General features: G+C 53.6%; 1 protein-coding gene across 1 annotated transcript; it reads right to left on the bottom strand.

Moving 5' to 3' along the window:
- Positions 1-14,998: 14,998 nt before the first annotated feature.
- Positions 14,999-78,760, bottom strand: LOC140188923 (1-phosphatidylinositol 4,5-bisphosphate phosphodiesterase beta-3-like). Its single transcript, XM_072245575.1, has 4 exons — positions 78,508-78,760; positions 67,651-67,728; positions 23,243-23,311; positions 14,999-15,085 (listed from the first exon to the last, which is right to left on the bottom strand). Exons 1-4 carry the CDS (start codon positions 78,604-78,606, stop codon positions 14,999-15,001), a joined length of 333 nt encoding a protein of 110 aa, XP_072101676.1. The 5' UTR covers positions 78,607-78,760.
- Between the last annotated feature and the right edge of the window lie 26,874 nt (positions 78,761-105,634).

Here is a 105,634-nt window from a genome sequence, read left to right on the forward strand (position 1 = left end):
GACTCCAGGATCAAAGAGTCAGGACAAAAAAAGTTGAGAGAGGAAGAGACAGAGGAGGAGAGGCGTGCACGTCTCCAGGATCAGAGACAAACAACAAACAGCAGAAGAGATGAAGAGACGGGGGATGAAAGGGCTGCACGTCTCCAGAATGACAACGAGATTTGCTGAGGATGCCCACAGGCAAATGAATCTCAGGGTTGTATGCGGTGACCTATATGCATTCTGAGAAAAATTACTTTGAACTTTGGTCATATATATATATATATCTTACTGTAATTTATAGTAATTTTAATATATTGGACTGTATTCCTGCTGCAAAACAAATTTTACGACATACGTCAATTATTCTGATAAGAACGTGAAGGGTGTAGACAGTGTGAATGCCCACAGTCAGCAAGAACCCTCACAGTCTTTCTCCGAGGGTTGGGGAATCAGGAGCCAGAGGGCACAGGTTTAAGGTGGGAGGGGAAGGAATTAGTCGGGACCCGACTGGCAGTTCTGTCGCCCCGAGGGAGGTCAGTACATGGAGCGAGCTGCCAGGGCTGTGGTTGGTACAGGGCGGGACGGTAGCCTAGCCGTCAGCATTAACACTTTACAGCGCTGGCGATCGGGGTTCGATTCCTGCCGCTGCCTGTAAGGTGGCCGTACGTCCTCTCCGTGGCCACGCGGGTTTCCTCTGGGTGCTCCAGTTTCCTCCCACGTGCCAAGTTAGGGTGAGGAAGATGTGGCCGTGCTACGTCGGCACTAGAAACGTCGGAATGTGTGAGCCGCTGACGCAAACAGCGCACTTCACCGCCTGTTTCGATGTACCTATGACAGATAAACCTTCAAATCTTTATCTTCCAACGAACACCATTTACAAGACGGTTGGACGGGTACAAGGATAGGGAAGGGCTTAGACCTGAGGGATTTTGGCCAAACGCAGGCTGAGTCGTGGCAAAGTACAGCACAGAAACAGGCCATTCAGCCCATCTAGACCATACCGAAGCCATTTAAACTGCCTCCTCCCATCAATCTACCTCAGGACCACAACCCTCCGTACCCCTCCCATCCATGTACCCATTCAAACTTCTCTTAAACATTGGGATCGAGCTCACATCCACCACTTGTGAGGGCAGCTCATTCCACACTCTCACCACCCTCTGAGTGAAGAAGTTTCCCCTCACGTTCCCTTTAGCCTTTCACCCTTAACCCATGACCTTTGGTTGTAGTCCCACCCGACCTCAGTGGAAAAAACCTGCTTGCACTTACCCTATCTATACCGGGCATAATTTTGTATACCTCTCTCAAATCTCCCCTCAGTCTTCTACGTTTCAAGAAATAAAGTCCTAACCTATTCAATCTTTCCCTATAAGACCTGGATACATTCTTGTAAATTTCTCTGTACTCTTTCAACCTTGCTTAAACCTTCCCTGTAGGTAGATAACCAAAACTGCACACAGTACCCCAAATTGGGCCTCACTAGTGTCTTACACAACTTCAACATAACGTCCCACTTCCTGTACTCAAACATCCCGCCTTCACTCAATGTTTAAAGGGATCCAGGCCTAATGTGGCCAAGTGAGACCAGCTGAGATATCTTGGTCAGCACGGCCCAGATGGGCCGAAGGGCCTGTTTCTAGGCTGTACAACCATCCAGACTAACGCAGAGGGCTCCTAACGACATTTTAAAACCACTTTTAATCTCGGTGGCAAGATAAAGTTCCCAGTGAATTGGCAGGTTTAAGGGGATCAGGACACACATTGCCATGAGCTGCTGGGACTTCCAAACAAAGGGAGCAGTGATTAATCAGCTCTCAAACAAATCCTTCCTCAGGCGAGGTGACTAAAACCGCCAACAATACTCCCAACCACAAACAAGAGAAAATCTACAGACGCTGGAAATCCAGAGCAACACACAGACACAAAATGCTGGAGGAACTCAGCAGGCCAGGCAGCATCCATGGAAAAGATAAATGGTCGACGTTTTGGGGCGAGGCCCTTCAGCAGGACTGGCAGAACACTCCCAAACACAGCCATCACTGATTGAGGTTCAATTCCCATCGCTGCCCGCGAGGAGTTTGTACGTTCTCCCCGTGACCGCGTGGGTTTCCTCCGGGTGCTCCGGTTTCCTCCCAAGACATACCGGTTGGGGTTAACGAGCTGCAGGCGCGCTACGTTGCTGTCAGTCCCCCCCACCGGCCCAGCGTAATCCTCGCCGATCCGACTCGGACACACTCTACCGCATGTTTTGATGTAATAAAGCCGACGTCTCTCGTTCATCCAAACGTTGAACGCAAGAGGTTCTGCAGACGCTGGAAATCCGGAGGAACACACACAAAACAGTTTTGGTCTCCAAATCTGAGGAAGGACATTCTTGCTATTGAGGGAGTGCAGCGTAGGTTCACAAGGTTAATTCCCGGGATGGTGGGACTGTCATATGTCAAGATTGGAGCAACTGGGCTTGTATACACTGGAATTTAGAAGGATGAGAGGGGACCTGATTGAAACATATAAGATTATTAAGGGATTGGACACGCTGGAGGCAGGAAGCATGTTCCCGCTGATGGGTGAGTCCAGAACCAGAGGCCACAGTTTAAGAATAAGGGGTAGGCCATTTAGAACGGAGTTGAGGAAACACTTTTTCACACAGAGAGTGGTGGATATACGGAATGCTCTGCCCCAGAAGGCTGTGGAGGCCAAGTCTCTGGATGCTTTCAAGAAAGAGATGGATAGAGCTCTTAAAGATAGCGGAGTGAAGGGATATGGGGAGAAGGCAGGAACTGGATACTGATTGTGGATGATCAGCCATGATCACAGTGAATGGTGGTGCTGGCTCAAAGGGCCGAATGGCCTACTCCTGCACCTATTGTCTATTGTCAAAACGCAGGAGGGAACTCAGCAGGTCAGGAAAGGAATAAACGGTCGACGCTTCAGGTCAAGATCTATCGTCAGAACTGGGGGGGGGGGGGGAAAGAGGCCAGAGCCTCCCAAAAGCCGGAACGATGCTCCCAGTGTGGTCTCACAGATGGACCTTAAGACCAACTTAGTCCTGCGTTCAAAGCCTCCTGCAACAAAATCCGGCAGACTATCTCCACAGCTCGCTGCACTACACACCAACATCCTTTTGGACATCAGAACTACCCCTTCTCTCTTTTTTTAAGCCTTTTGTTCCCTCTAAACATTTCTTTTTTTGGCCATGGACCGACACCATTAATCAAGGGCTCTGCACCAAAGGGGACGGCTTCCCAATTTTTCCAATGCTCTATTTCCGACTCACTCAGCCCCTCAAGACTCTCCCTTAATCACTCCCCCTTGCTTCTGGGGCAGTGTGGAGGCTTTGGAAAGGCCACATAAGAGGCTTTCCTTACCCATTCATCCATCAACAACTCTATACAGTTAACACTTTTCCAACGTTCCGTATCCTGGGCCTCTTTACTTTCCAGGACCTAAGGTTGTTGAAGCTCCCACTATCGATTAAATGCTCCCAATGGCGTGCGTGCGTCTCAAATCGCCTCTGACAACCAGGTCCAGTTCCTGGCCTTCACGTCTGGCTTAGCCGCTCAGCCCGGCGGGACTGTTTCTACCGACAGAAGTGGGTTACTGGCGCCTTAAAACCCGTCGCTTCGGGTAGATTGGGCTCGTCAGCCGTGGCTGGCAGCCCCCTGGTTGTTTCTTTTCGACCCTCGTGGCGCACTGGGCGGCATTTTCCCCCCAGCTTCCGTAGCGTTTGACTTTTTTTTTTAACGAGGCCGAGCTGCTAGCTCGACGTCCAACCCGGCAGGGCTGGAGAGCGCACAAGGAACCGGCCGGATTCGAACCCGGCACCACTCGCACCGAAGTCCGGTGCTGACGACCCGGCCGGCTGGCAGCTCATCTGGGAGAAGGAAAACTCTGATCTCGAACCTCCGCTGCCTTGCGGCCGTACGCGCTCGTGGGGGGAGGCTTCGGGAGTGAACCCCGCGGGAAAAAATCTGGAGCTGGGGTCCAATGTTGAGTTCGACGCTGACTGGCAAATCCTACGACGCCACCGGTGCCAAACCGTGTTGGTCTCTCTGCCGTTGCTTTTGGGCTCGTCAGATGCGTGGAGAGAGGGGGAGCTCCCTACGCGGGCAACAGCTCGCTCCCCGTATCGTAACTGCCCCGGGCTGGCGTATCTCGAGCGCTGGGACCCAACGTCTGTGGTCGACTCCCGCCAACGGAGGGAGCCTCATGTGGGAGGCTCTACCGTTAACAGGACGGCTCGATAGAGAAACTTTTTGAGAATGATCCCGGGGATGAAAGGGTTAACATATGTGGAGTGTTTGTTTGATGGCTCTGGGCCTGTAACGGCTGGAGTTTAGAAGAATGAGAGTGGGGTGGGGGGCGAATCTGACTGGAAGCTATCAAATACTGAAAGGCCTACATACAGCAGACATAGGAAGGATGTTTCCAATAGTCGGGGCGGGGGGGGGCAGTCTTGGACCAGAGGGCACAGCCTCAGAATAGAGGGACAGAGATGAGGAGGGATTTCTTCAGCCACGGGGCAGTGAATCTGTGGAATTCGTTACCACAGACGGCTGTGGAAACCAACTCATTTGGGTATATTTAAAGCAGAGGTTGACAGGTTCTTGATTAGTCAGGGCGTCAGAGGTTGTGGGGAGAAAGCAGGAGAGTGGGGTTGGGAGGGATAGTAAATCAGCCGCGATGGAATGGCTTCAACGGGCTGAAAGGCCTAGTTCTGCCCCAATGCCTCATGGGAAGGACACGCACTAATCCTTTCGTGCATTGAACTGGCTTGCCCAACATCCTCCCTCGAACAATTGTGCAATTTCAGCACGCCCTCGCTCTGTTCCACAGCGTCGCATGAGAGGGAGAACACAAGACCATTACCTCACAGTACAGGCCTTCCGGCCCACAATGTTGTGCTGACCTTTTAACCTACCCCAAGATCAATCCAACCCTTCCCTCCCACATAGCCCTCCATCTATGTGTCTAACAGTCACTTGAGTGTCCTTAATCTATCGGCCAACACCCCAGCACCCACTACTGTGTATAAGAAAAACTATCTCACCCCGCCCCCCCATACTTTCCTCTAATCCCCTTAAAGTTATGCCCCCAGCTATTTCCACCCTCCGGCTGTCCACTCGATCCGTGCCTCTTATCATCTCGTGCCCCTCTGTCAAGTCAGCTCTCATCCTCCTCCTCACCAAACAGAAAAGTTCTCGCTCGCTCAACCTCTCCCCGTAAGACGCGCTCTCTAATCCAGGCAGCGTCCTGGTGAATCTCCTCTGCACCCCCTCTGAAGCTTCCACGGCCTTCCTGTAATGAGGAATTATGACCTGGAACTTCTACGTTTGCCAGAAAAGCAGTCCACCAGGGGGTCTTGAAGGAAATAACATAGACTCACGAGGGAGGATGAAAATCTACAGTTTATTTCCTCAACCGCACCCCGTCCCGATGCTCTTTCTGTCCCTTGCCTGTCACTTGAGTGAGGTTTAGCCGTGATTGGGTTAGGATTAAATCAGGGGGATCGCTGGGCGGGCAGTTCGAAAGGCGAGGAGAGCCTATTCCGCGCAGTATCTCGATAAATAAATAGATAGATAATTTTCAGAATTATGATGGAGTGGGACGGAGTGGGTTTCTGACACCAACTCAGGGGGCCGAATGGTCTCTCCTGCTGAAATTTCACGGGGGTGGTCTCAACCCAGCTTCTGGACGAACGCTGTAGCGCGAGCACGGCAGGCCGAGCGATGTTTGGTGCGGGACGGGAACGTGTGACTCAGATACGGCAAAGGAGCCGTCCTGTACCTTTATCAGAGGCCGCTTGCTGGGGTCGTAGCCTCGCCTCTTGCCCAGTGGCCTTTGCACTGTATCACATTACACAGGCGCAGTTCCCACCCCAACTGATACTGGAACACACGGCTGACGGCTGCTCGTGTCATAGAACATTACAGTACAGGCCCTTCGGCCCACAATGTTGTGCTAACCCTTTAATCTACTCCAAACCCAATCTAACCCTTCCCTCCCACATCCCCCTCCACGTTTCTATCATCCATTTGCCTATCAGAGAGTCTTCTAAATGTCCCTAATGTATCTGCCTCGACCACCATACCCTCCACTCTCTATACTTTCCTCCAATCACAAAATTATGGCCCTTGTGTGAGCCATTTCCACCCTGGGGAAAAGTCAAACAGAACAAAGAAAAGTCCGACCCCAGCCCGGTGACGGATCCCGGCCCGACCCCGGCCCAGTGACGGATCCCAGTCCGACCCCGGCGACGGATCCCAGTCCGACCCCGGCCCAGTGACGGATCCCAGTCCGACCCCGACCCAGTGACGGATCCCAGTCCGACCCCAGTGATGGATCCCAGTCTGACCCCGGTCCAGTGACGGATCCCAGTCAGACCCCGGTGACAGATCCCAGTCCGACCCCGGTGACGGATCCCAGTCTGACCCCGACCCAGTGACGGATCCCAGTCTGACCCCGGTGACAAATCCCAGTCCGACCCCGGTGACGGATCCCAGTCTGACCCTGACCCAGTGACGGATCCCAGTCTGACCCCGGTGACGGATCCCAGTCCGACCCCGGCCCAGTGACGGATCCCAGTCAGACCCCGGCCCGGTGACGGATCCCAGTCAGACCCCGGCCCGGTGACGGATCCCAGTCCGACCCCAGTGACGGATCCCAGTCCGACCCCGACCCAGTGACGGATCCCAGTCTGACCCCGACCCAGTGACGGATCCCAGTCCGACCCCGGCCCAGTGACGGATCCCAGTCCGACCCCGGTGACGGATCCCAGTCCGACCCCGGTGACGGATCCCAGTCCGACCCCGGCCCAGTGACGGATCCCAGTCCGACCCCGGCCCAGTGACGGATCCCAGTCCGACCCTGGTGACGGATCCCAGTCAGACCCCGGCCCGGTGACGGATCCCAGTCCGACCCCGGCCCGGTGACGGATCCCAGTCCGACCCCGGCCCGGTGACGGATCCCAGTCCGACCCCGGCCCGGTGACGGATCCCAGTCCGACCCCAGTGACGGATCCCAGTCCGACCCCGGCCCAGTGACGGATCCCTGTCCGACCCCGGTGACGGATCCCAGTCAGACCCTGGCCCGGTGACGGATCCCAGTCCGACCCCGGCCCAGTGACGGATCCCAGTCCGACCCCGGCCCAGTGACGGATCCCAGTCAGACCCCGGTGACGGATCCCAGTCCGACCCCGGTGACGGATCCCAGTCAGACCCCGGCCCGGTGACGGATCCCAGTCCGACCCCGGCCCAGTGATGGATCCCAGTCTGACCCCGGTGACGGATCCCAGTCCGACCCCGGCCCAGTGACGGATCCCAGTCCGACCCCGGCCCAGTGACGGATCCAAGTCCGACCCCGACCCAGTGACGGATCCCAGTCAGACCCCGGCCCAGTGACGGATCCCAGTCCGACGCCGGTGACGGATCCCAGTCCGACGCCGGCCCAGTGACGGATCCCAGTCCGACCCCGACCCAGTGACGGATCCAAGTCCGACCCCGACCCAGTGACGGATCCAAGTCCGACCCCGACCCAGTGACGGATCCCAGTCAGACCCCGACCCAGTGACGGATCCCAGTCAGACCCCGGCCCAGTGATGGATCCCAGTCTGACCCCAGTGATGGATCCCAGTCTGACCCGGGACTCTTTGTTTCAAACGAAAACATGACTAAGTCTGCAGACACTGTAAATCCAAAGGGGGGTCACACACAAAACGCTGCAGGAACCGGGCAGGTCCGGCAACATCTACGGAAAAGTGCAAGCGGTCGACGTTTCGGGCTGGAACCCATTGGGCACAGTCCTGCTGAAGGAGTCTCGGTCCAAAACGCCGACTGTTCACTCTTTTCCACAGACGCCTCCCGGACCGCCGAGCCCCTCCAGCGTTTTGTGCGTGACCCTTCGTTTAAGGGAGGACTAGACGCAGTCCGGAAGAGATTCCCCAAGACTGGTTCTGTCCTGCGGCGAGTGTCGTCCGGTTACACAGGCCATTCGGCCTGACTTATCCATGCCCACCGAGATCCCGCTCTGAACCTGTCCCAAAAAGATTTGCTTTACTTGGGACAGCGGTCAGCCCGACACGATCGCAGCTCAGGACGTCAGAGTTCGGAGTTCAATTCCAGCGTCCTCTGGAAGAAGTTTGTATCTTCCACGTGGGTTCCCTCCGTGTGCCCGGTTTCCAAAGACGTACAGGTTAGTAGGTTAATTGGTCATAGTAAATTGTCCTGTGGTTAAGCTAGGGTTAAGTAGCTGGGTTCCCTCCCACACTGTCCATAACCCTTCATTTTCTCACTACAATGATCGTATCTAAGAGTCTCTTAAATGGTAAATCGATCTGATTGGTCAGACAAGCAAAATACCCTGTGGGTTTAGGGAGATCTGACTGGTTCAGAATCAGATTTATTAACATCGACTTACGGGACGAGAAATTTGTTTGATTTTTTTTTTTGTGGCAGCAGGGCAGAGAAAACTCATAAAATTACTATAAATGACCAAAAATTTATAAATAGCACAGCACAACAGCTGGGCAAGTCTTCCCCCAGTTTAACACGCAGTGGGCTGGCCAACCACGGACAAACAGTGCTATTTGTTCGTGATCTGCCGCCTCGCCCTGACCCTGAGAACTAACTTCCTGCCACACTGGAGGCGGTTCGGCCCACAGGGTGGGCTTGCAAAAACTTAACCACCATTGTGGACATCTTCTGCCCTGTTCTTTTAATTGACTGTAAATGAACAAAATCAGCATAGGCAGCAGATAACGGACTGCCTTCATACAATGACTGCATCCTCCTAATCTTCGTTCTCATTGTAACATTCAAGGTGATTGCCGATACCTTCAAATTCTTCGTAGTTCCCAACTTGTTGAAGTAGTGAAATACAGTGGTATGCAAAAAGTTTGGGCACCCCTGGTCAAAATTTCTGTTACTGTGAATAGTTAAGTGAGTAGAAAATGAACTGATCTCCAAAAGTCGTAAAGTTAAAGATGAAACACTCTTTTCAACATTTTAAGCAAGATTAGTGCCTTATTTCTGTTTTGTACAATTTTAGAGTGATAATTGCCAAAGGGGGTGTTACTAAGTACTGACCATGCAGGGTGCCCAAACTTTTGCTTCAGGCCCTTTTCCTTTTTTGTTATTTTGAAACTGTAAAGGATGGAAATAAAAAGAGTAATCTTGCTTAAAATATTAAAGAAATGAAATGGGTCATCTTTAACTTTTATACCTTTTGGAAATCAGGTCATCTTGTACTCGCTTAGCTATTCACAGTAACAGAAATTTTGACCAGGGTGCCCAAACTTTTGCATGCCACTGTAGTTTCATTTTCAGTCCAGCCCGTTTCTGGCATCTTCAAGCCTGAATGCTTGAAACCGCCAGCGAGCAAAACAGTCCCGAATTCTCCTTCTGCTTATTTCTCAGCGACTGTCGGCGACACGGGATCACTGCTTTTTGAGGACAAACATAGGCAACTGGCGCAGTTTAAAAACCGTTCACTGTAATCACGGTGTAGTGCCTGGCGGCCATATGAGTACACAAGACCGAAGCCAGTTAGAACCAGTTCGGGGCCAGTCTCCTGTCCCAATTAAGAGGCATGGTATCCCAAACAAAGACGATCCCAGCAATTTTCTCTCTTTATACACACACACTATATACGTATATGTGCTGCCATAATTAACCGATGGCCAAATTAACCAGAATCCACTGTGCTGCCCCAGGATTCATTTTCTTACAGGCATTTATAGCAGAGCAAAACAAAATTAATCCCAAGTAGCATATGGTGGCAGGAACACTCAATGGCCACTTTATTAGGTACCCCTTTCCAGTACTAGGTAGTAATGGGCTGCTGTAGCCCGTCCACTTCACAGTTCGACGTGTTGTGCATTCAGAGATGCTCTTCTGCTCACCACTGTTGTAACGGGTGGTTATTTGAGCTGCTGTCGCCTTCCACCAGTCTGGCCATTCCCCCCGGCCTCTCTCACTGACAAGGCGTTTTCACCCACAGGGCTGCTGCTCGCTGGATTTCTTTTGGTTGTTTTTTTTTGCTTTTCACACCATTCTCTGTAAACTCTAGAGTGTGAAAATCCCAGGAGGTCAGCAGTTTCTGAGATACTCCCAACCACTATGGTCAAAGTCACTTCGATCACATTTCTTCCCCATTCTGATGTCTGGTCTGAGCAACAGCTGAACCTCTTGACCGTGTCGCATGCTTTGATGCATTAAGCTGCTGCCACATGATTGGCTGATGAGATATCTGCATTAACGAGGTGTACAGATGTACCTAAAAACGGTTTGGGGTTTTTGGGGATCATTCTGGAGTTACGACTAACAATTACAGATTAAATTGACTGACAGCCACTTTTATTCTTCAAAGAATAAAACCTGTACGGGCCGGCTGGTGGCACAACGACATCGGCGCCGGACGTGGGAACGGAGGTTCCTGGGTTCGAAACCAGTCCGGGTCCACTCCCGAGCACGCTTTCCATCCGTGCCGGGTTGAGCGTCGAGGTCGCAACGCGACCTCGTAAAATAAAAGGGAAAAACACTTGCGAAAAGTGTCTGTGTGAGGCATGGCGCGCATCACAGCCTCTCTCTCTCGCTCCGCGCCTTGTAAACAAAAGCCACGAAAAAGACACCATCACGGACACGCACGCACATGCCAAACAAAAGAGAATAAAACCTGTCCACAATTTAACTTCTACGATGAGGCCCCTCTCAGGTTGGAGGAACAACTCATCAAACTCCATCTGGGTAGCCTCCAATCTGATAGTATGAACATCAGTTTCTCCAAACTCCAGTAATATTCCCCTCCTCTCCCCTCTGACCCTCCCCATTACCGCTTCTCCTCACCTGCCCATCACCGCCCGCTGATGCCCCTCCTCCTTCCCTTCCCCCCACCCCCATGGCCCACTCTCCTCTCCAATCAGATTCCTTCTTCTTCCGCTCTTCCACCTTTCCACTTATCACCTCCCAGCTTCTTAACTTCCTTTCCTGCCATCGTCCCCCCTTCCATTCCCGGGGACGTTGTCTCGGCCTGAAACGTCGACCGTCTATTCCTCTCCATCGACGCTGCCTGACCTGCTGAGCTCCTCCAGCGTTTTGTGTCTGATACCCTGCTGGGTTGGGTACTGATGGAGTCACCATAACAAAAATGGTGTCTACTTTGGGAGTCTGGCTGTCTGAATACCCAAAGGGGTTCTTGCTAGTCAGTTCGTGTTGACCGTTGTAAATCTGTCATCCTCTAAATTTGCTTGAATAAAGATTAAAGGATCTAACTAAAGGCTTTATCTGTCACCTCGAAACAGCGAGAGGCACCGTTTGCATCAATAACCAAACACAGTCCGAGGACTGTGCTGAGGGGCAACTGACGCTGTCCAAAGACATGCGGGTTAGCGTTTGCCAGTGTCGCCATCCAGCGCCAACATCGCTTGCCTCCAACTCGCAAACGCTAACCCGTACATCTTTGGACAGTGGGAGGAAACCAGGCCACCCAGAGGAAACCCACGCGGTCACGGGGAGAACGTACAAACTCAATAAGGACAGTGGTGGGAATTGAACCACCCCCCCATCTTACAGCTGGCTGTGGAAAGGACAATGGTTACCTTGGCCCCCCATATTTAAGTGCTGAGGTTAAGTGCCGATTATAGCAGGGGTCCCCAACCCTTTTTTGCACCGCGGACTGGTTTAATATTGACAATATTCTTGCGGACCGGCCGACCGGGGGGGGGGGGGGGGGGTGTTCAAGTAGGGTTAAACTCACCTCATCATACATAGAAACATACATAGAAAATAGGTGCAGGAGTAGGCCATTCGGCCCTTCGAGCCTGCACCGCCATTTATTATGATCATGGCTGATCATCCAACTCAGAACCCCGCCCCAGCCTTCCCTCCATACCCCCTGACCCCCGTAGCCACAAGGGCCATATCTAACTCCCTCTTAAATATAGCCAATGAACTGGCCTCAACTGTTTCCTGTGGCAGAGAATTCCACAGATTCACCACTCTCTGTGTGAAGAAGTTTTTCCTAATCTCGGTCCTAAAAGGCTTCCCCTCTATCCTCAAACTGTGGCCCCTCGTTCTGGACTTCCCCAACATCAGGAACAATCTTCCTGCATCTAGCCTGTCCAATCCCTTTAGGATTTTATACGTTTCAATCAGATCCCCCCTCAATCTTCTAAATTCCAACGAGTACAAGCCCAGCTCATCCATTCTTTCTTCATATGAAAGTCCTGCCATCCCAGGAATCAATCTGGTGAACCTTCTTTGTACTCCCTCTATGGCAAGGATGTCTTTCCTCAGATTAGGGGACCAAAACTGCACACAATACTCCAGGTGTGATCTCACCAAGGCCTTGTACAACTGCAGTAGTACCTCCCTGCTCCTGTACTCAAATCCTCTCGCTATAAATGCCAGCATACCATTCGCCTTTTTCACCGCCTGCTGTACCTGCATGCCCACTTTCAATGACTGGTGTATAATGACACCCAGGTCTCGTTGCACCTCCCCTTTTCCTAATCGGCCACCATTCAGATAATAATCTGTTTTCCTATTTTTGCCACCAAAGTGGATAACTTCACATTTATCCACATTAAATTGCATCTGCCATGAATTTGCCCACTCACCCAACCTATCCAAGTCACCCTACATCCTCTTAGCATCCTCCTCACAGCTAACACTGCCACCCAGCTTCGTGTCATCCGCAAACTTGGAGATGCTGCATTTAATTCCCTCATCCAAGTCATTAATATATATTGTAAACAACTGGGGTCCCAGCACTGAGCCTTGCTGTACCCCACTAGTCACTGCCTGCCATTCTGAAAAGGTCCCGTTTATTCCCACTCTTTGCTTCCTGTCTGCTAACCAACTCTCCACCCACACCAATACCTTACCCGCAATACCGTGTGCAATACATGTCTTTTACAGTTAGGGTCACCAACTTTCCCACTCCCAAATAAGGGATAAAAGTAGCAGTCTCCGTTTGCTTTTTTAGGTTTAGTATCTAGTTCTTTTTTTTTGGGGGGTTTTCTTTGTTTTTTTTTATTTCTTTTTTCTTTATGATTAATTACAACATGTGTTTGGAAGTCTATTATAGCTGTGTTATCTGAAATCTTTTCTGTATTATGTTTATTAATGATAAGATTATTCCAAGCTCTTTGTATCAACATAGTTAGTTTGTTTATAACTTTGGAAAAATTAATTTAAAAAATTTGAAGAAAGAGAAGTAGCAGTCAAACCCCGGGACACTTTACCCCAGGGGAGACTACCATGACCATGAATCCTTGTGCCGGTGACGTACGCATGCGCGTGCGTGCCGATTTTTCCCCCCACAAATCCGTTTTGCCTTCATCTTCCCCACTCCACTGTACATACATTATTTCTACTTTATATAGGCTGTGTATTTATCATATCATTCCTGCTTTCACTATATGTTAGTGTTATTTATTTTTGGTTTTATGTATTATTTGGTATGATTTGTTTGGTTATTTTTTGGGTCTGGGAACGCACAAAAATTTTTCCCATGTAACTTAATGGTAATTGCTTCTTCGCTTCACGCCATTTTGGCACGAAAGGTTTCCTAGGAATGCTGTACCTTAGCAGGGGAAATACGGGACAAGGGCGGTCCCGTATGGGACAAACCAATTTAGCCCAATATACGGGATGTCCCGGCTGATACGGGACAGTTGGCAACCCTGTGTTCAAGTCCAACAGTGCGTGACAGGGAATGAGGAAAGGTGCAGCTGGCTCATATCGTTTCCTCGCAGACCGGTAGCACACGCTTTGCGGCCCGGTGGTTGGGGATCGCCGGATTATAGGAATCAAAACTGCGGTTTATCGTTTACTTAAGTATAAAACATCACACCGGGAGAGTGAGATCCTCTTGGACTCCCCCTGGACTCTCTCTCTCTCTCTCCTGGAGGTTTGCTGCGTGAATGGACGATCTCACCTGGTCCCTCACTATCACCTCCCTCAGCAGTGCCCCCACTTCCTGAGGAGATTGAGGCATCCCTCCCTCACCCTCCAACATCGTAACCGCGTTTTACCGGAGCACCACTGACAGCGTCCTGACAAGCTGCATCTCCAGCTGGTCTGGGGGCAGCCGAGCATCGGACCGGAAGTCCCTGCAAAGGACTGTGAGGACGGCCGAGAGGGTCATAGGGGTCTCCCTACTGACCATCGGGGACATTTATCAGGAGCGCTGCCTACGCAGGGTCCTTAGTATTATCAAGGATCCCACCCATCCATCCAGCATCCTCTTTGACTTTCTACCATCAGGCAGGAGACTCCGATGTATAAAGACAAGAACGGCCAGGATGGGGAACAGTTTCTTCCCTCAGGCGTCTGAACTCCCTGCCGCATCACCTTCAAAGTGTCACCGGTTAATCTGCTCTGTACCCGACAATATTTAATTCAGGCACTTTACTTATGTGTAATCCATCTGTAGATTTTTATCCTTACTTCCCTAAATTACTGTGTGTTGCATGGACTACACTTAAGTGGGATCCGGGATCAGCCATGATGGAATGGCGGAGCAGACTCGATGGGCTGAATGGCCTAATTCTGCCCCGATGGCTTACGGTCTTATAGTCTCACTGCGGTTCAGGGAGAGGTTGTCTCATTGGACAGTATACATGTATATAGTTAAATGACAATAAACTTGAACAAAGACTTTCATACATTTCGGTTAGTTTCCACATGGCTCAGCTTTTGTCCATCACGACCAGACTAGGCACAACTTCCCCTCCGCCCCACCTCCATGCATTCTGTAGGGATCGCTCTCCACATGACTCCCTGGTCCCCTCGTCCCTCCCCACCGATCTCCCTCCTGCAAGCGGAACAAGTGCCCCAACGCCTCCTCCCTCACCACCATTCAGGGCTCCGAACGGTCCTTCCAGGTGAGGCCAGGCTTCACCTGCCAGTCTGTCAGAGTCAGCTACGTAGCCAGTGCTCCCGGTGGGGCACCCTCTACATCGGTGAGACCCCATGGGCTGGGGAACCACGTCTGTTCCGTCAGCCACCCATTCCAATCAACTTCCCCATTCCGACTTCTGTCCGTGGCCCCCTCTCTCCTGCCGCAGTGAGACCAGGCTCATTTCATCTGGGCAGCCTCCAACCTGAGGGTATGAACATCAATTTAAACCACAAGACCATAATGAATAGGACCAGAATGATGCCATTTGGCCCGTCGAATCTGTTCCGCCATTTCGTGGCCAATCCATTTTTCTTCTCAGCCCCGATCTCCTGCCTTCTCCCCATATCCCTTCATGCCCTGATCAATCAAGAATCTATCAACCTCTGCCTTAAATATACATAAAGATCTGGCTTCCACAGCTGCCTGTGGCAACCAATTTCACAGATTTACTACTCTCTAGCTAAAGAAATTTCTCTTCATCTCCGTTCTAAAAGGACACCCCTCTATTCTGAGGCTGTGCCCTCTGGTCCTAGACTCCCCCATTATAGGAAACATCCTCTCCACATCCACTCTATCTGTGTCCTCTGGTCCTAGACTCCCCCACTATAGGAAACATGCTCTCCACATCCATTCTGTAAAGACCTTTCACCATTCGATAGATTTCAATTAGGTCACTCCCCTCATTCTTCCGAACTCCAGTGAGTACAGGCCCGAAGCCGTCAAATGCTCCTCATATGGCAAGCCATTCAATCCTGGAATCATTTTCACGAATCTCCTTTGAACCGTCTCCAGTTTCAGCACATCCTTTCTAAAATAAGGGGCCCAAACAAGGCCTCATCGGTGCTTTATGAAGTCTCAACATTACATCCTTGCTCTTCTATTCTAGTCCTCTTGAAATGAATGCGAACATTGCATTTATCTTCTTCACCACCGACTCAAACTGCAAATTAATCTTTAGGGAGTCCTGCACGAGGACTCCCAAATCCTTTGTGCTTCGGTTTTTTTTTTATTTTCTCTCCATTTAGAAAACAGTTAACCCTTTCATTTCTTCTATCAAAGTGCATGACCATACACTTCCTGACACTGTATTCCATCTGCCATTTCTTTGCCCATTTTCCTAACCTAAGTCCTTCTGTAGCCTCTCGGTTTCCCCAAAACTACCTGCCCCTCCATCTATCTTTGTATCGTCTGCAAACTTTGTAAAGCCATCAATTCCATCGTCCAAGTCTTTGACATATAACGTAAAAGAAATCGGTCTCACACAGACCCCTGTGGAACACAACTCATTCCTGGCAGCCAGCTAGAAAAAGCTCTCTTTATTCCCACTCTTTACCTCCTGCCAATCAGCCACTGCTTTATCCATGCTAGAGTCTTTCCTGTAATACCATGGGCTTGTAGCTTGTTAAGCAGCCTCATGTGTGACACCTTGTCAAAGGTCTTCTGAAAATCCAAGTACACAATATCAACCGATTCTCCTTTGTCTATCCTGCTTGATATTTCTTCAAAAAATTCTAACAGATTGAGGAAACCATATTGACTACAACCCATTTTATCATGTGCCTCCAAGTACCCTGAGACCTCATCATTAACAATCGACTCCAACATTTTCTCCCAACCACTGAGGTCAGACTAACTGGTCCATAGTTTCCTTTATTCTGCCTCTCCCCCTTCTTGAAGAGTGGGGTGACATTTGTAATTTTCCAGTCTTCCGGAACCATCCCCGAATCCATTGAATCTTGAAAGATCATGACTAGTGCCTCCACAATATCTTCAGGCTCCTCTTTCAGAGTCCTGGGATGCACACCATCTGGTCCAGGTGATTTATCTACCTTCAGACCTCTCAGTTTCCCAAAAACTTTCTCTCTAGTTATGGTAACTGCACACACTTCATGAGTCCTGACACCTGGAGCTTCCACCGTACTGTTGGAGTCTTCCACAGAGAAGACAGATGCAAAATACTTATATACTTTGTCCACTGTTTCCCTGTCCCCCATTACTACCTCTCCAGCATCATTTTCCAGCAGTCCGATATCCACTTTCACTGTTTCACACTTTCCGTATCTGAAGAAACTTCTGGTTTCCTCTTTAATAGTATTGGCTAGTTTACTTTTGTATTCCACCTTTACCTTCTTAAATGACTTTTTTTAGTTGCCTTCTATTGGTTTTTAAATGCTTCCTAATCCTCTAACTTCCCACTAATTTTTGCTCTATTATATGCCCTCTCTTTGGCTTTTATGTTGGCTTTGTCTTCTCTTGTTAGCCATGGTTGTATCATCTTGCCTTCAGAATACTTCTTCCTCTTTGGGATGTATATATCCTGTGCCTTCCTAATTGCTTCCAGAAATTCCAGCCATTGCTGCTCTGCCGTCATCCCTGCCAGTGTTCTTTACCGAACAATTCTGGCCGGCTCCTCTCTCATGCCTCTGTAATTCCCTTTACTCCACTGTAATACTGATACATCTGACTTTAGCTTCCCCTTCTCACAATTCAGGGTGAATTCAATCATATTATGATCACTTTTCCCCTGAGGGTTCTTTTACCTTAAGCTCTCTAATCATTGCACAGCACCCAATCCAGAATAGCTGATCCCCTAGCAGGCTCAACCACGAGCTGCTCTAAAAAGCCATCTTGTAGGCATCCTAGAAATTCCCCCTCTTGGATTTGATTTTCCCAATCTACCCCCATGACTATTGTAACATTGCCCTTTTGGCATGCATTTCCCATCTCCCATTTTAATTTGTAGACCACATCCTTACTACTATTTGGGGGTCTGTATACAACACCCATCAGGGTCTTTTTACCCCTGCAGTTCCTTAGCTCTGTCCACAATGATTCAACACCTTCCATCCCTATGTCACCTCTTTCTAATGATTTGATTTCATTTTTTACCAAGAGCAACACCCCCCCCACTTTCCTGTCTATCCTTTCGATAGGCTGTTTATCCCTGGACGTTGAGCTCCCAGCTATAATCTCTCAACTATGATTCATTGATCCCTACAGCGTCATACCTGCCCAATCTGCAACTGTGCTGCAAGCTTATCTACCTTATTCAGTACACTGTACACACTCAGCGACAACACCTTCAGTCCTGTATCAACTTTGTCCATCTTTTACATTTCAACTCCTCCAGTTGACTGCAATTTAGATTAGATTGGATTATGAGGACACTGAGTCATTCAGAAACGCATGCATTGAAAAAATGATACAACCTGTCATCAGCCTCTCCTCAGCACACGTTGCCTCTGTTTGTAAACCAGCTACCCTCACCGTCAGTACTATTATCCGCCCTTTCCTCCAACACTTCTTGCTTTGAAACATACGCGGCTCAGGACACCAGATTTCCCCGACTTCCAATAACTTGTCCCCCATCTCTTGTTTGCCCATCCCCCATTCTGGATCCCTTCTCACCCCATCACAGACATCCCACCTCTCCCGGAAGTTCCGGGAGTCTCCCGCATATTGATAGTGGCTCCCTGACGCCCGCAAATTATATCAAATGTCCCGGGAATCAATTTTGAGAGAGAAAGCGAGCGAGTGCGAGAGAGCGAGAGCGAGAGAGAGAGAGACCACGAGAGCGACAGAGCGAGAGAGAGAGTGCACGAGAGAGAGAGAGAGAGAGAGCGAGCGCACGCCATGGCAGAGTGTTCCAAAAAAAGAAAATATAAAACGTACGTCACCCCAGACTACATTAAAGTGTACCCCTGCCTAATAGGGGTCAAAAATAATGACAGTGTTGCTCGCTGCACTGTTTGCAACAGTGACTTTTCTATTGCCCATGGTGGGTTAAGACTGTAAAAGACACGTTGAGGTGAGTTTAACAGGTGTCACTCGTTCATTAGCATAGCTAACATTATTTAAACTAGCTGGCTAGCTGCTCAGGAGCTACTCTATTGCAGACATCCCACCTCTCCCGGAAGTCTCCCCCAAATTGATGGTGCTACCTCCCTGAAATGAGTTTTTGCAGGGTGGGAGGTCCCTCCTCCTTCCCCTTCTCCCACGGTCCACTCTCCTCTCCTATCAGATTCCTTCTTCTTCAGCCCTTTACTTCTTCTGCCTATCACCTCCTAGCTTCTTACTTCATCCCTCACCTGGTCTCACCAATCACCTGCCAGCCTGTACTCTCCCCCCCCCCCACCTTCTTATCCCTTCCTGTTTTAGTTCCGATGAAGGGTCTCGGCCCAAAACGTCAACTCTTCATTCCCCCTCCACAGATGCTGCCTGACCTGCTGAGACTCTGCCAGCATTTTGTATGCGTCGATATCAGACTCGGAGCACTAGGGGAGAGGAACAGGCCCTTCGGCCCGTCTAGCCTGGGCTGACCCTCCGTTCTTGGCTGACACATCCGAGCGCACACGCTCACGCACTTTCACCACAGCCATCCACCCAGGAGCCGCGTGCACGCAGCACGAGACATGCCCGAAAAAGGCAGTGCAAGTCGAAAAGATAAACTCTTCAACGAGGCATCGGCAACATCACCCAGTTTCTGGCTGCGGCTCCCAAACCCACAGCTTCAGGCTATTTCCTGACTCTCCGGATTAAAGTAATCCTCCCAGACCTGCAGATCCTCAAACGGGACATTCTTTCACCATCAGAAGAGCCTGTCAGAATGTTGTTCGCTTTCTCTGTCTCACAGACACGCATAAAAAACCGCTTCCGTGTTCAAGCCACTCCCAGAATCGTACAATGACGGGTGCTTCGGCCCATTGTCCTCATACTGACCCCACGGTAAAACCAGTGTTCAGCCACATCACATCGCTCCCATCAACCCCCATTAAACACGGATCCCTCCACCCCTACCCCTGTCCTGTTCAAAAAGACATTTAAGACGCATAACCGTATCTGCAAGACCTTTCTGGGCTCCTGCAAAGTTCTGTACGCACAGTCCAGGCCAGCGCACAATGTCTCGTACACAGTCCAGACCAGCGCACAATGTCTCGTACACAGTCCAGACCAGCGCACAATGTCTCGTACACAGTCCAGACCAGCGCACAATGTCTCGTACACAGTCCAGACCGTCCCTCAGTGTCTCACACAGAGTTCAGACCAGCGCACAATGTCTCGTACACAGTCCAGACCAGCGCACAATGTCTCGTACACAGTCCAGACCATCGCACAATGTCTCGTACACAGTCCAGACCAGCGCACAATGTCTCGTACACAGTCCAGACCAGCGCACAATGTCTCGTACACAGTCCAGACCAGCGCACAATGTCTCGTACACAGTCCAGACCAGCGCACAATGTCTCGTACACAGTCCAGACCATCGCACAATGTCTCGTACACAGTCCAGACCATCGCACAATGTCTCGTACACAGTCCAGACCCTCCCACGGTGTCTCACACACAGTCCAGACCCTCCCACAGTGTATCACACACAGTCCAGACCATCGCACAATGTCTCGTACACAGTCCAGACCGTCCCTCAGTGTCTCACACAGAGTTCAGACCCCCCCAACAGTGTCTCACACAGAGTCCAGACCCTACCACAGTGCTTCAGACAGAGTCCAGACCCCCCCACGGTGTCTCACACAGGGTCCGGACCCTCCCACGGTGTCTCACACAGAGTCCAGACCCCCCCCCCCCACAGTGTCTCACACAGAGTCCAGACCCCCCCCAACAGTGTCTCACACAGAGTCCAGACCCTCCCACGGTGTCTCACACACAGTCCAGACCCTCCCACAGTGTATCACACACAGTCCAGACCATTGCACAATGTCTCGTACACAGTCCAGACCATCGCACAATGTCTCGTACACAGTCCAGACCCTCCCACGGTGTCTCACACACAGTCCAGACCCTCCCACAGTGTATCACACACAGTCCAGACCATCGCACAATGTCTCGTACACAGTCCAGACCGTCCCTCAGTGTCTCACACAGAGTTCAGACCCCCCCAACAGTGTCTCACACAGAGTCCAGACCCTACCACAGTGCTTCAGACAGAGTCCAGACCCCCCCCACGGTGTCTCACACAGGGTCCGGACCCTCCCACGGTGTCTCACACAGAGCCCAGACCCCCCCCCCCCACAGTGTCTCACACAGAGTCCAGACCCCCCCCAACAGTGTCTCACACAGAGTCCAGACCCTCCCACGGTGTCTCACACACAGTCCAGACCCTCCCACGGTGTCTCACACACAGTCCAGACCCTCCCACAGTGTCTCAGACAGAGTCCAGACCCCCCACAGTGTCTCAGACAGAGTCCAGACCCCCCCACAGTGTCTCACACAGAGTCCAGACCCTACCACAGTGCTTCAGACAGAGTCCAGACCCCCCCACGGTGTCTCACACAGGGTCCGGACCCTCGCACGGTGTCTCACACACAGTCCAGACCCCCCCACAGTGTCTCACACAGAGTCCAGACCCCCCCCAACAGTGTCTCACACAGAGTCCAGACCCTCCCACGGTGTCTCACACACAGTCCAGACCGTCCCTCAGTGTCTCACACAGAGTTCAGACCCCCCCAACAGTGTCTCACACACAGTCCAGACCCTACCACAGTGCTTCAGACAGAGTCCAGACCCCCCCACGGTGTCTCACACAGGGTCCGGACCCTCGCACGGTGTCTCACACACAGTCCAGACCCCCCCCCCCCACAGTGTCTCACACACAGTCCAGACCCCCCCACAGTGTCTCACACAGAGTCCAGACCCCCCCCAACAGTGTCTCACACAGAGTCCAGACCCTCCCACGGTGTCTCACACACAGTCCAGACCCTCCCACGGTGTCTCACACACAGTCCAGACCCTCCCACAGTGTCTCAGACAGAGTCCAGACCCCCCACAGTGTCTCACACAGAGTCCAGACCCCCCCACAGTGTCTCACACAGAGTCTGGACCCTCTCACGGTGTCTCACACAGAGTCCAGACCCTCCCACAGTGTCTCAGACAGAGTCCAGACCCCCCACAGTGTCTCACATAGAGTCCAGACCCCCCCACAGTGTCTCACACAGAGTCTGGACCCTCTCACGGTGTCTCACACAGAGTCCGGACCCCCCCACAGTGTCTCACACACAGTCCAGACCCCCCCACAGTGTCTCACACAGAGTCCAGACCCTCCCACAGTGTCTCACACACAGTCCAGACCCTCCCACAGTGTATCACACACAGTCCAGACCATCGCACAATGTCTCGTACACAGTCCAGACCCTCCCACAGTGTCTCACACAGTCCAGACCCCCCAACAGTGTCTCACACAGAGTCCAGACCCTCCCACAGTGTCTCACACAGTCCAGACCCCCCCACGGTGTCTCACACAGAGTCCAGACCCTCCCACAGTGTCTCACACAGTCCAGACCCCCCCCACGGTGTCTCACACAGAGTCCAGACCCTCCCACAGTGTCTCACACAGTCCAGACCCCCCCCACAGTGTCTCACAGAGTCCAGACTCTCCCACAGTGTCTCACGCAGAGTCCAGACCCTCCACAGTGTCTCACACAGAGTCCAGACTGTCCCACAGTGTCTCACACAGAGTCCAGACTGTCCCACAGTGTCTCACACAGAGTCCAGACCCTCCCACAGTGTCTCACACAGAGTCCAGACTGTCCCACAGTGTCTCACACAGAGTCCAGACCCTCCCACAGTGTCTCACACAGAGTCCAGACTGTCCCACAGTGTCTCACACAGAGTCCAGACCCTCCCACAGTGTCTCACACAGAGTCCAGACCCTCCCACAGTGTCTCACACAGAGTCCAGACCCTCCCACAGTGTCTCACACAGAGTCCGGACCTCCCCCAACAGTGTCCAAAGCTGATTCAACACTGCCCATCAACTCACTTAACTGACCCATTATGTTCCCCACCAACACCCCCACCCCGGACTTAACCCCAACGGGGCAAGCTGCAGAGGGTATAGAGGTTCAGGTTCCTAGCGGGTGATCACCAACCACCCATCCTGGGCCAACCTCATAGACGCCACGGCCGAGAAATCTCACCGACAGCCCTACTTCCTCAGGAGGCCCACGAAATTCCACATGTTCCTGTCAACTCGCGCCAAAGTTTTAATCGGTGCAACGTGAACGCAACCTATCCAGCTAGATCACGGCTTTGTACCGCAACCGCACGCGTGCGTGTGTTGGAATCTGTGTGTGGGGGTGGCGTCAATGGGAGAGCAGAGAGCATGAGACGAGATCGCTGGTAAACAAGCACTTTGGGTCAGCACGGAGTCGTCGGGTGAATAGCCCCTTGTCCGTGCTGTTTGAACTTCCTTACAGAAACATTTCAAACAAAATAACCAAGCGTGGTCCCAAAATAAGAACCGGGGGGCACGGGGGGGGGTTGGTCAGATCCTCACCAGGTAATGCTCAGAGAAGCCAAGGTCCGAAGGTCAAAACGAGACAGGGCAAAGGTCGAGGGCCGCTTACCTTGGGTACTTTGGCAAACCGTCCGGTCCGCGTGTCCCGAATATAGCAGATGTCCAGCAGGTCGACCTCCTAGCGGGTTGGGGGGGGGGAAGAGGAGAAACCAGGTGGTTACAGGAGTTCAGAGAATTCCGGGGAACACTGTATGAAATCCTTCCCACCCACAGAGCAGCGCGCGAAGGGTTAAATTAGGGCAGGGACGTACGGGCAGCAATGACACACAGGTTCAAACCGTCTCAAACACCGTTGACCAGTTTCTGGTTGCCCCGTTGCAGGGTGGACACTCTGGGGAAGGCCCAGAAGAGGATCAGAGGTCCTGTCCCGGACCCGTCATGTAAATGTAGTCGCAAACAAAGATGGCCGCACCTCTACTTCCTCAGGAGTCTGCAGAGGTTCGGCATGTCATCGAAAACACTGGCAGACTTCTGAAGCTGTGCGGCGGAAAGTGTCCTGACTGGCTGCGTCACGGCCTGGTACGGGAACACCAACGGCTTTGAGTGGAGATCCCACAAAAGTTAGCAGAATCGACCCAGTGGATAACAGCAACCTCTCCCCCCCCCCCCACCCCCCAGCCATTGAGCACGTGAAACATTGCCATAGAAAACCAGCATCCATCGTCAGCGACCCTCACCACCCAGGCCAGGCTCTCATCTCGCTGCTGCCGTCAGGAAGAAGGTACACGAGCCTCAGGACTCACACTACCAGGTTCAGGAACAGTTACTACCCCTCAACCGTCAGGCTCCCGAACAGAAGGGGAGAACAAATTTACGAACTCTTATCTTCGTTATTTCACGCTCGTTATTGATTGCTACTTACTATCTGCATTTGCGCAGTTTGCGTACAGTTTACAGTTCCTGATGTTCACAGTTTACCGATCCCGTTTACAGTTACTGTTCTATAGATTTGCCGAGTATGCCCGCAGGAAAAAGAGTCCCAGGGTTGTATGTGTTGACATGTTATGTACTTTGATAGTAAATTTTACTTTGAACTTTGGACCAAAGGAGGATGAGAAATGTATGAAAGAGGTGTACAAGTTCTTTAAGGTTGTTACAGCCGGGAGGGTAGTAATGGGGACAAGCTCCCACTATCTATTAACATGTTCATCTCAAATCGCCCCTGACAACCAGGCCCAGCTCCCGGCCTTCATGTGTGGCCTAGCTACTAAGCCCGGCGGTATCGTTTCGACTGACAGGAGAGGGGGGGAAGGCCTTCAAACCGGTCGCTTCGGGCAGACGGGGCTCGTCAGCCGTGGTTGGCAGCTCATCTCGGAGAAGGAAAACTCTGACCTCAAACTTCCGCTGCCTTGTGGCTCACGGGGGAAGGCTTCAGGAGTAAACCCTGAGGGAAAAATCTGGAGACGGGGTCCCCGAGGCGGTCCTACGTTGAGTTCAACGCTTCTGCGACGCCGCTGGTGCCAAACTGTATCGGTCTCTGCCGCTCCTTTGGGTTCATCTGATGTGTGGAGAGAGGGAGCTTGCCACACGGGCAACAGCTCGCTCTCCGTATCGTCCTGCCCCGGTTTGAGCACCCAGGCAGCTAGGACACAATAACCATGGAAAATGCTGACCAACTGAGGCCTTCATTCACTCACAAGAGACATACGTCCAGTGGACAACCAGAGACTTTTTAGACTATAAAAGACCATAGGAGCAGAATTAGGCCATTCAGCCCATTGAGTCTGCTCCGCCATTTCATCGTGGCTGATCCCAGATCCCACTCAACCCCAAATGCGTGCCTTCTTGCCATACCCTTTGATGCCCTGACCAACCAGGAAACAATCAACTTTCGCCTTAAATACACCCGCGGACTTGGCCTCCACCGCAGTCTGTGACAGAGCATTCTACAGATTCGCTACCCTCTGGCTAAAGAAAATTCCTCCTTATCTCTGTTCTAAAAGGTCACCCCTCAATTTTGAGGCTGTGCCCTCTAGTTCTGGATATCCCCACCAGAGGAAACATCCTCTCCACATCCACTCTGTCTAGTCCTTTCAACATTCGGTAGGTTTCAATGAGATCCCCCCCGCGTTCTTCTAAATTCCAGTGCGAACAGACTGCCAAATACTCCTCATATGCTGACCCCTTCATCCCCTGGAATCATCCTTGTGAAGCTCCTCTGGACTCTCTCCAACGACAACACATCCGTTCTGAGATAAGGAGCCCAAAATTGTTGACAATACTCCAAGTGCATCCTGACTAGTGCCTTATAAAGGCTCAGCATTATCTCCTTGTTTTTATATTCTGTTCCCTTTGAAATAAATGCCAACACAGCAGTTGCCTTCTTTACCGCAGACCCAGACTGTAAGTTAACCAATTCTTCCAACTTGTTTAAGTCCTGCTGCATCGCATTGCTTCCTCAGCACTACCTACCCCTCCAGCTATCTTTATATCACCTGCCAGAAAGCCTTCAATTCCATTATCCAAATCACTGACAATGTGAAAAGTAGCGGTCCCAATACTGACCCCTGAGGAACACCACTGGCAGCCAACTAGAAAAGTCCCCTTTTATTCCCACTCGCTGCCTCCTGCCTGTCAGCCATTCCGCTCTCCATGCCAGAATCTTTCCTGTAACACCATAGGGTTTTATCTTGTTAAGCAGCCTCGTGTGTGGCACCTTCTGAAAAACTAAATAAATGACATCCACTGCCTCTCCTTTGTCCACCCTGCTTGTTACTTCCTCGGAGAACTCCAACAGATTTGTCAGGCAAGATGTCCCTTTACAGAAACCATGCTGACTTTGACTTATTTTGTCATTAGTCTCTCCAAGTTCCCCGAAACCTCATCGTTAATAATAGACTCCACACTTCCCCAGTCTCTGGGGTTAAGCTAACTGGCCTATAATCTCCCTCTCTTTTGCCTTCCGCCCTTAAAGAGTGGAGTGACGTTTGCAATCTTCCAGTCCTCCGGGACCATGCCAGAATCAAGTGATTCTTGAGAGATTATGACCAATGCATCTGTTATCTATTCAGCAGCCTCTCTCAGGGCTCTGGGATGTAGTCCATCTGGTCCAGATGAGTTATCCAGTTCAAAACGTTTCAGTTTGCCTGGCACTTTTTCCTTCGTAATAGCAATGGAACTCACTCCTGCTCCCTGACACTCATGGACCTCTGGCACACTGCTGGTGTCTTCCACAGTGAAGACCGATGCAAAATACCCACTAAGTTCATCTGCCATTTCTTTGTCCCCCATTACTACCTCACCAGCATCATTTTCCAGTGGTCCAAATCAGTGGTCCCTTTTACTCTTTATATAACCAAAAAAAAATTAATATCCTGCTTTATATTATTGGCTAGTCTGCCCTCATATTTCATCTTTTCCCTTCTTATAGCTTGTTCAGTTGTCTTTTGTTGGATTTTAAAATCTTCCCAATTATCCAACTTCCCACTCACTTTTGCTACCTTACATGCCCTTTCCTTGGCCTTTATGCAGTCCTTAACTTCCCTTGTCAGCCACGGTTGCCTACCTCTGCCATTTGAGAACAACTTCTGTGGGACATATCTACCCTGCACCTGTGAACTATTCCCAGAAACTTCAGCCACCTCTGCTCTGCTGTCATCTCTGGCAGTATCATCCTCCAATCCACCTGGGCGAGTGCCTCTCTCATGCCTCTGTAATTCCCTTTACTGATACATCTGACTTATGCTTCACCCTCTCAAACTGCAGTATGAATTCAATCATGTTATGATCACTGCCTCCAAAGGGTTGCTTTACATTAAGCTCCCTAATAAAATCTGGATTAATACACAACACCCAAGCTATGATAGCCTTTCCCTCTCTTGTGATCTGACACCAACCTGATTTTCCCAATCCCCTTGCATATTGAAGTCCCCCCATTACAAATGTGTCATTACCCTTATTAAATGCCTTTTCCAGCTCCCTTTGCGATCTCAACCCCACATCTTGGCTACTATTTGGAGGCCTATATATGATTCCCATAATAGTTTTTTTCACCCTTGCAGTTTCTTAACTCCACCCACAAAGATTCAACATTCTCTGATCCTAAGTCACCTCCTTCTTAAGAAGTAATTCCATCTCTTACCAATAGAGCCTATGACTTCCTGCCTGACCTTTCCATTCAAAGTATTTCTTTTGATGTTAAACTCCCAACTACGGCCTTCTTTCAGCCACGACTCAGTGATGCCCACAATGTCCTACTGACCAATCTCTAACCGCGCCACGAGTTTGTCCACCTCATTCCAAATGCTACGTGCACTTTCAGTCCTGCATTCTTTGCCCATATGAATTTTGCCTCTGTGGTACAATTCAGCTCTTTGCTCTGTCTGCGTTTGCACCCGATCATTGGCTTGTCCTTCCTTACATTCACGTTACGTCCATCATCGACTTGTCAACCTGCTGGCTCATCCTCAGCTCTGTCATCCCGGTTCCCGACCCCCTGCCATATTAGATTAAACCGCTCCCAACAGCTCTAGCAAGGGCAGAAACGGCTAACCTGAGGGGGACATAACTTTAAGGTGATTGGAGGAAAGTATTGGGGAGGGGGGTGTCAAAGGTAGGCGCGTCACACAGAGTGGAACGCACTGTCAAAGGTGGCGGTAGAGCCAGATACATTAGGGACATTTAAGAGACTCCTGGATAGAAACATGGACGAAAAGGAAAAATGGAGATCTATGTGGGAGGTACAGGTTAGATTGATCTTAGAGCAGGTTAAAGGGTTGGTACAACATTGTGGGCCGAAGGGCCTGTACTGTGCTGGAATAGAACAGAGGACAGTACAGCACAGGAGCAGGCCATTCGGCCCACAACATTGTGCTGAACCAGCAAAAAAGCAAATCAAAAACACCCAAACACTAATCCCTCCATCTTCCTCACATCAACGGGTCTATCCAAATGTCTTTTAAAAGCTTAGGAGGATCAATGGCGCCTAACAGCGAATCCTTTGCCTGCATCTTCGGAAACAGCTCTATTTCCATCTTCAATATCTGTCTTGTCTTGTCCATACCGTGGCCAAGTGGTCAAGTACGTGAGCATGTGGCCAAGTGGTTAAGGCATTGGACTAGTGATCTGAAGGTCGTGAGTTCGAGCCCCAGCCGAGGCAGCATGTTGTGTCCTTGAGCAAGGCACTTAATCACACATTGCTCTGCGACGACACTGGTGCCAAGCTGTATGGGTCCTAATGCCCTTCCCTTGGACAACATCGGTGTCGTGGAGAGGGGAGACTTGCAGCATGGGCAACTGCCAGTCTTCCACACAACCTTGCCCAGGCCTGCGCCCTGGAGAGTGAAGACTTCCATGATCTCGCAAGACTAATGGGTGCCTTTTTTCTTGTCCATACCGCACCAACCGCTGCCACTGGGCTATAAACGCGCAGAGCAACGTGTGGTTAAGTGCCTTGCTCAAGGACACAACACGCTGCCTCGGCTGAGGCTCGAACTCACGACCTTCAGATCACTAGTCCAACGCCTTAACCACTTGGCCACGCGCCAACATCTCTATTTCATTCTGACGAAGGGTCTCGGCCTGAAATGTCGACTGTGCTTCTTCCTCTGGATGCTGCCTGGCCTGCTGCGTTCCACCAACATTTTGTGGGTGTTGCTTGAATTTCCAGCATCTGCAGATTTCCTCGCGTTTGCACCTCTACTTTATCTCTATCTTTCCCTTGTGGGGCTCTTTTGAAGACCCTGACCTGGAGTTACACGGTTCTTTGCGGGAATGGGACCCGCACTCGGGGTTTGACGAATGGCCGTTATTCGGCACGCCAAGGGCTCGGCCTAAGAGCTCCGCTCGCCTTCGGAGGACTGAGTTTTCGTGGCGCTGGAGACGGAGGGGAATCAGAGGCCGGCGTCCGGGCACGAGGTCGGTGTGTCGAGGGAGACGGAAGATCTAAGGCTGTGTGCTCAGAGACCCGAGATCTTTGGGCACAGAGCTCGGAAAAAGTGACGCCATGGACTTTTAACATCGTAAACCAGCGAGTTGTTTGTTATGTCTCCCCTCTCGCCATGAAATGGAAACACCTCGTTCTCCCTCATTAGGGGGAGAGAGAGAGAGCCCTGTAGTATGTCAAATACCGGGTGAACGAGTAGCCTTTGATGTTGCTTTGCTCATGCTTGGGTGCTTGCTGGCGGGCGCTGATGCTTTTCTTTTGCCGGTGTTGAGAAGGGGGGGGGGGATTGTGCTTGAGGGAGGGAGGGGACTTTGGCGTTCTAACATTTAACCGTCATTCATTCTTTGGGGCACTCCTCTGTTTTTTGCAGATGTTTGTGAAGAAAAAGAATTTCAGGATGCATATTGTATACATTTCTCTGGCACTAAATGTACCTTTGAAACACCTCTAATGTATTATTTGCCCCTACCACCATACCAGGCAGCGCACTCCAGCCATCCACCACTCTGAGTAAAAAAAAAACGTTCTATATTCTAAAATACTGAACCAGTGGTACTACATATACTGGAAAAGTTACAATAATAAATTGTATTACATTTAAATTGTATTAAATGGGACAATGTCTCCCATCCACTACATAATGTACTGCATGGGCACAGGAGTACATTCAGCCAGAGACTCATTCCACCGAGATGCAGCACAGAGCGTCATAGGAAGTCATTCCTGCCTGTGGCCATCAAACTTTACAACTCCTCCCTTGGAGGGTCAGACACCCTGAGCCAATAGGCTGGTCCTGGACTTATTTCCTAGCATAATTTACATATTACTATTTAACTATTTATGGTTCTATTACTATTTATTATTTATGGTGCAACTGTAACGAAAACCAATTTCCCCCGGGATCAATAAAGTATGACGATGACCATTACAATTTTAAGCAGAGGAACATTAAACTACAAAAAAAAACATGCTGATCTACCGATATGTCAGCTAGGACAATGAGAGAGCCCGACACCATCAACATAGTCTCTTCCCCCACACAAGACAATTCTAGAATGAACGGTAGCTGGCAGTGCCTTCTCGGAAACGGGGTGACGAGGGTCCAGGGCGGATTCTGACACTGCATCGGGCCGGGGTCCCGTGACAAGTGGACCGTGGGATGGACCAGAGAGTCCATGGGCGAGCAACAACACCCCCAGAAAGGCCCCGAGACGTCGGAGGGCCTCCGGCAGCCCCCAGTCCTGGAGAACAGACCGGGTGGCAAACAGAGCCGGAAGATTCGGCAGACACTGGAGCAGCACGTGTCAGATGCTGGAAGGACCCAGCAGGTCAGGCAGCATCTATGGAGGGAGATAAACAGTCGGTGTTTCAGGCAGGGACCTTTCATCCAGAGTAATAGAAGTAATTTAGATCAGAAAATAGACCAATAGTGCTCTGGGATCTGAGGAGACCACAGGACTGGAGAAGTTCTGGCTGGAGGAGGACCATGGAGACTGGGTGGGGTGGGAAGCCTTTCAGGACTCAATATGACCGGGCTGGGCAGGAAAAACCATTTCGGGATGGAGGACGAGCAGGGATCTCTCTCTCTCTCTCTCTCTCTCCGGCCGGCTTCACTCTAACCGGGAAGAGACTCAAAGCATTCTGGGATGTAGGAGGACCAGGACTGGCTGCCGGGACTTGAACCATTCCACGATTATGGAACACTAGGCCAAGGGAAAAATTCCCAGGGAATCTTAACCCAAAGAATCCGATGAGACTAAACACACAGGGAAAGGGAAAAAACAAAATCAGTTCCCCAAATAGGAAATGGCTTAAATGCAGGGAACAACAACAGCAACAACAAAACCAGGCCTCAATAACCACATGCAAACCTTGCATAAGTGTTTGCCAGAGGGAGATGGCTCTGAGCCAAGCTGGGCTCGTTTACAGTCAAGAGCGGTTTTCTCGAGATGAGAGGGAGCAGAGCCTGGCCCGGAAGGCACACTACCCAGAACGCTGTCTCCTGTTAGCAGGGGAGGAGAGTCAGAGATCGGGAGCTGGCCGCAAGAGAAATCTAAGGATCTGGCCTTCATGTTCTCAACCCCCCCATGCACACTGACAGTCTCTGACTGGGGGGGGGGAGAGAGGAGGAGAGGGGAATGGAGAGGGAAAGGGGAGGGGGGAGAGGAGGAGAGGAGGGGGAGAGGAGGGGGAGGAAGGGGAGGGGGAGAGGAGGAGGAGGTGAGGGGGAGGGGGAAAGGGGGAGAAGGGGAGGGGAGAGGAAGAAGGGGAAGGGGAGGAAGTGAGGGGGAGGAGGAGGAGGAGAGGGAAGAAGAGGGGGAGGAGGAGAGGGAGTGAGGGGAAGAGGTGAGGGGGAGGAGGTGGGGGGAGGAGGAGGGGGGAGGAGGGGGTGAGGGGGGAGAAGGAGGTGAGGGGGAGGAGGAGGTGAGGGGAGGAGGTAGTGAGGGGTTAGAGGGCGAGGGGGAGGTGGCGAGGGGGAGGTGGTGAGGGGTTAGAGGGCGAGGGGGAGGTGGTGAGGGGTTAGGGGGTGAGGGGGAGGAGGTGGGGGAGAGGTGGTGAGGGGGGAAGGAAGTGAGGGGGAAGGAGGTAAGGGGGAAGGAGGTAAGGGGGAGGGGGGGAGGGGGAGGAGGTGGGGGAGAGGTGAGGGGTGAGGGGGTGGGGGGGGAGCAGGTGAGGGGTCAAGGAGGGGAACCTTGCTGAATTCCCTCAAGCAGGTTGTGTGTGTGTTGCTCTGGATTTCCAGCATTTCAGGGTCAGCATCTTGAGAAATTTGTTGTTTTGTGGCGGCAGCATGAATAATCACTCTACGTCACAATTAGAAGTTCTATAAATCGTGCAAAATGAGAGGAAGGCAGAGAGAGATGGAGTTCTCAGATTCACCATCCCTTCAGAAATCTGATGGCGGAGGGGCAGAGGCTGTTCCCAGAACAATCAGTCTGTCTCTTCAGGCTCCTCTACCTCCTCGCTGAATGAGAAGAGGGAACGTCTTATAATTAAACACAGCAAATCCGGCTAGCGTAGATGGGCAACTTGGCCTCCGTGAACGAAGGGTCTGTACCATGCAGTAGACTCTGTGACTGTCACTAGTTCAGGGCAAATTATCCCTCAAAGGACAGTTTTAAATCGCGAGACCCACAGACAGTTGGTATCTTTTCTCCCCAGGGTGGAAACGTCCAACAATACGCAGCAAGTTCGAAAGAGACGCGTGGGACAAGTATTGTTTTTTAAAAAGCGTCACATGCCTGGTACGCTCTGCCGGGGTTGGCGTTGGCCGTGGTACAGTAGAGGAGTTGAAGAGATTCTTTGATTGGAAGCCGACTCTGCCGGGAACGGAGGGAGATGGACACGGCGCAGGCAGAAGGGATTCACTTGGTTGGGTGTCGAGGATTAAACAGACAGGTGGGGGGGCGGGGTGGCGGGGGTGGGTCAGATCGATTTTCAGAGAAGGTTAAAAGGTTAGTACAACAGCCTGGGCTGAAGGGCCTGTGTTGTCCTCTCGTACTGTATCGGATTGCCAGGCGCCCATCGAAATGGACTGCTCACGTCAGCAAACAACACAGCCCGGAGGCAGCAACCCTCAAAGGTCACCAAAATTTTGGCGCCAACATTGCGCGCCCACGAATCACTAACGCTAACATCTTTGGAATTCGGGAGGAAACCGGGGCACCCGGAGGAAACCCACGTGGTTGGGGGTGGGGGGAAGCGTACAAACTCCTGACAGGCAGTGGCGGGAACTGAGCGCCGGCACCACAAAGCGTTACGCTGACTGCCGCACCATCGCGCCACCGTTAGGTGAGGAGATGGTATATGGATCAGCTCGGCCTCACGCGGTGCCGGCTGCTCTGCACTTCGCCACGGGTGGCGTAACTGCTCGCGGCAGCTCGCTATGCTTCAGGTAGGTACTGTGCGAGGCTGGGCCGTTCATCGAGAGCAGTTCTGGCCCCCTCGTCTAAGAGGGGACGCGCTGGAGAAGGACCAGAGGAAAGACCGCGAGAATGATTCCGGACTGAAAGGGTTAACTTATGGGGAGCGTTCGACGGCTCACTGGAGCTTGGAAGAATGAAAGGGGAAAATATCACTGACAAACATCAAATATTGAAAGGCCTCGATAGAGTGGACGTGGAGAGGATGTTTCCTATAGTGGGGGAGTCTAGGACCAGAGAACACAGATAGAATGGATGTGGAGAGGATGTTTCCTGTAGTGGGGGAGTCTAGGACCAGAGGACACAGATAGAGTGGACGTGGAGAGGATGTTTCCTGTAGTGGGGGAGTCTAGGACCAGAGGACACAGATAGAGTGGGTGTGGAGAGGGTGTTTCCTATAGTAGGGGAGTCTAGGACCAGAGGACACAGATAGAGTGGACGTGGAGAGGATGTTTCCTGTAGTGGGGGAGTCTAGGACCAGAGGACCCAGATAGAGTGGATGTGGAGAGGATGTTTCCTGTAGTGGGGGAGTCTAGGACCAGAGGACACAGATAGACTGGATGTGGAGAGGATGTTTCCTATAGTGGGGGAGTCTAGGACCAGAGGACACAGATAGAGTGGACGTGGAGAGGATGTTTCCTGTAGTGGGGGATTCTAGGACCAGAGGGCACAGATAGAGTGGATGTGGAGAGGATGTTTCCTACAGTGGGGGAGTCTAGGACCAGAGGACACAGATAGAGTGGATGTGGAGATGATGTTTCCTGCAGTGGGGGAGTCTAAGACCAGAGGACACAGCCTCAGAGTCGAGGGACGTCCCTTTAGAACAGAGACAAGGAGGAATCTCCTTAGCCAGAGATTATTGAACTTTGCATTCCACAGATTCAAAGTTTCCAGGTAAATTTTATTATCAAGGTACGTATATGTCAGCATATACAACCCCAAGATTCATTTTCCTGTGGGCATATTCAGCCAATTTATAGAATAGTAACTATAACAGGATCATTGAAAGATCAACCAGAGTGCAGAAGACAACAAACTGTACCAATGCAAATATAAATAAATAGCAATACACAACGAGAACATGAGATAAAGAGTCCTTGAGGTGAGATCATTGGTTGTGGGAACATCTCAATGGATGGGCAAGTGAGTGTAATTATCCCCTTTCGTTCAGGAGCCTGATGGTTGAGGGGTGGTAACTGTCCCTGAACCTGGTGGTGTGAGCCCTGAGGCTCCTGTACCTTCTACCTGATGGCAGCAGCAAGAATTCATTGCCACAGGCGGCTGTGGAGGCCAAGTCATTGGGTATATTTAAAGCAGAAGTTAATAAGTTCTTGATTAGTAAGGACATCAAAGGAAGAAGGCATGAGAATGGGATTGAGGGAGATTAAAATCAGCCACGATCAAATGACGGAACAGAATTGATGGGCCGAATAGTCTGGTTCTGGTCTTATGGTCATCGATACCCTGCGCCCGCTTTCTCCGCAGCCCCTCCCCACCCGTGCTGTCTCAGCCCTGCTATCCGCCCTGTCAGTGCAAACAGACTTTGACCTGAAGATCTTGGCATCGATGTGACAATCAGTGTGGAACAAATCACAGCTCGCTTCTAATCTGTGCCGTGCACTCGAGAAGCTGTCAGCGAGTGACACCGCCTCCCTTCGCCACCCCTCCCATATGACCGATTAACCCTCGCCTTCCTCCGACCATCCAATCGACCCATGACCTGTAGCCCTCCATACCCCTGGCATCCACGGACTTCTCTGGGGAAGTTTCAGAGTTCAAGGTAAATTTATCAAAGTACATATACACTCTCTGAGTGTACGTTCATGACCTCCTGCTGCTGTAGCCCGTCTGCTGTGCGTTCAGAGATGCTCTTCTGCACACCACTGTTGTAACGTGTGGTTATTTGAGTTACTGTTGCCTTCATGCCAGCTTGAACCAGCCTGGCCATTCTCCTCTGACCTCTCTCATTAACAAGGCGATTCCACCCACAGAACCGCCGCTCACTGGATTTTTTTTTTGCTTTTCACACCACTCTCTGTAAACTCCAGAGACTGTCGCGTGTGAAAAATCTCAGGAGATTCTGAGATACTCAAACCACCCCATCTGGCACCAACAAGCATTTCGCGGTCAAAGTCACTCAGATCCCATTTCTTCCCCCGTTCTGATGTTTGGTCTGAACAACAACTGAACCTCTCGACCGTGTCGGCGTGCTTTTATGAACCGAGTTGCTGCCACGTGATTGGCTGATCAGATATTTGTATAAACGAGCAGGTGCACAGGTATACCCTAGGATCGTTGTGTTCCTAACGTATCTGCCTCTACCACCCCCAGCTCGTGGGGGGGAAAAAAAAGCTTAATATTATTGCACAACTCATGTTGGAGGCAGAGGTTAAGATGTCACCAAGGGAAAAGGACCACCATTCAGTTTTACTCCACCCACGAGCGAAAAGGCAGCAAGTTACTCCGCCATGACAGCTAGAGTCTGTTGTTCTCAACTGGAACACTGTCACAGCTCTGGGTGTCAAAAGAGCAGAGTCCAGTTCTGGCGCCCCCTGTAAGGAGCCTCCGTACGTCCCCCCCCCGCAGCGTGCTTGGGTTTTCCCCAGGTGCTCTGGTTTCCTCCCACAGTCCAAAGGCGTACCGGGAAGGTTAGATGGTCACAGTAACGGTCCCGTGACGAGGTTGGGGCAAATCGGGGCTGGGGGGGGGGGTCGCTGGGGAGGCATGGTTCGAAGGAGCCAGTCCATCCAGTATCTCTCAATAAAATAAAACAGATCAAAGCAGTGTGTACTATCTACAAAATGCTCTGCAACAACACACCAAAGTTCCTAAGGCAGCACCTTCCAGACCCACGGTCACCACCATGTAGAAGAACGAGAACAGCAGATACCTGGGAACACTACCCCTTGGAAATCCCCCTCCGAGTCACTCACCATCCTGACTCGGAAACATATCACCGTTCCTTCATTGCCGCTGGGACAAAATCGTGGAATCCCCTCCCTAACAGGACTGTGGGTGTCCCTACACCTCAGGGACTGCAGCGGCTCGAGAAGGCAGCTTATCACCCACCTTCTCAAGGGCAACTAGGGATGGGCGATAAATGGCTGGCGACGCCCACATCCCATAAAAATGAATAAATTTTTATTTTTAAAAAGTGAGAGTCTCCCAACAGCTAAACGGCGAGCCCGATTACATCGGCCCCCCCACGGTACCCGCGGATGAAGGGTGCGTCTGTCTCCGGCGTGCTGGACAATGTCCGTTGTCGTTCAGCAGCGAGGAACCCCCTCCCGTCCCCTCCCCGTCACCGAGGGGCAGGATCCAAGGCCACACGACACCCTCCTGGGTTTACCACGGGTCCCGGAAACTTCGCTTGGACCCCGCAGATCACAGAACCGCCCCACTGCCCCACTAATCACCCCCTGTAGCTGTACTCCCTTCAGCTCCCCTTTCCCCCCCTCCAAATCTAACCCTCGCCCCACACCAAGGGGCAATTAACCCACTCATCCCGCACAGTGCTGGGATGACAGAGGTCCCAACTCAGAATCAGAATTAATATCGCTGGCCTATGTTGTTATGCAGCAGTACAGTACAAAAAAGTGAATTACTTACTGTAATTTCAGTAATTTACTCTCTCTCTCCATATATTAAAAAGAGAAATTGAATCTATAGTGCAAAAAAAAAGTGGTGTTTATGGGTTCAATGTCTGCTCAGAAATCAGACGGCAGAGGAGAAGAAGCTGATCCTGAATCGCTGAGTGTGTGTCTTCAGGCTCCTGTACCTCCTCCCTGATGGTAGCAATGAGAAGAGGGCATGTCCTGGGTGATGAGGGTCCTTAACGATGGACGCTGCCTTTCAGAGGCGTCGCTCCTTGAAGATGTCCTGGATACTACGGAGGCTGGTGCCCGGGATGGAGCTGACTGAGTTTACAACTTCAGAAACATAGAAAACCTACAGCACAATACAGGCCCTCCGGCCCATAAAGTTGTGCCGAACATTTCCTTACCTTAGAAGTTACTAGGGTTACCCATAGCCCTCTATTTTTCTAAGCTCCATGTACCTGTCCAAAAGTCTCTTTAAAGACCCTATTGTATTAGATTAGATTATGAGGACTCGCAGTCCTCTTTTATTGTCATTTAGTAACGCACGCATTAAGAAATGATACAATATTCCTCCGGTGTGATATCACAGAAACACAGGACAGACCAAGACTGAAAAACTAACAAAAAACTACATAATTATAACAAATAGTTACAAGAGTGCAATAATACCATAATTTGATGAAGAACAGGCCATGGCACAGTAAAAAAGTTCAAAGTCTCTCGAAAGTCCCACATCTCACGCAGACAGGAGAAGGAAGAAAACTCTCCCTGCCATGCCTGACCACAGTCCGACTCTGAGTCGTCCGAAAACTTCGAGCCTCCGACACCGAGCACCATCTCTATCCGAATGATTCGACCTCAGCCTCGGTAGCCAGCAGCAGGCAAGGCCGGGGATTTTGCAGCCTTCCCTCCGGAGATTCTCGATCACACAGTAGCAGCGGGAGTGAACCGGGCATTTCAGAAATTTCTCCAGATGCTCCTCTGCTTCTCACGTCTGTCTCCATCAAATCAGAATGGTGCATGGCGTCCTACTTACAAATACGATATCATTTCACCAGAGAGGCTACGCGCGCTGCGTCGCGCCGCCATCTTCTCCTCCCGCCTCGTATCCGCCTCCACTACCATTGCCGGCAGCCCATTCCACACACCCACCACTCTCTGAGTAAAAAAACTTACCCCTGACGTCTCCTCTGTACCTACTCCTCAGCACCTTAAACCTGTGCCCTCTTATGGCAGCCATTTCAGTCCTGGGGAAAAAACCTCTGACTTTCTGCAGATCCTTTGGATCTTGTGCAATAGCCCCCTTTCCCCCCTCCCAACACCAGACAGCCATGCAGCTCTCTCCAATACATCTGTAGAAATTTGCGAGCTTCCTTAGTGACAAATCAAATCTCCTCAAACTCCTAATGAAATATAGCCGCTGTTGCCGCATCGACACGTTGGGTCCAGGATCGATCCTGGACTCGGACGATCGTGTGCAGTTCCGGCCGCCCCGCGACAGGACGACATAGGAGGTTGACTTGGCGCCACAAGGAGGGGTCAGACAAACTCGGGCTGTTTTCTCTGGGGGCGGTAAAGATCAGCTTCATCTGTCACACGCACATCGAAGCGCGGAGAAAGGTGCCGTCTGCAGCAAGCCGAATCGCGCTGGCGGGCAGCCCGCACGCGTCAACACAGCACGCCCACGGCTCGCTGACCCCAACCCGCACGTCTCGGGAGGGCGGGAGCAAAGCCCGCCCAGTCACTCGCGGAGAGTGGCTGGTGCTGGGACAGCGTCAACCTCTTGAAGTCCAGCCCCGCGGCCCGCGGGAACGGGCAAGCCCGGCCGGGCAGGGCCCTGGTGGAGCTGAATAGGCCTGATGCCCTGTCCCGTGGGCACAACGGATTTCAGAAACGCAGGCCGACTCCGGCCGCGTTACCGACTCTGAGAGAAGGGTCTCATCGTCGCGTGAGCGCACGAGGCAGCGCGGGGAAAGGTACCAGGTTCCAACACCGCCAGCAACCCTTACTCCATATCCCACTTGGGTACCTGGCAGGGAACTCCACCGTCGTGGAGCGGCAGAGATACAGATGCGCAAACGGGCAAATGAGGTGGGCTGGCCAGAGCTCGAGGAAGCCGGCCAGCGTCACCAGGCAGGCACGAGAACGGAGCCGCCGAGGATGGAGGGGAAAAGGGACGCCTGACGAACGCACAGAGGAGGGAACGTCAGACGATTGGGGGGGGGTGGGGAGACACTCCCTGGCCCACCCTCGAGAAACTGGCTCAGCAGAGAGGACGATGGAGGTGGGAGGTCATCGATCGCCTGCGCTCCACTTGGAGAGGAGGACTCCAAGAGGAACCACAAACCGTGATCGTAAGCACGGCGCGGCACATCACACAAACCAATCTTCCGTCCGTGGACTCACTTTACACCGCACGTTGTCGGAGCAGTGCTGCCAGGATAATCAAGGACACGACCCACCCAGCCAGCACACTTTTCGTCCCTCTTCCCTCCGGGAGAAGGCTCAGGGGCTTGAAGACTCGTACGGCCAGATTTGGGAACAGCTCCTTTCCAACTGAGATAAGACTGCTGAACGGATCCTGACCCGGATCTGGGCCGTACCCTCCAAATATCCCGACCTGCCTCTCGGTTTTTTTGCACTACCTTACTTCCCATTTTTCTATTTTCGATTTATAATTTAAATGCTTAATATTTACTAATTTTTATTTTTAATATTTAATATTTGTAATCCAGGGAGTGTGAGGCGCAGAATCAAATATCGCTGTGACGATTGTACATTCTAGCACCAATTGTTTGGCAACAATAAAGTGTAAAATATAAAGTATAAAGCTACCGTGCCGTCTTTACTGATGCACCTTCCGGTGTTCGTGTGATCTGCCTAGTAGGAGTGTCTAAAACTGAGAGGCAAGGGTAGAATGGACAGTTAGAATCTTTGCCCCTGGGGTAGAAACGTCAAATACTCGACTGCGTACGTTTAAGGTCAGAGGGGAAAAGTTTAAGGAAGTTATGTGGGCAGATGCTGCCCGGCCTGCTGTGTTCACCAGCAACTTTTATGTGTGTTGCTTGAATTTCCAGCATCTGCAGAATTCCTGTTGTTTGGAAGGTATGTGGGTAAGTTTTGTTTTGGTTTTACAGAGACTGCTTGGAACGGGGTGCCGAGGCGGTGGTAGGAGAAGGGGACACGATCAAGAGGTTTGCGGACAGGGGCGTTAATAAGCATGAGCGATTCTGGAGATGTTGGAAATCCAGAGCAACACACACACACATTGCTGGAGGAACTTCAACATGTCAGGCAGCATCCGTGGAGGGGAATAAACAGTCGACGCTTCCGGCCGAGACAGGGAACATCAAAGCAAACTTATTGCCAAGGTATATATGGAACACAATAAATCAGATTCATTTATTTTCAGGCATTTACAGAAAAATAAAGGACTGCATGAAAAACTATTAAGCAAAGACCGACAATGTGCAAAGAATGACAAGTTATGCAAATTTGAAAGGAATAACTGAGGACACGAGCTGTTGAGAGCCAGTCGATAGGTTGTGGAGTCAGATCGGAGTTGCGTTGGGTGGAGTTATGTGCAATGGTTCCGGAGCACGATGGATGCAAGGTAAGAACCGAGATTCGACATGGCCTCTGAAACTTTGACAAACTTCCAGAGGTGTGACCCAGAGAGTACTTTGACTGGCCTGGTATGGAAACAACGATGCCTTTGAGCGCAAAGTCCTACAAAAGCTAGTGCATTCAGCCTAGTCCATCACGGTAAAGCCCTCCCAGCCATTGAACGCATCTATATGTCGTAGGAAAACAGCCTCCATCATCAGAGATTCCCACCACCCAGGTCATGCTCTCTTCTCACTGCTGCCATCAGGTAGAAGGTACAAGAGCCTCAGGACTCACACCACCAGGTTCAGGAACAGTTACTACCCCTCAACCAACAGGCTCTTGAGCAAACGGGGATAATTACACTCACTTGCCCATCCCTTGAGATGTTCCCACAACCAATGATCTCACTTTAAGGACTCTTCATCTCATGTTCTCGTTATTTATTGCTATTTATTTATATCTGCATTTGCAGAGTTTGCTGTCTTCTGCACTCTGGTTGATCTTCCACTGATCCTGTTTACAGTTACTATTCTACAGATTTGCTGAGGATGCCCGCAGGAAAATGAATCGCAGGGTTGGATGTGGTGACGTGTATGAGCTCTGACAATAAACTTAAATTTGAACTTTGCTCCTGAACCTGATTTTGTGGGACCCAAGGTTCCTGGAACTCCTGCCCCATGGCAGAACAGAAGGATCGAGTGCAGGCAGAAGAGATTTGATTTGATTTGGCATGCTATGCACCGCAGATGGTGCAGGCCAAAGGGGCGGTCCATGTTCTACGGCTCTAAGAAACCACACAGACACGGAGAGCACGCAGATGCCACGCATCGGGATTCGAACCGGAGCTGGTGGGATTGCGAGGCGGCTGATTTACCCACAGTGCCACAGCCTTGATCAATTCCCCCACTCAAAGTTAAAAGCAAATCTATTATCAAGGTGAGCGTACGTCACCACGTGCCACTCAGAGATTTGTTTTCTTGGGGGCATTCACAGTAGAACCAAAATACTTTACTTTATTGTCGCCAAACAATTGACGCTAGAGCGTACAATCATCACAGCGATATTTGATTCTGCGCTTCGCGCTCCCTGTTGTACAAATCAATAGTAAACAGTAAAAGTTTAAATTATAAATCACAAATAGAAAATAGAAAAATGGGAAATAAGGTAGTGCAAAAAAACCGAGAGGCAGGTCCGGATATTTGGAGGGTACGGCCCAGATCCGGGTCAGGATCCATTCAGCAGTCTTATCACAGTTGGAAAGAAGCTGTTCCCAAATCTGGCCGTACGAGTCTTCAAGCTCCTGAGCCTTCTCCCAGAGGGAAGAGGGATGAAAAGTGTGCTGGCTGGGTGGGTCGTGTCCTTGATTATCCTGGCAGCACTGCTCCGACAGCGTGCGGTGTAAAGTGAGTCCACGGACGGGAGATTGGTTTGTGTGATGTGCCGAGCCGTGCTCATGATCTTCTGCAGCTTCTTCTGGTCTTGGACAGGACAACTTCCACACCATTCAATTCAATCATTGGAAAAACAGTACACAAAGACCGACAACCAATGTGCCAATATAAATAACTAATAAATAATATCAAGAACGTGAGTTGTAGAGACCTTGAAAGTGAGCCTGTAAGGTTGTGGCATCAGTTCAGAGTTGAGGTGAGTGAAGTTACCCACTCTGGTTCAGGAGTCTGATGGTTGAGGGGTGAAAGTAGTTCCTGCCCCTGTCAGTGCTCTTGAATTACAGGATCATTTTCTGCCATTGAAGACCCGCACAGAGACTTTCCCCCGCTCTCCCACCCCTGCCCCGTAACGCAACCGCCCCGCTCTGCACACTGCCCCCGTTACGCAAAGGGATTCCCGCGTCTGGCGGAGGCAGCGGCTGACCTCCAACGCGGCAGCCCCGGCAAGCAACTGCGCCCGATTCTGATCTCACGCCGGAACGCAGAGGCTTCGAAGAATCTCCGCTGGCTTCGAGGGACGAGACTCGAGGACAAGGGAGACATTCAGCTGCTCGAAACTGTTTGGTCCCCGAATGAAATGGGGATATCCTGGTTCCTCTTTTAGGATAACCGTGATTTTAAACATAATCGATTAACCATCAGACATAGGATCAGAATTAGGCCATTCGGCCCATCGAGTCTGCTCCTCCATTCCATCATGGCTGATTTATCTTCCCGCTCAACCCCAATATCCTGCCTCCTCCCTGTAACCTTTGACGCCCTGACTAATCAAGAACCTATCAACCTCCACTTTAAATATATCCAGTGACTTGGTCTCCACAGGCGTTTGTGGCAATGAATTCCACAGATTCACCACCCTCCGGCTAAAGAAATTCCTCAGCTCGGTACTGAAGGGATGTCTTTCTATTCAGAGGTTCTGCCCTCTGGTTAGAACCAGATTAACTGCACTCGATTATTCAGGCCCAGTGCCATTAACTAGCTCTTAACTCATCCCAGAAATGAATCACCAATGAATTTGGTTGCCGTCACGTCCCACCTCACGTTGAAATTTTTTTTACTCTAAACCCACTGTTACACTTTGTCTCAGGCGGTTTAGCAGCTCAGTGCGTACAGCCACCGCCTCACGACTGGCGGGTTCAATTCCTGCCTCGGGAGCTTTGTGTGTGGAATTTGAAAACCCCCTCGGTGAGAGAGGGAGCGGTGGGGGGGGGGGAGTGCGCACGAAAGGACGGGGTCGACGGGAATGTGGGGAAGAACACAAAATGGGATTAGCATGAACGAGCGACGTGGTTGACGGCAGATTTCCGCAGCAGCCCATGAACCCGGGTTCTGGGCTATATTTCACGTGGCTGTCTTTTACTGACATCCGATACGCACTTGCCCTCTCGTTATGTGCGAGTGGGCCTCAAGCTGCGGCCTCGCCTGCTTATGGCCGCCAGGAGAGGGGCGTGGGAGCCGGTGAGCTCCACTGGGGGCAGTGTGGCGCAGCGCCCAGGCTGGAGTTGACGCTGCCCCCCGGTGTGAGCTTGGCAGAAGACGGGCCGCTTTGTGGGCGACTGCACAGCTCTGTGGCATTCAGGGCTTGACTGGACCTCTTTTATTGCGTGGCTGTACCTTACCGATAATTTTTTTTTAAAATGAGGCTTGCTATCTTGTACCTGCTGTGTGTACTTTACCCTGTGTGTGACTGTTTTGCACCTCAGCCCTGGAGTAATCCTGTCTCGTCTGGCTGTATTGAGTATTTGTGCATGGCTGGCAATTAAACTTGAATTGATAGCAACACACATCAAAGTTGCTGGTGAACGCAGCAGGCCAGGCAGCATCTCTAGGAAGAGGTACAGTCGACGTTTCGGGCCGAGACCCTTCCTCAAGACTAACTGAAGGAAGAGTGAGTACGGGATTTGAAAGTGGGAGGGGGACAGGGAGATCCAAAATGATAGGAGACAGGAGGGGGAGGGATGGAGCCAAGAGCTGGACGGGTGATTGGCAAAAGGGATATGAGAGGATCACGGGACAGGAGGCCCAGGGGGAAGGAAAAGGGGGAGGGGGGAAAACCCAGAGGATGGGCAAGGGGTATAGTGAGGGGGACAGAGGGAGAAAAAGAATGTGTGTGCCTATAAATAAATAAATAACGGATGGGGTACGAGGGGGAGGTGGGGCATTAGCGGAAGTTAGAGAAGTCGATGTTCATGCCATCAGGTTGGAGGCTACCCAGACGGAATATAAGGTGTTGTTCCTCCAACCTGAGTGTGGCCTCATCTTGACAGTAGAGGAGGCCGTGGATGGACATGTCAGAATGGGAATGGGATGTGGAATTAAAATGTGTGGCCACCGGGAGATCCTGCTTCCTCTGGCGGACAGAGCGTGGGTGTTAACTTGAATTGATGCCTAGCATGTACTTAGTGGGCTGAAGGGCTGGTTGCACCCCTGTGTGTGTGTGTGTCTCTCTCTCTCTCTACTTTAGCTGTGGTGCACCACCTCCACTTCTGAGGAGATTGAGGTAAGCGAGGATTCCCCCCCCACCCCCCCCCCCCCAAACCTACTAATGGAACACAAAGCGGTCTCCCAATCTGCTTTGGGTCTCACCGATACACAGGAGGCCAGACCAGGAGCGCCGGACATGGTGGATAAACCCAAACGGACTCACAGGTGAAGTGTTGCCTCACCTGGAAGGACTGTCTGGGGCCCCTGAATGGTAGTGAGGGAGGAGGTGTAGGGGCAGGTGCAGCACTTGTTCCAGAGTGCAGCCATTGTTATAATGAAAGAGCCGCGGCAGGCAATTAATGCAGGAGCAGCTTCAACAAAAGGCAATTTAAAAGGACCCGATCCTCTGCTCCCTCTCCCCTTCTCTCTGGCTAACCATCCCATAGGATGATGATGGTTCCTTTCAGGAAGTCAGTGGGGTTTGATATGTGCGTCCTGGAGTGGCTGTACAGGCCGATCCTTGGCAGGTGGGGCCTGGAGGGGCGGCAGGGGCAGAGGCTCTGTTGAGGTGCCCCCTGTGCCGTTCCTCTGTCGCCTCGTCGAGCTTGTTCTCAGCAGCGGCCAAGCCTTTTCTGACGGCGTCCCTCCACCGTGAGCCATCTTGAGCCAGATCCTCTCGTGTTGATGGGAGCTTTCTGGAACACAAAATACTCTGCAGCTGCTGGGGTCAAAGCAACACTCACAACACGCTGGAGCAACTCAGCAGGTCGGGCAGCATCCGTGGAAATGATGGGTCAACGTTTCGGGCTGGAATCCTTTGTCAGGACTGTAGAGGGAAGGGGCAGAGGCCCTGTATATCAGGATCTCCCGGTAGTCACCCACTTCAACTCTGCTTCCCACTCCCATTCAGATATGTCCATACACAGCCTCCTCTACTGCCATGATGAGGCTAAACTCAGGTTGGAGGAGCAACACCTCACATACCGTCTAGGTAGTCTCCAGCCCCTTGGTATGAACATAGAATTCTCCAACTTCCAGTAATTCCCTCCCCCTCCCTTCTCCTATCCGTATTTCATTCTGCCCCCTCCCCCAGCTGCCTATCACCTTCCTCATGGTTCCACCTCCTTCTACTACCCATTGTGTTTTCCCCTATTCCTTCTTCACCTTTCCTGCCTATCATCTGCCCACCCCTTTATCTTTCCCCTTACTGGTTTTTCACCTGGAACCTACCAGCCTTCTCCTTCCCACCCTCCCCCCACCTTCTTTATAGAGCCTCTGCCCCTTCCCTCTTCAGCCCTGACGAAGGGTTCCGGCCCGAAACATCGACTGATCGTTTCCACGGATGCTGCCCGACCTGCTGAGTTCCTCCAGCGTGTTGTGAGTGTCGCTTTCTTGAGGCTCCTGTGCAGAACATCCTTGTACCATAGTCGCTGGCCTCCTTGTTTTCGGGTACCACTGGACGGTTGGCCGTACAAGATGTCCTTGGGCAGTCTTCCGTCAGGCACTCTGACAACATGTCCTGCCCAGCGCAGTTGGGCTGACATCACCAAGGTTGAAACTGCTGGCATTCCGGCTCGAGAGAGGACCTCGGTATTGGAGACCTTGTCTCGCCAGGTGATCTTCATCAGAGAACGTAGGTGACACTGCTGCAGTTGGACAAGCTGGCGTATGTGTTTCTGATATGGGCACCATGTCTCACACCCGTATAACAAGGTTGATATGACAACAGCCCTGTATACCTTGCATTTGGTGGCCAACCTGATGTCCTGAGACCAAACTCAATCTTTCAGCTGACCAAAGGCAAAGCAGGCTTTTCTGGTTCTTGACTCAATCTCTACATCCAGGGAAGCTGAGGATGTTGTTATGCTTCCCAGGTAGCAAAACATGTTGACAGTATTGAGACGAGTGTCGTCAATGAGGACAGTTGGTTCTTCATAGCTTGAGCCAGGAGCCGGTTGGTAGAAAACTTCTGTCTTTTTCAGGCTGATTGTCAGTCCGAAGCTTTTGGCTGCAGTGGTGATCTCCTGTAAGTCTTTGAGAGAGTGGGCAACCAGTGCACAGTCATCAGCAAACTGTAGCTCAGGCGCCACAATGTCCTTGACTTTTGTTTTTGCTCTCAGTCTTGCGAGGTTGAGGAGCCCGCCGTCAGCCCTCGTTTGTAGGAAGACCCCTCACTTTGGGTCTGATGTGGCATCCTGAAGAACAGCAGCGAAGAATAGTCCAAACAGAGTAGGAGCCAGAACACAACCCTGTTTTACGCTGTTGCTGATGGGAAATGGGTCTGACAACTCACCACACGTGTTGACGCAGCCTTCCATGCCTTCCTGGAGCTGACGGATGATGTTGCTTAGGCGTTGGGGGGTGGGGGGGGGGTGGCAAACGAATTTTGGTAGGAGATTCCACAGGCCATCTCTACCAACAGTGTCGAACGCTTTGGTTAGATCAACAAATGTGACATCGAGACTTCTCTGCTGCTCAACACGTTTCTCTTAGAGTTGCCCCAGTGAACAGCCTGTTCGAAAACCACACTGGCTTTCTGGGAGGATGTTGTCACTGATGTTGGACACCAAGCGTCTAAGGATGACCTTCGCGAGGCATTTTTCCGCAACTGACAGACGAGAGGTGCCACGGTGATTGTTGCTGTCTCTCTTGTCTCCCTTGTTCTTGTAGGTGGTCACGATTGATGCATCTTTGAAATCTTGTGGTAGTTCTGCAGCTCCCCACAACTTTGTGAACAGCTGGTGCAGGCATGATGTCGGTGTGTGACCACCATACTGGTAGATCTCAGCTGCTTTGTTGGGTTTTCGCTGCTTGATGGCTTTGATGACCTCGTGAGGAGAAGCTCGAGCAGTATGGGTCGAGGGTGTACTCTGCCCAGTGCTCCACCGGTGATGGTTCCTGGTCTGTTCAGCAGCTCGTGGAAGTGCTGTTGCCATCTTTTCATGTGCTCGGACTTCTCAGTGAAGATGGATGCACTGTCCTTGCTCAGGAGTTGTGAGGTGGTTTGGTTTGATGGACCATACACAACCTCCATTGCTTCATAGAAGCTTCTTGAGGCATTACAGTCGGCGAAGGCTTGTAACTCCTCGTCCTTGTTCGCCCATCGCTGGTCTTTCATAGCTCTGAGCTGCCTCTGCAAAGTTGAGATTGTATTCAAAAAGGCACTTTTTTGGAACTTGAGTTTGGGTGTCGAAGGAGAGCCTGGTGTGCAGCTGCCTTAGCTCTTAGGTCTTGCACAGATGGGTTGCTCTCATCAAACCAGTCCTGATGCTTGTGCTCGACTTTCCCCGAGGTGTCCCGGGCAGCGCTGTAGACCGTTTCTGTGAAGACATTCCAGTGCTCAGTAACATCCAGCGTTCAGCTTTTCGGGTGGTTTGGCAGCATTCAGTCTGCGTGGAGGTCCGATCGATAGACACAGATCCGCCCACACCATTTGAGGATCAGTTGAGCACTCAGCTCCGCGCCCAACCCTGGTGATACGAACGTCAGGGGACGTCCCGTTGCCGGGTGACGACATAGTCAATGAGATGCCAGCTTTTCAATCGCGGGTGCATCCACGTGTGTTTCAGCTCGCCTGGCAATCTGAACAGCGTGTTAGCAACACCCAGTTTGGATACTGTGCACATCGAGAGGAGCAGTAGACCGTTACCCTTGCTGTTGCCAACCCCTTGGCGTCCGATTACACCAGGCCACACAGTGGACTCCCTGCCAACCCCAGCATGAAAGTCGCCCGGCAACAGCAGCTTATCGGAAGTTGCTACGCTACTGACAGTGCTTTTCAGCTCGCTGTAGACTTCACTGGGACTAGCTCACCACATTGACGTTAGTTTGAGGTTAAAAGTTGAAGAACCCCCACCTCACCACCATTTGCCTTTAAGATAGCGGCAGGAATGACCCTTGCATCTTCTTGAGGGTCTGGCACCTGTTCGTGACTGGACCTCCATCAGCTCAGCTCCAGCTCAGCACCGTAGAGATCCGCTTAGACCGGGGCTTCACAACCTTCTTTTGAATGCCATGGATCCCTTCTTTAAACCTAGGGGTCCATGGGAACCCCTGGCTGAGATGAAGGACTGTGAGAACGGCCGAGAGGATCATAGGGGTCTCCCTACCGTCCATCGGGGACATTTATCAGTACGCAGGGCCCTTAGGATTATCAAGGGTCCCACCCATCTATCCAGCGTCCTCTTTGACTTTCTACCATCAGGCAGGAAGACAAGAACGGTCAGGATGGGAAACAGCTTCTTCCCCCAGGCCATCAGGCTTCTGAGTTCCCTGCCACATCGTATTCAAAGTGTCACCGGTTAATTTGTTCTGTGCCTGACAATATTTAATTTATGCACTTTAGTTTGAATTGACTTTATATCCCTTCCCACAGTCTGAGCAGCTGAACGGCCACTCTCCGATGTGAACTCACTGTTAAATTACATCCTTCACGTACACGAGTAAAAATCTTCACGTTAAGTCTCTGAATATGCAATTTAGAGTAATTTGTAATAAATAGTATGTACAACAGGAATGGGCCATTCAGCTGCAGATTTTATCCTTATTTTCTGAAGTTATTGTGTAGTATGTGTACTACAGTCTTTTACACCCTGGTCTGTAGAAATGTCTCGTTTGACGGTATACATGTAGGCTTGGCGAAGTTCAGGGTGGGAAGGTCTTGGAGGTTCAGGGGGTCAAGGCAGAACAACAGATTGGTGCGGACTAGCCCAGAAGGCGGGGCCGTTGACCGGAGCCCAAGAGTCAGTGGATCTCCGAGTCCGTTGGCGAAGTCGAAGCCCCATTCCTCCCAGCCGGAGTCCAGCTCCGCTGGAGGCCGAAGATGGGCCTGCCTTTGGGGTTGGAGGAGGGGGAGAGAAGAACGGGGCTTGTTTGATGTTGCTCGTTGTGCTCTGGGTCACTGTCGGCAATGGAATGCGCAGGGACGCTCACGGGCTTCTCCCCACCCCCCCCCAGCACACCCTGGGGCAACACATTTCACTGCACGCCTGATGACCTTGAAACTGGAACCTAGATGGGCTGAAGGGTCTGTTTCTCTGCTGCAGTACTCTACGACTCTAGACTCCGGGGGGCGGAGGCAGCTGGAGGAAACACGACAGAAAAGCCACCGGGGGGGGGGGAGTAGGATTGAGCTGTGAGCTAGCACCAACACAACAGGCAGAATGGCCTACCACGAGAAGATACAGAAATTTGAGGGGTGCCCCCGGGACATTTCAACCTCTCCACCTGCTCTGGCAAATCCCTGAACATTCCCCATATATCCTGCCAGGAATTTGTCTCCTGGGAGGGAGGGAGGGGTTTAAAAAAGAACACTGGGGGTTGGGGGGGGGGTCCCAAACCTGAAGGGCGCCCTCCGCGTGGGACGCTCCCTTCCGACCCCCGCCTGAGGAGACGGCTAGGCCCGGGGTTTGGAGTGGTTGCGGAGTTAGCTGTTGACAGGCTGCTCACTTCCCCTTTCGAGAGGAAGGCCCAGGGCACGTGGGGGGGAACGGAAGGAGACGGGTGGGAAAGCAGAGACAGAACAAAACCAGACTCCAACTATCAGACAACACCAGAGCCGCTGGGCCTCCTTCCAGATGAGGTGATTGATATAACCGGGACAGGAGTCTGGGCCTCAGACACAATAGAGGCACGTCCTCTCCTCCCTCAGCCTCTTGCACCCCCCCCCACCCAGTCACAAGGCCCCTCAACCCCATTCACCCAGGATGAGAGGGGTGGCAGAGCTTGGCACAGGTGCAGGGAGATCAGACTGGGTAGAAGACCAGGTCAGCACGAGCTAGATGGGCTGTTCGTGCACTGCATGACTGATTTGATAAGCCCTTACCACTGAAGAACAACAAATTCTACAGATTCACCCGGCTGAAGAAATTCCTCCTCATTTCTGTTTTAAAGGGACTTCCCTCTGTTGTGAGGTTGTGTCCTCTGGTTCTAGACTCCTCCACTATAGGAAACATCCTCTCCACATCCACTCTATCTGTGCCCTCTGGTCCTAGACTCCCCCACTATAGGAAACATCCTCTCCACGTCCACTCTATCTGTGTCCTCTGGTCCTAGACTCCCCCACAACAGGAAACATCCTCTCCACATCCACTCTATCTGTGTCCTCTGGTCCTAGACTCTCCCCACTATAGGAAACATCCTCTCCACATCCACTCTATCTGTGTCCTCTGGTCCTAGACTCCCCCGCTATAGGAAACATCCTCTCCACGTCCACTCTATCTGTGTCCTCTGGTCCTAGACTCCCCCACGATAGGAAACATCCTCTCCACATCCACTCTATCTGTGTCCTCTGGTCCTAGACTCCCCCACTATAGGAAACATCCTCTCCACATCCACTCTACCCAGGCCTTTCAATATTTGATCAGCAACAATGAGATTCCGCACCCCCCCCCACCCCACTTCATTCATCTAAACTCCAGTACAGGCTCAACTCGGAGCTCCTCACACGTTAACCCTTTCATTCCCAGGATCATTCTGGTGAACCTCCAGGACCAATGCCAACACATTCTTCCTTAAGGTACGGGGGTCCAGAACAGCCGGCAACGTTCCGAACGTGGTCACAGCCCAGGCAGGCCCCCCGCAACGGCAGAGCGATGGACGAGGGGCAAAAGGGTGGAAGGGTGGCGGGGGGGGTTCAGGGAGAGAGCGTGTGACGGGGAGAGAATGGGGGGGGGGAAGAGAGAGAGAGACAGAGAGAGAGAGAGAGAGAGAGACAGACAGACAGACAGACACACACACGCTGAAAATAAGACGATAAACATGTCACTTGAACAGACACCAGACCACGGAACGATTGCGCAAAGCGGAGTGTTGTGGTGGTGCTGGGGGGGCTGCTGTTAGTGAGGAAGGGACTGTGACTGCGTCAGGCCCCGTCTGCCTGTGGGAAAGTGCAGCCGGGTTCGAATGAGGCCTCCTGCTCCTCCTCCCACTCTCTCACCCGAACACAAGCGGCCTGGGAGCGCTGGGAGGGGCGAGCAGGAGACAGGGGGAGCTTTGCCAAGCTTTGCAGGACCATTGCCAGCAGATTCTTACACAGAGCTTGAATTTCTCAATTCACCAGGGGAGGCGGAATAGGCCGAGAGAGCCTGGGAACTCTGAACAGATGTTTAAAAGTCCCCAGCACGTTCCCCACATCCGAGCGTTCCCAAACTTGCACGGAGCAAGGCTCCCTGTCCCGACTCCCGCTGACCCCATCCATCTGCCCTGCAAAGGTCCCAACCTCCTTTATGACCTCCCCCCAACTTCGGCACCCTTCCTGAGCTCCTGCAGCTGGATGGGGCCAGAGGGAAAGGCCCTTCAGCCGGCTGCAGCTGTGCTAGGCAACAAAACAAACATTAACATTAGACATTCACCAGGACTGCAGACCTCCCTGCCTTCAAGACACTGAAATCTCGCGAGGGCCTCTCACACCACCAGCCCTTAAATACACGTCACAATCTCAGAGTGCAGTGGTACAGGGGCCCTTCGGCCCTTCTAGTCTGTGCTGAACATTATGCCGAGCCCCCATCGACCCCGTAGCCCTCCTCACCCGAGTCAAAAGGGTGGTTACGGAGGCTTAGGAATGTTTGATTTTATTAGTCGCGGTATTGAGTTCAAAAGTCAAGAGATTAAGCTGCAACTTCACAAAACTCCGGTTGGGCCACTTCTGGAGTACTGCATACAGTTCTGGTCACCCCTCTACAGGAAGGGTATTGAGGCTTCGGAGAGGGTGCACAAAGGGTTCAACAGGGTGCTGCCTGGTTTAGAGGGCACCTATCACGAGAGGCTGGACAAACTTGGGTTGTTTTCTCTGAGGGGAGATCTGATCGAGGTTTATAAGATGATGAGAGTTATAGATGGAGTGGAGAGAGTATCTGTTTCCCAGGGTTGAAATGTCTAGTACCCAGGACATGCTTTGAAGGTAAGAGGAGGGGGTAGGATCGAGGGGGAGGTGAGGGCAAGTTTTTTTTTTACTCAGAGAGTGGTGGATGTCTGGTGTGGTGGTGGAGGCAAATACATTAGAAGCTTTTAAGAGACATTTGGATGGGCACACGGATGTGAGGAAGATGGGAGGGCTATGGACGTTGGGTAGGTAGGAGGAATTAATTTCTAAGGTGGGTGTTCTTTGATTTACTTTTCAGCTGGTCCGGCACAACATCGTGGGCTGGATGGCCTGTTCCTGCCCTTCTGTGTTCTATGCCCCCATCAGCAAAGCTTCTCGTAAATGGTGACATCAAACCCACATCCACCACTTCTGCTCGCAGCCCTCTGGGTTCAGGCGCCTGAGCCTCACCATCTCTTCCCCCCGAGCAGTGTTTGACGTCTCTCGGCCTGGATTCAGAAGAGAGAGGAGTGGGTCTCACCAAAGCCAGATACCGCAAGGCCCAGATAGCGTGGATACGGAGAGGAGGTTTCCTGTCGTGGGGGGGGGGGGGGGAGATGTTTAGGACCAGACGGCACAGCTTCAGTACAAAGTGACATCTCTTTACAACAGAGATGGAGAGGAACTTCTTTACTCAGACGGTGGTGAATCTGTGGAATTCATTGCCACAGATGGTGATGGAAGCTATGTCACTGGCAGAGACTGACAGCTTCTTGACTGGAACGGGGGGGGGGGGTTATGGGTTTCAGAGAGGTGCTGGATTATCGGGTTGAAATCGGGAAAAATAGAAGCCTGCCGTGATTGCTAGGGGGAGCAGATTCGATGGGCTGAATGGCCTTACCTTACTCCTAAATCCCACAGTCTTAACTCCCATCAGGCACCATACCATTGTCCGGGCGCACGGCCGCGCTGTAACTGCAATGCCTCCGTGCACATAGCCTTTGTTACCACACAGCTCGAGCTTTGTTAACATTTCGCATGCTGCACAGTTTTCAGACTGTGTTTAAAAAATATATAATCCTGCTCAAAGGAATGGTTGCTCTGCGCAGCTGTTCAAAAAATAAATTGGAGGGAACGCTGGATCATACCTTCAGTTCCTGGCCTCGAGCTCCTGAAATATCCTTCCCAAATACCGCCACTCCCTCCCTAAATCTCTCCCCGAGATATATTCCTGACACAACTCTTGCAAGCATGATTACGTGGGCGCTGGGACAGCCACCGAACCACCAGAGTGCCGACGGAAGCGTTGAAAAAGGAGAGGGCGATCCTGGCCAATGGGCTCGCGCAGGAGCAGCGGGAGGAAATCCCAGACCACAGCTCTGAAGGATCTTCCTGCCCGCACCCACCCCCGCCGCCAACCGACAGAAGTACAGACCAAGCGCCGGCCCGGCAACAAACCAACAACTTTCCTCAGCGCACCGTCACCTCACCCCTCCCCACCATCTGAAACACTCCGAATGAGGCACTGGAGCAATGGGAAAGGAGAGCCATCCCACGCACTCAACGCAGGTGGGGCCCACCCGCATCTTAAAAGGGACGCGACCTTAGTCCCGAAATCCAAACATGGCAAGCAAACGGGAAGAAGATGGCGAAAGTGAGTGGGGTGTGGGTGAGAGAAGATAGAGGTCTCAAAAACACTCCCTGACAGCCTCTGTCCTTTGACTGACCACTGGCAAGAGTGCAATGTCGAAGAAAAGGTTTCCCCTTGGCATTTCCTTCAGAATCAATAACGTATCTGTCTATATACAGGTTATTGCATTACTGCTGGGGGGGGATGGTGGAATCCACACCAGGTCCTGCCAACACTGTTTCACATCACCTCCCCAATTGCCATCAAATGTCCCTCATGATCAAAGGGAATTTCCAGACAGACACACTGAACGGGCACTGCGACATGAAACATAACTGTTTAATAAACAGTGACTCTGTACAGTTACACAGTGATCCTCACCCTGAATAAACAGTGACTCTGTACAGATACACAGTGACCCTCACCCTGAATAAACAGTGACTCTATACAGTTACACAGTGAGTGACCCTCACCCTGAATAAACAGTGACTCTGTACAGTTACACAGTGAGTGACCCTCACCCTGAATAAACAGTGACTCTGTACAGATACACAGTGACCCTCACCCTGAATAAACAGTGACTCTATACAGTTACACAGTGAGTGACCCTCACCCTGAATAAACAGTGACTCTGTACAGTTACACAGTGACCCTCACCCTGAATAAACAGTGACTCTGTACAGTTACACAGTGAGTGACCCTCACCCTGAATAAACAGTGACTCTGTACAGTTACACAGTGACCCTCACCCTGAATAAACAGTGACTCTGTACAGTTACACAGTGAGTGACCCTCACCCTGAATAAACAGTGACTCTGTACAGTTACACAGTGACTCTCACCCTGAATAAACAGTGACTCTGTACAGTTACACAGTGAGTGACCCTCACCCTGAATAAACAGTGACTCTGTACAGTTACACAGTGAGTGACCCTCACCCTGAATAAACAGTGACTGTACAGTTACACAGTGACCCTCACCCTGAATAAACAGTGACTCTGTACAGTTACACAGTGAGTGACCCTCACCCTGAATAAACAGTGACTCTGTACAGTCACACAGTGAGTGACCCTCACCCTGAATAAACAGTGACTCTGTACAGTTACACAGTGAGTGACCCTCACCCTGAATAAACAGTGACTCTGTACAGTTACACAGTGACCCTCACCCTGAATAAACAGTGACTCTGTACAGTTACACAGTGATCCTCACCCTGAATAAACAGTGACTCTGTAAAGTTACACAGTGAGTGACCCTCACCCTGAATAAACAGTGACTCTGTACAGTTACACAGTGAGTGACCCTCACCCTGAATAAACAGTGACTCTGTACAGTTACACAGTGACCCTCACCCTGAATAAACAGTGACTCTGTACAGTTACACAGTGACCCTCACCCTGAATAAACAGTGACTCTGTACAGTTACACAGTGATCCTCACCCTGAATAAACAGTGACTCTGTAAAGTTACACAGTGAGTGACCCTCACCCTGAATAAACAGTGACTCTGTACAGTTACAGTGACCCTCACCCTGAATAAACAGTGACTCTGTACAGTTAAACAGTGATCCTCACCCTGAATAAACAGTGTCTCTGGACAGTTACACGGTGACCCTCACCCTGAATAAACAGTGACTCTGTACAGTTAGTGACCCTCACCCTGAATAAACAGTGACTCTGTACAGTTACAGTGACCCTCGCCCTGAATAAACAGTGTCTCTGGACAGTTACACAGTGAGTGACCCTCACCCTGAATAAACAGTGACTCTGTACAGTTACAGTGACCCACACAGTGACCCTCACCCTGAATAAACAGTGTCTCTGGACAGTTACACAGTGACCCTTACCCTGAATAAACAGTGATTCTGTACAGTTAGTGACCCTCACCCTGAATAAACAGTGACTCTGTACAGTTACACAGTGACCCTCTCCTTGAATAAAGAGTGACTCTGTCCAGTTACACAGTGAGTGACCCTCACCCTGAATAAACAGTGACTCTGTACAGTTACACGGTGACCCTCACCCTGAATAAACAGTGACTCTGTACAGTTACAGTGACCCTCACCCTGAATAAACAGTGACTCTGTACAGTTACACAGTGACCCTCACCCTGAATAAACAGTGACTCTGTACAGTTACACAGTGACCCTCACCCTGAATAAACAGTGACTCTGTACAGTTACACAGTGACCCTCACCCTGAATAAACAGCGACTCTGTACAGTTACAGTGAGTGACCCCCACCCTGAATAAACAGTGACTCTGTACAGTTACAGTGAGTGACCCTCACCCTGAATAAACAGTGACTCTGTACAGTTACAGTGACCCTCACCCTGAATAAACAGTGACTCTGTACAGTTACAGTGACCCTCTCCCTGAATAAAGAGTGACTCTGTCCAGTTACACAGTGAGTGACCCTCACCCAGAATAAACAGTGACTCTGTACAGTTACACAGTGACCCTCACCCTGAATAAACAGTGACTCTGTACAGTTACACAGTGACCCTCACCCTGAATAAACAGCGACTCTGTACAGTTACAGTGAGTGACCCCCACCCTGAATAAACAGTGACTCTGTACAGTTACAGTGAGTGACCCTCACCCTGAATAAACAGTGACTCTGTACAGTTACAGTGACCCTCACCCTGAATAAACAGTGACTCTGTACAGTTACAGTGACCCTCTCCCTGAATAAAGAGTGACTCTGTCCAGTTACACAGTGAGTGACCCTCACCCAGAATAAACAGTGACTCTGTACAGTTACACAGTGACCCTCTCCCTGAATAAACAGTGACTCTGTCCAGTTACACAGTGAGTGACCCTCACCCTGAATAAACAGTGACTCTGTACAGTTACAGTAAGTGTAATGGGGGAGGGTGTGTTAGACAGTCAGATTATTATCCCTCAGGCAGAAATGTCAAATAGTTGAAACATGCAAAACAGTTTCCTCATCAAGTCTGGAGTAAGGGAGGGTCACACACTCTCCCACCTGTCTTGTAAGTTACAGGGGAACTTATGTTCAATGCATCAGTGAGGATGAGGGTCTCGGACGGTCGACATTGCAAGGTTGACTTAGTGGAGGCTTAAGAATTAACCCCCCCCCCCCCCCACCGCCCCGGATGTGGACAACATCACACCGTCCTGCTCGGACCCGCACTCAATTTGTAGAATGACTGGCATCTGCGACCACTTCGAGCTGGCATCGGAGGCAAGCACTGGAGATCTCAGAGCGAGGAACGGCCCAGGCAATTTAAACGCGGGGCCAGATTGACTGGAAAGGCAGAGGCGGTTCTGTCCGCTGCTCCAGCACTTGTACTTCGGCGTGCGCAGATCGGAGGCGGAGGGTCCTCAATCTTGTTCTCGATGCCATCTGCTTACTTTCACTGTTTGCATCAGTTTTGTTCCCTCTCTGCACATTCAACGCTTGCCAAGTCTTTTCGGTTTCTTGGCTTTGTGGCTGTCTGCAAGGAGTCGAATCGCGAAGTGATATAATATATGCACTCTTTGATAATAAATGTCCTTTGGACGACAAACGACCCATGTGCACAAAGCAAACTGGGCAGATACTGGAAAACAATAAATTGCGAGAACACGAGTTGTCGAGTCCTGAAAAGTGAGTCTATCGGTTCTGGAGTCAGTTCAGCGTTGGGGTGAGTGAGGTGGTCCTCTCCGGTTCAGGGGCCTGATGGTTGAAGGGTGGGAACTGCCCCCAGACCCCCAAGGCTCCTGCTCCCGCCTTCCTCACGTCAGCAGCTGAAGAGAGCATGGTGCAGGGCTGTGGGCCAGATTTCTGAACAGTCTGTAAACACGACGCATTGCAACATCATAATGCTGACAAGTGCTCGATAGCCACTACATAACTGCACTGTGAAGACCGATCATCAGAATCAGGTTTAGAATTATAATATATACAAATCTACACATAAATATGTAAATAAATATTTACATATATTAACATACAACCTGGTATGGAAGTTGTCCTGTCCAAGACCAGAAGAAGCTGCAGAAGATCGTGAACACGGTGCAGCACATCACACAAACCAATCTTCCGTCCGTGGACTCACTTTACACCGCACGCTGTTGGAGCAGTGCTGCCAGGATCAAGGACACGACCCACCCAGCCAGCACACTTTTTGTCCCTCTTCCCTCTGGGAGAAGGCTCAGGAGCTTGAAGACTCGTACGGCCAGATTTGGGAACAGCTTCTTTCCAACTGTGATAAGACTGCTGAACGGATCCTGACCCGGATCTGGGCCATACCCTCCACATATCCGGACCTGCCTCTCGGTTTTTTTGCACTACCTTACTTTCCATTTTCTATTTGTGATTTATAATTTAAATTTTTAATATTTACTATCGATTTATACTCCAGGGAGCACGAAGCGCAGAATCAGATATCGCTGAGATGATTGTACACTCTCGTATCAATTGTTTGGCGACAATAAAGTATAAAGTATAAACTATACAGTGCGGAATAGGTTCTTCTAGCCTTCAAGGTGTGCTGCCCAGCAAACCTGGATTTAATCCAAGCCTAATCACTGGACAACTAGCCTGCCAACCAGTAGGTCTTGGGACTGTGGGGTAAACTGGAGCACCCGAGGGAGCCCACGCAGTCACAGGGAGAACGTACAGACTCCTGATACACAGCGGCAAGAACTGAGCATGGGTCTCTGGTACAGTAAAGCATTATGTGAACATACGCACTATATATACACAAACACCCACATATATACACACCCAGAGTTGTATATATATATATATATATATATATTTATATTACATACACGTACATAGTGAAATTATAGTTGGACATAAATTAGTCATCATTATGCATCATGTTGTATGACATCATCATCATGCGCCATGCTATATGGCAAGGGCAATCATGGTCTTCCATTTTCTACAGAAATGGTTCCCACTGTCACCTTCTGGGTCCGTGCGTCTTTACAAGTCCGGTGACACCCCGTCCCTCCAGCCATTGTCAATACTCTTCGGAGATTGTCTGCCCGGCGCCAGTGGCCACAGAACCAGGCGCTGTGATGGGCACCAGCTGCTCACACGACCATCCACCGCCTGCCCCCATGGCTCCACGTCACCCTGGTCGGGGGGGCTAAGCAGGTGCTATACCTCGCCCAAGGGTGACCTGCAGGCTAGCGGAGGGGAAGGACCGCCTCACACCTCCTTTGGTAGAGACATATCTCCACCCCGTCACCCAAAAATAATACCTAGGTCACAAGAAGAGACAAAACTAATTTAAAAGGGTCAAAACAGAGAAAAACCATGAGGTAGAGTTCACAAATCTGACGGCAGAGGAGAAGCTGTTCCTAAAAGCGGTGTGCGTGGATCGTCAGGCCCCAGTACTGCCTGATGAGAAGAGGCCAAGTCCCGGATGGTGGGGGTCCTGAAAGTTGGACACCGCCTTTTGAAGATGCCCCCGACGGCGCGGGAGTTCGTTTTTGACATTAAAAGCCTCACCCAGCAACAAAGAGCTACTCTGCCCTCTGACCATCTCCCAGTGGCCACACATTTTAAATCCACGTCCCATTCCCATTCTGATATGTCTATCCATGGCCTCCTCCACTGTCACGATGAAGCCACACTCAGGTTGGAGGAACAACACCTTATATTCCGTCTGGGTAGCCTCCAACCTGATGGCATGAACACTGACTTCTCAAACTTCCACTAATGCCCCACCTCCCCCTCGTACCCCATCCGTTATTTATTCACATACACACATTCTTTCTCTCCCTCTCCTTTTTCTCCCTCTGTCCCTCTCACTATACCCCTTGCCCATCCTCTGGGTTTCCCGCCCCCTTTTCTTTCTCCCTGGGCCTCTTGTCCCATGACCCTCTCATATCCCTTTTGCCAATCACCTGTCCAGCTCTTGGCTCCATCCCTCCCCCTCCTGTCTTCTCCTATTGTTTCAGATCTCCCCCTCCCCCTTTCAAATCTCTTACTAGCTCTTCCTTCAGTTAGTCCTGACGAAGGGTCTCGGCCCGAAACGTCGACTGTACCTCTTCCTACAGATGCTGCTTGGCCTGCTGCGTTCACCAGCAACTTTGATGTGTGTTGCTTGAAATTCCAGCATCTGCAGATTTCCTCATGTCCGCCCTCTGGCTGGATCCCAACTATATGGGGACAAGTGGTGACCAGAAGCTTGGGGGGGGGGGGGGTACACTGATTCAGGGGTGTTTAAAGCTTGGGGGGGGAGAAAGGGGATTACAGAGTTTAGGAGCTCAGCAGAAGGTACAATGGAGTGATGAGGGAGGGGAACGAGAGGGAATTGTAATTGGAGGGAGACATGAGGACTTGGATGGTTTGAGACGGTCACAAAGATGGAGAGAACTTTCAAGGACTCTTCTTCTCACTTTCTTGATATTTATTACATATTTATTTCACTCTTTGTATTTGCAGAGCTTGTTGCTTTCTGCTCAGTTGGTGCGGCCTTTCACTGACTCTACGATGGTCATTAGCGCGTGGAACGGGCTGCCGGCGGCGGTGGAAGGAGGCGGAAACGATAGGGTCTTTTAAGAGACTCCTGGATAGGTACATGGAGCTTAGAAAGATAGAGGGCTATGGGTAAAGCCTAGGTAGTTCTAAGGTAGGGACATGTTCAGCACAGCTTTGTGGGCCGAAGGGCCTGTGTTGTGCTGTAGCTTTTCTATGTTTCATAGTCATACTTCATTGATCCCGGGGGAAATTGGTTTTCGTTACAGTTGCACCATAAATAATAAATAGTAATAGAACCATAGTTAAATAGTAAAAGTAAATTATGCCAGTACATTATGAAATAAGCCCAGGACCAGCCTATTGGCTCAGGGTGTCTGACCCTCCAAGGGAGGAGTTGTAAAGTTTGATGGCCACAGGCAGGAATGACTTCCTATGACGCTCTGTGTTGCATCTCGGTGGAATGAGTCTCTGGCTGAATGTACTCCTGTGCCCACCCAGTACATTGTGTAGTGGATGGGAAACATTGTCCAAGATGGCATGCAACTTGGACAGCATCCTCTTTTCAGACACCACCGTCAGAGAGTCCAGTTCCATCCCCACAACATCACTGGCCTTACGAATGAGTTTGTTGATTCTGTTGGTGTCTGCTACCCTCAGCCTGCTGCCCCAGCGCACAACAGCAAACATGATCGCACTGGAACGTAGAACATCCTCAGCATTGTCCGGCAGATGTTAAAGGACCTCAGTCTCCTCAGGAAATAGAGACGGCTCTGACCCTTCTTGTAGACAGCCTCAGTGTTCTTTGACCAGTCCAGTTTATTGTCAATTCATATCCTTCTATTACCCTATTCGGGATTTATTGTGTATGCCTGCAAGAAAATGACTCTGGCGATGGCTCTGTACAATGACAATAAAATTACTTTGAACTTTGAGGGTTTAGGTCCTGGAGAGGGGTTTGAGAGACTGGGGGGGGGGGGGGGGAGGGGGGGTCACGCAGATGAGTCAAATTTTGAATATATCCAATAGGGACCCCCTCCCCAATGCCCCTGACAGTCAGTGGGGTGAGGATGGGGCCCCCGTGCCAAGGTCAGACAGCAAGGTGGGGGTGGAGCCCTCAAAGCTGAGGAAACTTGTGGGCCTAAAGACAGACACGTCCCCTGGTCCTGAGGGGAATGCACCCCGGGGTACTGAAAGGAATGGCAGGGGTCATAGTTGAGGCTTTGCTGATAATTTACCAAAATTCTCCGGATTCTGGGCAGGTCCCGGCAGATTGGAAGGCGGCAAATGTCATTCCGCTGTTCAAAAACAAAAGGGTGTAGCCAAAAGACAGGTAACTGTAGGTCAGTTAGTTTAACATCTGTAGTCAGGAAAATGCTCGAAGCTATTATTACAGAAATAACGAGGCATCTGGAAAGAAATGGAGTTGGGGGTGATGTATTAGCATGGATAGGGGATCGGTTCACTAATAGAAAGCAGGGAGTTGGGATACAGGGGTGTTACTCTGGCTGGCAATCAGTGGTGAGCGGTGTCCCACAGGGGTGGGTGCTGGGCCCGCAACTGTTCACGATAAATGTCAACGATCTGGAAGAGGGGACCGAGTGTAGTTTATTTAAGTTTGCTGATGACACTGAGTTGAGTGGAAAAGCAAATTGTGTAGAGAGATATAGATAGGTAAATTCCTGGCATAATTTACATATTACTATTTAACTATTTATGGTTTTATTACTATTTATGGTGCAACTGTATCGAATACCAATTTCCCCCGAGGATCAATAAAGTATGACTATGTTAAGCAAGTGGGCAAGGGTCTGGCAGATGGACTGATGTTGGTAAATGCCAGGTCATCCACTTTGGAAGAAAAATGGAAGATCAGATTACTATTTGAATCGTAAAAAAATTGCAGCGTGCGTGTGTATGAATCGCAAAAGGTTGGTTTGCAGGTGCAGCAGGCTATCTAGGCAAACAGGATATTGGCCTTCATTGCTAGAGGGATTGAATTTAAGAGCAGGGAGGTTATGCTGCAACTGTACAGGGTACTGGTGAGGCCGCACCTGGAGAACTGTGAGCAGTTCTGGTCTCCTTACTTGAAGGAGGATATATTGGCTTTGGAGGCCGTTCACCAGGTTGATTCCAGAGATGAGAGGGTTAGACTATGAGGAGAGATTGAGTCGCCTGGGACTGTACTCGCTGGAATTCAGAAGAATGAGAGGAGAACTTATGGAAGCATATAAAATTATGAAAGGGATAGATAAGATAGAGGCAGGAAAATTGTTTCCACTGGTAGGTGAGACTAGAACTGGTGGACATAGCCTCATGACTCAGGGGAGTAGATTTAGGACGGAGATGAGGAGGAACTGCTTTTTCCAGAGAGTGGTGAATCTGTGGAATTCTCTGCCCAATGAAGCAGTGGAGGCTGCCTCAGTAAATACATTTAAGACGAGGTTGGATAGATTTTTGCACAGCGGGGGAATTAAGGGTTGTGGGGAAAAGGCGGGTAGGTGGAGATGAGTCCATGGTCAGATCAGCCTTGGAATGGCGCGGTAGGCTCGACGGGCCGGATGGCCGACCCCTGCTCCTATTTCTCGTGTTCTCATGAGGGAAGCTGGTCAGGAAATGGCGGATGGGGGCCCATGTACGGGGGGAGGGGGGTGGGGGCCTCGAGCACAGCTTGCCACTGAGACAGACACACACAGGCCACAGGCTGCTTAGCAAACCGCCGCCCGGTGACAGCCTGACGCACCAGGACGTTTCCCAATCCCGGCAGTTCCTGTTTACATCCTCGGCACGCCGCCGAGACGTGACCGAGGGAACGCTCCCCTGACACGGCGTCGAGCTCTGCAGCCGGGGGCGGTGGTTGGGTGGGGGGGATGGGGCCCCCCGACACAACTCCCACCAAACCTCAGAAACCACACCCCGTCTCTCTGACCCAGCCCAGAAACCTCAGATTCAGAGTTTTTAAATTTTGCACAGGTCAGTTGGAGGGGTGGAGATATGCCTCTACCAAAGGCACTCCTTCCCTCCGCTGGCCTGCGGGTCGTCCAAGGCGTAGCGCCCCCTCCGATCAGGGTCACGTGGACCCATGGGGGCAGGTGGTGGATGGTCGTACGAGCTCCCGGTGCAGATCACAAGTCCTGGATCTGCGAACACAGACGCCAGGCTAGACAATCTCTGAAGAGCATTGATAATGGTTGGGGGGGGGGGGGGAGAGAAGAGAGGGGGTCACCCATTTTCTAAAGGCACTGCCCAGAAGGAGGCAATAGTAAACCACTTGAGTAGAACATAGAACGGTACAGGCCCTTCAGCCCACAATGTTGTACTGACCCTCAGACCCTACCTCCCATATAACCCCCCTCCCACCTTAAATTCCTCCATATACCTGTCTAGTAGTCTCTTAAACTTCACTAGTGTATCTGCCTCCACCACTGACTCAGGCAGTGCATTCCACGCACCAACCACTCTGAGTAAAAAAACCTTCCTCTAATATCCCCCCTTGAACTTCCCACCCCTTACCTTAAAGCCATGTCCTCTTGTATTGAGCAGTGGTGCCCTGGGGAAGAGGCGCTGGCTATCCACTCTATCTATTCCTCTTATTATCTTGTACACCTCTATCATGTCTCCTCTCATCCTCCTTCTCTCCAAAGAGTAAAGCCCTAGCTCCCTTAATCTCTGATCATAATGCATACTCTCTAAACCAGGCAGCATCCTGGTAAATCTCCTCTGTACCCTTTCCAATGCTTCCGCATCCTTCCTATAGTGAGGCGACCAGAACTGGACACAGTACTCCAAGTGTGGCCTAACCAGAGTTTTATAGAGCTGCATCATTACCTCGCAACTCTTAAACTCTATCCCTCGGCTTATGAAAGCTAACTACCCTATCTACCTGTGAGGCAACTTTCAAGGATCTGTGGACATGTACCCCCAGATCCCAAACACAAAATACTCTGCAGATGCTGGGGTCAAAACAACACTCACAACACGCTGGAGGAACTCAGTAGGTCGGGCAGCATCCGTGGAAATGATCGGTCGACGTTTCGGGCCGGAACCCTTCGTCAGGACTGAAGAGGGAAGGGGCAGAGGCCCTATAAAGAAGGTGGGGGGAGGGTGGGAAGGAGAAGGCTGGTAGATTCCAGGTGAAAAACCAGTAAGGGGAAAGATAAAGGGGTGGGGGTGGGGAAGCAGGGAGGTGATAGGCAGGAAAGGTGAAGAAGGAATAGGGGAAAACACAATGGGTAGTAGAAGGAGGCGGAACCATGAGGGTACATATACCATCTAGGTTGTCTCCAGCCCCTTGGTATGAACATAGAATTCTCCAACTTCCAATAATTCCTTCCCCCTCCCTTCCTCTATCCCTATTTCACTCTGCCCCCTCCCCCAGCTGCCTATCACCTCCCTCATGGTTCCGCCTCCTTCTACTACCCATTGTGTTTTCCCTTATTCCTTCTTCACCTTTCCTGCCGATCCCCTCCCTCCTTCCTCTCCCCCACCCCTTTATCTTTCCCCCTTACTGGTTTTTCACCTGGAATCTACCAGCCTTCTCCTTCCCACCCTCCCCCCACCTTCCTTATAGGGCCTCTGCCCCTTCCCTCTTCAGTCTTGACGAAGGGTTCCGGCCCGAAACATCGACTGATTGTTTCCACGGATGCTGCCCGACCTGCTGAGTTCCTCCAGCGTGTTGTGAGTGTTGCTTTGACCCCAATCCCTCTGCTCCTCCACAATACCGAGTATTCTGCCATTTACTTTGTACTCTGCCTTGGAGCTTGACCTTCCGAAGTGTACCACCTCACACTTCTCCGGGCTGAACTCCAAGAAAAACAAGTTTTGCCAAGAACGACCACGGAAAGACCACGACCGCCCACGTTCGCACGACATGGCTGGTAACGAACATCGGAACAGTGAAGGGCATCGTTTGCGTTAACGAGGCAAGGGTGCGCCGGGGGGAGGGGCAGCCCGCAAGTATATCGTCACGCATTCCCGCGCTGACGCAGAATTACCCACAATGCCCGGCAGAACAACCCAGGACACGGCAAGTAACAAAAACAATAAAACAAGCCCCCCTCTTTCCTCCCAGCCCGCTCCCACACAGGCCGTCCTCCAACTCCAGCACAGGCTTTTGAGCCTCCGGGCTTGGGCCTCCGGCCCTCGACTCCCAGTCAACCTGCGGGCTCCGGTATCAACTCCCGCAAGGGGCGAACCCGAACCCCGAGGACAGGAACACAAAACGCTCGCGGCCGAGGGGATGAACGAAGGAGTATCGCGGGTAGGCGACCCAGACCGATGTCTGCCCGGGTTGCCGAGGAATTGGTGCCTCAGAGCTGAGAATCCTCCGCAGCCACGGCTGGGAAGGAGGAGCGGGGCTCAATCCCCCGTTGTGGTGGATTCTGCCGAGCATTCTGGGTACGCTATGTTGGCGCTGGAATGTGTAGCGGAACTTGCAGGCGGCCCCTAGCACATCCGTGGGTGTATTGGCCATTAACGTAACTGAATCATTTCATAGTACACATGATAAATAACAAACTCAATTTAATTCATTTGGTTTCAGCCACAGGGAGGCTGATTACCTCAAGCACAATCACTCACAGACCATCGATCCTCCAAACCGTCCCATCACACACTCCTGGGGTCAGACACAGAGTGAAGCTCCCTCCACACCGTCCCATCACACACTCCTGGGGTCAGACACAGAGTGAAGCTCCCTCCGCACCGTCCCATCACACACTCCCGGGGTCAGACACAGAGTGAAGCTCCCTCCGCATCATCCCATCACACACTCCCGGGGTCAGACACAGAGTGAAGCTCCCTCCACACCGTCCCATCACACACTCCCGGGGTCAGACACAGAGTGAAGCTCCCTCCGCACCGTCCCATCACACACTCCCGGGGTCAGACACAGAGTGAAGCTCCCTCCGCATCATCCCATCACACACTCCTGGGGTCAGACACAGAGTGAAGCTCCCTCCACACCGTCCCATCACACACTCCCGGGGTCAGACACAGAGTGAAGCTCCCTCCACACCGTCCCATCACACACTCCTGGGGTCAGACACAGAGTGAAGCTCTCTCCACACCATCCCATCACACACTCCCGGGGTCAGACACAGAGTGAAGCTCCCTCCACACCGTCCCATCACACACTCCCGGGGTCAGACACAGAGTGAAGCTCCCTCCACACTGTCCCATCACACACTCCCGGGGTCAGACACAGAGTGAAGCTCCCTCCACACCATCACATCACACACTCCCGGGGTCAGACACAGAGTGAATCTCCCTCCACACTGTCCCATCACACAGTCCTGGGGTCAGACACAGAGTGAAGCTCCCTCCACACCATCACATCACACACTCCCGGGGTCAGACACGGAGTGAAGCTCCCTCCCCACCGTCCCATCACACACTCCCGGGGTCAGACACAGAGTGAAGCTCCCTCCACACCGTCCCATCACACACTCCCGGGGTCAGACACAGAGTGAAGCTCCCTCCCCACCGTCCCGTCACACACTCCCGGGGTCAGACACAGAGTGAAGCTCCCTCCGCATCATCCCGTCACACACTCCTGGGGTCAGACACAGAGTGAAGCTCCCTCCACACTGTCCCATCACACACTCCCGGGGTCAGACACAGAGTGAAGCTCCCTCCACACCGTCCCATCACACACTCCCGGGGTCAGACACAGAGTGACGCTCCCTCCGCACCGTCCCATCACACTCCCGGGGTCAGACACAGAGTGACGCTCCCTCCGCACCGTCCCATCACACACTCCCGGGGTCAGACACAGAGTGAAGCTCCCTCCACACCGTCCCATCACACACTCCCGGGGTCAGACACAGAGTGAATCTCCCTCCACACCGTCCCATCACACACTCCCGGGGTCAGACACAGAGTGACGCTCCCTCCGCACCGTCCCATCACACACTCCCGGGGTCGGACAATGACAGTGCTCGTGCTGTCTGAGACACTGTTTGGACAACACACCCACACAACGAGGCAGCTGACTCACTCTCACCATCATTTTAAAATTGGTTTACTGTTGTCACATGTACCGAGATACAGTGAAAATCTTGTCTCGCTGACTGTCCGTGCAGATCAGATCACTACATGACGCAGAGAGGTAGAACAAGGCAAAACAGTAACAATGGAGAATGAAGTGTCACAGTTCAGGAGAGGGCGCACTGCAGGTAAATGATCGTAATGAGCTCACGGGCAACACTGACATCCACGTGCGAGTGCTGCAGGACGCAGGGCAGTTGACTTTTGGTGTAGTCTTTTTTACAAAATTGCAAAGGTTTAGTCACACACAAAATACGTACATCGGGAATTTGCAAGTTATCGATCGCAAATTAAAATATGGTTACGACAGGCTGCAAAGCATTCAATTCCTCGGGGGGGGGGGGCAGCATTCCCGGAAATCCCCCACCGCACTCCCACACGAACGTAACCCCGGAAGACGGGCAGGTGGTCGGCCCGGGTGGAACGCTCGGCTGCCCGCGAGGGGGAAATCTCGGCCAGGCCCAGGGGTGACCCCGAGCGACCTGGTTAGATCAAGTGCACCCCCACAACGTGAGGGGCAGCCCCTTCCGATGCTCAGACAGGGGCCGGCAACCTCACGCAACCCACGGCAAGGCCGCAGAAGGGACAGGCGGACGAGCTCGGTAACCCGCTGCACACCACGCGGCTTGACAAGTCGTCCAACTTACATTGTTCTGCCCGGTCCAGTACAGGAAGAAGCCCTCCGGATCCACCCGGAGCGTGACCAGAGTCCTGTTGGGCGGGTCCTGGGAAAGGGAGACAGAGACCACTGTTATCGAATCATCCCACACAGACATCGTCCCTCCCCCTTCTTCCGGACAGCCCCTTTACCCTCTGTCCTCCCAACGCCCAAAACAGAGGCAGCCTGACGTCCCCTGCAGCGAACCTCAACACTAATTCAACTATTTCAGATAGCCCACCATTCCAGTTCGTGATGTTGGCCCGCAACTCTTTCCGAAGCCTCCTGGCTCCCATGGTGGCCCCTCCTTTGGCTGCAGGGGGGTTCGAGGGTCAGTAACAACACAACATCATCCACCCGCTACATTCATTCCTCTCTTCAAGGATGTTGCTGGGGTCAGACACAGAGTGAAGCTCCCTCCACACCACCCGCTCACTCACTCCCGGGGTCAGACACAGAGTGAAGCTCCCTCCACACTGTCCCATCACACACTCCCGGGGTCAGACCCAGAGTGAAGCTCCCTCCACACCGTCCCATCACTCACTCCCGAGGTCAGACACAGAGTGAAGCTCCCTCCACACCGTCCCATCACACACTCCCGGGGTCAGACACAGAGTGAAGCTCCCTCCACACTGTCCCATCACACACTCCTGGGGTCAGACCCAGAGTGAAGCTCCCTCTACACCATCCCATCACTCACTCCCGGGGTCAGACACCGAGTGAAGCTCCCTCCACACTGTCCCATCACACACTCCCAGGGTCAGACCCAGAGTGAAGCTCCCTCCACACCGTCCCATCACTCACTCCCGAGGTCAGACACAGAGTGAAGCTCCCTCCACACCAGGGATCAAAACCTAGCGTCTACGGACCCTTGCTTGACGGCTTCGGTCCATGGCGTGAAGAAAGATTGGCGACCCCGTTCCACACCATCCCTCTGCTCACACTAAGGAAGTCTGGTTAGTTGGTGGTTTTTTTGGTGTCTGAGCTACTTGGTGATCTGGTTATTCCTGAGCTAGTTCTCACCCCCCACCCCCACCCCGCGTGCACTCCCCAAGACAGTATCTGTTCCCATTTCTCAGCAACGCTACGGTCGATTTGGGTTGGAGGTCGTGATAGGATCTTGTGCATCAAACCCAACTGATGTCTCCTGCTGAGTCTTCTGCTTCCTGCTTCATGTTTGCCTGCGGGAAGATTTGCGCGGTATGTTGTTCAACCAGTTTTCCAGGATTAAGTAGGGCCAGAACACTCAACAGCCCTCTATAAAAGGTTTATCTTATCTCGACAAACAGTCACTGCACACTCCCTGAATAAGACAGAGTGAAGCTCCTTCCACACCATCCCATCACACACTCCCGGGGTCAGACACAGGGTGAAACTCCCTTCACACCGTCCCATCACACACTCCCGGGGTCAGACACAGAGTGAAACTCCCTCCACACCATCCCATCACACACTCCCGGGGTCAGACACAGAGTGAAGCTCCCTCCACACTGTCCCATCACACACTCCCGGGGTCAGACACAGGGTGAAACTCCCTTTACTGTCCCATCACACACTCCCGGGGTCAGACACAGGGTGAAACTCCCTTCACCGTCCCATCACACACTCCCGGGGTCAGACACAGAGTGAAACTCCCTCCACACCATCCCATCACACACTCCCGGGGTCAGACACAGAGTGATGCTCCCTCCGCACCTTCCCATCACACACTCCCGGGGTCAGACACAGGGTGACGCTCCCTCCACACCATCCCATCACACACTCCCGGGGTCAGACACAGGGTGACGCTCCCTCCACACCATCCCATCACACACTCCCGGGGTCAGACACAGGGTGACGCTCCCTTTACTGTCCTATCACACACTCCCGGGGTCAGACACAGGGTGAAACTCCCTTTACTGTCCCATCACACACTCCCAGGATCAGAAACAGGGTGAATCTCCCTCCACACCATCCCATCACACACTCCCGGGGTCAGACACAGAGTGAAGCTCCCTCCACACCATCCCATCACACACTCCCGGGGTCAGACACAGAGTGAAGCTCCCTCTACACCGTCCCATCACACACTCCCAGGGTCAGACACAGAGTGACGCTCCCTTTACTGTCCCATCACACACTCCCGGGGTCAGACACAGGGTGAATCTCCCTCCACACCATCCCATCACACACTCCCGGGGTCAGACACAGAGTGAAACTCCCTCCGCACCGTCCCATCACACACTCCCAGGGTCAGACACAGGGTGAAACTCCCTTTACTGTCCCATCACACACTCCCGGGGTCAGACACAGAGTGAATCTCCCTCTACACCATCCCATCACACACTCCCGGGGTCAGTCACAGAGTGAAGCTCCCTCCACACCGTCCCATCACACACTCCCGGGGTCAGATACAGGGTGAAACTCCCTCCCCACTGTCCAATCACACACTCCCGGGGTCAGACACAGAGTGAAGCTCCCTCCACACCGTCCCATCACACACTCCCGGGGTCAGACACAGGGTGAAACTCCCTCCGCACCGTCCCATCACACACTCCCGGGGTCAGACACAGAGTGAATCTCCCTCCGCACCGTCCCATCACACACTCCCGGGGTCAGACACAGAGTGAAGCTCCCTCTACACCGTCCCATCACACACTCCCGGGGTCAGATACAGGGTGAAACTCCCTCCACACCGTCCCATGGCGTCTGGCCTGGGCGTCTTTTTTGACATTGCTGTAGCATTTGATTGCAATTATTATTATTTTTTTTTTTAAAACTTGGCCAAGATGCTGGCCAACACTCAATCGTACTGGGAGCCGGCTGGATTTGAACACGCGACCATTGGCCTTGAAGTCCGGTGCTGATGCCAATACACCACCAGGCAGCTGTCGGAGGCCGCGCATTCGCCTGTGCAAGATCACCTCTCGGTCTCCCTCCCCGCCGCAGTACCGGAATTAAGAACTTGAGGGCACAGGTTTAAGGTGAGAAGGTTGACTGAGAACCTGAGCGTTGCTTTCAGAACAGCGGGAGAGGGATGGGCGGACAGAGAAAGTGGTAGAGGCAGATTTGATCACAACATTGAAAAGACGGGCCGACGGAGAGGAAAGGTTGCGTACGGGCCAAACAAAGGAAGATGGGACGAACGGGACCCGGAGACACCTTGGTCAGCACAGAGAAGTTGGACGTGTGTGTGCCTTGACTTGTTTATATAAAATCACTCTGACAAATCGCTCCTGGACTAATTCCAACATTACAATATTCTTCCTTAAACAAATAATCCAAAACTGCACTTACGGACTGGGATTTATCTTGCACACCCCCACCTTCCCTCCAGATTTCAGAAACACCAACGGCCCCATTCCAGGAGAAGGGGGGACTGAACCCCAAGCAGTCCTGTCGCCCTGCCGGTGGAAAAGAGCTTCCCCCCACCACCCCCGTCTCCCCACAAACCCCTCTCAACCAAGCAGAGATCTCAACTTCTCAAACTTTGCAACTGAACCCAAACCCACTGGCGTCTCATTCCACGCTCACATCACCCTCGGACTGAAGAGGCTACCCCCTCACCCGACACCTCCAGTTCTCGTCTCACTCAACCCAAGGAGGGTGCAGGGACCAGAGGGGGAGGAGGGGCGGTTTACAGTGACCGGGAGGGATGCAGGGGCCAAGAGAGAGTCAGAGAGATGGGGAGGGGAGACCCACGATGGAATTTGAACACCGACAGAAGGTTTATCGCAAATCATTTTGTTCCCAGGCCGGGGAAGGAGACAAGGGGCAAATCGATCCACAGAGGAGCCCAGGGAGCAGGGAGCCTCTGACCCAACCCGACTGCCAACAAAGCATCCACGTTGCACCATGCAGACCAGCACGGCTGCCCACACCACAGGGCACTGCCCTCGGCATGAGGCCAAACCCTCCGGGGGAGGGAGACGGAGGATTCTGGAGGTGGTGGTGGAAGAAGGGACGGCCCCCGTTACGTCTGTGGGAACCCCGCGTCCTGCTCTGTACTGTACGCCACACTGTGCGTGGCTCGGAGCAGAGGGCTTCCCTGCCAACGCTAGCTTTCCAGCTGCTCCGTGTCCGTAAACAATGACGTCAGGGCCTCGTCTGTCTCTCCCACAGACGATAGATGTCGTCTTGGAGACCGCGGGGGGGGGGGGGGGTTAGAGAAACAGTGCAAGAACAGCTGAATCATAGCAGCTCACGGGCTCCAAAAAAAAACAACTAACTAACCAGTCTCTGATCATATGAGCAATGGGATGGTATAGAGGGAGCTTCACTCTGTGCCTGACCCCGGGAGTGTGTGATGGGACGGTGCAGAGGGAGCTTCACTCTGTGCCTGACCCCGGGAGTGTGTGATGGGACGGTGTGGAGGGAGCTTCACTCTGTGTCTGACCCCTGGAGTGTGTGATGGGACGGTGTGGAGGGAGATTCACTCTGCTGTCTACAGATGAGATGTACCCCAGGCTATTGTGGGAAGCGAGGGAGGAAATTGCTGAGCCTCTGGCAATGACCTTTCCATCATCAATGCGGACGGGAGAGGTTCTCAAGGATTGGAGGGTTGCGGATGTTATTCCCTTATTCAAGAAAGGGAGTCGGGAAGCCCAGGAAATTATAGACCAGTGAGTCTTTACTTCAATGGTTGGTAAGTTGATGGAGATGATCCTGAAAGGCAGGGTTTATGAACATTTGGAGAGGTATAATATGATTAGGAATAGTCAGCATGGCTTTGTCAAAGGCAGGTCATGCCTTACGAGCCTGATTGAATTTTTTGAGGATGTGACTAAACACATTGATGATGGTATAGCCGTAGATGTAGTGTATATGGATTTTAGCAAGGCATTTGATAAGGTACCCCATGCAAGGCTTATTGAGAAAGTAAGGAGGCATGGGATCCAAGGGAACATTGATTTGTGGATCCAGAAGGCAAACAGTGGTTGTAGATGGGTCATATTCTGCATGGAGGTGGGTGACCAGTGGAGTGCCTCAGGGATCTGTTCTGGGACCCCTTCTCTTCGTGATTTTTATAAATGACCCGGATGAGGAAGTGGAGGGATGGGTTAGTAAATTTGCTGATGACACAAAGGTTGGAGGTGTTGTGGATAGTGTGGAGGGCTGTCAGAGGTTACAATGGGACATTGATAGGATGTAAAACTGGGCTGAGAAGTGGCAGATGGAGTTCAACCCAGATAAGTGTGAGGTGGTTCATTTTGGTAGGTCAGATATGATGGCAGAATGTAGTATTAATGGTAAGACTCTTGGCAGTGTGGAGGATCAGAGGGATCTTGGGGTCTGAGTCCATAGGACACTCAAAGCAGATTGACTCTGTGGTTAAGAAGACATACGGTGCATTGGCCTTCATCAATAGTGGGAGTGAGTTTAAGAACCGAGAGGTAATGTTACAGCTGTATAGGACCCTGGTCAGACCCCACTTGGAGTACTGTGCTCAGTTCTGGTCGCCTCACTACAGGAAGGACGTGGAAACCATAGCAAGGGTGCAGAGGAGATTTACAAGGAAGGTGCCTGGATTGGGGAGCATGCCTTATGAGAATAGTTTGAATGAACGCGGCCTTTTCTCCTTGGAGCGACGGAGGATGAGAGGTGACCTGATAGAGGTGTATAAGATGATGAGAGGCATTGATCATGTGGATAGTCAGAGGAGCTTCCCCAGGGCTGAAATGGCTAGCACGAGAGGGCACAGTTTTAAGGTGCTTGGAAGTAGGTACAGAGGAGATGTCGGGGTAAAGTTTTTACGCAGAGAGTGGTGAGTGTGTAGAATGGGCTGCCAGTGACGGTGGTGGAGGGAGAAACGACAGGGTCTTTTAAGAGACTCCTGGATGGGTACATGGAGCTTAGAAAAATAGACGGCTATGGGTAAAGCCTAGGCAGTTCTAAGGTAGAGGCATGTTCAGCACAGCTTTGTGGGCTGAAGGGCCTGTTTTGTGCTGTAGGTTTTCTACGTTTTACATGCAAGGCATTTGACAAAATCCTTTATGGGAGGCTAATTCAGAAGATTAAGATGCAAGGGATCTGTGGTGAATTGGCTGTTTTTGGATTCAACACAGGTCTGCACACAGGAGACAGGGGCTCGTGGATGAAGGGACTTATTCAAGCCAGTGGTCTGTAATTAGCAGAGTTCTGCTGTCTGTGATCGTGTATAAATGACCTGGATGAAAATATCGATGGGTGGATGAGTACATTTGCAGATGATACCAAGATCGGTGGAGTTGTGGGCAGTGTGGAAGGTTGCCAAAGAGATCAGTGCAATATAGATCAGTTGCAGATATGGGCAGAGAAATGGCAGGTGCAGTTTAACCCAGATAGGTGTGGGGTGTTGCAGCTCGGTAGGGCAAATGCAAGGAGACAGTACACTGTTCAGGGGAAGGCCCTTGAGTGTTGCTGAGCGGGGGGATCTTGGGATCCAAGTTCATAGCTCCTTGAAAGTGGCCACACAGGTCGATAAGGTGGTTAAGAAGGCTTATGGAATGCTTGCTTTTATTGGTCGAGGCACTGAGTTCAAAAGTGAGGACTTTATAAAACTCAGGTGAGACCACATCTGGAGCATTGCAGGCTGCCCCCACTATAAGGATGTGGAGGCTTTAGGGAGGGTGCAGAAGAGGTTTACCAGGATGCTGCCTGGTTTAGAGGGCATGTCACGAGAGGCTGGACAAGCTTGGGTTGTTTTCTCTGGAGTTCCGGGGGCTGAGGGGAGATCTGATCGAGGTTTATAAGATTATGAGAGACAAAGATGGATTATCTGTTTCCCAGGGTTGAAATGTCTACTACCAGAGGGCATGCATTGAAAGTGAGAGGGGGTATAGGTTCATTATCAAGGATGCATCTCACCCTAACCATGGAGTTTTTACTTTCCTCCCATCCGGTAGGCGCTACAGGAGCCTCCGCTCCCACACCAGCAGGCACAGGAAGAGCTTCTTCCCTGAGGCTGTGACCCTGCTGAACCTCACATCACAGTGCTAAGCAGTATTGCATCCATATTGTACTGTCTCAGTACTTTTATATTTGTGTGCTGTAGCACTTACTTGTTATTTGCAGTTATTTTGTAAATGACACTATTCTTTGCATTTCTGGTCAGATGTTAATTGCATTTCAAGTCAAGTCACTTTTTATTGTCATTTCAACCATAACTGTTGGTACAGAACATAGTAAAAATGAGACAACGTTTTCCAGGACCGTGGTGCTACATGAAACAATGCAAAAACTACACTCAACTATGTAAGAAAAAAACACAAAAACTACGCTAGACTACAGACCTATCCAGGACTGCATAAAGTGCCAAAACAGTGCAGGCACTACAATAAATAATAAACAGGACAACAGGCACAGTAGAGGGCAGTAGGTTGGTGTCAGTCCAGGCTCTGGGTATTGAGGAGTCTGATGGCTTGGGGGAAGCAACTGTTATAAAGTCTGGTCATGAGACCCCAAATGCTTCGGTGCTTTTTTTCCAGATGGCAGGAGGGAGAAGAGTTTATATGAGGGGTGCATGGGGTCATTGGCTTTGTATCTGTACCTGGCACAATGACAATAAAGTTGAATCTAATCTGATCAAGGGGGGTGAGGGGCAAGTTTTTTTTAAACTCGGAGTGGTGGATGCCTGGAATGCACTGCCTGGTATGATGGTAGAGGCAAACACATTAGAGGCTTTTAAGGAAGATGGAAGGATAGGGACAGGGTGTAGGTAGGAGAGATTAGTGTTTGGGTGTTTTTGATTTGCTTTTCAGCTGGTTCAGCACAACACCATGGGCCGAACGGGCCCGTTCCCCTGCTGTACAGTCCTCTGTTCCTTGCCTGATCCAGGGAGTGTGCAGAGGTAGCTTGCCTGTCTCACACAGGAAAACTTGGGCCCTCCTCAGGTTCCGGTCCTGCTCGAACCTGGGAAACCAGTCGAGCAGCATAACAGGTGAGGCTGCGCACAAGCAGGCTCGGGGGCAGCGGGGCTCGAGACTCAGAAAATCGCGGTGGTAGGGCCGGACGCATGGGGGGGGAGGGGGTCCCAACGCCACCTCCAGTGTGGATCAACGGTTGAAGACCCCCCCTCCGCCCCAAAAAAAATGAACACACCCAAAACACTGGAGGAACTCAGCAAGTCGGAGAGGAATAAACGGTCGACACCTCGGTCTCCTTGACTGATTGCTCACCCCGGCTGGTATAGCCGCCCCCCCCTCAGAGTGCCGGGGACTTGGAGTCAACCCCCACCCCTGGTGCACACGACGCTACTCTCCCCGTGAGAGTGCGACTTTCCTTTCCCTTTTTAAAAACAAAATCTCTGATTTCATTGCCCCTCAGCTTGAGCGAGGGGTAGAATCGGGCGGGGGGGGTGGTGGTGGGGGGAATTGATGGGGGCGGGAGGGGTGAAATAGGATTGGTGGAAGAGGAGCAGATTCAAACCATCTGTCCATCCAAACGTGGCTGATTTATTACCCCCCCCAACCCCACTCTTCACCCCGTAACCTCTGACACCCTGACTAATCGAGAAGCTATCAACCTCCACTTTAATTACCACCCAGTGACTTGACATTCACACCGTCCGTGGTAATTCACTCACCCTCTGGCTAAAGAAATTCCTCCTCATCTCTGTTCTACAGGGACGTCCTTGTATTTGGAGGCTGTGCCCTCTGGTCCTCGAGGGAACGCCCTCTCCATTTCCATGCTACCTAGACCTAAATACACCCTATGACTTGAATTTGCAGCAATGAATTCCCACAGATTCTCCATCCCTCAATAAAGACGTTGATGGCTGGCACAAACACAAAGGATCCTGTTTCCTTGCTAAGACTACATCCCCATGCAAGGGTGAGTATAATGGGATTCTTTTTTTTTGCAATAAAGTAGACGAGGGCCGGGTTAGGCTCCATAGGCCAGAGGCCTCAGCTCTGCATTGCACAACGGCCGATCGTGTATTTCTCAAAGAGAGCAGAACGTTTGCAAAACTATTTCTCCCTCTGATGACCTGCCCAGGAACTGACTCGGTTAAGAGCTGAGTCACTCTAAACAGATAACACTCATCCACTGTGTCCCAACCCTGTCCCCCCCCCCTCCCCCCGTCCTCAGCCCTCCCACCGGCGTTACCAACAGAGAACCACCAGGAGGTCCGGGGACACCGAGGGAAATCCAGAGCCAGGGACCCAGATTCCCAATCTTCCCCTCCCCCTACATCTCAGCCCAGCCTCCAGATCCATTGGGAGCGCGGACAGTGTGGGTGAATGGGAAGGGGTGGGGTCCCATTGGGAGTGAATGGAAAGGGGTGGGTCCCATTGGGAGTGTGGACGGTGGGTGTGAATGGGAAGGGGTGGAGTCCCATTGGGAGTGAAAACCTGAGGAAGGTTTGAAAGAGTAACCTACCGAGGGGATGAGGCAACGTCAGTGGGCTATTCAACCAGCATAGGCATCACTTTCCCCAAACCAGACCTCCCTGCTTCCCTCCCTCCAGTGACCTCGTCACCTTCTCTCACCCAGCCGGGATGCCCCCCTGCCCCAGCTCAGGCAGACGTCGCCAAGTCCCGGAGGCGGTGAATAGCCCCTCGTGCCCACCGTGAGAAGGGCTCCTGGTTTAACCAAACCCATTGCTCCACCCACAGTGCAGCATTCCCGAGGATGTTCCGGCGGGAATGCGCCACATCTGGGCCGGTGGCCAGGCCGGTGGGGAGGGGGGGGGGTGTCAGCAGAGGTTCTTGGACTTCCATCACTCCTCACACCGCCCGACACCACCCACCCCCGGGGCCAGTGCTCCGCAGGCACCGGAGCAGGCGTGAGATCAAGGAATCCCAGGAATCTGTGGGAACCTCCGGGAATCTTCCACAAGGACAGCAGTGGGAGCCGGTTCATGGAGAAGAGGCAGTCTCGCCCCGCTCTCTGTTCTGGGTTCAAACCCCACACTGGGCCCCTGCCCAGTTCCCTGATTTACCCCACCCATCCTGTACCCCCTCCTCAATGACCCCTGACTTACCCCCTCACTCCCCACCCATATCCTACACCCCCTCCTCATTGCCCCTCCCTCACCAATCCACCCCCTCTCTCGACAATACCACTTCCCCAAACTCAGTCCTCCCCTCATCCCCCTCCTCAATTCCCCGTTACCCCCCCACCCATCTCTATCCCCTTCCAGCCATTCCCCCTCTTATAATTAGCCCCAACCTCTCAACAAACTCCCCCCCGTAACGTTAGATCACCCGCACACTCAGCCCCTTTCGCCACTCACCTACCTACCTCCCTCCCCCCTTCACCCCAACTCGCTCCCCTTCCTCATCCCGCCATCCCCACCCTCTCTTGGATTCTCTCTTCTTAACCCTCCCATCCCCGGGCCGCCTGTGTTTACAACCGAGTATCCATTCCTTTTTTGGCGCTCGGTTGGACACTGGGGTGACGGGAGGGAGGGAGGGAGGGAAGGAGGGAAGTGGGTGATGGAGGAGGGAAGGGGGGGAGACTCGGAGGGTATAGGACAGAGGGCAAGTGTGGGAACCCCACCCCCCTCTCTCACTCCCCTCCGGCCCGCACCCATACAGCCCCGCCAGCGCAAGACACCGCGTAGCAGCACCACCAATCTCTCCCCCACCCCCCCACCACTTCTGACAACGACCCATCCCTGACATTTTGTGTTTTGGTAGGAACAACACTCCCCGAAACAAGTTGAAACCGACCGGCACTCCTCCTCACACCGAACCAGGCAGCCCCGGCCTGGGAAACGGCGCCCCCGAGCCGAGGAGAAAACTTTTTCGAAACTTTTGAAGAAGTTTGCAAAACTTTCCTAACAAGCGTGCACCTGTCGGGTAGGGAGTGTGGTGGGTGGGAGGGTGGGAGGGAGGGAGCGGGGCTGCCTTTCCTTTGGCGAACCCCCGCCCCGGATTCTTACCTCGTCCCATTTGATAAACTTGCTTCCTTTCTTCAACGTTTCGTGAACGGTCACTGGCTTTAGCTGCAGTGCGTGAACCCCGGGGCGAGCTCCGGCCATCGTCCCTCCTCCAGCGGCCCCTGGACCGGGCTCCCACCGCCGCTGGGAGGGGAGGGGGTGGGGGTGGGGGCAAGACGCCCCAAACGGCAAGGAGAAGTTGGACGTACAGCTCCTCTCCACTAAAGTCGCTTAGGCTCTCTGCATGTTGGGGAGAGGCGGGCTGCGGTAGCCGAAAGAGCACTGTCAATCCGCCTGTCCCCGCCCCCTCTCCCCGCTTAAAGGGGCAGCGCGCCTCGGCTCCAATGAGTGGGGTGAAATGGGGAGAAGGGAAATAGGGAGGTGGGGGGAGGGTGGAGGGGAGGGAGGTGGGGGGAGGGTGGAGGGGAGGGGGAGGGTGGAGGGGAGGGGGAGGGGGAGGGGGAGGGTGGAGGGGAGAGGGGGGAGGGGGAGGAGGGGGAGGGGGAGGAGGGGGAGGGGGAGGGGGAGGAGGGGGGAGGGGGAGGGGGAGGAGGGGGGGAGGGGGAGGAGGGGGGAGGGGGGGGGGAGGGGGAGGGGGGAGGGGGGGAGGGGGAGGGGGAGGGGAGGAGGGGGGGAGGGGAGGAGGGGGGAGGGGGGGAGGGGGAGGAGGGGGGAGGGGGGGGAGGGGGAGGAGGGGGGGAGGGGGAGGAGGGGGGAGGGGGAGGGGGAGGGGGAGGGGGAGGGGGAGGAGGGGGGAGGGGGAGGGGGAGGAGGGGGGAGGGGGAGGGGGAGGAGGGGGGGAGGGGGAGGGGGAGGAGGGGGGGAGGGGGAGGAGGGGGGGAGGGGGAGGAGGGGGAGGAGGGGGGGAGGGGGAGGGGGAGGGGGGGAGGGGGAGGGGGAGGGGGGGAGGGGAGGGGGAGGGGGGGAGGGGGAGGGGAGAGGGGGGGAGGGGGAGGGGGAGGAGGGGGGGAGGGGGAGGGGGAGGAGGGGGGGAGGGGGAGGGGGAGGAGGGGGGGAGGGGGAGGGGGAGGAGGGGGGAGGGGGAGGGGGAGGAGGGGGAGGGGGAGGGGGAGGGGGAGGGGGAGGGGGAGGGGGAGGGGGAGGAGGGGGGGAGGGGGAGGAGGGGGGGAGGGGGAGGAGGGGGGGAGGGGGAGGGGGAGGAGGGGGGGAGGGGGAGGGGGAGGAGGGGGAGGAGGGGGGAGGGGAGGGGGAGGGGGGGAGGGGAGGGGGAGGAGGGGGGGAGGGGAGGGGGAGGAGGGGGGAGGGGAGGGGGAGGAGGGGGGAGGGGAGGGGGAGGAGGGGGGGAGGGGAGGGGGAGGAGGGGAGGAGGGGGGGGAGGAGGGGAGGAGGGGGGGGAGGAGGGGGGGAGGGGGGGGAGGAGGGGAGGAGGGGGGAGGAGGGGAGGAGGGGGGGGAGGGGGGGAGGAGGGGAGGAGGGGGGGAGGAGGGGAGGAGGGGGGGAGGGGAGGGGGAGGAGGGGGGAGGGGAGGGGGAGGAGGGGGGGAGGGGAGGGGAGGAGGGGGGGAGGGGGAGGAGGGGGGAGGGGAGGGGGAGGAGGGGGGAGGGGAGGGGGGAGGGGGAGGGGGGAGGGGGGAGGGGAGGGGGGGAGGGGAGGGGGAGGGGAGGGGGGAGGGGGGAGGGGGAGGGGGGAGGGGGAGAGGGGGGAGGGGGAGGGGGAGGGGGGAGGGGGAGGGGGAGAGGGGGGAGGGGGAGGGGGAGGAGGGGGAGGGGGAGGGGGAGGAGGGGAGGGGTAGGGGGAGGGGGAGAGGGGGAGGGGGAGGGGGAGGGGGAGGGGGAGGGGGAGGGGGAGGGGGAGGGGGAGGGAGGGGGAGGGGAGGGGGGGAGGGGAGGGAGGGAGGGAGGGGGAAGGGAGGGAGGGAGGGAGGGGGAGGGGAAGGAGGGAGGGAGGGGGGGGAGGGAGGGAGGGGAGGGGGAAGGGAGGGAGGGAGGGGGAGGGGAGGGAGGGAGGGAGGGGGAGGGAGGGAGGGAGGGGAGGGGGAGGGAGGGAGGGAGGGGGAGGGGGAGGGAGGGAGGGAGGGGGAGGGGGGGGGGGGAGGGAGGGGGAGGGGGGGAGGGGGAGGGGGAGGGGGGAGCGAGGGGGGAGGAGGGAGGAGGGGAGGGGGAGGGGGAAGGGAGGGAGGGAGGGGGAGGGGAGGGAGGGAGGGAGGGGGAGGGGGAGGGAGGGAGGGGAGGGAGGGAGGGAGGGGGAGGGGGAGGGAGGGAGGGAGGGGGAGGGGGAGGGGAGGGGGAGGGGAGAGGGAGGGAGGGAGGGGGAGGGGGGGAGGGAGGGAGGGGGAGGGGGGAGGGAGGGAGGGAGGGGGAGGGGGAGGGAGGGAGGGAGGGGGAGGGGGAGGGGGGGAGGGAGGGGATGGAGGGAGGGAGGGGGGAGAGGGGAGGGAGGGGGGAGAGGGGAGGAGGGGGAGAGGGGAGGGGGGAGGGAGGGAGGGAGAGGGGGGAGGGAGGGAGAGGGGGGGAGGGAGGGAGAGGGGGGGAGGGAGGGGATGAGGGGGGGAGGGAGGGGATGAGGGGGGAGGGAGGGGATGGAGGGGAGGGGGGAGGGAGGGGGAGGGGGGGAGGAGGGGAGGGAGAGGAGGGAGGGAGAGGGAGGAGGAGAGGGAGGGAGGGGAGGGAGAGGGGAGGGAGGGGAGGGGGGAGGGAGGGGAGGGGAGGGGGAGGGAGGGGAGGGGAGGGGGGGGGAGGGGAGGGGAGGGGGGGAGGAGGGGAGGGGAGGGGGAGGGAGGGGTGGAGGGGAGGGGGAGGGTGGAAGTGGGAGTGGGAGGGGTAGGGGTGGAGGGGAGAGGGAAGGGGATGGAGAGGGAAGGGGGATGGGGAGGGAAGGGGGATGAGGAGGGAAGGGGATGGGGAGGGGAGGGGAGGGAGGAGGGGCGAGTGGAGGAGATTCAGTGTACAAGACATGGAGGGGATGTTTCCAATCGTGGGGGAGTCTAGGACCAGAGTACACAGCCTCAGAGCAGAGAGACGTCTCTTTAAAAAGGAGATGAGGAGTGTTTTCTTTAGCTGGACTATCTGAATCAGAATCTGGTTTGATATCACTGGTTGTGGTGTCGTAGTGGTTAGCATGACACTTTATAATACTAGCGACCCGAGTTCGATTCCCATCGCTGCCTGTAAGGAGTCTGTACGTTTTCCTCTGCGACCGTGTGGGTTTCCTCCGGGTGCTCCAGTTTCTTCCCACAGTCCAAGTTTGTCCCGGTTGGTGTGTTAATTGGCCGTTGCAAATTGTCCTGTGATCAAGCTGGGGTTTAATCTGGGGGTGCGGCTGAGTGTTTCACGCAGTATCCTAATAAATTTAAAAGGCGTCGTGAAATTTGTTGTTTGGCAGCAGCAGTACTGTGTACAACAGAAAAAAAACTATAAATCGCAATAAATAATAAATCCTTGTATCTTTAGGTTGGTGAATCTGTGGAATTCGTTGCCACAGACGACTGAGGAGGCCAAGTCATTGGGTATGTTTAAAGCGGAGGTCAACAGGTCCTCGATGGGTCTGGGTGTCAAAGGTCACAGGAAGACAAGAGGAGAATGGGGTTTGAGAGGGATAACAAATCAGCCACGATTGAATGACAGAAGGGACACGATGGGCCGAACGGTCTCATTCTGCACCTATGACTTATGGTCTTGTTGATGTAACTGTGAACAACACCCAGACACCCAGAATCAACAAACATAAACACACGCGCGCGGACATAGAGAAATGTGCGATGATTCCCGCAAGTTCGCGCAGAACTTCGTGCAGCATTTCAAACACGTAGACAGGCAAATATGCAAGAGTGCATATGCTAGCTCGCAGATAAAGTCACACACACACACACACACACACCCAGACAGGTTGTGAATCACAGCTCCCCCCCCCCCCCAAGTGCACGAGGAGAGATTCTCCCACTTCTGACTCCACGTCAACGGCGGCCCCAAGGCGTCTCCAGTCTGAACGGGGCCTTCCCAAAGCACTACCCCCATGTCCCGGCTGTGTACAGAGAGCCCCGCAACTGGATGCCTTTCTGTTCGGAGGGGGGAGATGAGGGGAGGAGGCTATTTGTCCCTTCACTTCACCACTGGCCCTTTGAAAGCTCCCACCGCCCCGTCGCCCAGCCTGGCTCACCCACTCCTGTGGAAATCCATACTGTAGATTTTCTACATTCTATATAATGTGTCTGGGAGAGCAAATGTTCAGAGGAATATGGGTCAAACCAGCCGACATGGTTAACTGACAGTGCCAACGTTCACTAACCCGAGTTCAATTCCCGCCACTGTCTGTAAGGAGTTTGTACGTTCTCCCCGTGACCGCGTGGGTTTCCTCCGGGTGCTCTGCTTTCCCCCCACAGTCCAAAGACGTACAGATCAAGGTCAGAGGTTAGTCGATGTTTGGAAGCGCGTTGAAGGGCCTAGGCCTGAAACGTCAACAGTTTACTCTTTTCCACAGATGCTGCCTGGCCTGCTGAGTTCCTCTGGCAATTTGTTTGTGTTGCTCTGGATTTCCAGCATCTGCAGATTTTCTTTTGCTATACAATTTTTAAACGTCTTAAATGAATAAATGCTAATACTAAAACAAAACAACAGGAATTCTGCAGATGCTGGAAATTCAAGCAAATTCAACCCTCGGCCTGAAACGTCGACTGCACCTCTTCCTACAGATGCTGCTTGGCCTGCTGCGTTCACCAGCAACTTTGATGTGAAATGCTAGTACTATATTTTGTTGCATATCCATGCATAACTTTATTCTAAATATAAACCCTTACTCTTTATAATTACAGTCATAGACAAGTACAACACAGAAACAGGCCCTTCAGCCCATCTAGTCTGTGCTGAACCATTTAAACTTTCTACTCCCATCAACCTGCACCGGAACCATAGCCCTCCATACCCCTCCCATCCATGTACCTGTCCAAACTTCTCTTCAACATTGAAATCGAGCTCACACCCACCACTTGTGCCTGTGAGCTCGTTCCACACTCTCACCACCCTCTGAGTGAAGAAGTTTCCCCTCTTGTTCCCCTTAAACTTCTCACCTTTCACCCTTAACCCACGACCTCTGGTTGTCGTCTCACCCAAACTCAGTGGAAAAAGCCTGCTTGCATTTACCCTGTCTACACCCCTCATAATTTTGTATACCTCTATCAAATCTCCCCTCAATCTTCTACGTTCCAAGGAATATAGTCCGAACCCATTCAATCCTCCAGATCCAGCAACATTCTTGTAAGGTGACCAACATAATTGTTGAGTTTGCTTTTGTTTGTTGACCAACACACCACAGTAAATTCCTAATGCGTGTAAATGTGTGCGGCAAATAAAGTTGACCCTTTATAATAGTTAAAGTACATCTTTCTGGGATTAATTTAGACAAGGATCTCGGTCAGCATGGATGAGTCGGGCCGAATGGTCTGTACAGTACTCACCGCCGGACAGAAGTGGAGCAGTCGGAGGAATCTGTGTAATCTCCTCTGGACTGGATCCAGTGTAACAGAATCCTTCTTTAAACAGAGACTCCCCAGACAGGACTGGGGTCTATCACTGACACGTCAGGGCTGGGATTTATTCCGCAGACAGATTGCAAGGACATTCCAACGCAGGGTCCCGATCCACACGGGAGAATCTTCAGCAAGACCGTCCATAATTGATCTCAGTAACGTCGACTGATAAACCCTGGAGCTTCAGTGACATAATGGACAAATGAAATCCAACCCTGAAGCCACTGAGAGCCAGAAGGGTTACAGAGACGGGGAGGGGTGTAGGAGCCGGAGGAGGTTAACGGAGATGGGGAGGGGTGTAGGGGCCGGAGGGGGTTACAGAGACGGGGGGGGTGTAGGGGCCAGAGGGAGTTACAGAGACGGGGAGGGGTGTAGGAGCCGGAGAGGGTTACAGAGACGGGGAGGGGTGTAGGAGCCGGAGGGGGTTACAGAGACGGGGAGGGGTGTAGGGGCCGGAGGGGGTTACAGAGACGGGGGGGGTGTAGGGGCCAGAGGGAGTTACAGAGACGGGGAGGGGTGTAGGAGCCGGAGGGGGTTACAGAGACAGGGAGGGGTGTAGGGGCCGGAGGGGGTTACAGAGATGGGGAGGGATGTAGGGGATGGAGGGGTTACAGAGACGGGGAGGGGTGTAGGGGATGGAGGGGTTACAGAGACGGGGAGGGGTGTAGGGGCCGGAGGGGGTTACAGAGTCGGGGAGGGGTGTAGGGGCCGGAGGGGGTTTACAGAGACGGGGAGGGGTGTTGGGGCCGGAGGGGTTTACAGAGACGGGGAGGGGTGTAGGGGCCGGAGGGGGTTACAGAGATGGGGGGGGGATGTAGGGGATGGAGGGGTTACAGAGACGGGGAAGGGTGTAGGGGCCGGAGTGGGTAACAGAGACTGGGAGGGGTGTAGGGATCGGAGGGAGTTACAGAGACGGGGAGGGGTGTAGGGGCCGGAGGGGGTTACAGAGACAGGGAGGGGTGTAGGGGCCGGAGGGGGTTACAGAGACGGGGAGGGGTGTAGGGGCCAGAGGGGGTTACAGAGACGGGGGGGGGTGTAGGGGCCGGAGGGGGTTACAGAGACAGGGAGGGGTGTAGGGGCCGGAGGGGGTTACAGAGACAGGGAGGGGTGTAGGGGCCGGAGGGGGTTACAGAGATGGGGAGGGATGTAGGGGATGGAGGGGTTACAGAGACGGGGAGGGGTGTAGGGGATGGAGGGGGTTACAGAGACGGGGAGAGGTGTAGGGGCCAGAGGGAGTTACAGAGACGGGGAGGGGTGTAGGAGCCGGAGGGGGTTACAGAGACAGGGAGGGGTGTAGGGGCCGGAGGGGGTTACAGAGACGGGGGGGGGTGTAGGGGCCAGAGGGAGTTACAGAGACGGGGAGGGGTGTAGGAGCCGGAGGGGGTTACAGAGACAGGGAGGGGTGTAGGGGCCGGAGGGGGTTACAGAGATGGGGAGAGATGTAGGGGATGGAGGGGTTACAGAGACGGGGAGGGGTGTAGGGGATGGAGGGGTTACAGAGACGGGGAGGGGTGTAGGGGATGGAGGGGTTACAGAGACGGGGAGGGGTGTTGGGGCCGGAGGGGTTTACAGAGACGGGGAGGGGTGTAGGGGCCGGAGGGGGTTACAGAGACAGGGAGGGGTGTAGGGGCCGGAGGGGGTTACAGAGATGGGGGGGGATGTAGGGGATGGAGGGGTTACAGAGACGGGGAGGGGTGTAGGGGCCGGAGTGGGTAACAGAGACTGGGAGGGGTGTAGGGATCGGAGGGAGTTACAGAGACGGGGAGGGGTGTAGGGGCCGGAGGGGGTTACAGAGACAGGGAGGGGTGTAGGGGCCGGAGGGGGTTACAGAGACAGGGAGGGGTGTAGGGGCCGGAGGGGGTTACAGAGACGGGGAGGGGTGTAGGGGCCAGAGGGGGTTACAGAGACGGGGGGGGTGTAGGGGCCGGAGGGGGTTACAGAGACAGGGAGGGGTGTAGGGGCCGGAGGAGGTTAACGGAGACGGGGAGGGATGTAGGGGATGGAGGGGTTACAGAGACGGGGGGGGTGTAGGGGCCGGAGGGGGTTACAGAGACAGGGAGGGGTGTAGGGGCCGGAGGGGGTTACAGAGATGGGGAGGGATGTAGGGGATGGAGGGGGTTACAGAGACGGGGAGGGGTGTAGGGGATGGAGGGGGTTACAGAGACGGGGAGGGGTGTAGGGGCCGGAGGGGGTTACAGAGTCGGGGAGGGGTGTAGGGGCCGGGGGGGGGGTTTACAGAGATGGGGGGGGATGTAGGGGATGGAGGGGTTACGGAGACGGGGAGGGGTGTAGGGGCCGGAGTGGGTAACAGAGACAGGGAGGGGTGTAGGGGCCAGAGGGGGTTACAGTGACGGGGAGGGGTGTAGGGGCCGGAGGGGGTTACAGAGACAGGGAGGGGTGTAGGGGCCGGAGGGAGTTACAGAGACGAGGAGGGGTGTAGGGGCCGGAGAGGGTTACAGAGACAAGGAGGGGTGTAGGGGCTGGAGGGGGTTTAAAGAGACGGGGAGGGGTTTAGGGGCCGGAGTGGGTTATAGAGACATGGAGGGGTGTAGGGGCCGGAGGGGGTTACAGAGACAGGGAGGGGTGTAGGGGATGGAGGGGTTACAGAGACGGGGAGGGGTGTAGGGACTGGAGGGGGTTACAGACGGGGAGGGGTGTAGGGGCCGGAGTGGGTTATAGAGACATGGAGGGGTGTAGGGGCCGGAGTGGGTTTCAGAGACGGGGAGGGGTGTCGGGGCCGGAGTGGGTTATAGAGACGTGGAGGGTTGTAGGGGCCGGAGTGGGTTTCAGAGACGGGGAGGGGTTTAGGGGCCGGAGTGGGTTATAGAGACATGGAGGGGTGTAGGGGCCGGAGGGGGTTACAGAGACAGGGAGGGGTGTAGGGGCTGGAGGGGGTTACAGAGACAGGGAGGGGTGTAGGAGCCGGAGGGGGTTACAGAGACAGGGAGGGGTGTAGGGGCTGGAGGGGGTTACAGAGACAGGGAGGGGTGTTGGGGCCGGAGGGGGTTACAGAGACGGGGAGGGGTGTAGGGGCCAGAGTGGGTTATAGAGACATGGAGGAGTGTAGGGGCTGGAGGGGTTTCAGAGACGGGTAGGGGTGTAGGGGCCAGAGGGGGTTAGAGAGACGGGGAGCTGTGTAGAGGTTGGAGGGGGTTACAGAGACGGGAGGGGTGTAGGGGCCAGAGGGGGTTACGGAGACAGGGAGGGGTGTAGGGGCTGGAGGGGGTTACAGAGACGGGAGGGGTGTAGGGGTCGGAGGGGGTTACAGAAATGGGGAGGGTGTAGGGGCCAGAGGGGTTACAGAGACGGGAGGGGTGTAGGGGTCGGAGGGGGTTACAGAGACGGGGAGGGTGTAGGGGCCAGAGGGGTTACAGAGACGGGAGGGGTGTAGGGGTCGGAGGGGGTTACAGAGACGGGGAGGGTGTAGGGGCCAGAGGGGTTACAGAGACAGGGAGGGGTGTAGGGGCAGGCCGGGTTTACAGAGACAGGGAGGGTGTAGGGGCCAGAGGGGTTACAGAGACGGGGAGGGGTGTAGGGGATGGAAGGGGTTACAGAGACGGGGAGGGGTGTAGGGGCTGGAGGGGGTTACAGAGACGGGGAGGGGTGTAGGGGCCGGAGGGGGTTACAGAAACGGGGAGGGGTGTAGGGGCCAGAGGGTATTACAGAGACAGGGAGGGGTGTAGGGGCTGGAGGGGGTTACAGAGACAGGGAGGGGTGTAGGGGCCGGAGGGGGTTACAGACACAGGGAGGGGTGAAGGGGCCGGAGGGTGTTACAGAGACAGGGAGGGGTGTAGGGGCCGGAGGGGGTTACAGAGATGGGGAGGAGTGTCGGGGCCGGAGGGGGTTACAGATACGGGGAGGGGTGTTGAGACCGGAGGGGGTTACAGAGACAGGGAGGGGTGTAGGGGCTGGAGGGGGTTACAGAGACAGGGAGGGTGTAGGGGCTGGAGGGGGTTATAGAGATGGGAAGGGGTGTAAGGGCCGGAGGGGGTTAGAGAGACAGGGAGGGGTGTAGGGATCGGAGGGGGTTACAGAGACGGGGAGAGGTGTAGGGGATGGAGGGGTTACAGAGACGGGGAAGGGTGTAGGGACCGGAGGGGGTTACAGATACGGGGAGGGGTGTAGGGGTGGAGGGGTTACAGAGACGGGGAGGGGTGTCAGGGCCGGAGTGGGTGACAGAGACGGGGAGGGGTGTAGGGGTTGGTGGGGTTACAGAGACGGGGAGGGGTGTAGGGGTTGGTGGGGGTTACAGAGACGGGGAGGGGTGTAGGGGTTGGTGGGGGTTACAGAGACGGGGAGGGGTGTAGGGGTTGGTGGGGGTTACAGAGACGGGAGGGGTTACAGAGACGGGGAGGGGTGTTGGGGCCGGAGGGGGTTATAGAGACGGGGAGGGGTATAGGGGTTGGTGGGCGTTACAGAGACGGGGAGGGGTGTAGGGGTTGGTGGGGGTTACAGAGACGGGGAGGGGTGTAGGGGTGGAGGAGGTTACAGAGACGGGGAGGGGTGTCAGGGCCGGAGGGGGTTACAGAGACAGGGAGGGGTGTAGGGGCTGGAGGGGGTTACAGAGACGGGAGGGGTGTAGGGGCCGGAGTGGGTTACAGAGACGGGGAGGGGTGTCAGGGCCAGAGTGGGTGACAGAGACGGGGAGAGGTGTAGGGACCGGAGGGGGTTACAGAGATGGGGAGGGGTGTAGGGGCCGGAGTGGGTTACAGAGACGGGGAGGGGTGTCAGGGCTGGAGGGGGTTACAGAGACGGGGAGGGGTGTAGGGGCCGGAGGGGGTTACGGATACGGGGAGGGGTGTAGGGGTGGAGGGGTTACAGAGACGGGGAGGGGTGTAGGGGCCAGAGGGGGTTACAGAGACGGGGAGGGTTGTAGGGGATGGAGGGGTTACAGAGGGACGGGTGTAGGGGATGGAGGGGGTTACAGAGATGGGGAGAGATGTAGGGGACTGGAGGGGGTTACAGAGACAGGGAGGGGTGTAGGGACCGGAGGGGGTTACAGAGACGGGGAGGGGTGTAGGGACCGGAGGGGGTTACAGAGACGGGGAGGGGTGTCAGGGCCGGAGTGGGTTACAGAGACGGGGAGGGGTGTAGGGACTGGAGGGGGTTACAGAGACAGGGAGGGGTGTTGGGACCGGAGGGGGTTACGGAGATGGGGAGGGGTGTAGGGGCCAGAGGGGGTTACAGAGACGGGGAGGGGTGTAGGGGCCGGAGGGGGTTACAGAGACGGGGAGGGGTGTAGGGGTTGGTGGGGGTTACAGAGACGGGGAGGGGTGTTGGGACCGGAGGGGGTTACAGAGACGGGGAGGGGTGTAGGGGCCGGAGGGGGTTACAGAGACAGGGAGGGGTGTAGGAGCCGGAGGGGGTTACAGAGACAGGGAGGGGTGTAGGGGCCGGAGGGGGTTACAGAGACGGGGAGGGGTGTAGGGGTTGGTGGGGGTTACAGAGACGGGGAGGGGTGTTGGGACCGGAGGGGGTTACAGAGACGGGGAGGGGTGTAGGGGCCGGAGGGGGTTACAGAGACAGGGAGGGGTGTAGGGGCCGGAGGGGGTTACAGAGACGGGGAGGGGTGTAGGGGCCGGAGGGGGTTACAGAGACAGGGAGGGGTGTAGGGGCCGGAGGGGGTTACAGAGACGGGGAGGGGTGTAGGGGCCGGAGGGGGTTACAGATACGGGGAGGGGTGTAGGGGTGGAGGGGTTACAGAGACGGGGAGGGGTGTAGGGGCCAGAGGGGGTTACAGAGACGGGGAGGGGTGTAGGGACCGGAGGGGGTTACAGAGACGGGGAGGGGTGTAGGGACCGGAGGGGGTTACAGAGACGGGGAGGGGTGTCAGGGCCGGAGTGGGTTACAGAGACGGGGAGGGGTGTAGGGACTGGAGGGGGTTACAGAGACAGGGAGGGGTGTTGGGACCGGAGGGGGTTACAGAGACAGGGAGGGGTGTAGGAGCCGGAGGGGGTTACGGAGACGGGGAGGGGTGTAGAGACCGGAGGGGGTTACGGAGACGGGGAGGGGTGTAGGGACCGGAGGGGGTTACAGAGACGGGGAGGGGTGTAGGGGCGGAGGGGGTTACAGAGACGGGGAGGGGTGTAGGGGCCGGAGGGAGTTACAGAGACAGGGAGGGGTGTAGGGGCCGGAGGGGGTTACAGAGACGGGGAGGGGTGTAGGGGCCGGAGGGGGTTACAGAGACAGGGAGGGGTGTAGGGGCCGGAGGGGGTTACAGAGACGGGGAGGGATGTAGGGGTTGGTGGGGGTTACAGAGACGGGGAGGGGTGTCAGGGCCGGAGTGGGTGACAGAGACGGGGAGGGGTGTAGGGGCCGGAGGGGGTTACAGAGACGGGGAGGGGTGTAGGGGTTGGTGGGGGTTACAGAGACGGGGAGGGGTGTAGGGGTTGGTGGGGGTTACAGAGACGGGGAGGGGTGTTGGGACCGGAGGGGGTTACAGAGACAGGGAGGGGTGTAGGGGCTGGAGGGGGTTACAGAGACGGGAGGGGTGTAGGGACCGGAGGGGGTTACAGAGACAGGGAGGGGTGTAGGGGTCAGAGGGGGTTACAGAGACGGGGAGGGGTGTAGGGGTTGGTGGGGGTTACAGAGACGGGGAGGGGTGTTGGGGACCGGAGGGGGTTACAGAGACGGGGAGGGGTGTCGGGGCCAGAGGGGGTTACAGAGACAGGGAGGGGTGTAGGGGTTGGAGGGGGTTACAGAGGCGGGGAGGGGTGTCGGGGCCAGAGGGGGTTACAGAGACAGGGAGGGGTGTAGGGCTCAGAGGGGGTTACAGAGACGGAGAGGGGTATTGGGGCCGGAGGGGGTTACAGAGACAGGGAGGGGTGTAGGGGTTGGTGGGGGTTACAGAGACGGGGAGGGTGTAGGGGTTGGTGGGGGTTACAGAGACGGGGAGGGGTGTTGGGACCGGAGGGGGTTACAGAGACAGGGAGGGGTGTAGGGGTTGGTGGGGGTTACAGAGACGGGGAGGGGTGTTGGGACCGGAGGGGGTTACAGAGACGGGGAGGGGTGTCAGGGCCGGAGTGGGTGACAGAGACGGGGAGGGGTGTCAGGGCCGGAGGGGGTTACAGAGACGGGAGGGGTGTCAGGGCCGGAGTGGGTGACAGAGACGGGGAGGGGTGTCAGGGCCGGAGGGGGTTACAGAGACGGGAGGGGTGTCAGGGCCGGAGTGGGTGACAGAGACGGGGAGGGGTGTCAGGGCCGGAGGGGGTTACAGAGACGGGGAGGGTGTAGGGGCCGGAGGGGGTTACAGAGACGGGGAGGGGTGTAGGGGCCGGAGGGGGTGACAGAGACGGGGAGGGGTGTAGGGACCAGAGGGGGTTACAGAGACGGGGAGGGGTGTCGGGGCCAGAGGGGGTTACAGAGACAGGGAGGGGTGTAGGGACCGGAGGGGGTTACAGAGACAGGGAGGGGTGTAGGGGCCGGAGGGAGTTACAGAGATGGGGAGGGGTGTAGGGGCCGGAGGGGGTTACAGAGACGGGGAGGGGTGTCAGGGCCGGAGTGGGTGACAGAGACGGGGAGGGGTGTAGGGGCCGGAGGGGGTGACAGAGACGGGGAGGGGTGTAGGGACCTGAGGGGGTTACAGAGACGGGGAGGGGTGTCGGGGCCAGAGGGGGTTACAGAGACAGGGAGGGGTGTAGGGACCGGAGGGGGTTACAGAGACAGGGAGGGGTGTAGGGGCCGGAGAGGGTTACAGAGACGGGGAGGGGTGTAGGGGCCGGAGGGGGTTACAGAGACGGGGAGGGGTGTCAGGGCCGGAGTGGGTGACAGAGACGGGGAGGGGTGTAGGGGTTGGTGGGGGTTACAGAGACGGGGAGGGGTGTAGGGGTTGGTGGGGGTGACAGAGAGGGGGAGGGGTGTAGTGGCCGGAGGGGGTGACAGAGACGGGGAGGGGTGTAGGGACCAGAGGGGGTTACAGAGACGGGGAGGGGTGTCGGGGCCAGAGGGGGTTACAGAGACAGGGAGGGGTGTAGGGACCGGAGGGGGTTACAGAGACGGGGAGGGGTGTAGGGGCCGGAGGGGTTACAGAGACGGGGAGGGGTGTAGGGGCCGGAGGGGGTTACAGAGAAGGGGAGGGGTGTAGGGGCTGGAGGGGGTTACAGAGACGGGGAGGGGTGTAGGGGTTGGTGGGGGTTACAGAGACGGGGAGGGGTGTAGGGACCGGAGGGGGTTACAGAGACGGGGAGGGGTGTAGGGACCGGAGGGGGTTACAGAGACAGGGAGGGGTGTAGGGGCCAGAGGGGGTTACAGAGACGGGAGGGGTGAAGGGGCCGGAGGGGGTTACAGAGACGGGGAGGGGTGTAGGGGCCGGAGGGGGTTACAGAGACGGGGGGAGGGGTGTAGGGCCGGAGGGGGTTACAGAGAAGGGGAGGGGTGTAGGGGCTGGAGGGGGTTACAGAGACGGGGAGGGGTGTAGGGGTTGGTGGGGGTTACAGAGACGGGGAGGGGTGTAGGGACCGGAGGGGGTTACAGAGACGGGGAGGGGTGTAGGGACCGGAGGGGGTTACAGAGACAGGGAGGGGTGTAGGGGCCAGAGGGGGTTACAGAGACGGGAGGGGTGAAGGGGCCGGAGGGGGTTACAGAGACGGGGAGGGGTGTAGGGACCAGAGGGGGTTACAGAGACGGGGAGGGGTGTAGGGACCGGAGGGGGTTACAGAGACAGGGAGGGGTGTACAGGCTGGAGGGGGTTACAGAGACAGGGAGGGGTGTGGGGCCGGAGGGGGGTTACAGAGACAGGGAGGGGTGTAGGGACCGGAGGGGGTTACAGAGACGGGGAGGGGTGTAGGAGCCGGAGGGGGTTACAGAGACGGGGGGGTGTAGGGGCCGGAGGGGGTTACAGAGACGGGGAGGGGGGTAGGGGTTGGTGGGGGTTACAGAGACGGGAGGGGTGTAGGGACCGGAGGGGGTTACAGAGACGGGGAGGGGTGTCAGGGCCGGAGGGGGTTACAGAGACGGGGAGGGGTGTTGGGACCGGAGGGGGTTACAGAGACGGGGAGGGGTGTTGGGGCCGGAGTGGGTGACAGAGACGGGGAGGGGTGTTGGGGCCGGAGTGGGTGACAGAGACGGGGAGGGGTGTAGGGACAGAGTGCGGTGGGAGTGTGTGTGGGGTGTGGGGGGGGGTGAGGGAGTAATTCTGGTCTGGTTACCATGGCGACGTGATGCGATTTCACACTAGCAGCCCCTCCCCACCGTTTCTCCGGGATCCTGTATCCCATCCGTGGCCGGCCGGCGCCACCTCCTGGCGGGCCGAGGAACTGCAGGGTCGCGGCTCCCAGTCATCCTCAATTGCTTCAAGACGCTCCAGCCCGATGCTCCCCACTGCTGAGGGAGCGCCGCGCATCGAGCGGGGCAGTGAGGAGGGAGCGCCGGAGTTTGTATGTGAGGGTGTTAGGGAGTAAAGGGGCTGTTGAAATTCTGTTTGGCCGCCGGTGAGTCGTGGTGTTCCTCGGGGGTGGGGGAAGTGTGGGGACCGCTTCTTTTCTCTTTGCATGTCCTTGGATAAGGGAGTTGATGGCTTTGTGACCAAGTTTGCAGAGACAGGTGGAGGGGCAGGTAGTGTTGAGGAAGCAGGGAGTTGTCAGGACTTGGACAGATCGAGGGAACGGGCAAAGGAACGGGAGATGGAATACAATGTGGGGAAGTGTGTGGTCATGCTTCTTGGCAGAAGGAATAAAGACACGGACTATTTTCTAATTTGGAGAGAACATTGGGAGTCCTCGTGCAGGATTCCCTGAAGGTTAACTTGCAGGTTGAGTCGGTGGTGAGGAAGGCAAATGCAATGTTAGCATTCATTTCGAGTGGACAGGAACATAAAAGCAGGGATGTGATTCGGAGGCTTGATAAAGCAGTGGTCAGACCGCACTTGCAGTGTTGTGGGCGGTTTTGGGGCCCCTTATCTGAAAAAAAAAACAGGCTGTGCTGGTCCAGAGGAGGTTCATGAGAGTGATGCCGGGAATGAAAGGGTTAACGTAGGAGGAGCATTTGATGGCGCTGGGCCTGGACTCACTGGATCTCATTGAAACCTATTGAATATTGGAAGGCCTCGACGGAGTGGAGGTGGAGAGGGTGTTTCCTAAAGTCAGACCAGGGGCAGGAGCCTCAGACCAGGGGACAGGGATGGGCAAGAACTTCTAAGGATGATTTAAGCTCAGGGCCAGGTTGAAAAGGCTGGGCATCGGGCCGGTTCTGCTCGGCTCTGCGCTGAACTGAGGCCGATGCTGCGGCCTGCTCCAGCTGAGATGCTGCTGGGCTTCGTGTCTGAGGGCTCACCTTCACTCTGAATGTTATCCGCTCGCCTTTATCATTTTAACTGTGTTTTGCTCTCTCTCCACACGTTGGGTGCTCGCCGATCTTTCCTTTAATGGGTTCTTTCAGCGGGGGGGGGCGGGGTGGTCTTTGTTTCGTGGCTGCCTGCCAGGAGACCAATCTCAAGGTTTGTATAATGTATCATAAATGTAATTTGGTATAATGTATCATAAATGTAATTTGAACTTCTTTGGCCAGAGGTCGGCGAGTCTGTGGAAATCATTGCCATAGACTGCTGTGGCGTGTACACTCAGAGACCAAGTCACGTAAAGCGGAGCTCGACAGGCTCTTGATTAGCCAGGGTGCCAAATGGGGCCGAGAAGGATAATAAGCCAGGCGTGCAGCTGACCTGATGGGCCGAATGGCCTAATTCTGCTCCTATGCTTTGCCGTTGCTCTGAGCATTGTGGGCATGTCATGCAGTACGTTGGCGCCGGAATGTGTGGCGACACCCGCGAGCTGCCCCCACCCACCCTCCAGCACATCCTTTGGTTCTGTTGGCAGCTAACGCAAAGGACGCATTTCAGCGTGTGTCTCTTTCTTTTTAAATCTTTTTATTAATTTTTCAAAATTACAAACTCAATAACAAAGTTGGTACAATGAGATTGGAAACATATTCATCAGCATATATAAAATGAATTTTAAGTAACATAGAAATATAAGATTTCCAAACTCATAATGAGATTAAACATTAACAAAGAAATAAAAAGAAAAAAAATATATAAACAAAAAAAAACCCAAAAGAAAAAGAGAAAAAAAACCCCAAAAAAGGCAAAACAGGGCTAGACCAACAGCTTGTATCAGACAAGATCCATAACGTCGTTAACTCCGCTCCTCTCATCATATAATTTTAGAAAAAAGATTCGTAAAGGTCAGATTACATCATATGAAAATGTTGCATAAAAGGTTTCCAAGTTTCTCCAAATTTAACCGAAGAGTCAAAAAATTCACTTCTAATTTTTTCTAAATTTAAACTTAATATGGTTTGAGGAAAACCATTGGAATGTAGTTGGAGAATTAGTTTCCTTCCAGTTCAACAAAATAGATCTCTTGCCATTAAAGTAACAAATGCTATCATTCGACAGGCTGAAGAAGACAAAGATCTATGTTCTACCATTGGCAATCCAAAGATTGCCGTAATAGGATGGGGTTTTAAATCGAAGCATAGAACTGCTGAAATAATATCAAAAATGTCTTTCAAATATTTTTCCAAAAGAGGACAGGACCAAAACATATGAGTTAAAGAAGCCACTTCAGAGTGACATCTATCACAAGTAGGGTTCAGTGTGCGTCTCAATGTACCTGCGATATAGATACAGCTCAACCATAAATCTACCCGGCGACCAGGCCTGTGGTAACAAATTCCACAAATTCACCATCCTCTGGCTAAAGATGTTGCTACGTTCGGATGTGGACCAAATGCGGAGCGAGAGGCACCGAAGCGGGTCGATAGCTCATGGACTTCAATGCGAGCAGAGTTAGAGGGAAAAGAAAACAGTAAACGCTAGGCCGAACGGGGCCGCAAACTAAAACTCTCAAATGGAAAACGAAGCCAACACTGCGGCTGAAAGGAATAACTAAATATAAAACCAGTCCCGCTGGTCTTTGGAGTCCATTGACCCGACAGTCCAATTTCTCAGGCAAGGCCGAATGCAAGCAGGCAGCGAAATGTTGCTGTGCTTTGCTCAAGTCTCGACAAGTGCTACAACGAAAAGAATGGAGTTAAATACCGTCACAATGAACATAAATTAGCCGGCACGTGCATATTTATGAGCACAATTGCCAAATCTGCTGCGCTGCCGAAACCGTGGTCGTGACAAGTGAAATTTCTCCATGTCTGTTTTAAATGGATGCCCTTCCATCCTGAGGCTGTGCCCTCTTGTCCTAGACTCCCCCACCATGGGAAACATCCTTTCCACATCTACTTTGTGTGGGCCTTTCAATATTTGAAAAGTTTCAATGAGATTCCCCCCCATCATCCTTCTAAATTCCAGCGAGTACAGACCCAGAGCCATCAAACGTTCCTCGTATGATAACCCTTTCATTCCCAGAATCATCCTTGTGAACCTCCTCTGGACCCTCTCCAATGCCAGCACATCTTAGATAAGGGCCCAAAGCTGTTCACAAATCTCAATGTGAGGCCTCACCAGTGCCCTTATAAAGCCCTCAGCATCACATCCCTGCTCTTGTATTCTAGACCTCTTGAAATGAATGCTAACATGGCATTTGCCTATCTCACCACCAACTCGACCTGCAAGTTAACCTTCAGGGTGTTCTGCACGAGGACTCCCAAGTCCCTTTGCATCTCAGATTTTTGGATTTTCTTCCCGTTTAAAAAAATAGTCTGTACTTTTATTTCTTCTACCAAAATGCATGACCATGCATTTTCCACCTTTGTATTTCATTTGCCACTTTCTTGCCCATTCTCCTAATCTGTCTGTCCTTCTGTTTCCTCAACACTATCTGCCCCTCCAGCAATCTTCGTATCATTTTCAAACTTCTATCATCTAAATCATTGATATACAACTTATAAAGAACTGGTTCCAACACTGACCTCTGCTGAACACCACCATAGAAAGACAGATATACTTCATTGATCCCAAGGGAAATTGGGTTTCGTTACAGCCGCACCAACCCAAGAATACAAAGCCACAAACAATCAAACAACAATATGCAAACTATGCCAGATGGAAATAAGTCCAGGACCAGCCTATTGGCTCAGGGTGTCTGACCCTCCACGGGAGGAGCTGCAAAGTTTGATGGCCACAGGCAGGAATGATCTCCTGTGACGCCCAGTGTTGCCAGGATGAGGTTGAAGGCAAGAGAAGTCAAAGCTAATGTAAAAAACAAAAGAGAGGGCATAGAACAAAGCAAAAATTAGCGGGAAGGATTGAAAAGCTTTTAAAAACCTGCAGAGAGCAACTAAAAGAATCATTAGGAGGGAAAAGATGAAAGCAAGCCAGCAAACAATATCAAAGTGTATAGTAAAAGCTTTTTCAAGACTGTAACAAAATAAAAGAGAGATGAGAGTGGATATAGGACCGCTAGAAAATGAGGCCGGAGAAATAATAACAGGGGACAAGGAGATGGCAGATGAACTAAATGAGTATTTTGCATCAGTCTTCACTGTGGAAGACACTAACTGTGTGCCAGGCGTTGTGAAGGAAGAGGAGTGGGTGCAGTTACTGTTACAAGAGAGAAGTTGCTCAAAAAGCTGAAAGACCTAAACATACACAAGACACCCAGACCAAATGAACTGCACCCTAGGGTTCTGAAAGAGGTAGAATTATAGATTGTGGCCACATTAGTAATGATCTTTCAAAAATCATTGGACTCTGGCGTGGTGCCAGAGGACTGGAAAATTGCAAATGTCACTCCACTCTTTAAGAAAGGAGGAAGGCAGCAGAAAGGAAATTATAGACCAGTTAGCCTGACCTCAGTGGTTGGGAAGATGTTGGTGTCAATTGTAAAGGATAAGGTGATGGAGTACTTGGTGACAACAAAATAGGACAAAATCAGCATGGTTTCCTTCAGGGAAAAACTTGCCTGACAAACCTGTTGGAATTCTTTGAGGAGATTACAAGTAGGATAGATAAAGGGGATGCAATGGATGTTGTATATTTGGATTTTCAGAAGGGCTTTGCCAAGGTGCCACACATGAGGCTGCCTTAAGAGCCCGTGGTATTACAGGAAAGTTACTGGCATGGTTAGAGCATTGGCTGATTGGTAGGAGGCAGCAAGTGGGAATAAAAGGATCCTTTTCTGGTTGGCTGCCAGTGACTAGTGGTGTTCCGCAGATGTTGGTGTTGGGACCACTTCTTTTTATGCTGTATATAAATGCTTCAGATGATGAAATAGATGATTTTGTTGCCAAGTTTGCAGATGATATGCAGCTTGATGGATAGACAGGTAGTGTTGAGGAAACAGGTAGGATGCAGAAGGACTTGGGCAGATTAGGAGAATGGGCAAGAGAGCAGCAAATGAAATACAGTGTTGGAAACACATGGTCATGCACTTTGGTAGCAGAAATAAATGTGCGGACTATTTTCTAAATGGGGAGGAAATCCAAAAATCTGATGTGCAGAGGGACTTGGGAGTCCTTGTGCAGAGCACCCTGAAGGTTAACTTGCAGGTTGATTTGGAAGGCAAATGCTATGTTAGCATTCATTTCAAGAGGTCTTGAATAAAGAGCAGGGAGGTGATGCTGAGGTTTTATAAGGCACTGGTGAGGCCTCACCTTGAGTCAAGTGAACAATATTGGGCTCCTCATCTGAGAAACGATGTGCTAGCATTGGAAAGGGTCCAGAGGAGGTTCACAAGGATGATTCTGGGAATGAAAGGGTTATCATACGAGGAATGCTTGATGGCTCTGGGCCTGTACCTGCTGGAGATTAGAAGGATGAGGGGGGACCTCATTGAAACCTTTCAAATGTTGAAAGGAGTAGATATGGAACGGATGTTTCCCATGGTTGGGAAGTCTAGGACAAGAGAGAACACACAGCCTCACGTCCATTTAAAAGAGACGTGGAGAAATTTTTTTAGCCAGAGGGTGGTGAATTTGTGGAATTTGTTGCCACAGGCAGCTGTGGAGGCCAGGTCGTTGGGCAGAGCTTGATAGGTTCTTGATTGGACATTGCATGCAAGGTTACGAGGAGAAGGCCAGGGAGTGGGGTTGAGGAGGAGGGAGAAAAATGATCAGCCATGATAGAGCGGTGGAGCGGAGTCGATGGGCCTAATTCTGCTCCCGTGTCTTATGGTCATTTTGATTAGATATTTACATTAACGGATAGGTGGGCCTCATTAGGTGGCCACTGAGTGCCTGTCGGAGGTAACTCTGGTTCGACCGCATCTGGAGTATTGCACTTATTTCCGGTCACCCCACTATAGGACGTGGAGGCGTTGAAGAGGGCGCAGAAGAGGTTCACCAGGTTTGGAGGGCAAGATGTTGGACAAAGTTGGGCTGTTTTCCCTGGAGTAGGGGAGTCTGATTTATTATTATTTTATTCAGAGCTAAAGCAACTGGCCCTTCCGGCCCAACGAGCCTTGCACCTCCAATTACACCCACGTGACAAATAAACCCACAAACCGGTATGTCTCTGGACTGCGGGAGGAAACTGGAGCACCCGGAGGAAACCCACGCGGCCACGGGGAGAACGTACAAACTCCTTACAGGCAGCGGTGAGGAATCGGGCCCGGATCGCTGGCGCCGCGGCAGCGTTCCACTAACCGCCACGCTGGCCAGCCGCCCGTGTAGAATTTGGAGAGGGCACTGGCAGGGTAGACAGCCAGAGCGTCCTTTCTCCCGCACTGCAAGCAAGCGCATCGGTGAGACCTGACGCGGACCGGGAGACCGCTTCGCCGGGCACCTTCCGCCAGAGAAGCCGGGATATCCCGGTGGCCACTCTACTTCCCGTTCCCATTCCGACACGTCAATCCATGCCCTCCTCTACTGCCGCGATGAGGCCGCACTATTCCCTCTGGGTAGCCTCAACCTGATGGCGCGAAGATTGATTTCTCAACCTACCAGTAATTGCCTCCCACTTCACTATTGTGCTGGGCACGTGGCCAAGTGGTGAAGGCGCTCGTCTAGTGATCTGAAGGTCGCTAGTTCGAGCCTCAGCTGTGGCAGTGTGCTTGTGCCCTTGAGCAAGGCACTTAACCACACATTGCTCTAGTGTCCGTGCCAGACTTCCAATCTGCGCCTCGTAAGGCATGAAAATGCCCGACACAGGCCTCTCATGGTCTGAGTTTACATTCTCTCCCCTTTTCCCTATCCCATCTTATCTCCTGACCTGCCCATCACCTCCCCCTTCCCTTTTCTTTATGGTCTTCTGTCCTCTCCAATCAGATTCCCCCTTCTCCAGCCCTTTATCTCTTCCACCAATCGGCTTCCCAGCTCTTCAGTTCACCCCTCCCCCTCTCCTGGTTCCACCTATCACCTACTGCCTTGTACTTTGTCCCCCACCCCCCAGTCCTGATGAAGGGTCTCGGCCTGAAACGCCCACTGGTTATTCTTTTCCACGGACGCTGCCTGGCCTGCTGAGTTCCGGCAGCATTTTGTGAGTGTTGCCTTTCGTCCCGGGGGGGTCGAAATGTCTCACACCCGTGATCGCACTCCCAGCACGCCCCCCCAGTCATGAGGCTCCGTAACAGCCACTGTAACGGGTAGCTCGCTCCCTCCCACCCACCCACTTGGTTGTCCCCCTCGGCTCTCCCAGCCACATTCAGCCCCACTAAATTCGCGAGGGTCTGGTGAAGCGGGAGGCACGTGGGTGGTGAGATCTCCGTGGTAACCAGACCCACAGCTGAGGGAGCTGGGGGGGGGGTAGTGCGGGCTCATGTAAAAGGGGGCCCTGACGGCTCCACGAACCACAGGATACATGAAGGGGAGGGATGGGCTTGCACATTGAGACGGGCTGAATGGCCTCCTCGCTGGCACCCACCTCCCTCTCCCGCGTGGCTTCACTGCGGCAGCGTTGTGTTTCCCAATCGTTGCCCCGTGGATGGGGGGGCCATCGGGCACTCCCAGCACGTACTAGCCCTTGGTAAGTCCGGTCACTTTCTGTTCACGGAGCTGGCTTCCTGACTCTCACACGGCCCAGACACAAACCATTCCCCCTCCGGTTCATGGGCCAGTCCGCGTCAAGTCCCTGGTTTGATCCCAACCTTCAGCGCTCTGTGGGAGAGTGTGTGTCTGTATCTGTGTGTGGGTGTGTGTGTGTCTGTATCTGTGTATGTGTGTGTCTGTATCTGTATATATGTGTATGTGTGTGTCTGTATCTGTGTATAGGTGTGTGTGTTTGTATATGTGTGTGTGTGCGTATAATGTGTATAAGTCTGTGTGTGTGTGTCTGTGTATATATGTGTGTGCGTGTGTCTGTATCTGTGTATATGTGTGTGGGTGTGTGGGCATGTGTGTGTGTACATAATGTGTGTGTGTGTGTGTGTGTGTGTCTGTATCTGTATGTATGAGGTGTCAGGGAGGGGTAGCACCTCTGGTGGGGGAACATGTCGTGTCCTTTTCAGGGTGGTTAGTCCACCTTTGGTCCCCACCTGGCACTCAGCTCTCACCTGTGGCTCCCCGTAGCTGTTTGCACACGACAGCGGCCACACCCCGGGCAACGGCTTCGACAAGCCGGCTAAACCAGGTGAGGGTAGCCGACGGGTCTCAAACCCTCGGTGAGATAGGGAGCTGTCTATCCCAGCATGTGAAGACAGACTCCGGTGGATTGAGTGGACGAGAACAATGGAAGGTCTAACGGTCAAGAAGGCGGTCTCTGCAAGCGTCGTGGAACGTGTGGAGCAGGACAAGACACAGAAGACGTCCTGGTCATCCACTGCGCCCAGTCCCATCTCCAGACGTCTCGACTCTGTCTTGCCACTGGATCCAGGTGGGAATTGGGAAGAGAGAGTGAGGCTGACGCTGTGCAACTCTCCCTCACTTAAATCCAAATCACGCGCCAGTCTCGACACCATCATCATGATTAATGGTGTCGAGGTCTTCATCGACGACAATGGACGAACCGTATGTGTGTGTGGGTATTGTGTATGTGTGTGTCTGTGTATATGTGCATGTGTGTGTGTCTGTGTATATGTGTTTATTTGTGGGTGTTTATGTATGTATATGTGTGTGTGTGTGTGTGTCTATGTGTGTTAGTATGTGAGTATGTGTGTGAGTCTGGGTGTGTGTGTCTGTGTATCTGTGTGTGTTTGTCCTGACGAAGGGTCTCGGCCTGAAACGTCGACTGTACTTCTTCCTATAGATGCTGCCTGGCCTGCTGCGTTCACCAGCAATTTTTGTGTGTTGTCTGTGTTTATGTATGTATGTGTGTTTCTGTGTGTGTGTTGTGTCTGTGTATATGCGTGTATTTGTGTGTATATACACACACACACGTGTATGTATGAATGTGTGTGTGCTGGAGGAACTCAGTAGGTCGGGCTGCAACTATTGAAAGGAATAATCAGTCTATAAAAATAAATAAAAAGGTGAGAGAGGAAAATAGGAATGGGAATGGGAATGGTGAGGGGGTGAGGGAGTGAAGGCGGGGGGGGGGGCAGTTACCAGAAGTTGGAGAAGTCAATGTTCATGCCATCAGTTACCCAGATGAAATATGAGGTGTTGCTCCTCCAACCTGAGTGTGGCCTCATCATATGTGTGTGTTGCTGGAGTTTTCACTCTCCCAGTGATCGAGTGGGTATGGAGTCGGTGTTTAATTGTCCCAGTGCTTGGGTGAGGGGTGGTACCTGGGGAGGGGTTACCGGGAACCTCAGAGGAATGGGTTCGAGGGTTGGAAAGTGGTGGACTGGGGTTACACTGAGAGCCGGCACACGCTGACGGGCCGAAGGGTCTTCTATCGGGCCAGGAGGCACCAGAGACATGAGACCTACAACGTCTGTGTCGGCATCGTGGAGGGAGAAGACAGGGCAGGGGAGTGTATCTGAAGAGGAGGCTGGTAGTTGAGGGTTACGGGGAGGAGGCAGGAGAATGGGGGTTGAGAGAGAGAATAAAATCAGCCATGATGGAATGGCAGAACAGACTTGATGGGCCGAACGGCCTAATTCTGCTCCTCTGTCTTAAGGACACCCTATGATCAGGAGGAGGTACAGAAGCCTGAAGACCCAGGAACAGCTTTCTCCCCTCTGCCATCAGATCTCCGAACGGTCCGTGAACCCACCTACCTCACAATTCTTTGCACTGTTTATCTATTGTGCAGCTTATAATAATTGTATGATTTTGGACAGTACTGCCGCGTCGTTTAAGTCAGTAAGAATAACCCTAATTCGGGTGGGGATCCTGTTCTCACTTGCCCACATCTCTCACCTCGGAGGCAAATTCCCTTCCTGCCCGCCAGGATAGCCCGGTAGCCACGGGAGGGCCGCCTCGGGCCGGCAGTCCCAGACACGGCCAGCAGGTGGGGGTGTCGCCTCAAGACCGTGCGCCCGACTCGGAGCCACGTCCCGGCACCCGAGGTCAATCCCGGAGACTTCAGTCCGTCGCTGCCTTCCTGGTGTCGGCCCGCCCCGGGCGTGGGCGTATCTGTGGTTCAGATCTCACCTGGCCGTTGTATTTATTCTACTCGGTCTCTGTAAACTCCTCTGACCCCTACACCGCTCCCTACCCCTGTGACCACCAACCCTTCGGGCCCCTACACCCCTCCCCATCTCTCTACCCCACTCCAGCCTCCCCGTCTCTGTAAACCCTTCCGACCCCTACACCCCTCCCCGTCCCTGTAACCCCGCCTGCCCCTACATCCTCCCCATCTCTGTAACCCCCTCCTACCCCTACACCCCTCCCTGTCTCTGTAACCCCCTCCGACTCCTACACCCCTCCCCGTCTCTCTACCCCACTCCAGCTTCCCCGTCTCTGTAACCCTCTCCGGCCCCTACATCCCTCCGTCTCTGTAAACCCCACCGACCCCTACATCCCTCCGTCTCTGTAAACCCCACCGACCCCTACATCCCTCCGTCTCTGTAAACCCCTTCGACCCCTACATCCCTCCGTCTCTGTAAACCCTCCGGACCCTGCACCCCTCCCCATCTTTGTAAACCCCTTTGGCCCCTGCACCCCTCCCCGTCTCTGTAAACCCCTCTGGCCCCTACACCCCTCCCCGTCTTTGTAACCCTCTCCTGCCCCTACACCCGTCCCTGTAAACCCCTCCTGCCCCTCCCCGTCTCTGTAACCCCCTCCGGCCCCTACACCCCTCCCCGCCTCTGTAACCCCCTCCTGCCCCTACACCCCTCCCCATCTTTGTAAACCCACTCTGACCCCTACACCCCTCCCCGTCTCTGTAACCCCCTCCCGCCCCTACACCCCTCCCCGTCTCTGTAATCCCCTCCGGCTCCTACACCCCTCCCCGTCTCTGTGACCCCCTCCAGTCCCTACACCCCTCCTCATCTTTGTAAACCCCTCCGACCCCTACACCCCTCCCCCTCTCTCTAACCCCCTCCTGCCTCTACACCCCTCCCCGTCTCTGTAACTCCCTTCGGCCCCTACACCCCTCCGCGCCTCTGTAACCTTCTCCGGCCCCTACACCCCTCCCCGCCTCTGTAACCCCATCCGGCCCCTACACCCCTCCCCGTCCCTGTAACCCCCTCCGGCCCCGACATCTTTGCGCGTCCTGGAAACCGCGTTGTTGATTTGCGCGGGTTCTCGGCTCTGAGATTACATACTTTCGAACTTCTCTCTGCACCGTTCTGGCGCGGTGAGTGTGCGTGGGCCGTGCCCCCAGTGAGGGTCTGTGTCGAGTGGGATCCGAGGTCAGGCCGCGTGTGTGTGTGTGTTTTTTTTCCCCGCGGGACGGCTTGCAGATGCTGGTACGGCCGCACCGGGACCTCAGTCCAGTGCGAGACCCCGCCGCCTGTTCCGTCCCGCGGGGGGTGGGGATGGAAGTCCACGTGGTGTCTCTTTGTCACGGGACGGGGCGGTGGGAATAACGAGGAAAGGAGATTGGGAGGATGATCCCTAGTGCGAGTGTTTTCCGCCCTATCCCCAACCCTCTCCCAGTCTCTGCCTCCCCCCGCTTCCAAACACCCTCCTGATCCTCTTGAGGAAGGTGCCGGGAAAGGGCCGGTAGCATCATGAAGGATCCCACCCACCCTCCCTGCTCACGGACTGTTTGTCCTACTCCCATCGGGGGGGGGGGGGGGGGAGGCCACGTAGTCCCCACCCCAGGACCCAACAGAGACCTTTCCCCAAGCATTGATGCTGATCAACACCTCCACCCACCGCCAGGACTTTACCACTTCCTGTCAGAGCCACCTCGTGTACAGAAACTCCCGTGCCCAGAGTCACTTCATGGACAGACAATCAATCTGCGAATATAAACTATTTTATGCATCTATATTGATTGTGATTTTATTACCGTGTTCTTGATCTTATTGTGCTTTTCTGTGCTGCCCGGATCCGGAGTGACAATTATTTCGCTATCTTTTTTACACGTGTGTACTGGGAGTGACATTGCACCACGCTGGGCAGAGGTTGCAGGAGGCGAGAGGAGAGCGGGAGGGGCCCCCGGTCCACCTTCCAGTCACCTTCCCCCCCCCCAAATCTTACCACCCACACTCCACTCCCCTAAACAACCCCTACCCCCCCACCCCCAAAACAACCCGCCACCTCAATGCCTGCCCGAGTCGACGTTGAGATCTAATTCCACATGGGTGGGGGGGGGGGGGAGAGAAAGACCCCGTGTGCGGTGACACCTCCCGCGGCGCTGCCCCGATGGGGACGCCGGCCGAGGCCGGGAGGGGGGCTGGGGAGCCGAGTCCGGGGACGGGTTGCTGAGTTGGCAGAGCCGAGGGTGGGTGGGTGGGTGGGGGTGGAATCGCTGCGAGAGGCGGCAGCTGC

Source organism: Mobula birostris, chromosome 28 (genome assembly GCF_030028105.1).
Source record: "Mobula birostris isolate sMobBir1 chromosome 28, sMobBir1.hap1, whole genome shotgun sequence".
Classification (NCBI taxonomy): domain Eukaryota; kingdom Metazoa; phylum Chordata; class Chondrichthyes; order Myliobatiformes; family Myliobatidae; genus Mobula; species Mobula birostris.

What these genes read in the sequence shown, in the direction of transcription:
- LOC140188923 (XM_072245575.1), bottom strand. Translation starts at nt 78,606, where the DNA reads ATGGCCGGAGCTCGCCCCGGGGTTCACGCACTGCAGCTAAAGCCAGTG. An exon ending in AGTTTATCAAATGGGACGAG is followed by an intron (nt 67,729 to 78,507) that starts GTAAGAATCCGG and finishes TCCCTTTCCCAG; the next exon opens with GACCCGCCCAACAGGACTCT. An exon ending in ACTGGACCGGGCAGAACAAT is followed by an intron (nt 23,312 to 67,650) that starts GTAAGTTGGACG and finishes CCAACCCGCTAG; the next exon opens with GAGGTCGACCTGCTGGACAT.